The 121,898-nt window shown below is 40.3% G+C and overlaps 5 protein-coding genes across 14 annotated transcripts in view; 1 reads left to right on the top strand and 4 right to left on the bottom strand.

The window, feature by feature from the left end:
• Window positions 1–2,959: 2,959 nt before the first annotated feature.
• LOC143516965 (uncharacterized) lies at window positions 2,960–67,032 on the bottom strand. 9 transcript variants are annotated; one of them, XM_077008964.1, is made up of 69 exons: window positions 66,898–67,032; window positions 60,307–60,402; window positions 60,103–60,171; window positions 59,947–59,971; window positions 58,211–58,228; window positions 58,044–58,109; window positions 57,816–57,961; window positions 57,619–57,729; window positions 57,418–57,475; window positions 57,260–57,307; window positions 57,100–57,168; window positions 56,888–57,027; window positions 55,647–55,775; window positions 55,374–55,431; window positions 54,748–54,828; window positions 54,584–54,667; window positions 54,412–54,495; window positions 54,031–54,117; window positions 53,206–53,255; window positions 52,880–52,948; window positions 52,707–52,731; window positions 52,314–52,337; window positions 52,157–52,234; window positions 51,869–52,014; window positions 51,643–51,753; window positions 51,510–51,567; window positions 51,370–51,420; window positions 51,026–51,088; window positions 50,706–50,845; window positions 50,501–50,620; window positions 50,240–50,297; window positions 49,983–50,063; window positions 46,954–47,454; window positions 46,054–46,125; window positions 19,854–19,987; window positions 19,617–19,730; window positions 19,354–19,411; window positions 19,124–19,237; window positions 18,843–19,028; window positions 18,575–18,708; window positions 18,339–18,461; window positions 18,217–18,256; window positions 16,502–16,543; window positions 16,277–16,354; window positions 15,977–16,095; window positions 15,779–15,889; window positions 15,643–15,700; window positions 15,450–15,560; window positions 15,210–15,320; window positions 12,197–12,808; window positions 10,499–10,582; window positions 10,291–10,350; window positions 10,054–10,187; window positions 9,844–9,957; window positions 9,701–9,758; window positions 8,443–8,532; window positions 8,100–8,237; window positions 7,788–8,009; window positions 7,513–7,629; window positions 7,319–7,384; window positions 7,082–7,156; window positions 6,864–6,997; window positions 6,055–6,180; window positions 5,885–5,942; window positions 5,672–5,752; window positions 5,519–5,584; window positions 3,974–5,430; window positions 3,548–3,602; window positions 2,960–3,321 (listed from the first exon to the last, which is right to left on the bottom strand). In XM_077008964.1, the coding sequence occupies exons 2-68, from the start codon at window positions 60,340–60,342 to the stop codon at window positions 3,588–3,590; spliced, it is 8,196 nt and encodes a 2,731-aa protein (XP_076865079.1). In that variant the 5' UTR covers window positions 60,343–60,402; window positions 66,898–67,032; the 3' UTR covers window positions 2,960–3,321; window positions 3,548–3,587. The 9 variants fall into 9 exon arrangements, with proteins under 9 accessions (XP_076865079.1, XP_076865084.1, XP_076865083.1 ...); XM_077008969.1 differs by having other exon boundaries at window positions 50,516–50,620; XM_077008968.1 differs by having other exon boundaries at window positions 52,326–52,337.
• Window positions 67,033–98,615: 31,583 nt separating this feature from the next.
• cd164l2 (CD164 sialomucin-like 2) lies at window positions 98,616–102,101 on the bottom strand. The gene is made up of 6 exons (XM_077008963.1): window positions 101,719–102,101; window positions 100,956–101,063; window positions 99,804–99,881; window positions 99,681–99,710; window positions 99,397–99,592; window positions 98,616–99,217 (listed from the first exon to the last, which is right to left on the bottom strand). The coding sequence occupies exons 1-6, from the start codon at window positions 101,804–101,806 to the stop codon at window positions 99,205–99,207; spliced, it is 513 nt and encodes a 170-aa protein (XP_076865078.1). The 5' UTR covers window positions 101,807–102,101; the 3' UTR covers window positions 98,616–99,204.
• Window positions 102,102–104,509: 2,408 nt separating this feature from the next.
• Window positions 104,510–107,104, top strand: gpr3 (G protein-coupled receptor 3). The gene is made up of 2 exons (XM_077007797.1): window positions 104,510–104,744; window positions 105,391–107,104. Exon 2 carries the CDS (start codon window positions 105,393–105,395, stop codon window positions 106,371–106,373), a length of 981 nt encoding a protein of 326 aa, XP_076863912.1. The 5' UTR covers window positions 104,510–104,744; window positions 105,391–105,392; the 3' UTR covers window positions 106,374–107,104.
• Window positions 107,105–107,749: 645 nt separating this feature from the next.
• On the bottom strand, window positions 107,750–115,228 carry wasf2 (WASP family member 2). 2 transcript variants are annotated; one of them, XM_077008960.1, is made up of 9 exons: window positions 115,071–115,228; window positions 111,780–111,937; window positions 111,533–111,667; window positions 111,115–111,268; window positions 110,556–110,673; window positions 110,323–110,444; window positions 110,039–110,212; window positions 109,490–109,956; window positions 107,750–108,925 (listed from the first exon to the last, which is right to left on the bottom strand). In XM_077008960.1, exons 2-9 carry the CDS (start codon window positions 111,910–111,912, stop codon window positions 108,768–108,770), a joined length of 1,461 nt encoding a protein of 486 aa, XP_076865075.1. In that variant the 5' UTR covers window positions 111,913–111,937; window positions 115,071–115,228; the 3' UTR covers window positions 107,750–108,767. The 2 variants fall into 2 exon arrangements, with proteins under 2 accessions (XP_076865075.1, XP_076865077.1); XM_077008962.1 differs by having other exon boundaries at window positions 115,054–115,208.
• A 2,881-nt stretch (window positions 115,229–118,109) lies between these two features.
• The window catches only part of LOC143516962 (putative methyltransferase-like protein 24), an 8,619-nt gene continuing 4,830 nt past the window's right edge, over window positions 118,110–121,898 (bottom strand). Inside the window, exons 4-5 of the mRNA XM_077008959.1 lie at window positions 121,648–121,882; window positions 118,110–120,841 (exon numbers count right to left, since the gene is read on the bottom strand). Coding sequence (XP_076865074.1) covers window positions 120,452–120,841; window positions 121,648–121,882 — 625 coding nt within the window. The 3' untranslated portion in view covers window positions 118,110–120,451. The remainder of the gene's footprint in view (window positions 120,842–121,647; window positions 121,883–121,898) is intronic.

The raw sequence follows: 121,898 nt of genomic DNA, 5'->3' as shown, positions 1-121,898 counted from the left end.
GAGGGGTTGGTTGTAGAAATCAAGGAGGGAGTTATATGTATATAGACAAATCTGTCTTGCATTATTTTACATTTATCTCATAATATGCATAGACTTCACATATGTACATATTGCATTTCTAACTTGTGTGGCTAATAGTTCTCGTGGAACTCCTGACAGACGGACTACAACTTATTCCTCTCATGAAATTTTGATCCGACTTCTCATCCCCCTGTCCACAGACAGGAACCAGGACCCCTCTGGCACTATGATGTCTTGCAACAAGGCAATAAAATGGTCAAGCTAATGGCTTATCATTCTTGCTGATCAGTTCACCTTTACCCCTCTTATTCCAATGCTTTGTAGGTGTCATAAATTCCACAGATTAGGAATGGATTAGCCCTCTAATAGGCTTAAGGAACCATGAATCTAAATTCAGCCAGAATCAAGAAACTTACCAGGACAGCCAATCTGTCTCAGCTCACAGGGACATGTTTATAGATAAATACCTCTATACTACTAAATTTCCCTAATGTTTCACAAAGTAACTCACCATTGTAATCTACTGAGGCTTAACCTTTGTTTGCAAACTTCATTCTAAGAGCTATGAAACTGTTTAGGAAATGTATTTTAATTTCTTTAACTGTGCTACAGGAGTTCTTTCTCCCCATTACCAAAACAAAGGCTATTACATATGCATGAACCAAGGCATGCCCTTTTCTCTGTATTCCTGATAAAGGTTTGACCCCTTGGTCAGAGCACAATACAGGATATGCAGGAGGACACTTCTCTGAAGAGATGTTCATTGGAATTTGCTCATCAGAGCTTATACTTGCAATGATCAGATTTCTGTTGCAACAAAATTACACGACACTTCTAACCTCCAGCCATGGCATTTTGTCAACATAAATCCACTTTACTGGGGAAAAGTTGTGCACAATTCAAATCCTTTATTTCTGTGACCATGTAGGCCTACCGTGTTTCAGAGTCTCAAAGATAGTTTGATAGACATTTTGTGGTTGCTGCACTTAATTCTGCAAGGTGATCCATGTCCGCTCTGGTTGGGTTTGCAAGAACTCTTTGCGTTGGAAGGAACCATAAGATATAGTGGGTTGTAGTATTCCCATAAGCCCATTGCCATGGCTGTCATCCAAGGTCTGCAGCTCTGTTATGGGGTTCAGAGTTGGGGAAGGATGTTGTGCTCTGGAGTGATAAAATACACTGGTGGAGAGGGGTCCTTGTGCCAGTATGTTATGACTGGTGGGAATGGACAAATTTCACACAGCAAAAGTTAAGTTCCCTGTTAAGGTATTAGCACCCAACTTTTTGTATGAAGTGTGTAGCCTAAACAATCCCCCCTTTACAAAAACAGGTTGAAGTAGTCAATATTCAAGTTCAGGTAAGCGTTAGCATTGAGAAAATGTTTTCCATGCTGCTAGAAGACCACTGATAAATGTTTGACCACAAAACTTTCTAATTGAGCTGAAGAGGTTATTAGTGTCTTCAATAACTCAGACTCCTGTTTTCTTATGTCATTTATGACAACATGCACACTAAGCCACATTACTTTTGTTTGGTGTCATCAGTGGCGCAAAAAGGGGGTATGCAGTGTATGCGACGCATAGGGGTGCTGCACTAGAGGGGGCGCCAAATCGATGCCAGAAAATTATTTGCCGAGTTGGTGGGGGTGGGGGGGTGGAGTGCGGGGGGCGCCGATAGCAGAGGCGGTCTTTGCATAGAGGCGTGGCTAGGCAACTGCCTTGGGCCCCTCCCACTGCAGCCCACTGTAGGGCCCCCCTGACTAGCTAACTTATTTCTCGCATATTAATGTTGATGGGCCCCCTAGCTAAATTCGCCTTGAGCCCCCAAATTGCTAAGTCCGCCACTGGCCGATAGTATGTTTGCATACACCTCAGAAAGTATGTAGTTGCAACCCTGGTTGTCATGGAAATGTTTTCAATTTCTGGAATAATATTACAAACAACTCTGTACTCAGACTGGCAAATAGGAAGGTCAAACTTTAGTGCGGAGCTCCTCAGTCAGTTGCACACACCACATGAGCATCTGCAAGAGACAGTCCTGAGCTCTCAAATAACTCTGTTGGTGCAGCACTGCAGCACCAACTTTTAAATTCAAAACAGTAAGCTCCAAAAACTCATTTGCAGCACTGTCATTATCTGTAGGAGAATGTAGCAATTGATAGGGTATATTTCTGACGTTTTAGTATCCACCTGTTCCTGTATATGTGGCATGACCCATTTTGGCTTTGAAATTCTTTGAAATAATTGGATAATTTATCTTTTTTAGAAAGCAAAAATAAAATGTAAACAGGTAAAGAAGAAGATAAGCTTAAGTTTCTGAATGGTAGATGAAAATCATACTTTTCACATGACTCATGAATTGGGACTGAATTGATAAAGTACCAGTAATTAATTTGACCAATTCTTACTGACACTTTATTAGTGTTTATATTAATACACTAACTACACTTATAACCATTACACACACACACACGTAAGGCAATTGTGTGTGAAGACCGACAGGTATGTCAACACCCCTTCACCTGGGTTTCAAGGTAATTATATATAGCCTCTCTCTCTCATATATATATATATATACACATACACACACACACACACACACACACACACACACACACACACACACACACACACACACACACACACACACACACACACACACACACACAGGTATACATGTAAGCACTTTGCTTGCACAGCTGATGCAGGAACAATGCTTACCTCAAATATATATAACGATTAAGTTGTCAGTATATGTATATATATTAGTGTGTGTGTGTGTGTGTGTGTGTGTGGGCGAGTGCCATCCTCAACTCATCCAAACTAATGATTTTCAGCTTCCTGTTATGCTACGTGTTATGCTACGTCTATTCTGCACAGTGCTCTACATTTTAATCTTTAGTATTTCACAATTGCATACACCAAGGGCAAAAAAAAGATATAAACAAATAAACAACTTTTTAATAACAAAAATCTATTAATAAAAAAAATTATAAATCAGATATTTTCTTTCACATGAAAGAATAAACAAAAAATCAGATTAATCTCCAGGAAGTACATCACAAACTAATGATTTCCTTCTGAAACATCATACAGCAACTCTAAAACTACTTTTAAAATATATACATAACAGAACTAAACCCATTCTTTTTAAATGCACATGTTTGGTGAAACAAAATCCCAGATTCAGTTCAGTGCTACATAAATAAATAATGCAGCAAATTCTGCTGAACTCCCACAGCATCAATGTTTTTTATTATTTATATGCAGTAGTATCTTCTTTTTCTCCAATTCTTCTTCTCTATAAAAATAAATAAATAATTATCATTTACAGAAAGCTATGGTTGGACGTTTGGATTTAATAATTGGGAAGAAAATAAAATAATTTATTACACACACACACACACAGAGAGAGAGAGAGAGAGAGAGAGAGAGAGAGAGAGAGAGAGAGAGAGAGAGAGAGAGAGAGAGAGAGAGAGAGAGAAAGAGAGAGAGAGAGAGAGACAGAGACTGAGACTGAGACTAACCCTTATCAATGAATTCCAGCGTCTAGATGACTTGTGGGAATTAAAAAGGAACTGACTAAGATTTGAAGAAAGAAGAAAGACATGGAAAAATATATTTTAAGCAATGTTACAATGTGCATCATCTACCATGTAATTCCATTTTGCCCCTCTTTAGTTGTGGATTTGTGTTATAACCAAACAAAATTAAGCAAAGAATTAGGGTGCATACTGGATCAATATACATTTTTTTAATACAAACAAACTGTGTATATGTTATTCACACATTTGTAGTGCTCAAGAGCATCAAATGTGTTATAGCTCAAAATAACTAAAGGAAATGTCAGCTTTTAGACCACCTAATCAAATATATAGCAATCCCCAGTAATACTGTATATTAAATAAAAAAAATATATATATATATAAAATGTTGGGGTGAGATATACTTACTTGTTGCCACCCAGCTGGAGGGTAAGGAACACCTTCATATCCATGTACAGAAGTGGGAGTGACGCTGGGAGTGACACTGGGAGTGACACTGGGAGTGACATTTTCATTAACTGTGGCTGTTTGGTTAGGAGGAAATGCCTGATTGTAAGCATAGAAGCTATAGCAGAAATCACCCGTTTCTGGGTTCTGAAAGGACTGGTAAACTGGTTGAGTCTGATAAACTGGTGTGGATGTATAAGCAGGGTTAGGTTGTGAGAACCCAGAAAATTGATGAGGCAGTGTATATCCATTTATCATTGTACTGACATCTGGGGCAGCTGTGCCGCATCCTGAAGCCATAGAAATGTATGAATTGGCATTAGCATTGTCTGTCTGCTTGGGGTACAGTGTGGTGGAGGTAGCAGATGGATTAAAGCCATTTTCAGTGCAAGCATAGGCTGAGTTTTCCCAACTGTTAGCAGACATTCTCCAGTCAAAATCTGAAGTTTGTTTGTTACTATAGTACTGCTGTGACCGCCAAAGGTATTGTCCCTTCATTTCCACAGTTTCACTAGAGGAGTTTGTCACTAGGCTTGGACAAACTGTAGGTTGTGTTTCAGAGTTAAACTGTCGGTTTTCATAATTCCAGGCATTTTCATTTGATCTCTTTTTCACTAAGGGTCTTGTATCGGGCAGTCGCGCAATTTCCAACCCATGTACTTCCAGTGAAGAAGCACCTACGGTACCATTGTTGAAATTTAATTTATTTTGCTGGGGTGCCAAGACTGAAGACTCTCTATGCCCTTCACCATTATCAACAACACTGTCCGTGGCTTTACAGATAGTTTTGTCCAAAGGCTCAGATGAAGTGGCTCTCTTACAAGTCTGGGAACTGAGATCTAAACCTCTTGAGGAACTTGAAGGGTTTTCAGGAGCTGTGGCTGAGCTCTTGGTACCATTCTCCGGCAAAGACATACTGGGTTCCTTTGATGGTAATGGTGCAGAATGGGACTGCAGTGATTTATCTGAATTAACTGTAGGTAAACTGTAAGCGTCTTTCTGGACTTGAGAAAAACTGTCTGCAATATTGTCTGAGCCCCTGCTTTTCTTTAATGGTAATTCTCTATGGGCATTTGTAATCTCTATAGTAGAGGACCTTTTTCGGTGGCTTGTTGTAATAGAACAATATTGAAGGGTTTCTTTGTCAGATTTTGTTACTGCATTGCTATCCTGTAAAAGACTGCCAGAGTGCATGTCTGGTTTGTGAACAGTCAACTGTTTAGAAGTGGCTGGGACTGAGGCATCACGTTTGGTTTTAGTCATTGACTTGGATTGGTCTTCAACCACCTTTTGACTAGAAGTTACTCCTGACTGGATGTCACTTGAATTTTTGAGTTGTTTAGCCTGTGGTGGAGACCAATTAAATAAATGTGATTTTGCAGTCTTGCACTTAGAAGCTGCCCTTGGTTCCTGGGGAACTAAACACACACAAAAAGAAATTAATTAAAACAGAAACAGTTCAGAATCACATACCAGTAAGAGTTCTGTGATTAGGAAAATCCTTACTAGGTGAATCAAGCTCTTGTGAATGTGTAGTCACTTCCATCTCCACCTTCTCCTGTTTCACCAAAACTAGACAAAGAAAATTATGGATTAGACTTTCAATGCCACTGGATAAAATTCTACATCTCCCGCACTAATCATGGCTTTACCAATCACCTTTTCTGATCTTGGGTGAAATGCAAGTTTGGAGAGCACATAAGTTCTGCCGCTTTCTGATTTTCTGTAACTGCATAATAGCTGAGAGAAAAGTAAACAGAAATGAAACAGAGTAAGAGAATATGGTTAAGAATGGCCAGCCTGAAGATGAAAAGCATTATTTGTATAAACAGGTGTGAACATAATGCCAACCAAGCATGTCAATACTGTTACCTTTCTCAAACAGCATGCCTTTTATTTCTTTCAAGTCAGCATATTCCATTTTCATCTCCTACAACAGACACAGCAAAATGGGTCCACAAAAAAGTATCAGATTTGCCTTTGACTTCTAGTAAGGATTGTATGGTTCATTACTGTCGTCTCGGTGGAATATTGTGATTTACCTGTAGCTGACCTGGTTCATCCTCATTGGTCATCTCTGCTGTGTGAGCAAGCCACATGAGTTCTCGAGATTGAGTTCTACTATCAGAATCCAACCAGCCCTCAAACCTCCAGGGGTACCGAGCTCTCTGAGACACAAATAAGACCACACAAACGGAGTAATTGTAACACCAATTAAATCAGTGTGACCATGGTTTCTTGATTTTTTTCTGCACCACAGGAAGGTCTTGACTAATTAGCCAAGGAATTTGTAAAATACCACAAGTTAAGAACATGATGCCCAGAAAGGGCATTGAGAACCAGTGCTCTAAACTAAGGACCTAATGATGTAAGCTCTGCCTGCAAGACAAAAACAGGGATAAAGTGGTGGGATTAGTCTTTATGATGTATATCACAAGATCAGTGGGTTGGTGAAGATTATAGTTGTAAATTATGTGCAGGGGTTGGCATGTTGAAGCACATTTTATTGGGAAATTAGGTTAGTTTGCACATTTGGAAGCACATTAAGGTGCTTAGCTTCTGACGGAATGGAAAATTAAAGGAAGTTATTTTGGAATAACTCCAAAAAGCACCAGTAGAAGATGCAGCTGGTGGAAAACCTTGAGAATTCAGAGATAAAGCTATTAAATGAGTTGCAACATGTAGATAAGGGCATCTGGAGGCTGCAAAGAAGGCTACTATGCAATCTGGAATGCTCAAGTGTCTGTGCTGGAAAAGGATTATATTTGGTGAAGTTCCAGTTGAAGAAAAAAAAAGCCATAAACTTAAGCAAAAAAAAAAAAAAACAAAAACAACATCATAGGGAATTCACCAAGTAACTATAGCGGTGGCCACACTTCAATAGGTGGTTGATGATGAGGTCATGGTTGAGTTTACTGGAGCAGGACACACACAGGTAGAGTGGAGGTTGTCCCTCACTGAGGCACTCGATCACTGAGCTCAGTCCTGTGGCAGACACACCCACACACACATCAAAGAATCATAATGGATGATGATCCACCTACAGAGAGCCTGAACTATGATACTGACCAACCACAGCGTCTGATGCTGCTCTCTTGCTCTTCACAAACTCCTTCAGGTCAGTCGGGTACTTGAAGAGAGTCACTGTAAAAATGACAATATGGTTTTATTTATTAATGAATATCATAGACCCAAAATGAATTAAGCATGAATTAAAACAAATACTAAAACCATTTAAGGAAATCTTTGTTAATTCTTGAACAATTTTTGAAGCACTTTCACCATTCTGTGCTCTCTCTCTCTTACTTGTAGCTTGACCAGAACTTGGTGTCTCTAGACTGGGAGGTTCAAGGCAACTTTTCTCATGAGAAACTAAGGCAAGGAAAACAAAACTTCTGCTTGATTTTCTAGCACTGATAAGCACTGGTACTGGCAACTGGCAATTTCCTAAACACAATGTTTCTTCGAATGCTCAAATATTTGAAAATACACACGGTTACCATCATCAGGTTTCTCCTGTTTGACTACGGTTATGCAGGGGACGATGGGTTCAGGTGTTCCAGGCTGCAACCTCGTGGCATTAGACCGAGTGTGCAGTGATGTCAGTTTTGTACAACCTGAAAATAGCATCAAGTGACAAGCTTTCTTACAGTAACAATGCATTGTAAGCAATTAATGACTTCATTGGAGCAATAACAAAGATAATATTTTGTAATATACCATATGCTTACAATATGTTCCATTTGTTTGGGCAAAGATAAACATGATTGCTTACCTTTATCAGACATTTTCCATTCAGTAGGTGAATCAGGAGAGTGAAGGCCAGGGTCTCTGCTGGCAGACTCTGTTGTCAAACCTGCCTGTGCTTTAGACTGGTGCGGGGTAGATGGGGCACAAGGATCTGCTTCCTGAGGGATCTGCCTGGCTTGTAGCTCATCCATGGTGGGGCTGGAGGCCAAGGTGCGCTTTCTGGAGTCACCTGGCATACTATCCAAAGCTGGTGAACAGTCATTATGGAATTCCTCAGTGCAGATCTAAATAAGCACCCAACAGGCAACTGAAGCCAACTTAATCGTTTGGGTCCTACCTCTGTGTGGAACGTGGCTCGGGTTAAGGCTGTCCTGTTTGGTTTGGCTTGGACTGAGGTTGCAGCTTTGTTGGGGATGGTGCCCATGGCATTCTCCATCAGCCTCAACATAGTCTTGGGGTACCCTATCATAGATTTCTGGCACAAAAATAAAGTAATGTAATCTTTTAACCTTAAGTGTGAATTTGTATGAAGCAGAATAAACATATATGAACTTGAGCATCTAGGATGAACATATTACATCTTTCAAATCATCATGATTTTTGGGGTCCAAATAGTGAACAAGGAGATGTGAAGAGTATCAGGAGGTTTTACAGTAGTGCGTCTGTGGTGGGAGACCTACCTCTGTTTCCCTGATCCTGGCCTGTAAAACATGGTGCCTGGGAACACGGTGTCCTTTCTTGTCTATTCATCTGGTATAGAATTTTGATTGCTAAAATTTACAAGCACACACAAATACAAATAGTTGGGTGTCTGAGCCAGTGCTGGGGAAAAGGGTTTAACAGTGAAAATAATTTTGTTTATTTGCACTTCCAGGATAATTCAAGTCCTCAATGGTCCCAAAACCTTCAATGGAAGTGTAATATGTTAACGAAAATGTTTGCCTGAAAAATACAAATGAAATACATTTTTTATAGAAAGAATAAGATACTATGGCCATGAGTATCTCCCTTAAACCTACCACTTGAGAAAGGACAACCTTTCCTCATATTTATTTCAGTGTACATGCACAATAAGCAAATATAATGGAACATTTCTGAAACTTGAATGTTATGGGAAAATTTCACCCAGCAAACGTCCCTTATCTAGTAAACTTTTGCCTGCACAAAAACTCTGGCCTTGGTTTGTCCAGGGATGACATTAATTTTATGCATCTCGACACACTAGAATGGACACCTGCATGGACACATTTTTTGTTTTACTAGTGGTCTCATGGGGAGGATTTCAAGGAGAGTCTGATAAATCCCAGATTGTATCCTATCCTGCTGACGTATGCACAGAGATGTTTAAAAAGGAGGGAGCCTTTAAAAGCACAAGCCACCTCTACTTAGCAGCTCCTTAACCCCATTTCTCATATTTATTTAATATCGTACATGCATAATGTGTGTGCGCGCGCACACGTACACGCATGAGCGTACACATGCACGTGCACACGTGTACACACACACAAGCCTTTCCCAAGGCTACCCTTGAACCAAAATCTGATGAGGGGGAATGTTCACAGAAGGGGAACGCCCTCCATGTGCTGCACTAGTGAGTGAGTGGATGCCTGGGGTTTTTATATACCTTGAGTTGCTTTGACAACACCCTTACAAGCAAAAATCTTTGGTTTGAGAAAAATGAAGATTGCCTTTTTGCAATCTATCTTTTTTCAAGAAGTTATTTGATTTTACATTATTGCCTGTTTCTAGTAATAAAACAAACTGATTTCTCATATTTGGATTTTAAATAGTTTTTCTTTTAATTTTTGTTTATAACATGAAAATACAATGACCAAAATATGGACATTGTTTTGTCATTTCAACAATTTTACACATAACTATAAATACAATAAACAAAAACTGAATTTTGCAGTGGACTCAATTTGTTGGTACACTCACCCTCATGAATGTCTGCAGAGAGCACGCGTTCATATTGCTTCTCATTCAGCATGATGACCTGTACAACACAAACACTGTTTAATTCAGTAAAATTACAGGCTTCTAAATAAGATGTATCCTTTGATCAGGTCTACATAATTTACCTTAGCATCAAAGTGTTTCTCCAGCACTGCCAGTCTGCCAGCCAGGTCTTGAATAGTCAGATTACAGATGGTCTTCCACTGCCATTCCTGGAATATCTCAGGATACTGATTTCTCTTTTTAAATACATAAAAACAAACAAACATGAAAATGTACTTATAATAACAACAACAACAAAATACATTTAAAAATCTACAAACTCCCTCACTCACAATGGAAAGGATCTGATGCCTCTCACTTGTCATATGGTCACAAAACTCCACCCTATTGACATGCTCAGCACAGTTCAGACACAGGAAAAAAGTTGCCTGGGGAATTTTTCGGCATTCCAATACATTACACAGACCTGCAAAAACAAACAAAAACCATACATCTCTTTACACAAACACACTTCTTGACAGTATATATTTCATTAGAGAGTGATACAAGAAAGGGTGAGACACACGTACCTATGACAGGCTCTGTGTTTGAAACACTAAGAAATGCAGATGCACGGCTTTGCCCCACTACTGTACGTGAGACATGAACACAGTTGGTTAGGACACATGACATCTTTAAAGAAAGATTGTTACAGTGGCATGGCATTATGGAATGGTTCCAGAAGACCATCACAACATGACAAATTACAAATCTGAAGGAGGGAAAAAAAGGTGGCACCTGTGGGCAGGTTTGGGAAGTTGTACGTGTGGGGCGGAGTGAAGATTGGAGGCCTGTTCTCTCCCAGGATGGAGTGTCTGCACACTGCACATGTGAGTACATAGAGCAGGGGTAATCAATTAAATCTTTCCGCGGTCCATTTTTGGCAGATAGCTCAGACCTTAGGTCCGGGTCCGCGGTGGCGAACGAAAGTTGTTGAGCGGGGGGGTGAACGTAACACTCGTCTAAAAATAAATTCTCCGGTTTAAAATATAGTCTCCCGTTAAAATTTTTTTGGCATTTGGGTCCGTATCCAGTTAATCAGGAATGTGATTGGGTCCGGACAGGACGGCGTTCGGGTCCGGATCCGGACCGCGGTCCGCCATTTGGTGATACCTGACAGAGTTTCAATTTCAACCAGTAACTGGATTCTGGATCATTTATACAAAACAGAAGTTTAAACATCCAAAACTACATGATATACATGATACACTAAAGATAATACTGAAGGATTCATTCAGGAATTGTCCTGGTTTCATGCCACAAATATGTTCCATTCCTTAAACATCCTTGTCACTTACCGATTAAATATTACTTTGCTATTATTGTGAAAGATTTTTCATTTCTCCATATTTAGTAGAGATGTCACGATACCAAAATGCAAGACGGATGTTATTTTTGAAAGTGTTTAATTTGTATAGTGTTCATGATTATGTAGCATATTTGTAAACTGCAGCACGGTGGGTAGCATGGTCAGCCACTGTAGAGATCTCCAAAGCAGCTGAAGGAACCCCACAGAGACATATGCTGTATGCGATAGTCTGCTTAGGCCTGCACAGCAATAGCTCATAACTAACATTTAGCCTTTGTGAATACTGCATGTGACACATTAGGATGATGGCTGCAAAGACGGCACTTGCCACCAGGCAAGGCAGTGGTGTAGAGGGGAAGTGGGTGCTTACACACTTTAAACTACAGCAGTGGTAATGTGCAGCCTGCAATGACAGTATGAGACCTGGATTCTCTAAAGGGGCGCTATAAGCTTTTGCTTAATGCCCTAACAGACTCTATAATTGCCACGGAATAGACATACCTGTCACAATTCACAAACAGTAGAATGATATGAAGATTCGGATAACAAACTGTTATTATGTCTTGCTCAACTTGAATTCTGTGTACAGATCAGGATGTCTACCTCTGAAGTGCTTAGATAAGGTTAAAGTGTTTTCTTCTTGCATTTGAAATGTTCCTCCCGTTCTTTCCTCCTCTTTCTCTTTGAATAGAACATCAGACAATTTTTTGGCTTATTCTGCTGCCCTCACTAGTTATGGAAAAATCACAATCTTCAGGACTTATGATAGCTGCAGTTCTTTAGGTACAAGTACCATTATGTTTTCAGAACTTTGTTATTGACTTGGAACTGACATATTGGTTTTCACAACATCCCAAGTATTTAATGAGAAAATTTGTCTACCTGAAGACACATGGACACTACAGAGCTACAAATAAAGTATAAACTGGAATAAAACACTGGCAATATGTCAGTTTTACCATCATAATAAACATAGCTAAAAAGAAATTTGCATTTACAGGATTATGCACTATAGTCATAAGCTTGGCAGAATAACACCAAAAATATCTATTCTTTTCAAACATAAGTGTATTAAACAGACGTGACCAAAAAGAACAGGTCATGAAAACGTATGAAGATGCACTGACCGAGCCCTGATCCGTCTCTACTTTTCCACTCGACACATGACGATTGTAGTTTTGCCAGGGGACATGAGTGAGGAGCAGGACAAGGTACAGGTTCAGAAGGAATGGGGAATGAGACGGCTGGAGTAGTGCGGTTAGAATCAGAGGCAATGTGAAACAGCGGAGGCGTGCAGTGAGTGGGCAGAGAGGCTGTGGGGTTTACAGCAGGTGGAGGGGTAGTAGAATGGGGAAGGCCAATATAAGGGGAGTCCTGGCAGGCTGTTGCAAGGGGAAGAGAGATTGGGGTGGCATGCTTGACTGTAGGGGCAAATTGATACTCGGAAGGTGCCTCAGGCTGAGAGGAGAGAGGAGGAGGGCCAGGGTTAAGAGATGACAGAGGTAGGGGGGGCGAGGCTGGACTGTAACAGGGGGGTGATGGAGGGGAAATGGGGCTGTATGTACGGTCAGGTACATAGAGGTCTTTAATGAGTGTTAAGGGGGAAGAAGGGTTGCAGGGAGTGGACAAAGATATAGAATCAGAGGGTAAACTGGGACAGGATGAGGAAGAAACAGAAGCAAGAGAGCAGGGATCCACAGGACGTGTGGGACATGAATGGATTCCCATTGGGCCTTCACCTAGAGAAAACACAATATAAAACAATGACAAATGTATAGCTCGCTCTTTCAACTTTCAAGAAAAAAGGAAACCCCTAATATGGAAGGGGAAGAATGACATTTCTCTGTGATTTTTTTTCTCCTCCTCCCCTTCAAATAATGAGCTGAAGAACTAATCACAGCTTTATTAGCTGGGGTTTTGGCCTATTTACTTTTTGTTGGAAAAATATTACCAGAACACACAAACAAATTTGTAACTGAATGTACTTAGAATTGAAATATTAAAATGTGGGTTTATTATTGCCAACCTAAAGCGGTTATTAACTAATCTTGCCACTTATTTATACACCCTGCTTCTGCCTTCTGGTACAAGGCCAGACGCAGATCAAACACGTGTAGTGGACAAAGCATTAAATGTTTAATTTCTTTTAACATTTTCTTTTTGTCTTTGTCTTATCTCCTTTTAATGTTTCTTTTATTTATACTGTAAAGCACTTTGAGTTACATGTATGTATGAAAGGTGCTATACAAATAAAGATTATTATTATTATTATTAAAAGTATTCTACTCCAGTCACCCTTCCTCAGGGGATCAACAGATCACAACCCCAGGAAGGACATCCCTTCATAAAGTTTGAGAGACTAACCTTATATGATCCCTTAAGATTCCTGTGGTGTGTAATGAAGAATGCAAAAAGGTTTTCCTACCCAAGTCACCCTTCCTCTGGGAACCCACAGCTCACAACCACAGGAAGGACATTTCCTCATAAAATTTGAGGAACCAACCTTATCTGACCTCCTATGGTGGTCTTATGCATAGACTTATGCATATCCATGTATTACCATGGGCTGTGGCATTCAAGAACTCCTGCTTGTCCATGTCATGTGTTTTATTTGTTATTCAAATTTTTTCGCAGAGATAACCGTTTTTCTTTGTCAGGGAATAGATACATATCTATAGTACTGCTTACTGCCTAATCAGCTCTTCTTCATTCTTTAACAAGGCCTCAACTCTGTGAAGCCCAGTCACCTGCGAGTCACCTGTGTGAACTCTTGCGAAGCATTCCAACAACCAGCCAAGTCTCGAGCAGCTTAACTAGGCTGGCTCAGTTTGTCGCCTTTGAGCGTCTCTAAGAAAGGTACTCGGCACTTGGTAGCGCCAACTACATGGCCAAAATCCACGCATATTGCCAGTGCTTTCAATTTTGCCCTCGGGGAAGTCGAGTAAGTGCAGTTGACCGCACACAAATGGGCCTTCCCTTTCACTCGTCTCAAGTCTTGCCTCCAATCATATGCTGTGTCTTGGGGTGCCAATTGTGGATTGTAGAATTCTTCCTCCAGAACTTTCTGTTTAGTAGGATTAGCGCTACCTCGTTAGCGCTAACTCTGACTGGGCTTTGCCCTCTTTCTGACATTTCACTGAAAGCTCTTATATACTCATTGGAAATGCTTCATTTAGACTTTCCTTTAACTATATAATCCACTTGTAGTCATAGAAGAACTAATTGTGGTATTATTATTTTTCTAGATTTATGCTAGTTAGCTTACCCATTAGAATTATCTCCTCTGAGCCAAATCTTCCCAAAAATTTTCCATTGCAACAATTGTAATTTTGATATTAACCATTCAATAAATTTCAACATTTATTCATTAAATTGGTCATGGTAGTAAATATATATTTGATCCATGGTATTTGGTCACTACACATATCCAGAACTTCACCTTTTGGTAATGAGACTGATATGAAATTATTTCAAATGTTGCCGTTATCCAAACATATTTTCTTGAGAAATCAGGGTGGTGCCCTGGATCATAATTCACAATTAATCAATATTGCTACACAGGGGTTGTTTGTGTGATTCACAAAATCACAGCTGTTGAAAATAAACTACCTGTACAGAAACCTAAAAGAAACAACTGTTTATATCAGGGTATCTGCACATTTTTAAATCTCAAATTCAATGACTTTTAAGACCTTTTTAATACCTCTCACAAGAAAAAATAATACTATTACTGGGGATGCAGGTGTGTTCCACATCGTTGACGGGGGGGGCGGCGGCGAACAAGAATTGTTGACATGGGGTGTTGGCGAACGAAAATTGTTGACGTTGTTGAGGCCGTATACTCCAACGCTAAAAATCTAGCACTAGGACCCTGGAGCGGTTATTTTCTGCATGGTCCTAGCGCTAGATTCGGCAAAGTTCACATCGCGCCAGAACAACTGAACAACACACACTTAGAATAATTTAATGCCTCCCCTCATAAAATTCCAGACATTTTAAGACATTTTTAGGCCTTGAATATGGAAAACTAAATTTAAGACATTTTAAGACTTTAAGGACCCGCGGGTACCCTGTTATATTAACCAGCAACTATCTAATATACATGCAGTTTGCATTGACTAGCTGCTTGAGTAAACTCACCTGCAATTTCAGATTTCTCTTTTAGGGGGACTTGTTCCTGCGTTACCAAGCTATCTACTGCAAAGGAACACGACACAGGATCTTCAACACTGTTACTGGTACTTGCACAGTCTGCAAAGCAGAATATCACACCAGTAGATTAGCTTTAGAAATGACAGAGCTTCAATATGAAGCTTTATATCAACTAGACCTTAAAAGGCCCAGTCATGGTTTCACATTAAAACTGAATTTAGACCTCACCGTTTGTACGGTCTGAGGTTGCGTCAGGATTGGTCTGGAGAGATGAAGGACTTGCACTTTGCTTTACACCAGCACCCGAATTTGACTGCAGCAGTTTCAACTTGGACAAAGCTGAGGAGGGAAAAGAAAAACACATTAACTGCTGCTAACACACAAATCCTTACATTAAAAATCCATTGCGAACGAGGCTTGCCTGTGGTGAGCGGTGTCAAACGCAGGTCTCTGAAGACCTTGGCACTGACTTGCAGTTTCTGAAGTCAGGAAATAAATAGATGAATACACTCAAAAAACAAGTGAAATTTGTCCTACACCCCACTCTGTTATTTTACCTTCATTTCAATCCCGGTGCTTCTCTCCACTGCTGCTAAATGCAATGCTTTCTTATGCAGCTTCTCTTTCAGGTTCGGACCATTTGCAGACCAGCCAGGATACATCTTTTCCTGTACAACACACATTAGCTCTCATTCGGTCATCTATACTCTATAGTAGTGAAAAGGGTAAGATACAGGAATAACGGTAAGACCTACCAGATAGGTTGTCCTGTGCGTCACACTCAACAAGTGCCTCAAATGACATCTGACTGAGCACAGTTCACAGAAAAACTGTTTATTATTGCCATGACTCACACATGTAACAAAATTCAACCCTGCAAAAAACAAAAAACAAAAAAATAAGGTAAAAAAATTAGACCAGGCTGCAAAATTGCTCATTACTATTTGTACTCATTAGCATTATAATATAACACTTGTGTCAATCATCTGGAGTGGCTAATAAATCCATCACACTAATACATCTTAAGTATTGCTGAAGGTCATTGGAGCACAAACCAATCATGCCGCCGTTCTTGCGCTTTTTCTTTTTTGGTGGCTGTTTCGTGACATTTAACCTCTTTTGGTCCTGCTGCTCTGTTAACGCCGATTGAAGAAAAAGAAAAAGAGCGCTAGTTAATGAATCTTCAGACAGCAAAGAACATTTACTGTATAGTCTATGCTCACAGCAAACATTATTTACCAGAACACATTTGATTTCAGATTATCAGCATTTTTTATTACCTGTTTCAGCACTGGTTTGAGATGTCTCTGGTTGCTCGACATCTTAAACAAAACAAATACGCCCCCAATATCAAAACAAGAATAGCAAAACAGCTGATGCAGGAACTTTCTGGGTGACCACTCTACTAGATAAACACTCAACCAATAATACAACTTCTACATTTACACATTTCTGGCTTTTTTTTGGCATGATTAGAGGACAACGACAAAGGATATTCTTGCCAACAATGAAGAATGGCTGCAGTGCCAGTTCAGATTCCAAGAGCCATTCTGAACCTACGTACTGAGTTGAGCCCTGTTTTCGAGGCACCAACTCTGCGAAACAGCTTACAGATGAACAACTTTGATTTATTAATGAGCTCAGATGGGTAACTAAATAGAACGATTTTAATTTTACATTTTAGGTATATTATTTAGTTTTACTAGCTACTTGCTTTGACAACGCCACAAACTAAATTGGCTAGTGAAAGCTGTCAGATCACTATAAATTTTCAATGCAAGACCTGACAAACTGACAAATAAGGATAAAATCACAAAGCTAGCTAACTAGCTACTTAGTCAACTGTATTGGCAGTAATCATGTGCAACACTGGCTTAAAAGAGGGGGAAAAGTATTCAAATTTGTTAAAAAAATTTTTTTGAGTAATGCTACCTAAGGGTAGTGGAGAAGGAGTCATTCAACCCATATAAGTTTATACGATCACCAAATACCATAGTGTCTCATAATGAAGAGGACTAACATTACGTCAATACATGTAGCTAGTCAGCCAAGGCATTGTAAGGGAATATATGATTTACTGTCTGTGACCCTTAATTTGAACATTCTGACATTTTGTTCATTCTATTATCGGTCTGCCCCTCAGTTATCGCTTGTCTTTCCTCTTGTTCCCTGTTTATCTTTTACTTTCCCTACGCTCACATGTAGTACGTCTCCACTGCACATTATTTCCATACAAAGACAATACCAATCATATATCTGTTTTTTATTCTTAAACAGTTCTTTTAAGCCACATCTAAGTTCTACTGTATTTAACTGTGTTACTTATTAATTATTTTATCCTTATTAATTCTCTTTTGTGATGCTTGTGTGTTGTGAATCTGTTCTCCCTGCACTGTCTATGGAACACTCCAGGCTGAATAACAGCATTATAACAGCATTGGTTCACAGGATCACATTCACCAACTCAGTCATTTTTACTCAAGTTACCCATTTATAAATTAGCTGCTATACTTGTCCCTGAAATGTGTAAAATCTCCACTTTGTCATCCTTACTAAAAGTACACATCTATGTCCATGTAGTCTATTTGCCTGCATCCTTAGTGGGAGCATTTACAGGGACAGGTCCAGGACTGGAAGGTACTACTGCATAACTTTCACAGTGGTAGGCTAGTGCACAAGGCCCTAAAGCCTCTCGGCTGCAGGGACGCTGCAGAATGGCCCTGCACTCTGACTGCAGCTCACAAAGAATCTGGGATGTCAAGAGAAATATTTAATTGTACTGTACACATGTATGTATAAATATGACAAAAACCTATCTGGCCTAGATCATAATGGTCATTGTCTTCAAAAGTGTCAGCACAGTGGCACATCATTTTAATAAACCTGAAATGGAAAAAAATCCTTCTGGGCTGGCATTAAAATATTTTGAGCTTAAGCCCTGAAGGCCAACCTTTAATGATAACCCTTAATCATCATTTGATGTACTATTACTTACTTTCCTCGTGCTCCTTTCTTGAAGATTCTTTCTTCACCACCTAAAAAGAGATGAGTGAGAATGTAGGAAACGCCACAAACTAAATCACCAAACACATGGGATGATTTACATCAGATGACAACCTTAATGCATCCCCAGCCTTCTCTGTCCTGAAGAATCTTTGCCATCTTTCGGAGTTCTGCAATTTTGCAAATCAAACTGATATGATCTCCCCATAGTGCTACAAGCTCAGAGTGGTTTTTTTTCTATGGAAACAACACAAAAACAGTGCTCAAATTTAGCACATGCACAGTAGACCAAGGTGCTCTATGCAAAAGATACATTTAATGCACATGCTCAGCTAACAGCAAACACTCACGATGTAGCTGAAGCGGTGCCTTGGGCTGATCAAATGGCCCATGTAATTCGAAGTAGAGAGCATTACATTACAGCATGAGCACAAGAAACAATTCTGATGAGTGGAGGTATGATACTCTGTGATCATACTCAATCCTGAAAAAAACATGAAAATGAAAATAAGGAAAGAAAAAGAAAGGAAGGAAGATTTTTTTTTGTTGTTAATTTTATGCATGAATGGTTTTTGGTTGTCATTTTAGTCAAGAAGTGGCAAAAGGAGGAGCACTAACCAATAACTGGCTCTGTTCGCGTGGGGCTAGTGAGGTAAGCCCATAAATGAGGTGAACTCTGTCTGGGATCACTACAATCTGCCTCTGTCGTAAGGGCTATATCAGGTTTTGAGCATTCTGCCTTCACAGCACCTCTTTGCAAATCTTGGGCATCCTTTTCTTCAGTTTTCTCAATGGTTTGGAGCACTGAAAATAATATATAGTCATTCTGGAGCCTTTAGAACATGCCTACAAATAAATATACAGCAAGTATTTGAGTCATAAATATAAAATGTGTGAACCTGTTGATCCATTGTTCTTGCCACAACTGTCATCATCCAAAGATAATGATGCCAGTGTGCTTTGGTCATCATTTGATATCAGATCATGTAGAGAGTCCCTCAGTTTTCCCAAAGCTTCAGTCACAACAGACATACACATGGAGCACAAATAAAACCATTACATGCATAACTTCTGGTATTTTGTTTTTAACTCAAACATAACCAGATTTATGAACTGTATTTTAACACACCAATTAAAATGGGAGCATCACGAATCAGATGGTAGTCTTTGGCCTCCAAATCAAGTACCTGCAATGGAACAGAAAACAAATATGAAAACAAGCCCTGACCTTTTCCTGCTAGACCTGCTAATATTTACCATTGCATCAGGAATGAACTTCCAGCAAGCATTCAACATGTTAATTTGAATGTTTGGTAGAGTCTAGTCATTTTAACCCTTACTCTATATTATTGTAATTTTATCTACAGGAAGAGATCACAATTAATACAAGACCTGAGTTTCTCCATATCCTTGACTCCTCTCCACCATAATGGCTTGAGCTCTCAGCCATTTTGCCTTCACTTTTTTCCTTTTTTTCTGCATTAGAGGAACATAGCCTGTAGATTTCTAATGCAAACCAACACAAAAGCAACAAGAAACAAAGTGTTTATGTCAAATTAGGCATCAGTCTTTATTATCTCTTTAATCATGTAGACTATACAATAATACTGGTGATATATTTAAATTTACCAGATACATGTATTGGTGATCCTGACCAGTCAGATGTTTTATAATGGAGTTCTCTGGAAATCTCTCTGTGCATGTCATACACACATAGAATGGTGGCTGGTCCTCAGTAAGACACTCTGTCAAAGAACTCAAACCTACACGCACACACACACACACCCCCACACACACACACACACACACACACCCTAATTGATCAACATGAACCAAACATTTTTCCAAAAATTAAGTGATGGATTAATGCAACATATTTATATATTTAATTCTTTTCTTTATAGACAATTAAAATTAACACTTTCCATTAAACACATTTAATGGAAATTGGAGTTATCCTTCTTGGGAAAATGTGCAGTCAAAAAGATCGTTTTTACCCTTAATTTAACGGTTACATTTAGCAAGATCTGATGCACTCATTGTTTGATGTAGCACCAAATAACCAAATACATATGTTAATATTACACAGAAACAACAAAAAAATGCAAGAAATTGAAAACTTCCCCAGCATACATAAGGTGATTCCCCAACAATATATTTGTTCATTCATGCATGAATGATTTTTTAGTAATGGAGTTACTCGAAGTCGTTTGGACCCTACAAGTAGTGCAGGATGGCATGACCAAAATTCTATATCACGTTTTTTTTTTTAGAAATTATAATAATAATAATAATAATAATCTTTATTTGTATAGCACCTTTCATACATACATGTAACTCAAAGTGCTTTACAGTATAAATAAAAGAAACATTAAAAGGAGATAAGACAAAGACAAAAAGACAGAAGAAAATGTTAAAAGAAATTAAAGATAAAAATATTAAAATAACATAAAAAGTAAAAAGTGAAGTAAGTAAGATAATAAAAAGTAAAGTAAATAAGATAAGAAACTCTATCTTAATAGTTTTAACTAAAAGCGGATCTAAACAGGAATGTTTTGAGACTGCTCTTAAAACTATGCAGGGATGAAATGCCTCTGAGCTCTTCAGGAAGAGAATTCCAGAGCTTTGGGCCATAGTGGCTAAAAGCACCCTCGCCAATCTTTAATCTGCTTTTAGGAATCACCAGTAGATTACTGTTTGAAGACCTGAGAGACCTGACTGGAACATATCTAACCATCATTTCACTTAGGTAAAGAGGGGCAAGACCATGAAGACATTTAAAAACCATGACTAGAACCTTAAAATCTATTCTAAAGCTGACAGGTAACCAGTGCAGTGAGTGGAGTGCAGGTGTAATATGATCTCTCTTTCTCCTGCGGGTCAGAACCCTTGCAGCCGCGTTCTGAACTCGCTGTAGGTGCGAAATAGAGCTCTTTGGAAGAGCAGATAGAACAGCGTTACAATAATCTAGCCTTGATGTGATAAATGCATGGACAAGTTTTTCACTGTCAGCAGGAGAGAGCATATCTCGGACCTTAGCGATGTTTCGAAGATGAAAGTAAGCTGTCTTGCATGTAGTCATGATGTGTGATTTGAAGCTGAGCTCATTATCAAAGGTGACGCCCAGGTTCTTAACACATTGTCTGGCTTTCAGATTCATTTGATTTAAATAAGTCTGGACATCATTCCTTTGTGAATCACTGCCAAGAACAAGAACCTCTGTCTTCTGTTTATTTAACTGCAGAAAATTGTCAGACATCCATGTCTGTATATCATCTATGCAGTCAAACAGTGAGCAAATTGATTTTAGGGCTTTAGGTTCTAGCGAAATATAAAGTTGAGTGTCATCTGCATATTGATGATAACTAATACCATGTTTATTAATGATGTGTGGTAACGGAAGCATATATAGGTTGAATAGTAACGGCCCAAGAATTGATCCTTGGGGGACGCCACAAGTTATTTTTTGACGTGTGGAGGAAGAGGTACCTAATGCTACATAGTAATCACGCCCAGTTAGGTACGATCTAAACCAGTCTAAGACTAAGCCACTAAGGCCTACCCAGCTCTGTAGTCGATCAAGAAGTATTTCATGATCAACGGTGTCAAAAGCGGCGCTTAAATCTAGCAGAAAAAGGACTGAGAGTTTGCCTGCATCCTTATTCAATCTCAAGTCATTTACTACCTTAACTAGGGCTGTTTCAGTGCTGTGGAGAGCTCTGAAACCAGATTGAAAAGTGTCATTTATTTGATTTACTTTGACATAGTCATTCAACTGGATTGACACTACTTTTTCAATGATTTTGCTAAGAAAGGAAAGGTTAGATATAGGTCGATAATTATTAAGAATTGTGGGATCAAGATTTCTGTTCTTTAATAGTGGTTTAACCATTGCAGTTTTAAAAATTTTAGGGAATTCACCCAATTGCAGAGACTGATTAACAATCATTAGAACTTCATTAGCTAATGAGCTCAGAACCTGCTTGAAAAAGCTTGTTGGTAAAGGGTCCAGTTCACAAGTAGAGGATTTTAGTGATGAAATCACATCAAGTAGTGTTACCATGTCAACTTCTTGGAAATAGGACATATTAAAGTTAGGCTGAGTAACTGATATAAGGGTTGATGGTCTATTAGTGCTTGTTGCTATGTTCTGCCTTATACTAGTAATCTTGTCCCTAAAAAATATAGCAAACTCCTCACATTTTTCAACTGAAACAGTCTCAGGGAAGCCACAGGAGGTGGGGTTTACTAGCTGATCTATGCTTCTGAACAAGACAGCTGAGTTATTATTGGATGAATTGATTAAGGTAGAGAAATAGTTTTTCCTTGCTGATTTCACTTCACTGTTGTAATTCTGCAATGTTGTTTTATAAATATCAAAATGTACTTGCAATTTTGACTTTCGCCAACGTCTCTCAGCCTGCCTACAATCTTGCCTAAATTTTACAATAGATGGAGTGTTTCTCCAGGGCATCTTAATTTTACCAGAGATTATTTTAGTTACCTTTGGTGCCACAGCATCAATACAGTTCCTAACTCTGTGTGTGAATGTTTCAACTAGCTCATTCCCATTTTCTGAGAGGGGAGGGAGGGACTGTATCATGTCTGTGAAGGTCACGGCACTGCCAGCACTGAGATAACGCTTGGTTATTGTGCGCTTTTCACTGAGTGTTCTAGTAGATAATGACATGTTGAAAAATACACCAAAATGGTCAGAGATTGCAACATCAGTAATTTCAGTATTATTAACCTCTATACGTTTAGAAATGACCAAATCTAAAATGTGGCCATGCTTATGAGTTGGGCCTGATACATGCTGTATGAGATCAAAAGAGTTAAGCATCCTCATGAATTCTGAAGTGATTGGATTTGTGGATATATCCATGTGAATATTAAAATCCCCAGCAATTAAAACATAATCAAAATCAATTAAAATCCTTGAAAGCATTTCTTCAAAATCTTCAAGAAAATCTGCATGTAGTCTGGGAGGATGATAGATAACAATCAAAAGAACTGAATAAGTACAGTTGAGTTGTACTGCCAGATATTCAAACGTAGGATGTTCCCCTAATGAGATCTGCTTACATCGGAATGCTTTATGGTAAAAACATGCAACACCACCACCTCTCTTATTTACCCTGGAGACATTAAAATAGTTAAAGTCGGGAGGTGAAGCTTCATTTAGCACTATTGCTCCATTGCTATCAAGCCAAGTCTCTGTTAGAAAAAGAAAGTCCAGACAGTAATCTTCAATTAATTTAGCTATTATAAAAGACTTGTTTGTGAGTGAGCGGACATTTAGTAAGGAGACTTTGAAGACTTGATGTGTTTGATCAAGATGCTGTGTTTGATCAGCATCGCTTACATCACTTGTGCATTTCACTGGGATCAAATTTTGTTTGTTACAATGTTTTGTACCCTTATGTTTTCTGATTACATTTTTATTTCGATTCTGAGAGCCATGCCACCGGCTATTTAAAATAACTGGAATGTAGCACTGACTAGGAGCATGGGTTCCAGTGTGTCAGACCTGAGAATTCACTGAGTGTGCAGGAGAAGTGGGTGAGTTCCTGCAAGACAGCAGACTGTAGTGTTGCAGAACCTCTTCAATCTCCTGGAGTTTACCTCTGAGACTGTGGACAGATTCTCTGACAGGAGATGGTGGGCTCCTTTGACTGACATTACTGACGTTACTGCTGGCGGTTGGGTGCAGATTCCGCATGTGAGTGATTCCATACATTAGATTGTCCACAAGCATTTGAGTCCCAGCCCTGTTAGGGTGAAGCCGATCAGGTTTAAAAAGCTCAGGACGCCTCCAAAAAATGTTGAAATTGTCAATGAAGTTTACCTTCCGATGTGCACAGGCTGTAGTGAGCCAGCTGTTTAGAGCCAGCAGTCTGGTAAAGTGACCACTGCCTCGACGTGCAGTTGGTATCGGTCCAGAAATGAACACTTCACACCGGGAAAACTCCAGAATGTCGAGCAGATGGTTAAAATCCTGTTTCAGTATCTCAGACTGTTGTTTGTAAACATCGCTAGAGCCGACATGTACAATCAGTCTTTCCGTAGCTGGATGGTCATGCAATATGTGTGGAATCATGGGTATCACTTCACAGACAGTAACACGAGGAAAGCAAAAGGCCTTAATACTGTTGCTCCATACATCTCTGATGACTGAGTCCCCGATTAGCAGCGTTTTGGGCTGTGGCGGTGTTCCTCGTCTTCTTTCACCGTTAATGCCTCGGCGGCTAACATGTTTACCACCCCGATGGCCAGCATGGTTACCACCCCGATGGCCAGCATGGTTACCACCCCGATGGCCAGCATGGTTACCACCCCGATGGCCAACATGGTTACCACCCCGATGGCCAACATGGTTACCACCCCGATGGCCAACATGGTTAGCATCCGGATGGCTAACCCTCTTAGCATGCTTGTTAGCATGCTGCTGGCTAACACAGTTGGCAGCCTGGTGGTTGGTCCGCGAATGGCCAGAGTTATTTGCAAGCTTAACAGCCAGACTGGAGTCGGATCTCTGATGCTGATTGGGGTGCGTTTGATGTCCTTGATGTCCTGGAGAGGGAGGCAGTATGTTGTGATGAGACTGCTCAGTTTCTGCTACTTCAGTTGAGGCAAGAGCTTCATATCTGTTATCGAGAAGAATGTTCTGTTCTGAAGATTGCTGCTTGCCGCCGCTGCTGTGCTGGTTTCTGCTACGTTCCTTCCCCCGAACAAGAGTCCAGCCCTTATCATTGTTGTTGTTAACAGGATTAGGAGTTGAGGCCAAGATGAGCTTAGGCTTTGCCCCCAGTACATCCCAGCGACAATGGAGAGAAACGTCTCTTTCTTTGCCAGTCACAGGGACGGTTTTGTCAGCGGTTTGTGTGGCAAGAATCGAGTCCAGATATTCTTCCTCCTCCCTTATAGAATGTAAGGTATGGATTCTTTCCTGAAGTTCTGCAACCCTCTGAGACAGTTTGATACACTCAGAGCAAATAGATGATGTGGAAGCATGAGGCATAATCGCAAAAGCACCGGGCACAAGGCTCAAATATCCAAGTTAAAAATCCAAAGTGCAAAAATAACACCCAATAAGTTCTGGCAGGTATTTCACAGCTGAAAACAATATCAGCTGCTGATAAAACAGTGCACAAAAACCACTCACAAGGATGAGAAGCAAAAAACAGTTCACTCGCAGTGTCGGACTGTCGGAATGTAAAAAATGCTAAATAATCCTTTATAGATGAATGTAAAAAAGCTTACCAAGTGAAGTAACGAGTAATGGATCCTTTTAACTTGTAAAAATAACTTGAACTTGTAGATATAACTCAAATAAATGAAAGGACAAGCAGAGCTGACAGAAAAGCGTCTGTACAGGAGGAAAGCAGGAAGTAACCTATTACCTATTATAACCTATTATAGTAACCTATAACCTATTAATTATATCGGTTTCACGGTATTTGACGGTACCATCTCTTTTAATGTGATAAAAAGCTAATTATTTCGAATCATTTCGACCAAAACACAGTGCTGAAGAGCGGCACACGCAAAGTACAAAAGTCGAGAGGTGCATGAGCTCGCGACGTGACAGCGGAGCCACCGCGATTGCACAATTTTTGCCACGCGGACACTCGTTTAAGTTTAAGCAGTTATGGGTGTGCAGATTGCTTGTTACCACAAGCCGCGACAACTTTTGCTTGACAGTATTTGCAGTAAGTGACTGTGTTTGGTCCACGTCCGACCTTTAAAACCCGATGTACTACCTGACAACAGACACGGCTCCTTTCTTTGGCAAAAGTTCCTTTTTTACTTTAATATTTGGTAGAATTTGTGGTTCAGAACGTCCCTCGTTTTCAGCAAGCTAGATTTGCGCTCTGTTGCATGTGTGCTTAGCGGCACAGCAATGAAAAGCATCCCTTGGGAAACAATTAACGAACGCGCTGCATTCCCGACACGTGAAGGCTATTTAAACCGGTGTGGCCGGTATGTGAAAATTTCTTATGATAACAAAAATAAACACCGGTATACCGCCCAGCACTACCTACAAGAAACAAACAAGCTCTTCACAGAGGTCATCAGGTAGGCACCTCCCTTCATCTGATAGAATTAAGCCTGTCGACAACCAAGACGACTCAACAGTGAGGTCTTGCATCCCCTGCTCACCTTAAAACCAGCCACATGCCTCTTACAATGTTAACCCACACTGGCCTCATTGGTGATTAATGCAATGACACCATTAATGTGCGCTCAATGCCAGCAGGTACAGATTTAAGGCCCTGTAACACTCATCTAAATAAATTTTGAATGCGATATGTATCAGGATAATTCTGGAGATGATAATCATTTGTTTAAATTTACATCACCCAAGCCTTCTAACCAGTTATCCTTGGTGATTTAAATTCACTGTTATCTGTGCAACTAGCTATAGTAAATCTCTGGATATTTTTTACAGTGCAATATAATATGCACATCACGCCTGTAATTCAGTCTGTCCCCCTGCTGTCCCATGAGGCAGTAGACCTATCCGAGGCTAGCGCTGCTCCGCTGAACGGATTCTGGCAGTGAAGGAGGAATTGTGGGCGGTACTGGAGTTTTAGCGTTGAAGGCTGAATCGTCTCGTGATGATGCACGACATATGATAATGGTATACATATGATTCAAGGGGTGCAGTACCACCCGTATTAAACCCCTATGTTCACTGGACTGAATTCGGTCTTTGGGGGTGGATCTTCCTACGGTTCATCAGTGTTTCACTTTTTTGCTGCTGCTGCCTTACTTTCCAACCCCTACTGATTGGAGTTAGAGGGTGGCAGTGTTTGTTACCCACAGATACAAAATATAATTATATCTTATTATAATATATCCATAGATATAATTGTCCCTCTTAGGGTAGAAACTGCTGTAGAACCTTTATGAATTTTATTTTCTCTCTTTATATACTGGCCTAACAGATGTGCAGCCACCGACATGGTTTATCTGTTCCTATATCTTTAGTGTACCAGAGACAGACCTGATGTCTTTTTCTTTGGGTTGTTTGCACTTTTATAATTCTAAGATGTGTGCGCCTTCTGACTCGTGTGTGTGTGTGTGTGTGTGTGTGTGTGTGTGTGTGTGTGTGTGTGTGTGTGTGTGTGTGTATTCATATATGCTTGAGAGTTGGGTATCCCTATATCTCAGTGTACACCATTGTTGGAGAAATTTCTACTTCTGTTGACCCAGACGGGCCCCAAAACCGCCCCGATGGACCAACAGGTTGTTGACTGGATGATCCAAATAAAGTCTTGACACCAAAAGTTCTTTTGTATTCAATTTATATTGTGTAAAACCAAATGCAGATTAATCAGAGTATACGTGATACAATGTATCTAGTCTACCAAAGCCAAGAATGCCAAATAGCAGAGTCTGAGCAAGAAGCCCCGTGCTGGGCAAACTCTCCCCTTTTATACCCTTCCTTCTATAGTTTCCTGTTAGTTCTTTTCCAGGTAACACAGATTCGCACAGAGGCCACAGATGTCACCCACCCACGCTTTTCCTTTGTTCTGGTTCGTGCGACATTCTTGTCAGCAAAACGGCTGAGTGCACCTGTTGCGGCTCAGCACCCACCTCTCCCCGATATCAACGTTCTGCGACCCTTCACCTCCCTGCACCTCAGTCTCTGGCATGCGCTCAAAATAAACTTGCCCAGAGCCAGGTGCGTCGTACAGACAACCACAAGTACATTGAAAGGTCGAGTGCGCGCACAGATAACCACAAGTGCATTGAAAGTTCGAGGCTCAAGGCTCGGACAACAAAGGTCACTCATGTTCTAAGAATATATGTTCGTCAGCCCTTGGTTGGTTGGGGAGTTGGAATGTTAATGGACTGAACAATTTGGTAAAGCGTCTGAAGGTGAATGCCCATTTAAGGCATTTAAATTTAGACATAGCTTTTCTACAAGAAACCCATCTTAGTAGGAATGACCACTCCAAGCTGAAATTCGCCTGGGTTGAAAGAATCGTCCACTCTACATTTCCTTCCAAATCTAGGAGTTGCAATTTTAATTAAAAGAGGAATTCAATTTATCCCAGATTTAATTTCTTCTGATTCAGGAGGCAGATCTTATTGTGCGTGGATCCGTGTTTGACACGAAAGTGTTGCTAGCAACACTATGCCCCTAATTTTGACAACCCCAAATTTATGCAGAATCTGTTCAAATCCTTCTTTAAAACACTCATCTTTTGATTATGGGTGGAGACATTAATTGTACTATAGATCTGGCTTCAGATCACTTGAGTGGACGTACCCTTCCTCCATCATCAATGTCCAAGGAGATTACTGAAATTATAACTGAAAATTCAATTGTTGATTTTTGGAGGTTTTATAACCCATTTGCTAAGGTATTTTCTTTCTACTCACACAGCACCTTTTGTTACTTGGATAACTTTTTCATTAATTCTTATTCCTAAAACTACTTCATCTGACTATCATTCAATAGTCATTTCTGATCATGCACCTCTCACTTTAAATATACAATTTTCTAATTGGCACCCTTCCCTCCCTATTTGGAGATTCAACTCACTATTATTGTCAAATAATAAATTCAATACATTTATTTCAGCTTCAATAGATGATTTTAATACCAATAATGAAAAGGACTCTGTCTCTCCTATTGTATGGGAATCTCTTAAGACTTATCTGCGCGGTCAAATTATTTTCTACGCTTCTTATTAATACACAGGAGCCATTTAGCAAAATTGCTGAGCTTGATAGGCTTATTGCAATTAAATCAACACCAGTTTTACTTGAACATCGCCTCGAACTACAGACACTACTTTTATCTTTGCGCCACGTCCGAAGTAGAAAAACAACCATCACAGGCGCATAGCAGATACTATGAACATGGCGATAAGCCCTCAAGGCTTCTGGCCCATCAGTTGAAGAGACAGGTAGCATCCTGGGTAATACCACAAATATTAGACTCAAGGGGAGAACAGAGTTTAGACCCTTCAGTCATTAATGCCACATTTAAGTCTTTGTACTATAATCTTTACTCATCCAATTTCCCAGGTTGAAATGTATTCATTTTTTGAAGGTCTTTCATTCACCACTGTAGATCCAAGTGTTGCAGAAGAGCTGGGTTAACCTTTAACTTTGGAGGAGATTACTCACTCAGTTATGTTAACTAATAAAGCTCCTGGTCCTGATGGATTTTCAATAGAATTGAATTTCTAGAAATTTCAAGAAAAGTTTGCCCCACTTCTCCTAGAAGTATATGAAGAATATTTCATTTCAAATTATTTACCTCCCTCTATGACTCAAGCACATATCTCTCTGCTGTTAAGGATAAGGTCCTAATCTCTGCACTTCATACAGACCTCCCTATTTGGCCAAAAGCTTTACATTAGGGTTGCAACGGTATGAGATTTTCACGGTATGATAACCGTCTCAGAAAATACCGCGGTATCACGGTTATCACGGTATCACAGTTAGTTTGTATATTATTAAAAGATACACCGACCCTTAAAGAAATTACAAGTTATTTTTGTTCAATTAACTATTTATTGTAGAAACCTGGAACTATTGTATACAAAATGTGTCCTTTAAAAAAATAAGCTGTACACATGTTTATATAAATACTGCAAAATTAGAGAAACCTAAATCATGGATTTCAGTACAATTATTTAAGTTTAAATTATTTAATATCTGATAAACTCAGCCTGGGTCAGTGTCTGATCAACAACTGTTGTAAACGTCCGTTGTACTGCCAAGTTGGAATATAACCAGATACTGCAGGAAGAGAGGATTTATTTCTGACATCATCACAATAGAGATTTCTATTTTAAGGTTTTCACACCGAGTCTGGTTTTAACATATCAAAAACAGGTACGTTAGAATTTGAACGCATGTAAATTAATAGCGTCTTTCACATCCAGTGAAAGCAATGACCATAAAAAGCTAGGTTTATACTTTCACTAGTGACCGTAGCACGCGACTCCGCACAGTTCTTTTGTCTTACGTTAACAAATACGAGCCTCTTTTAATTCCAGGACAAAACATGAGAGAACGTGAAGACGTTAAGATTGGGCGTTTTGGAAATAAACAACCATTAAATAATGTGATGAAAAAGCGAATTATTTCGAGTATATGTATAAATATTTAACTTAATTAAGTTTAAGGTGCTGGGAAATATTGAAACGGACCTTTAAAGTGACGTACAAGTGTTTTAATTCCACCTTTTAAACGTGTATGAATCCTGCAAACGTGACTTTGTTCATTGCGCTGAGGCGCAGCGCGCAAAGTTACAAAATTCGAGAGGTGTACGACCTCGCGAATCGACAGCGCGCGAGACCCTCGCGCACGGGCGGAGCCACCGCGATTACGTCATTTTCGCCACTGATTTTAGTTTAGCTTTTTTTTTTGTAAAAAAATGTGTTAAGTCTGATGCACTTTCTGCCATTCTCACTGCTGTGTGCTGAGTAGCTGAACCGGAGCGGAGTTGCGCATGCGCGGGTCAGTTTCTCCGCTGGCTTGCTTTTTACCGGTAATAAGCAAACGCACACGGTATGATAACCGTGCATTTTAATACCGTGGTATACCGTGAAACCGGTTACCGCTGCAACCCTACTTTACATATACATTTAAGAAAGCTTTAGCTCTGGGTTTGGAGAATGTTTTCCTGAAATAATTTCCCATGATCAGAATGGCTTCATCAAGAGACAACAGCTTTTAAAAAATATTCATACATTTTTTAATACAATCTATACTGGACATTGAACCTCTGCTCCTGAGGTGGTTATTTCTTTAGATGCTGAAAAGGCTTTTGACCAAGTTGAGTGGCATTATCTTTTTTCTGTTTTACAAAAATTTAGATTCGGAGACAACTTTGTATCCTGGATAAGACTACTATAGTCCTCCCCCCAGGCCAGTGTCCACACTAATATGTACTGAGATTATTTTGTCACGCGAGATTTCCTCTATCTCCGTTATTGTTCGCACTTTCCATTGAGCCTTTATCTATAGTAATTAAATCACTCAATACTTTTCAGGTTATATTCTGTTCAGGTATCGAATTGAAGTTGTCATTATATGCAGATGATTTGTTATGTGTAACTGACCCTATCTGCAGTCTTCCTTTAATTTTATCACTCCTGGAAAAACTTGGTTCATTCTGGGGGAATAAGCTCAACCTCCAGAAAAGTTAATGTTATCCAGTGAATTCGCTGGCAGTATACAAGTCTACCAGTGAGCGACTTACAAACTCAATTGCAAAATGGATTGCTATGGACTGTAGACCAGTTTCGATGGTAGAGGACCGAGGGTTAGTTGAGGTTTTACAAACAGCATCTTCTGACTCAGCTTATAAGCTGCCGTCAAGGAGCACAATTGTGTCTAAAATTCATCAACTTTACGACACAGAAAATAAATTAAAATTTGACGTAGTTGCGGGAGCCCAGTATATTGCGCTGACTGGAGATCACTGGACGTCAGTTAGCAATCACAATTACCTCGGTGTGACCGCACACTTTATTGACAGTGAGTGGAAACTAACGTCATTTGTGTTGACCATGCAAAAATCGGACACCAGACACTCTGCAGATGCCCGTGCAGATCAGTTTTTGTCTGTGGCGGAGGCATGGCAAGTTCAACAGAAGATCACAACTGTCAGCAGAGACGGCGCTCGATACATGGTTGCTGCTGCGAAAAAGACTTTCATATGAGCATATGCCTTGTATTGCTCACATGTTACAGAGAAGCATCACTGTTTGTCTTGCTGACAAGGGATTCTGTGATGCATTGGCAAAGTGTCGTAAAACAGTGGGGCATTTTAAACACAGCCCTGCGAACACAGAGGCTCCACCAGCAGCAAAAACAAGTTGGGCAGCAGACAGAGCATCTGATTCAGGACGTTTCTACAAGGTGGAACTCAACGCCTGCTATGATTTCTGGTCTGCTGAAGAATCAAGAGGCTATCAAGGCTACTCTGAGCCGTCAGAAGCACAAACTAGTCATGTTGACTGCATCTGAGTGGGACAAACTGAAGATGCTAGAGACCCTCCTTGAACCATGCAGGTAACCCCCAACCCCCACACACACATAGGGAATAGTTGTTTGTTATATTGGGAATTACCTGTCAGTCTAATTTGGAAAGTGTTTCTTAAAAGTAAATCAGACTCTGATATAATACACATACTGACTGATATAATACACTTCCCTTTTCATTCATTATGCAGATATGTGACTGAGCTTCATGGAGGTGAGACGTATGTCTCATGCTCTGTGGTGTTGCCTGCTTTTTGCCACCTATACCATACTATAGAAGTCTCAGAGGAGGATCCAGCCTATATAGAAGAGTTCAAGACTGCTTTTAAGAAAGACCTGTTAGAACAGCAAAAAACCCTCAACCACAGATGGCTCAAAATTGCTTCAGCACTAGACCCACGCTTGAAAGACTTAAAACACCTACCCAAAGGAGAAAGAGAAGAGGTGTGGACCAGCCTTGAGGTACTGCTGCAAAATGAGCCCAGCAGAACTAGAAGAGCCAGCAAAGAAAAGGAGCCTCTTGGTCCTTACTTCAGACAAAGACTCTGATGATGATGTGATAGGACTGAGCAGAGCTCTGAACCGCTACAAAGCAGAGCCCAGCATCTGCATGGAAGCATGCCCATTGCAGTGGTGGTCAACTCATGCTGGGGCCCATCAAGAGATGTCCGTCCTGGCTTGCAAATATCTGGCCTCTCCTGCTACTTCTGTCCCCTGTGAGAGACTTTTCTCCCTTGCAGGTAACTTAGTCCAAAAAAGGAGGGCAGCACTGGCTTCTGAGAATGTAGACAAGCTAGTGTGTCTCAGTAACTGGTTGAGAGAGGTGTAAGAAGTGAGGTACATGGGTCCAGTTGTGTTAAATACACAAATTTGTTACTTGGTTGACTATTTCATCATTCAATATGTTCCAGAAATAAGTAAAAAAAAAAAAAAAAAGTGTGATGTTTTTCTGATAGTCCATGATCAAAAGAAACTTCTAAGTCTATACCAGTAATTCATTAATTGATTTACTCATCTGCAGAATTCATTTGACATGTACATTTTTAAATACAATACTTTCATAGCAAGAAGTGATGAATGCGATTAATTTAGATTAATTAATCACAGTGTAATTAATTAGATTAAAAAAATTTTAATCGCCTGACAGCACTCTATATATATATATATATATATAAGTGGTGGGCCGTTAACGGCGTTTGTTAATTTGATAATCTTATCGGGCGATATAAAAATTATCGCCGTTAATCTATTCTTAAAGGTGGGTTGGGAACTGGGTCAAAATGGGTAAGCAAACTATGATGACTTTCAACTTGATAGTTTAGCTCGGCTGTATTCCTAATCAAAGTGCACAGTATGGGCGAGAACGAGTTTTCAAACCTGTGAATTACAAATCGTACGTGTGTTTACATGGATGCAGCCACGAAGTCGCCAGGTTTGCTTCATGGAAAATTCATTTTTAGGAACGTAAAGTGTTACGTATGGAGCTGGGAGCTAGAGCTGAAACGATTCTTCGAGTAACTCGAGTAATTCGATTACAAAAATTACTCGAGGCAAATTCTTTGCCTCGAGGCTTCGTTTAATTTATGTCACCATCTATTTTAAATGTTTCTACTGTCGTATCAATCCCGCTTTGTACTACTGCGCAGCTCCGGTATCATTGTTTTACACGGACTGTTATAACTGACGCACAGGTTTAAGGCGGCTTTGTTTTGATGGAAATGGCGGAAAATGAAGATAGCGGTGTCCGTAAAAAGGCAAAAATGTCAAGTGTGGGACCATTTTTCGCTGCGCAAGGAGGACAACGTAGTGCAGTGTATTTACTGTAAAACAGACCTGGCCTACCATAACAGTACTTCCTCAATACTTCAGCACCTAAACCGAAAGCATCCGCACGTGAACTGCGCTTCTCCAAGCGGTTTAGGAGCCTCTCCAAGTTATGTTTATGATTATAACTGATATAAAGACTAGTGCTTGTTATAATGTACAGTAGTTATAATTATATATAGCACGTGTTATGAGTCGATAGTGACTAGACATAAGTAGCAAGACAGCAAATGATCTCACTCATGTAATTTATCATCTCATCTCTCCCTCCAAACACACACACACGGACATAATTTGGGGGGGAGGGGACATGTCCCCCCCACTTTTTCAAAAGCCGGTTTTGGTCCCCCCCAGTTTTTACAGGTAAAACCAAATATTTAAATAGTGACGAAGCCATGTCCCCCCCACTTTTTAACGGTTAAAAAACAAATATTTAAACAGCGATGAATCTAGTGCTAGGACCATGCAGAAAACGACTTCTCCGAGCTCCGCTCCGGTATGTGTCCCCCCCCCCCCCCCCCCCAAACAATTTTCATTAAAAACACAAAAGTGGTGATTTTATCCGATTACTCGATTAATCGATGGAAAAATCGACAGAATACTCGATTTCAAAAATATTCGATAGTTGCAGCCCTACTGGGAGCGGTCGTTTTCTGCATGGTCCTAGCGCTAGATTCGTCGCTATTTAAATATTTCTTTTTAACCGTTAAAACTGCAGAGGACCAAAAACTGCTTTTGAAAAAGTCCCCCCCAAATTACGTCCGTGAGGTTAAATGTACTAAATGTTGGCTTACATTTCAAATATCATATTTAGCTGAATAAACATGTTATCAACCCCTTTTAATGTACAGTAGGCTTACAAATTCATGTTTAACTGAACTCGTTGAACACGAGTAGCCTACATTTTATTGAGCATGTTTTTTTTTCTTCAAGTATCAAAGTAGAACAGCTTCATTGATGCATCTTCATTCAGTCATTGATGCATTTTGGAAACAGGAGATGAGCCCCTGGTTTAATGCACCCTCTGTATTAAGAAACCCTATCTCAAAAACCGACTTTTAGTCATTACTTGGGTAGCACGCATATGAGCCATTTTAATATAGATTAATTTCAAGATTTCAGTGAGATTAATCTAGATTTTTATATTATATATATATATATATATATAAATAAATCTATGTAAATGACAGCTTTTATTGTCATATGGACGATATTACTATATTACTTCTAGCAATAAAATGATTACAAAGCCACATAGTGGCATAACAAAATAACTAACAAACTTAACAACTTGACCCTGCCAAATTACAGGGGAAAAACAACTGGAAAGCTACTGAAACCTACATTGTTCACTCAGTGAGTAACCTCTGCAGCTTGCCTTTTTTCTCTCTCAGCTTTTCAGCGCCACCTTTATGTTTCATAGTTTGTTTAGACCCTGGCTTAGACTGCTCCATCTTTACGGTATTGCAGACTTATTTTTTCACGTTTCAGTAGTGTCAACCTTGTCGCGGAGGGATCACATGATGAGTTAGACCCTCAGCAGTGTCAGTGTGCAACTGGCTTCTCTCTCGACTCGTCACTCGTGGGATACAAACGGGGATATAATTGAAAGTCTTGTCCATACTAATGCCACATTAATTTGTGACTACTTGTATTAAGTGACAGCTGCTGTGTTTTCGTAGTTCGGCCCAGATTTTCTAGGACAAGTTGGTTTTTTTTCTGATCTCCATTGCATGCCGTCAACCCCCATCAGCTGAGCAGGTTTGCCGGACTGGTAATAGGCACCGTTAACAGCAGCGTGACTACGGGCCGGGGCCGCAGTGCGCGGCAACGGCTCCTCCACGGACTGAGTTAAACCACCGGCGGCCGACTAACCCATCGGCCCACCTGGGAAATCCCCGGTAGTAATGTATGCCAGTCTGCCCCTGTATCTATCTCAGGACTACAAATCAGACTTCAGTTTCGAACCCATTTTTATGGTGCTTGTGTTTTTATCTACCAATTTTTCATGTACACCAGGGGTGCCCATTACGTCGATATGTCGAGGAAGTGTCAGTCGATCGCAAAGGAAGTGTGGGTAGAGCGCATGACATTAAAAAGTAGTGGATGAATGACAGGCTATCGTCCATCTGCACTGACTGTTGTATATTGATTGATATACATGGTATCCAATCTGACATCTAGGGTTTGACACATGCCGCCCCCCCCCATTAAGGAAGTCTTAAGTGGATGGAAAATGCTGGTGTCCCAAGTCACCACACATTTTCAACACAATTTCAGTTGTTGTAAAAGGGACAGTAAGAATCTGCACAGATGTAAAAAGTGCAGAGAAAACGATATTCTCCGTAAATGCTTTTATGATCCCCTTTTTCTTTGGAATGTCCCAAGAAAGGTCTTTGTGTTGTCAATTTTCTCTTTTATGATAATCTACCATATCATTTTCTATGGTATGATTATCATTGGTAAGATGTACTTGAGGCATTGGCGAATTAGTAAATGGCCATAACCCTAAGCTCTCCAAAATCATGCATATGCCTAACTGGGACAGTAAGACACAACGACCAACCAGACAACTGTACAGATAACACATCAATGTTAGTTTCCATTTTTGGCAGCAAGGCACATAATAGCAACATCTATATTTTAAAACAATCTATCTCAAACTCATTTGATTTTGATCATACAATTTGCCACCAGAGTAAAATTTTTATAAAATCACACCTTTATAATTCAAACAGGGGCAAAGCACTTGTAAAACCTTTTGGGGAAAATACTTTGGATACATTGGAGGTGCTGCAGCAAAGCAGTACAGACATAGGAATGGGACTGTCCACTGTCCAAACTGAATTTTTTAAAAGATTTTAACAAGCAGATTAATACTGCAAGGGTAGCCTTCTTTTCTAGCCCAATTAATATTCACAAAACCACCCTCAATTTAATTTTTATTAATATACCTCAGACCTTATGACCAATGTACAGCATGGAACACTACGCAAGTTCACTTATGCAAGTGTGCCTCTTCAGGGATAGAAACAAGTGATATTCTTAAAAACCACTGCCAATTGTTCCCTAGAGCCTATTCCAATCTTAGACTAATTCCTTGTAACCTGTTTAATCTGATCTTGGCATTATATATGACACATTGTACAACTACACACTGCTAAACTCTCTAAAAGACGAGGTTGGCCTAATGTATTGTAAAACTGGGAAGTCTTGCAAAATCTTATTTAACCAGACTTGAGTACATCTAAACTCCATGTGCTTTCCTGTGGTGTCGCCCAAGGTTCAGTTTTGGAACCAGCGTTTCTTAATATCGATATGCTTCTTTTGGACATGCTTCTTTTGAATCGTTAACATTTATCTTCAGATTGCAGACGATTCACAATTACACTTGTACCAAACTGCTGATCCCCTAGTTCAACAGACATGATTTTTAACTGAGAAGACAATTGCCTTATAACAGGTCATGAATTTTTCTGCATCAAAGCAATGACAAAACATGGAATGGCTATGTTTGTACTGATACAGTAGCATATCTAGAGTTCCTATCAGCTCTGCCCAACACAATATCAAAAACCCTGGTATCATGATCGACTATGACCTAAGCTTTAAAATACATTGTTAGCAATGCACAAATCTCCAGTAACTGATCACAACAATCACAACATATGAATGCAACACTACATGAATCCAGTTCTCATACATCAGAAACGCAAAAAGGCTATAGCAAAATGTGATGAGAACTAAATGTTTATACCAGAAAAGAAATGACAATAAAAGGACTGCACTGCATGCTCAAAAAAAAAATAAATAAAAAAAAAAACCCAAATTGGCCTGCATATTTCTTGAAAAATTAGCAAACAAAGATCTAACCACCTATTTGTTAAATTTAATACAAAAATGAACCTTTCCATCCTCTGTATTTTTGTCTACCCCTCACCCACAATGTTTCAATTAACCATTAACACAGAAAGTGATAAAGGTTGTTTTCACTTAGCACCTTAAATTATAATTGAATTACAGGATGTTTTCAAATGGCATCTAAATTGTCCAATTGATGATGGGACCTTATCATATTTTATGAATTAGCAGGGAGTATACAGAGGTGGTCTTTGCATAGAGGCGTGGCTAGGCAACTGCCTTGGGCCCCTCCCACTGCAGCCCACTGTAGGGGCCCCCTGATTAGCTGACTTATTTCTCACATATTAATGTTGATGGACCCCCTAGCTAAATTCGCCTTGAGCCCCCAAATTGCCAAGTCCGCCACTGGGAGTATAGAAAATGGAAGGACTACATTATGAACTCCGTCAGTAATGCATAACTTAGTAACTCGGTACTCTAATCTTACCATGTTTTTCAGTAATAAGAGATATAACTAGTTACTATTTCTAGTCCAGTAACCAGATTAAAGTTACTTATCCAAGTAACTGTGCGTTACTATTTATTTTCCTTAGTAAAAATATATATTTTTGCTTTCTTCTTGACTCAGTTATACTTTTTCGTTTGACCATAGCGCTCGACTCGGCACACTGAGCGCGAACCTGAGAGTGGGGAATGCGTTTTACACGCAAAACTCCCTCAAACAGGGGAAGGAACATTTACCTGACAAATTTTTATGTTGCATTGTGTTCCAGGTTTTGAAAAGTTTTAGTTTAGTTTTTAGTTTAGTTTTTTTTGGGAAAAACTAATTTTGCTGCTGAATGTAACTACTAAAGTAACTTGTAATCTAAATCAAGTAATCTTTTAAACTTTTAAAATCAAGTAATCAGTAACGTAAATAAGTTACTTTTTAAAGGAGTAATCGGATTACTTTTTCAAGCAATCACTGATGGTAATTAAGTCAATCAAAATTGCTCTGTGAATTTTGACTAATTTCATGCAGGTTTCTAAAAAAAAAAAAAAAAAAAAAAAAGCTATAATGAACACACATAACCCAAGCAAGCAAACAAAAACCATGACAACACAATCATTTCAGCAAAGTTTTGGGGGAGAAAGCCCCTTGAGAAGCACATGTAGACGATTCTTTTAGGAGCTGCACAACCAATCACATTAATCTCTCCCTGAAATTGCAGTTAAAAATTTCACTGAATGGACACTTTATTGCATTCAAAGCAAAATTAGTTTTTTTTTTTGTAGTTTTGCCTCCCCCCGCCTTGGCTTTTCAGACCATTCACTCGTTATGCTAATTTGTGCATATAAAGCCCTGCTGATCAGACCTACAGTGAAGCAGGTGAAGGCGTGGCCTAAGGGGGCTATGGAGGCACTATAACCTGCATAGGATGAGGAAAGCCCACCTAACCCCACCCATTTTCACTACATTCTACAGAAGCATCATAGGGAGCATTCTGACCAGCTGCATTTATGTGGTATGAAAGCTGCAGTGTCTGACAAAGTATGCGAGGAGAGTGGACTGCTTCCTTCCATTCAGGCCCTTGTACCTATGCGCTGCATGTACAGAATCTGAAACATCATCTGTGACCCCTCGCACCCTCTCCCCATGGGCTGTTCTTTATGATGGCTTCTGGAAAGAGTTTGCGCAGCTTTCAGTGCAGTAACGCCAGCTTCTACAACAGCTCTGAAGGCCAAAGGATTGGTGTCTAATAAAGTGGCCACTCAATGCATTGCAATAACTTTGCAGTATACAATACATAGATTTGGTTTGGCTCTGAAAATAAAATAAATGATGTGGTACAGAATGCAATTTTTAAAATTGAGGAATTTTACATGGTAATCACAGTGCAAGACCCATTTTAAAATGAAAAAAAAAAATTAAAATTAATTCAAAGTGATACACATACATACACACACTATATTGCCAGAACTATTCGCTCGGCTTCCTTGACTCACAAACGAGCTTACGTGACATCTCATTTCTAATCCATAGGGTTCAATATTACGTTGGTCCACCCTTTGAAGCTAGAACAGCTTCAACTCTTCTGGGAAGGCTGTGTACAAGGTTTAGGAGTGTGTTTATGGGGATTTTGACCAATCTTCTAGAAGTGCATTTGTGAGGTCACATACTGATGTTAGACAAGAAGGCCTAGCTCGGTCTCTGCTCTTATTAATCCCAAAGGTGTTCCATCAGGTTGAGGTCAGGACTCTGCAGGCCAGTCAAGTTCATCCACACCAGACTCTGTCATCCATGTCTTTATGGACCTTGCTTGGTGCACGGTCATGTTGGAAGAGGAAGGGGCCAGCTCCAAACTGTTCCCACAAAGTTGGAAGCATGAAATTGTCCAAAATGTATTGGTATGCTAAAGCATTCAGAGCTCCTTTCACTGGAACCTAGGGGTCAAGACTCAGACTAGTCAATCAGATTGCCAGAGAACTGCATTTCGTCACTCCAGAGAACGTGTCTCCATGTCTCTAGAGTCCAGTGGCAGCGTGCTTTACACCACTGCATCCGATGTTTTGCATTGTACTTGGTGATGTATGACTTGGATGCAGCTTCTCATCCATGGAAACCCATTCCATGAAGCTCTCTGCGCACTGTTCTCAAGCTAATCTGAAGACCACAAAGTCTGGATGTCTGTACTCATTTACTCTGCAGAAAGTTGGCGACTATTCACCTCAGCAACCGCTGACCCTGCTCCATCAGTTTACTTCTAGTCTACTTCAGTCCACATTGTGGCAAAGTTGCTGTCATTCCTAAACCCTTCATTTTCTTTATAATACAACTGACAGTTTATTGTGGAATATTTAGGAGCGAGAAAATTTCATGACTGGATTTGCTGCACAGGTGGCGTCCTATCTTAGTTCCATGCTGGAATTCACTGAGCTCCTGAAAGTGACCCATTCTTTCAAATGCTTGTAAAAACATCTGTGTCCATGGAAGTGATTGCAACACCCGAGTCCGATCATTTGGATGGGTGAGCAAATACCTTTGGCAATATAGTGTGTGTATATATATTTTATGAATCTTACACAAAAGACGCCCTCATGGCTTTCTGGTTCTAGTACGAGGAAGTGGGTCCATAATTATGATGGGTTCCTTGATGTCCTTCATGCAATATTGCAAATGGAATTGGTGTAGTGTTGAAGTCGTCCTAGATGGCTTCATATAATGCAGGAACTGCTGAAGCATGATCCAAAGCATAGGGACTGCAATGCAACTTATAAACCTCAGAATATATATCAAAAGTACCTTGAAAAATATCCATGTAAATTTGCTTTGAGCCATACATTTTCTGCTATGACAGTCATGCATCTGAGGTTTACAGTTGGTTTGCACGTCTCTGATGAGTCATCAAAAGAAAATAATTCACTCCACACAAATATACAATGCAAGTATAACGGAACCAAAACCAAAATGTGAATTAAATTACAAACCATTAGAAAATATAAGCAAGGCAAACAATGCTAACTTTTTTTCATGACCCTTTCCCCCCCCCACCCCTACATACTACTGATGCTAAAATCACATATAAAGTACATTTACTTACACCAAAAAGCAGAAGTAGGGCTTTTAAGTAGAAGCACACAATGGTGATTTTCATCTCAAACAAACAAGCTAACAGTGCTGGGCAAAAATGTCAATGTCTCAATAACTTGTCATGTGCCCTTGAACATCAACTCCAGCTTGACAACAATGTCTTGTGCTTTTCACAAGTCGACTTATTGAAGATGGCATCACAATCTTCTTGAAGGACGGCCTTCAGGACATTGATGTTTTGTGGTACAGAGTTACAAGCCTCTACACAGTGACTCATCTGATCCCATTGGTTTTCTATAGGATTTGGGTCTGGGGAAAGTGCAGGCCACTCCGTCTGAGGTACCCAAGTCTCCAGCAGCCATTGCCTAATAATGACAGCACTGTCATCTATGAAGATGAAGTTAGGCCTGTGGTGTTCATGCAGTGGCACAATAACTGCAGAATTTGTTTTATTCAAGTAGTATGGGCTCGTCACAAAGTGTAGAGCATTTCCATAGTAACTAGACATGCGCCAACACCAACACCACAACCACTGAACGCTCATCTGCTGACCAACAGTAGCTGATACATAACGCTCTCCTCGACGTCTCCAATGTTTTTGGTGGCCAAAAAGTGGCCAGAAGTGAACAGCACTGAGGTCCACTGGTCCCTCATCCAGCATAAATGCTCCCTGGCCCATGCGAGAGGATTGCACCTGTACCTGGTGGTGTGGTCAAGTACCCTTGCAGGACAAATAGCACACAGACCACTCTGATGTGAACTATTTAGAATGGTCCGACATGACACTCGGGTGCCTCTCACTTTCCATAAATGTGCCAGCAGTTGTGTAGCATTAATCATCCGGTTCCACATGGCACTGTTCACAATGAAGCAGTCATCAGTGTGGGATGTGGCCAAAGGACGTCCACTTCTATGCCTTAATGGGACTCCTCCAATCTTGCAACTGCTGAGGACACCGACGCTCTAAGCTCAGTGGCCATTTCCGTCCGAGAACATTGTTTGAAGCCTGGCAATGGCGAGTTACTGCTTATCAGCTGGTAGGTGTTGTCTTGGTCTTGTCAAAATGTGAACAACCTGATGGACTGTTTAAATACCAATTCTAACTGAACCAGGAAACGTATTGATCAATTCATGGATCAAACAAGAGTTATGAATTTTGCTATTAAGCTCCTTAAGAGAAATTTCTCATATATATATATATATATATATATATATATATATATATATATATATATATATATATATATATATATATATATATATATATTATATAAATAAATAAATAAAAGTTGGATATGTGAATTCAAAAATTTAGAGAAGGTCATTAAATTCAACTGTAAAAGCGTGCATTTTGGGTTCTTCCTGAAAGCAAGCATCACTGTTGGCTTTTGTTTCAATAAATTTGAGATGAGAAAAAAAAAAATATATAATCACCATTTCATGCTTCCACTTAAATGACGTGTTTTCATAAAATCACTGTTGCATGCAATATTTTTTTTTTTTTACATTTTCAATAAATTTCACCTTAAAGCCAAATATCCCTAATTTTTGAGAGAGAGCGAGAGAGAGCGAGAGAGAGCGCGAGAGAGAGAGAGCGCGAGAGAGAGAGAGAGAGCGAGAGAGAGAGAGAGAGCGAGAGAGAGAGAGAGCGAGAGAAACCGAAAGCTTGATCTGAAATTCATGACGGACTAGACGGTCACCCCTGCTCATCGATAGGTTCCATGCCCCCCTGGCACTATAACACTTAGCAACAAGGCACTAAATGGGCCGGCTGATGGTTTATCAGGCTAGCATGACTTCCTAGCATGATTTCACCTTCCCTTGCAAGACCTCTGTGTGTCATATCCCACAGGTTCGAACACAGTGACTTCGTCATACTTCCAGGAACCCTAAATTTTAAACTTGGACCAAACTTAAAAACAAGACTACCAAATTCTGAGCTACAAAGACATCCACAGCTCCACAAAGTAAAACTTTCCATGTTTACCTTCCATGATGTCAAGTGGTCATCAGCCAGTAATGGATGGCTATCTGAGTATAACATTCAAGCTGTGATGCTGGCTCCTCTCCGCATCCATTGTTTTTTCACTACAATTTTTTATATGTCTCTCTCTCTCTCTCTCTCTCCCTCCATTTCAGATCCTCCTGCAAGCTTGGACTATAAGCCTAACCACTAAGGTCAACTCCTTCTGCATAGCATATTGTGTTTATGAACCATCTTCCTCAACACAGAAGAAATTTTCTAGAAGATGGAAGTGGTAACGAATGACACACATGGCAAGACATCAATTGTGTAAAGCATTTTGTGGAGCATCAAAAGCTGGACCATTTCTGACAATTTTCTGAATCCAACATGGCACACCTACACCACATTTTAGTAATATATGCAGAGTAATACATTATTAACAGGAAGGCTTTAATAAGAGGATGCAGTGTCTAAATGAATATTTTTTTGCCTCAGTATGCATTTGGATAAAGAGATTCTCCTTTTAGGACATTTACCAACCCGCTCAGACAACAAAACATACAAGGAGAATCCCCCACCAGGTCTGGGTGAAAACCCTTCTAACAGCCAATTTTACGGGGATAAATGCCTGCCCATTTGTGCCTGGCAGGGTATCAATCCCCAGGTAATCAAGATAAAATATGAGGTGATTATGGTAAACCATGACCAAATTCCTCAAGCAGTTGCTATATTAAAATATTTTGCTCTCTCGGCAATACTACAAGATGCAACGGTTCCAACAACAGCTTTCTTCATAACGTTCATCAGAAGAGTGAAACAGAGCCACGAGGATGACAACGATCATGGGCATGATGGAAAAAACCACCAAACAGCGACTCTACCCACCGCATCTGTGGGAGTTGGGGAGCACCACCGTGTGTCTCATATCCATGTTTATGTTAGTAAGTTCATGGGAGTTATTGGTGATATCAAAGCAGCACGAGGTATTTAAGACCATACACACTTCTCCTGCCTGCAGCAGCAGGAGATCAAGAGCTAGGCAGTTTGTATTACTTCGGCACAAATGGCAGCCAGCTCTGTGTGGACTAAATGTAAATCATGTGTGGCATTATTGTCAACACTTAATACCTGACAAGCCTGCCAGTGGAGTCCTCTCGTATAAGCAATGACCAGCCTATAACTGACCCAGGTGTTATCCAAGGATCAACAAGAGTATAACCCTTGTAGTGACCAGTCACCCCTAGGGAGGCCTAAGTATGCTGGGAAACAACTAGCAAACACCACATTGTTGTGGAAATGCTTTAATCTCTGGAACGACTCTACTGTCAAGCTTCATTGTGGAATTCCACCAACTGTCAGTTGCGCACACACATACACAAGCATCCGTAAGAGAGCCCTGAGCTCCATCTGTTCAACAATTGAGGTGAGAAAAGACCTTTTGTTTCTATTGCCATCTTTTCACATCTCATTTTATATATACATGCTCATCACATTAGCACACGCGCCTGCCCACTCATTTTGACAAAGTTTTCCTTCATGTCTGTTGCCACAAATACAAACATTTTCCAATGCCTACCCACATTTCCTTAGACCTGTTGACATCAGTAGATTATGTTTAGCACAACCACATTACATTCACATGTTAGTATTCAGTGGTATATCAAAATTTCTTACACAATATGGAGTATGGTTAGTAACATTATGGGCTATATCAAGTGACAAGCTGTATTCCTTTGACACCTAAGGAGATTAGGGTCGGCAGCCACCACAACCCTAATGGATTTTTCACTAACAAACTTCAATATTTATACATTTCTTCAGGTACAGTGCATTTCTACAACTGTTTACCACTGCCAACTTTGTTTGTTCATAGGTTTTACAAAGTAACATGCATCCAATTAATATGCAGGACATTCTTGACTGTTGCAATTATGATAAATGCAAAGATAAATAAGTTTTGCAAACTGACCAATCTGGTAATTTAAACAAAGCAAATGTCTTGTCTAAATTTAATTGCATGTTGTCAGTCACTGGCTTTGACTGCTCAACACATCCGTCTGCTTAGAACAGTCAGTTCTGAACCTCAAGCAAAGAAACAGGAAAGTCACAAGTTTTGTTTGCTGAGGACCTTGAGAACAGAGTGTATGCTTCAGCCTTGCTCAATGTCTAGTGTGCATATTTGTCAAGCGCAAAACAGAACAGACTAAAGATTAAAGTGCTCTTGTTTTGAAGATCACATTCACTAAGCTTTCCACATAATTAACAGCAGCACAGATCAGTTTGAAAAACTGATGTGTTCCATTAGTAACTGAAACAGTGCTTAGTATTAAAATCTTAAAAATACTAAGTAGTTGTTGGTATTAAAAATCTTAGCACATCTGGCCCTTAATGGATAAGCCTCTTGTAAACTTGCAATAAAAAAATACCAGTTGTGCATCAATGTTTCATGCATGCCACTCTTCCCTCTTTACTATTATAAAAAAAAAAATACAAAAAGGTTGGCTTACTTTACCAGATCATATTTACACTAATCCTAAATATTAATCTTTCAACTGCTTTACAAAAAAGAGAGAGAAAAATGTACTAACCAATCACTGGTTCCCTGCTGGCTGTCTTCAGGTAGTTCCAGAGTACAGTACCAGTAGACGAGGTCTGAGAAACTGACATAAGGAGGACATATTAGGAGGACTACACAAGCTCAAAGGGGTACATAGAAGGTTAATTTTAGCTCTTCTCTGACTACCAGTAGCTTATCCAGAACAGTTCACTTATGCCTTTTCTCAGACATCAATGCCTCCAAAAGGTAATGTTGCGCTTCGCTCTCCTCCTGTCATAGCGCATACGTTTGATGCAAAAAAAAGGAGACACCAGTCGTGTCTTAACCTTTTATTAAAGGTAACCCAAACAAAAAAAATAATAATAGAGATCTCTGAGAGTACACAAGAGTGAAAAGCCTAAGCTATTTGTTTGTAACTCTAAGGCAGTCCACTTCTGTCTCCATTTTATAATTAAAACAGAGTGTGGCCCTCCACCTCTGTAAGAATTCCCCAAACTCTACCCGTTTTCCAAAAACTGTTTGTTAGTTCACAATAGATGAGCTCATTCCATCTTCTCCTAACCACCATAGCAGTGGCACACCTTGGTTTCCACCCTATGATTTTGCAAATATCAAATGCACCTACTGATGCCATTTTGAAGCATCCTGTTTTTTGCAACCTTCTTCTGCATGAACTTAGAATATGCTTGTCAGCTCTTTTAGTGTGTCTGTAAGACACTTTGGATAAGCAGTTTGATTTATACTGTAATGCTATCAAAATATAAAGGGATTAAAATATAATTTCCAACAATTACTGCACTTCAGAGTAGTAATCTCACATATATTAGTTTTTTTTGATGATGCTGCTTTGATAATTGCCTTTTTTGGGATGAGCATGTTGAATAATTGTGGTCATTAACTATGTTGAATTAGACTGTGTCCTTCCACACACCTGCATGGGTCTTGTTCTTCACATCAACAGGAGACTCTAGAGATCCCCTTGTTTTTTGATCCAGTTTTTTGTTCTGCTTTTGAGTGAAGGTTTTATTTCGAGATTCAAGACATTTCGTCGTTGGGCATAATTCTGCTGGGTTGTGGCAGGAACGCACTGCTTGGTTAAGACATTTTGTCTCCTTCTGTGGCAAGTTAGATTGCTGTGTGTGTGATGGCACAGGAAGAGCTGAGGATGCTGGGGTGAGATTGAGCTGTGCTGTGGCTTGCATTGAAGATTCATCAGGATGTACAAATGTAGTTTCTGAGTTTGTGGTTTTTGGTGGCTCTATATGTTCTGATGTAAGCTGTGAAGATTGCAGATCGTTTTTCTTTTTAACCATCGTGGTAGTTTCCATGCACATTGCATCAAGGTTGATCTGATCTGTGTGAGATGTCACAGGAACGCTTTCTTCTTCAACACACTGTGAAGAATTGTCTTGGGAATTCTCATAACTGGGAACTAAAACAACAACAAAAATCATAAAATTAGAAAATGATGCATTAAAGTTGCTTGTGCAAAGGTAATTTGAACAAGGCACATGAAAAATAAATGAGGAAAAAATGTGTCATTGACTTCTAGTGTAACTGAATTACCGTCAAACTTATTTAGCCGCACTCATTTTAAGTAATCAACTCTCCAACTTGGACCTTTCTAATAGCTGACAATATAAACAGGAACGAGTAGGGGAGGGGAAAGAGGGGACGGGGGTATCGTTTGAGAGCCTGATCAGAGGGAGGCCCCAAGAAGAGGACTGTAAATAAAAATCAAACAAAAAAAACCCATACATTTCAAAATCAGCAGTGATGTTAGTCGATCAATAAAAGGGGAGGAGTTAAAAACAAGCAAACAAACCAACTTTGTTATACATATCCTCACTACATAGCCTTACTTCTAGCACTAGCATTAGCACTAGCGCTAGCTTCGTCCGCGTTAATACACGCCAGTCTCGTCAGCGATATTTTGATTTAGCCCACACAAGGCCTCCTCCCTGCCTCTTTCCACTATGCCACTGAGCACAACGCACATCTTCGGCAATTGATGTACAACCTTCCTTACCATTTACCACATTGTTGGATATCATGAGAAATACTGGGTGGACTCAAATCAATCGATTCCCCCCCCCCTCTCGAAATCTCAAAGACAGACAAACTGTAGTGATTATTACGACTGTATGAAAACATTTCAAATGCTGCAAACACCAAGTGTTTTGGGTACTGTGAGATAAAACCTAAAGCAAAAGTACAGGACGTGCAGTTCTAGAAGATCGTTAGTTACAACGTATGGCCAACTCGTGTCTTAATGTCGTTACTTGCAACATATGCACGATAAGAGGAACTTGGATCAGCAAAGCAAACTCTGTACAATGAGTCCATATATTGTATTAAAAGATAACACGGCATCGAGTGGCTCAACTTCTGGGTGGAGTGACAGAGATGCGAGTTCAGACCGTTTTCAGACCTCATTCCCTACTCCGAAGATCTTCGCTTGCAGGTTGAATTGCTCGAACGACTCACGATTGATTTTCTTCTCTACACATCAACGAACTCGCTAAAGTGAGCAGCACTTCAACGTTTGTTAATCGTCCATGCTACCTTAGTTAACATAGAGGGGTAGAAAATCCAACAAAAACCTAGTATATCGTCAGCTAAACAACACTAGCAATGATACTCTCATAAAACTTCGAAGCTTCATTCTTATTTAAGTAATTTATCTAAAGAATTTAATTACTACTATTAGCCAGCGAAATTAACCCAAATATTAGATGAAATAATGGGTTATGTGAATGACCAGCAGCTATTTTTGAATGACTTTAAAATTCACCCTTTCCATCAGCTGTCAAGCCGCAGTCCTGCCGAACCGAAGTCTTCCTTGGTGAAAACACTCATTACAACGAAACAAGAAGTGAAAACTAAACAATACACCATGCAAGGCAAACAAATTGCGGCGCACCATGGTGGGCGTGGTCCTAGTAATTTTGTACGGGAGAAATGCAATTTGTGGCGCGTGAACTGCGTGTGTCTCACGCCCAATGCGTAAAGCTAGGTTTAGCTTTGACAGCCCTGCACCCTGGGAGGCGGTAAGCATAACTACGTGGTTATCTCGTATGCAAAAACTAGTTGAACTCGACCACTAATAGCTCAATGACCAAATGAACAAGATACATATTTTGATACCGTTCCACTCCGTGCTTAGCTTACCCAAGTCTGGTAGATATTAGACCATTTATATAGTTTCATCAACATTGGCAAAGTGGCATACCTATCCATCGTCACTGCTCATTATTCAAAATGTTATCTTTTCTTTGGCATCATGTGCTTAAGACATCTATGGTAGGATGAGATTTTAGGGAGTTTTAGGGAGTCATGCACAAAATCCAAGCATTTAGCAGCAAATTACAGACTAACACTCAGGTGGAAGAGAAACACGACAATCTTTTTGAACCCCCATCAGGGGGTACAATAAAGGAACTGCCCCAAGGGACAGCTGAAAACCTCACGTTTGGGGTCCTCTTTTATTCTCATGTCAGCTTTGACCCAAATATGCCAAGTATGAAGTTTTAAAGTTAACTGGGCCCCATCTTCTCAGCTGATGTGACAGCCTCAAACATTGTTGGTTGGTGCCAAGGTCTCAGGCATACTATATTTATTGTTTTGAGTGGTTTCATACTGTATGCAGTAAAGCAATAGAGTGACCATAGGTTTCAACTGGTATGCAAAAAGCAAAATGGCAACAAACATGGCAAATGGTAGGTCTCATTTCCATGTCTTCATGAGTGTGTGGGATATTTTCAGGGGACTTCAGAAAAAAGGTCCCCAGAAACAAATAGAGAGTCTGTTTCTCAACTCCCCATCCTGCCCCACAATGCAGAGAGGGAGACGTCATACTTAAAATACTGGAATTGTGTGCAAAGTCTGGTGAGTAAAACATTCATTACAGATTCCTACATAAAAATGATCAGCTCAAACAAAGTACAAATAATCTCTCACCCAGTTTGTCCCCTGGAGCAAGAGCAGGCTTTAATGCTCCCAGACCTTTTCCCTTAAAGACCGACTGCAGAGTTTCCACAACTGCAGCAGAACAAAGAAGAAAATTAAATGTTTTTCTACCTAATGATTTTGCTTAAAGACATAAGTACAAGTCTATGCGTTTATGTTCCAGAAACTCTTTAGAAGAACTTCATGTATTGACTATTGAATACATGTATTTAATTAATACGTGTCATTCTTGGGATGTAGCCACTTACCAGTCGTAAAGGGGCTTGTTTCAACTTTATGAAATTGCAGATTGCTCAGTTTCACTTCCTTAAAATATGAGAGTGCAAGTTAAATAAGGAAAATGCAGGGTTGCCAACTTTTCAAGATCACTTGGAGTGAGACTTGAAGCTGGTGGGTGGGGTGGAGAGTGTAAAATGTCCCCCCCCCCCCCCCCGCTACAAAAGCAATTTCCTCTGCAGGGTTCTGCTATCCCTAAAAGTTGCATATAATTTTTTTTTTTATGTATTTACATTTTTATTTGGTACCTGCACAGACCCAGAACTGATTCTTTGAGCCTGCTCTGCCAGATCTATAACTAATGTCCTTTTCTCGCCATCCTCTTTGTTCAAGGAACCAGGGTGGGCCAAATTCTGCAAAAACACAAAATTGAATAAACTACATCAGCACAAGCTTTCCACATTTATAATCGTCTGATCAATCAAAACCGAAACTCACAAGGTATGCAAACACATGTGCAAGACTCAAAACATGGGCAACGGCATCTCTTTCTGGAAGTTTTCTTTCACACAGCAAACAAAGATAACCACATTTGGGATTGCTCTCTGCTGTGCTGTACTTCACCATGAACTGCAGGCCTGGTTCAGAGAATAAAAATGAATAAAAACACCATTGCAATGCTATACATTCACATGTGCACACAACCACTGTCAGAAATAATTTATTTCATTCCAAAAATGTAAAATAGCATTATCTTGGTTTTAAAGGAAACTCAAAATTAGTCATGCTATTTTATGACAATCATTTTAAACACTCACCCAGAAGAGGAGACTTTCTGTCAGCACAGTTGGAGTATGACTGTAATGTCATGTGCTTCTGAACTATGGAAACACAGTGTCAGGCGATGAAGGCATTATGAAGGTCATAATACAGGTGCTGTGTATTGCTTTGCACATCAAACCCATTCTCCCTGTCTGCTGGTTTTAAAGTTAGGAAGAATGGATGTTCCAGTATGCAGAATATCAAGATTATCCATTTGAGTGCGGTTACACCTTTTTGGCAATTCTCAGATATCAAGCAAATGAATTTATCAAATGTAATGAGATTCAGAAAGGACAGTTCAGAAAAGGTTGTACTTTATCAGCAAGGTACAGATACTAACCTTCAATACATTGTTTCAGCTTAACAAACCGCAATCTAATCACGTCCAAAACTACAGAAAGGGTAGTTAAAAGAGAAATGAATTAGCACCTGAAAGGATAACACCATCCTTTACATAAACAAACCAATTTCTTTTCTTACTTTTCTTATAACCCAAGTTCCTCCACTCGTTAAACAGCCAACTTGGAATCTCGCACACCTGGGGAGGAGACTCCGTATTAAATGTAGAAGTGTTCAGGTGTGACGTCAGCAGGTGGGTGCCTTAAACACTCACCCGTAGAACCTTGGTGTTCTTCCCCTTACACATGTCCTCTTCTTTTGCAACCTTGATAATGTGTTCCGAATTTTGAGAAGTAAGGTACACAAAGTCTGGGTTTGTGCATTTCTATTAAAACATACAAAATTTAAATCATTTAATTGACTGTCATATTTTAATCTCAAATTAAAGTCTTATGGGTTTTATATATATTCCAAGCCAGATTATTAAAGACGATGCTCACGAAGACACTGAAGTAGTGATGTGGAGACGTGAGATGGGTGGTGATAGAGGACACTGGGATGTTGACTTCACATGCATGGCACAGGTAGATGGGGGGGTTAGAACACTTGACCTGCCTGTCTACAAACACAGTGAGCAGTTGTAGCCCTGACACACACACACACACACAAACACACACATTAATAAAAAAAGACAACATTGCAGTGAAATCAATTACATTCTTGAGTGTCTTATTTTGGAGAATAAAGTAGAATGTTTTCTTTATTTTTTAGATCTAATAGATTCTCACCTATTAGTGGGGCTGTCTCTTCTGTCTCTTTATTCCCAGACCAAATATATTCGTATAGGCTAATCATAGAAAGGCATCCTAGACAGAGAGACCATTATGAAGTGAATGAGGATGACCTCCTATTGGAAGATTGTATTGGATGCGTACACACACTTACTTAAATACGTACCATAGTACGATGCTAGAGAAAGAAAAACAAAATAATTTTCAAGGGAGGAACAAACCAATAAAAATTATTAGTTACTACTTTAAGAATCTTTACCAATTTCAATGTGTACATTTATGACTAAAGACAATTCCCACAAATTATTTAAATTCCCCAAGGTTGTACATTATAGATAATAGCTTGTCCTTGATTAGCAGAACACAGTATTTTGTCCTTATCTGAATATGTGGCCTCTTAATAATCATAAACCCACACTCCCTTCCATAAACACTTAAAAAGAACAATTCATCTCCCATATGAACCCTCAGTAGGCTGATGCAAGACCTTATCTTGGTGGCCCTTGTAATTTTTAAGAAAATGTAAACATTTACTTTAATACATTACCTTGGTCAAACAGCTCAGCAAGTTTCTGCAGTCATAGATGAAGAGAAACAGAAGAAGTATTAAAACATCTGTATGACAAGTGTGACATACAACATATACAAGTGCAATAACATGTATATTCAAGCAAGAACAAGTACCCCAACCACCTACATTCTCTGGCATGCAAAACACACCTGATTGTGTTGTGTTTGATAAATATGCTTCTTGTAGTCAATGATGGAGGGTAATGTCTTGTTACATTCCTGTGACAAAAATACACAGAAGGATTAAAAAAAATCATGCTGATAATTAGGATATCACCTTTGACCCAGTTCAAATCTTAATTTCAGGCTACAACAGGAAGTGAAACGCTCCAAATATCAAACACCAACTGCTTATAGCATTTTTGCTGTTTGATCCACATCTCTAGACAAGACGACATCAGAGCAAACCGAACCATGCATATCTAATGCTCTGATGTATGTCAGACATGTCATTCATAGAATGTTTCCGAACTTACCACGCACAAAATTCTGCTTGACGGGTCATATTTATTTTGTCCAACAGAATCTGCCAGGTGGAAAGAATATATAAAATTACACATTCTTTTCTTCCCTCCCCTTTCTGCTCTCCAGAGAACATCATTATTCTTGAGTATACGGCAGCCATCCTCCTTCATATGCCTCGCACTCAGAAAGTCAACAGTCCATTTCTCTCTGTCTCAAACTCCCACACACTCCTAAACACTGACATTTTGTCCACATAGTCATGTTCGCTTAGTCTATTTCAGGTCATGGTGACAATAGGGCCCAGGTGTTTCGATCCCCAGTGACTCGGAAAATCGACAGTCACATATGTTACATATAATTAAGTCCACAACCTCAATGCTTGTAAAAAAGTCCAAGACAATTTTCTGAAACCATGTAGTAACAAACAAATAATTTATTCTTAAACTGGTAAATTGCTTAAAGATAACCATAGCAAATAAGAGAGACTGAGGTGTCAAACTAAAGCCATACATTTTTTAGGTTTCGTGCAAAGTACATACAGTGGGATGCGAAAGTTTGGTAACCCTTGTTCATTTTCCGGATTTACCTTTTTAAATCATTGAATGTTTGGATAAAAAAAATTCAGTTAAATATATCATATAGGGGACAAACAGTGATATTTGAGAGGTGAAATGAAGTTTATATGATTTAAAGAAAGTGTGCAATAATTGTCTAAACAAAAATAGGCAGGTGCATAAGTTTGGGCACCCAAAAAAAAAAACCCCTTAACTTAATATTTTGGAGATTAACTTAATATTTTAGAGAGAGAGAGCGAGAGAGAAAATTGTTTAATATACCTTTACATGTTTTTTCTGTAGTCTGTTCAGCTGGGCCGTCTATGTTTGCCAAGTCTGCAGATGACCTTTGTGTTTCTCGATCACATACTGCGAGTAGATAAGCATCAGAAGACTGAAGATAATGAACAAAGTTGCTTCTTGTTTCCTAGCAATTTATTTTCCCCACAACACATCTTAAACTGCCTCAAAATAAAATTAAGAAGTTGACATTCTGCTTTCCTGTCACTGTCAAAAACAAAACTGAAAAGAATTGTTAAGACTTAGGTGTTCCATGAAGCAAACCATTGTGACATTCCTGATGCAATACTGGGACTCAGTCAGGTTTAAAACTGATACAAAAACATTAAATATAAAGAGTGTGTGTAAATCCATTTAATTTACCTTCACGTGTTTTTTCTGTAGTCTGTTCAGCTGGGCCGTCTGCATTTGCAGAGTCTGCTGATCTTTGGGTTTCTGGATCAAATGCTGCAAGTAGTCAAATAAGCATCAGAAGACTGATGATGATGATGATGATCAACAAAGTGACATAGTGAAACAAATCTGTTTAATTTACCTTCAGATGTTTTTTCTGTAGTCTGTTCAGCTGGGCCATCTGCATTTGCAGAGTCTTCTGATCTTTGGGTTTCTGGATCACATGCTGCAAGTAGTCAAATAAGCATCAGAAGACTGATGATGATGGTGAACAGTCAGATAATGAAAAAAATGGATAGGACATACATTTTCGGTCTCCTGGTGCGACAGCTACACTCTGTTCACTTTGGCTCCTTTCCTTCCTTATAATCTGCAGCCGTTCTAGAGCTTCAGAAACACAGATGGGTCTAGAGGCACCGAACCTCATACACAAATATAAAACACAGGGCTGCTGCCCTGTCAATAATTACATGACCATGTAAGAACAAGAACAATTGTTTTGCGAGGAAAACAAACATTATTTCCCTTTTAGAATATCTAGATATACATTCTAGGTCAAACACTCACACACACAAATGTAGATGATTTATTATTAAAAACATGAGATGACCATATCACTATCCAGTACAACTGATCAAATGACTAATAAACTTGCACTTAATTTATATATTTAACCAATGGGTGAACATGCCCTAGTAAAATCTTTCTACATCATTTCATCAATGTTAACTGAAATAAACCATGATATTTCAGAACTGCACAGATGTTATATCCCCCACCAGTACTCCACACTCTTAATTTTGATGTTGGGGATTAATTGAAAAATGCTATAGCTGTTGCAACATTCAAATAGTCATGGGAAAGTCAGCCTGGGAACTGGAAAGGTAAAAAGAAAATGGTGCCCTTATCAAAGCTTGTTAAGGCTGTCTCACCAGTTTCAAAATTGGAGGAGTCAATGTCCTTAAACTCTGACAGATTCACTCGCACATTCTGATGGAGAAATAGAAAAAAGGGTGCTGGGTGTCAGAAATAAGTTATGATGTCAATGAGTGAAACCATACACAACAAATAACTCTGCCATTGGATTCCTGTTTCCTTGCAGGCATTTCAAGTCCCATTATAGAACAAACAGAATAAATTTCTACACAAGTCTATGCGCCTACTGCTTCCGAGCACAACATGCACAGTTAGGACAGTGGCACTACCTGTACTTCCCCAGGGGGACTGTCGTTTTGTACCAGAGTTGCCATGGAAACAATCTTTTTATGAAAGTCATGAGAGTAGTGAGTGTAATCGCTTTTAGAAAAGCAATTCATAGTTGGTTGAGCCGCTTCCTAGAATATGAATTAAAAAATAAGATAATAAAAATTAATCACACAGAAAAAATTAAGGATATTTGGATTTCAAATTAAATTTCAGGATGAACCCAAAATGCACTCCAACCTTTACATTTTTGTTTCAGTTTACTTACTGTTCTCCAATAAGGAGCTTAATCGCAAAATTCACAACAGGTGTTTGATCCATGAATTGGCCAATACGTTTCCTGGTTCAATTAAAATCCTGGTTCATGGCTCTACTTAAATGCCCTGATTTCATGATACATCATTGTAGCATGAACCTTTTATGTTTTCCATAAATATCATCCCAAATCCTAATATAACCTAACTGTGAGTAGTGTCTCTCTCACACACTCACACGGCCAAAAGTTTGGACACACCTTCTCATTCAATGCGCTTTCTTTATTTTCATGATTATTTCCATTGTAGACTCACTGAAGGCATCAAAACTATGAATGAACAACTTAACAAAAAAGGGTATTATATTCTAGTTTCTTCAAAATAGCCACCCTTTGCTCTGATTACTCAGGTAGTCACCTGAAATGGTTTTCAGGTGTGCCTCATCAGGATTAATTGGTGCAAGCTCATTGAGAGAATGCAAAGCAGTAATCCGAGCAAAAGGGGTGGCTATTTTGAAGAAACTAGAATGTAAAACATGTTTTCAGTTATTTGACCTTTTTTTGTTAAGTACATAACTCCACATGTTCATTCATAGTTTTGATGCCTTCAGTGAATCTACGATGTATAGTCATGGAAATAAAGAAAGTGCATTGAATGAGAAGGTGTGTCCAAACTTTTGGCCTGTACTGTGTGTGTGTGAGATATATATAAATAATTTACACAGAGTAAAACATAGAAGAATTATTTTACTAATGTTTCTGACTGAAGATGTGTAGATGTGCTGTTATAATTTCTGCAATGAATCGCCATCGATGCTTTATTTTGCTTAACTAGCATATTTTGCATAATTAAATTCAGAATTTTCATTTTACTGCCCTTATGGATGTCAAGTCATGTAATTCCTTCTTGAAGTGAGAATTAAAATGTGACAAATTTTCCAATTTCTGCTCTTCATCTTGGTAACAATATGCACTTGTAAGCACACATACCAGGCAGGAAGACACATGGTCAAAGCTGATGCAATGGGAAATGCTTTCGATGGCTTGAAATTTCTTCTTGCACAGACAGCAGAGATAAGCACAATACTGCTCATTCTCAGGACAAGAATACTCAAGCAGGAAGTTCAATCCTAGGGAAGAATAAGGATCAGCCATGACAAACTAACTGAACACTGAATGTTTAGATAATGAGTGTCTCTTACCAAGTAGAGGGTTAGTTCTGGTAGGGTCTTCGATGTATGTCTGGAGGGTTATCCTTTGAGGTCTGTTAGCTAGTAAGGAAGATATTAATGAAACTACTTTAAAACCAAAGAGGAAATGCATATATCCATAGAAAATTAAAAAATGTTTTAAACTTCATACCTACAATTCGTTCCACCAGATGTTCCTTTTTAGAGAACATTGTCATGACTAAGGCGCAATTTAGAAAAGGGCATGGTTAGTATACAGGCTTTTAATAAAGATCCCCAAAAGGGTCATCAAAAGATATGTCATTCACAAATCAGGGTGTTCATAATTACCCTGATGATAAGACCCCTTTTTACCCTTCTTCAGCATCTCACCAGGCAGTTCAAAAATCTACACACACACACACACACACACACACACACACACACACACACACACACACACACACACACACACACACCACCAAGTTGATGCTGCATCTTCACAAAAACAGGCAGAGGAGCTTCTCTTAGTCATCAAAAAGCACTTTTTACCCGTAATGTACCAGAGCCATTGTTTCTGTACTCAGTCACTGCACTGGATTCCAGATAAGAAAAGGAACCATTCATCCAGGCAAAGCGCAGCAACTTTGGATTACTGTACGACTGAAACACAGAGCAAAAATAAATAAATAAATCAACCACATACAAGGTTATACATTTATATTCATGCTAGAAATGCAGATACTCACCAGATACTTGAAGTAATGCTCTCCAGAGAGCAAATGACGTATAATAGCATCGTCCCCACCAGTGCTAAACCGCATCTCACAAACATGGCACAGGTAGAAAGAGCCAAGTTTCTCTGGAGTGGTGATCATAGTCACCATGTCCAGGCCTACAATGTATGCATACACAAATTAATGATGAATGGGAAAACAAACAATAGCAAAAGTGACGTGCACAAACACACTACTCACCAATGAGTGGATTCCTCTCTTTTGAGTTTCTCAGGTACTCCAGAACAATACAAGAGGGAAAGAAAACTACAGAACAAATAATATAAAAGACAATTCAACAGAGAATACCAATACCCATATTTTATATACATCTCACATATGTAATGGGCACATAATTCATTTCCTACCTTGTCCATTATGTACAGCTATATAGATACCCCAAAAAAACCAAAAACAAACAAAAGATACATTACTTTTTCACCAGCATTTCACTATATGACCAAGTGAAACAGTTAATGGTTCTTGAAACATCAACCAACTACCTGCTAGACTTTCCTAATCTAATAAGTTAAAAATTAAAGTAATTCAAATTTATTTAAATAAATTAATTGCTCAGGGTGGCTGAATTCAATCAAGCTTTGCAATTGTGTCATGAAGGTTTGTTTAAAAGGTGTTTAGCTCTAGAAGGTCATGGGAATGTAAGCAGATGCCAGAAAAAATAGCTAGTAAGGTTGCGAGTGTAAATTATTAGCTGTGAACACAGTCAAATGCGTGTTTTCCACTACGCCGGTTGTAACTGTATTATCGCGGCTCGCTAGGCTTGTAAATAAACCGCGCACCACGAAAATGTAGCAGTGCCCCGTTTGTGCAGGTGAGCCGCATGAAACCAGTCAAAAGAGCCGCATGCGGCTCGTGAGCCGCGGGTTGGCCACTCCTGACATAGACGCTAACTCTCATTGTCATGCAAAAAGTAAAAGCAGTCAGTAGTCAGCTATTACAGGCATTACAGCTATCCTGCTGTGGATCGATGCAGTAACTATGATAAGCAAAGACTTCACTGGACGTACTGCTGCTTAAAACACCGTCACATGGCTGATAAAATAATTTCATGACCCTAAAACCTTTTAGGTAGTGAGTGCTATTAATGGAACAGTAGCCCTCATTCCTAGGGCCACCAGTCACCCATTATTGCTGCAGGTGGCTGCCGGAGCTGCAGTCTGTTGAAGGGCGGCCTAATGCATTCCTCCAACACGTTGCTTTCCTGTCGGGGTATGCTCCCCTAGCTTGGGTCTCAATAGTCTACCCACAAGGCAGCAGGACACTGGTTGTCTACAGCCAGCCTCTGAGCACCACTGCAAAGCCACCTTGGGTGGCCACGTGGAGGCCAGGCAGAAGTCTTGGTGAGGGAGAGGCTATATACTTGCAGGGGGAGACTTGCACACAAGATTGCATCCCTGTTCACCACATGGGCTAGCCAGCAGCAATAGGCTGCAAAGGAGTGTGTGTGTGTGTTGCTCACAGGGCATTGTGATGTGTCTAGTACAGTAGTGCATCAGTGTAGGGGTCAATGCATGCTTGCCAATGTGGTGGAATTGATGGCACAGAAGTGGAGGTCTTATAATATATTAAGCAGTATTTATTTGATAGCAAGTGAGTTACAAAATATAAAAGTATGATGCGAAGCCTGTGCTACACGCACTAACTCTGAACTGTCTCTCTCAACCCAGTTTCTTTATAGTCAAAGTGTGTGTGTAGAAAAAAACTAAGTATGCCTGTTTCCCAGGAGCATTTATCATTTTCTCTGGGACTCAACCTTGGGTGCATAGAAACAGATAAGCAATATTATCTCTAACTCTGCTACTGCACAGAAGACTTCAGTCTTACAGAAAAACATCTTCAATATGGTTACAGTTAATTACTAAGCAGTACTTTTCACACAGACCGTGCTATAATGTCTGCATGGACATGATTAACATGAATCACACATGAATATAATCAATATTTCCTTCACAGCAGTTAGCGACTGCTTTCTCGCTAACCTGTCGCTTGCATGCGTGTGCACACACACGCGCAGTAGGTATATTTAGAGACAGGGGGAGAGCAAGACAGAGAGTCAGGGTAAGAGAGAATGAGAACTTAGTACCTGTATGAAAGAAGTTTGCCACTACCTGTGGATGACAAAAAATAAGATAAGAGCATGTTTTCAATCGAAGCCGTGAAGCCACACTCCTCTTCATGGCTGTAATGTTCTTTGTATCGTATTTGGTCACTGTGGTTGATTTTCTAGTCACACACTTACTTTCTTGTGGCCGTATCGCCGCACGTGCCTTTTCAATTCTTTGATTGCGTCATACTGCTTATCACAGTTCTGTACAGGACAAACAAGAAGTGATATTTGAAAAGTAAAACATTACCTATATTTTTCATTTTTATTTACAAATTATTAACATTGATCAATAATTTCATAAGTTTTGTTGTGTACAGTTTGACAGGATGAACTGACCTGGCAAGCAAAGTGCTTGGGTTTCCTGTTGTTCATATCCGGATCTCACTTCTGCAGGCAGAAGATCAAACAACGTGTAGCTTCTCTGTTTACAAGCTGAGAGAAAGAGAAACAGGGAGTACACTGAGATTACAAAGAAGTGACAGCTTAGGCCTATTTGTGTCACCCAGTGTGCAACTCTGTCACCAGTCTGCTTCTCTCCCCATTTTATATGATCCTAGGCGTGCTCCCTTCTCTGTTGGACACAGGAGTTGCACGTGCATTCCATACTTTAAACATACAGCTGTTCCTCTCTTAATTTGGAAGCGAGGTCTTCGCTTGCTGACCTTGTCAAATTGACTTAGAGGCTCATCTTACACATCCCGTTTTTAGAAAACAACAGGCACTTAGAGTATGGGAAAGAGCATACAAGCACCAGACATTTTTGATAATAAGCAATTTGATTAATACTATAATGTAAGCAAAATATAAAGTGATTAAGGGAGTGCCAATCGGAAGGCTCTGCGTTATCAGGGGACACAAACTGCACACAAAGGCAACAAACTGGGAATTTACATTATAAATGTGACCGACTGTTAAACAATGACTTATAATAATACTGCTGCTTCTGCCCCCTACCTTATTATTATCATTAATGTTTTGTTGCCAAAAAAGGAGAAAGTTCATGTTCCTCTCTAAATGAGGCACCACAGTACTACTATGTGCAACCCCAGCACATAACGGTGATCATACTCCATTTCCTAACCCACATGCTCAGAAAAGAGATGTGTGCGCGTTGGTACACTTCGTTGTGGAGTGCATCACTGGGGTTCTAAAGGCCATACTTAAAACTGAATGAGAAAAGTCAGTCTGAAGTTCATAGCAATAAATCTGCAAGACCTGAGGCCTAACTTGAGACAGTAAATTGAAGAATGACAAGGTTAGTTAGACATATTCATTCTCTCTCTCTCACACACACACACACACACACAATCTGCTTCTCCCTATAGAAGGTCTGATATATACCAAGGATTACAAAATGCACAGTCATGCATTTTGTGCAAGACTAAGAGGTCCTCATGACCCTAGCTCACGTCGTCCTCCTGAAGAGGTCATGTCCTCCTGTCCCTCGCCCATGCAGACATTCTGCTTGTATTCTTGGCTCTGAGTGATCTAGGGCTCTACATTGCCCCATGTTAGAGATTTCATAAATTCTACCAGCATGCATGCAAAACATAACAATGGACGATCCACGTTTGCTATGCACTGGAAAGCAGAAGGAACGTAAAATGTTCTCTTGTTGGTCCTTCCCGCACAGACCTTAAAGGCCAGAAATGTTATCTAGTGAGGCAAGGAGGTCTGAATTCCTAAAGGAAAACATGAACAGAAGTGGGGCTTTACACCATAAAATACATGGACACATTTATACTCGTCCACCAGTACATGTGATCATGTTTAAATACCAGATATGATAAATAAGAAGGCACATGGAAAACATTGTTCAAACATTTCATAGAGAAAACATATCTGTAAATTCAGAAATGTGCTCTCTGCTGTAATGCTGCACACTGACAAATTCTGACGTTATTAATTTTGTTATTATTTTGAGCTGTATGTGCTCAGGTTGTTTTGGATGTGTAGAGTAAGTTTCTAACTTTGCAGTTTTTCTAGTCAGCTGTCTGGCTTTTCTGAATTTCAATCAGATTTGTTTTTGTTAAATTGCAGTGCGAACAATAAAGTCAAACAATACTGCTGTTCAAATTTGATTCCAGTCCAATTTCTTTACCAGTCTCTGTGTAATATTGTATTTTGTGTGTCCCCTACTGAAGAGAAGTTGAAGTTCATTTGATATACCACAGAATGTGCAGCATTCTTGAAATCAAAAACTTCCATCAGAATATACTTACAGTCTGCACTGACTATGACTTATAGTTGCACTGACAACATGGCTAAGTATTTTGACTGCCTTGTTCATAGGCGATGGCACACAGACTAGATATTCTGATGGCACTGACAAATTGATTGACCTAAACATTTACTTTTGAGGCAAAAACAAAAGAATTTTGAGTGAAGTATGTGCTTTTGCAGGTATTTCATTGAGTTTTGCTGCTTGCACTAACTGTTTTGAGAAATGCACTTGTGATGCCAATGATGTGAGAAATGTACCAAATTGACTGATAAAAACTGTAAGGTTTGTAATGCAAATAAAATACAATTTCCCACACATTCAATTAACTTTAAATTCTTTCGCTTTATATGCAGTCTATTATTTTTGGAAAAATTCTTAATCCTCTCAAAATTAGGCTTTGTAATACCCCCTCACCTTTAAGCATTTTAATGCTTTTGCAATGTAACCATTGTGGGGAACATATTCTTTGCTTAGCAGTAAACTTAGCAACAATATATTTTGCTTAGCAGTATAATATTAATATTAACAACAGATATGAATGCGGCATTAAGTTACAAAAGTACATTCATAAGCTTGGGGGCATTAAGGGTTAAGTAGCATATTAGTGTGCACTCAGTAACGAAGAACAGGATGGTCCAAAAGAATTTTCAACATGTATGAAAACCAACTCCATATAGGGAATGATATATATTGAAAAGCAGGCAGATAGGAGAAGAAGCGGCATGTAAGTTTAGCAGTTATTTTCAGATCTCTGGTCTCTACCTCTTAGGGTGGGGAACATACACATGCATTGTATGTGTGGGGTCTCCTAAGATATCTTGGTACAAATAAAGCTTTTTGTTTGCTGTAGATTTGTCTGTTGTTTCTAATTATTGCATCAACGAACACGCTGCACTGAGGTAGGGGTGAGTGGGGACAGTTGCAACACTATGTGTTTCCTTCAGTATGTCAGAGACCATTTGCAATAGAAAGACAATTTTTTAAAATACATTAAACCCACATCTGTCACCTATCCAGCCATACTGATGCAACATGTCTAAATATTATTGTATTGTAGTAAATTACATTATAATGGAGAAAGTGAAATGTTGCAACCGTCCCCATATAAAGGGACAGTTGCAACAGTCCCGAGGGACATTGTAACACTTGCAAAAAAGTAATCAAAGATTATTCTTGAGAATCATTATTCATGTTGTTTTGTTTAATTGTGATCTGACAGTGTTCAATGAGTTTACTGACTTGATAAAAAAGTGGGGAAGGCAAAACAGCCTTGTTAACTGATGAGATACTGGGTTTTTGCTTAGCAATAGCATTAGCGACGGTATATTTTGCTTACCAGTAAACATAATGGAGGAAATAAATATAACTGCTACATTTGATGTGTTCGAGCTGTGAACCCTAAGAAAGGCCTTGCAAATCATGCTGTGTAATGAGTTCAAACAGAAGATGATTCGGTCAACAAGAAGTGGAGGACCGCAGTGAGAGGCCTGAAGATGTGTAGACTGATAAAGGTGAATTACGACATTCTGGTGTATGATAACATCATGATAACAGATATTCTAATAAGATTAAACAAATGGATAAGTCATGTCTGCTTGAACAACAACACCATGTAAGGTATAGAAGAAGATCTGAGGGTTTGAGAAATAGTATATAAAGACTGCATGTACAAACACTTGTTGGATCTCTCTGATGCACAGGTTTCGCATGTGTCTCCGAGATCCCCTGAGATATATCTCTGTTTTAATAAAAGCCTTTTTCTAGCATTGCAATAATTGGTCTGTGGTTCCTGTTTTCTCCTGCATCAAATGAACACGCTGGGCTGAAATGGTTGAGACGCGTCAATAGCCCATGACAACCTATTGCAAAAACTGTTCTACCATAGGCGTAAGTAACATCCTTACAAAAAACACAAAATATAGACTTGTGAAAAACACAACACAGCCAAAATATTGCACCCAAGTATGACTTTTTCCAAAGAGCAGGCTATTGATATACATGATGTATTCATGATCAGGCCAATAAAATTGTTCAATTTACATTTTATCTAATTTCCATTATTATTGTCATGAGGGACACTTGCAACACAGTGTGGGGACATACTGGCAGCCATCTTAAAACTAGCTATAGGCTAATAGCTTAGCACATTAGCGTTGACAAATGGTAGCTGTGTCTTTTAAAAGTTAAGTAACTGCAGATTAAAATGACACAACTTTCCAATACTTGATGCAAACAGATTAGACACTATGAGAAAAAATCTGTTCATAAAAAGTTTTACTTTTTTACCTTGTTTTTTTGTTCACCCAGAAGAGATGTTCAAAAGTGGCTGCAATCTTGCAGAAAGAAGGAGGGCCCAACTGAGCATGTGCAGTATGACTGTCAACACTCTAGGTTGTTTCTGATTTGATAAATCTGCAGTGTTGCAACTGCCACACGTTGCAACTGTCCCCACTCTCCCCTACTGAAGCGCAACACCATTAAACCTACCAAAACACATATCAGAAAACCCCTGTTCCAGACTGTAATAAGTAGGCTGAAGAAAGGGTAGCAGCAATTTTTCTTGTTGTGCAGTTGATGTTACAGTTGCTGAAGAATTTTTTCACATTCCGGTGTTGTGTGGTAGTCACAGAGACCGCGTAATCATGATACGTCTGTATCACTCCGCGCACTATTTACCATGCTGAAGCTGGAGAGTAATTGCCGTACGCTTACTGGGTAGCTAGCATGCGTAGGGATAAGCCTTTTTCACGCAAGGAGGAGGGGTCAAGTTCCGGGCGAGGTGATGTGTAAACCTATTTCCGGTTAGCAGCACCGCTACGAGAATGGATGCGTTTTATTACTCTGCATCTTTGGCTGACCTTCCGCGCTTTAGGCAGGACGATGTTGCCAGAACCGTCGAGGAGCTATCAAGGACCAAACGAGCGAAACTCGATAAAGGATACAAGTTTTTTTTCGAGCAGTTTATTTTTGATTATGAAGGTAAATGGATCCAGTTCTGTAGTTTAGTTTAGCCAAGTTAACTAGCTAGCATCTTAGCTCCGTGTTCACTCAACATTCTATCATTTATGCCTTCATCAAACTGTTTATCTTATTTTTAAATAAAGCATGTGTTTTATTGTACTATTATAAGTGCCTGCATTATTGTGTTATGATTTTGTGTGTTCAGTGTCCAATGTTGTAGTTAAGGAGATCCATGTAATGGCTCGGTGCTACCGGTCCTTAAAAAAAAGTGAGACACCACACAAGCTAGAGGTCAAAGCTCACGGTTTTTTATTTGTTTCAAGCATTTTCAAGCACTTTAATCTAAATTCCAGCACTTTTCAAACCTGAAACAAAGCAACATTAAAAATTGGTCAGGTAATTGTTTCTTCCCCTGTTGAGGGGTGTTTCTTTATACTACCACATATCGTTTCGGACAAGCGGTTCGAGCAGACGCGCGCGCTACGGTCACTCGCGAAAGTATAAACCTAGCTTAACACAACGAATCTGACCTGAAGGCACGCATATTTGTACAAAACATTCCAAGAGGTTGGTGATTATTCCCATTTCTAGTATTATAGCATACAAAATTGTGTCCGATTATGGTATCCTAGCATAGTGTGTGTGTGTGTGTGCTCTAGACCCAAAGCCCAGACAGACTTGTACATAGGATGTGCACGGAAAGCCACTAGGCGGGATTTCACTCTGCTGTACACAGACTGCCTCGCTGGCCGAGTCCAGCTGAAACGACGCGGTATAGCACCTTTCTTCAGCCACGTTTTGCCCTTTGCCGTAACGTAGATGTCTTGCGGCTCAAAATGTGCGCTACACACGTGCGTGCTGTTCCTAATAACCTGGAAATTCGGCCCCTCACTCCTTCTAATGGCCATCAACCACTTCTTTCTGAGTTCCTCGTCAGCTGGGAACGAGTGGAAACTCAAATAAGGCTGTTTTTGTTTGGAATTAGAGCACAGCGGTACGCTGCAAAAACACTTGCTAGTCACTTGCGCCATGGCAGAAGTACGAACGCTCCAAACGGAAATGATTTTACACAGAACTGTCTAGACCGGAAATGTCGACCCCGGAAGCGAGAGAAAGGCCTATTAGGGCCTTTAACTTTATTTTCATGTATTTCGTGAATGGAAACGTACATTTCCTTTTCTTTTTTTAACGCACAAGACGCCAGATCAGCGCCAACCGCTTTGTTTATCGTCAACACTAGATTTGCTTAATGCATATATTTTAAATTTTCCTTAGTCTGCGGTTTTAGATGCTTTAAAAGTTAACAAAAAGTTACGTGTTAGCCAGATCACTTTACGTTAATACAGTAACACTCTGGTTTAGGTTACAGGTCATTTTTAAACAAAATTCTAAACAAAAATAAATTATTTGTAATTAAGTAATTCTGCCAACCGTGCTGCCAAATGTGATCGCATTACTTCACTAGACTTTGTTTACATAATGACCGCACTTTGCATGCACAAATCCAGAATATCGTGCAGAAATTATTTATTCTGATTAAAGACAAAATTCTGAATTTGTCTGGTTAGCGATGACCAGTTGCTTATCTGCCCACGAGCAAAGACAACTTATGATTACGTAAGTTTTTCCTACGTAAATACCAAAACAAAACATTTACAAAAGAGATTTGAATTATGAAAGGTGAATTGCAGTCACACAATAAAGTGATGGCTTCAGAACTAGAAAATAGACTACTCACCCACCTATAATCTCACCTTTGCCGCTTAATTAAAAAAATCCGCCTCCTTTCAAGTAACACGCCGTTTCTGTGCGCGTAGTCTTCTTCTCTTTGGCTTTTTAAGACAAAACAGTTGTAAGTGAGACCACGTGGTAAGCAGCACGCCCCTATTCCACAGAGCCGCCACAGTTGACGAATCAACCGAAGACGAAAAGAACAGGCAGAAACGAAACTGGGCTGTCGTGAGTAAGGGGGTAACAGAAAAAGATGCATACACATACATGGTATACAGCTATACAGGTTTGCACAAATGCACTTTATTCCCCACCAGACGTATTTTCCCCAGAATTCAAATTTTCACCGTTTCATATTGAGCAAAACGCATATTATAATTATTCCAATATTTCAGAAAAATATATTAATATGCTGTATTCTGACATCAATGTATTCTGACAGTGTATGCCTACATAACACCCAAAAACATTGGTTCATTCACGTTCCATGTAAATGTGGCCCAAGTCCACTTTTTCCCTCCATATATGAACACAGAGTTGTTAACAGAAAAAGCTAGATTCAATCTTATCATTTTCGGGTCTGATTTGGGCCATTTTGACTCTTCACATTAGAAACCACATTTTTCAATTGCCTTTTTGAATTATCAATGTGTATATGGACATTATCATCTTGAAATACTGGAACAATAAAGACTGTACTTTCTGAATCTGAGTGCCTGACATCATTTTTGCATCATTCAGCCCAGCGCGTTCGTTTGATGCAGAAGGAGATGACAGGAGCAACAGACCAATTATATATAAACTTTTTGCTGGAAAAAGCTTTTATTAAAAAAGAGATATATCTCAGGAGATCTCACACACACATACAAAACCTGTGCATCAGAGAGATCTAACAGATGTTGGTAACATGCAGGTCTTATATGCTATTCCTCCACCCTCAGATTCTCAGATCGTCTTCTATCCCCTACATGGTGTTCCTGGACATACAGGCATGACTTTATATTTTCCGTTATCTCAACTTGGTAGAATGTTGGTACAAAGAGATGTTGTATTTCAGCTTTTTCAGTCTAAAACATCTTCAGGCCTCTTGCAGAGGTCCAACATTTCCATCCTCTGTGTTCTTTCACCATGGTTTGAAACTTTCTATGGACCATCCAGGTCTCCGTTACTGAGTGCACACTAATATACTGCTTAACCCTTGTCATGCCCCTAAGCTTATGAATATACTTTTGTAGCTCAATGCATCTTATGTAGCATTCATATCTTGTAATATCAAGTTTACTGCTAAGCAAAATATTATTGTTGCTAAGTTTACTGCTAAGCAAAGAATACAACCCCTGGCAAAAAGTATGAAATCACCAGTCTGGAATGAGCACTCATTCAGACATTTTATTCTGTAGACCAAACTCAGATACAACATGATACAATAACAAGGTGTCGCGCTTTCTCTTCTCCCGTCTTAGTGCAGTGATGCAAAAAGAACGTCATCAGTCTTGTGTCTTTTAATTATTTATTAAAGCTAATACAAACAAGCAATAATAAAGAAATAATAAAGAGATCTCTGAGAGTACACAGAAGTGACAGCCTAGGTCTATTCGTGTCACCCAGTGTGTAGTTCTAACACCAGTCTGCTCCTCTCCCCATTTTATATCATTCTAGGCATGCCCCCTTCTCTGTTTTTGGACATAGGAGCTGCACGTAGATTCCATACGTGAAACCTACAGCTGTTTTCTCTCCTAATTTGGAAGCAAAACCTTTGCTTGCTGCCCTTGTCAAATTAACTTACAGAGGCTTATTTTACCCATCCTTTTTTGGAGAACGGTAGGCACCTTAGAGTCTGGAAAAGAGCATACCAGCACTTTCCCAGACATTCTTGATAATACACAATTTGATTAATACTGTAAGCAAAATATAAAGTGATTAATTAATGATTGATTAAGAAATTTGGTTAATACGTTAATGCAAGTCAAAAGGATTAGAAAAAGCTATTTGATTAGAATATATGAGCTTTCATTCTTGAGTATTGTGGTTAAAATATACATTAGCTTTCTTTTACACAGATAATTCTCCAACAATTGTCATTCCAAAGTGCAACTTGTTGGCCTTCAGAAACACTAAAAGAAATAATTAAAACATTGTAGAAACAAGTAAATGTTACTTTTATTGAGCAAGCACAGGGGAAAAAAATATGGAATCACTCAAATCTGAGGAAAAAAATATGGAATCATGAAAAACAGATAAACAAAAGTACATTCAAAATAGCCTACATCACTAGTATTTAGTTGCACCACCTTTGGCTTTTATAACGGCTTGCAGTCTCTGAGGCATGGACTTGATGAGGTACTCAATAAAAGTAACATTTACTTCCACAATGTTTTTTTTTTATTATAATTTCTTTTAGTGTTTCTGAAAGCACTTTGGAATGACCTTATTATTGCATCATATTTTTGATCTGAGTTTGGTCTACAGAATAAAATGTCTGAATGAGTGCTCATCCCAGACTGGTGATTCCATACTTTTTGCCAGGGGTTGTGTGTTTCCACACGAGACTCGGGGGTTTTCTGCTCAGTTCCATTCTTAAGTCACAGACAGTAAACCTTGAGTCGTGCAATGTACATGCAGGCAGGGAGTGCATCAAAACAATAGAGAACATCTTGTTTTCGACCAAGGGGGGTGTGATACTAAGTAGAAACTCTGACACATGATAAATGTAACCATTATGTTATTCCCTATATAATATAACGACATGTACTCTGTAACTCTGAGATGTTCTGGACCTTGATACAAACGTATCTCTCCCAATATATATTGGTAAATAAACTGCTCATTGTAACTGTCTTATCTGAGTGTGTATTCTTCCATGCACAAAACGAATGTGGAGCTGTGAGAATGCAACACCATGTAGTTTAATAGCAGGTGTTAAGGGGCTGACCGCGTTCCTACCACTTCAGCCCAGCGTGTTCGTTTGATTGTAGGAGACATCAACACAGGCATCACATGTTCCAGATGGAAGGTCTAAAATTTAATTTCCAGAGGGTTGCCATTATAGGAGAGACAATTTAAGGTGATTATCAAATCAAATAAAATCAAATCTCTTTATTGTCACATCACTTTGTACAAGTACACGGGTGAGTGAAAAGCTTTTGTGCGTAGTTTCCTGTTTGTGCAACTTCCTGATTTAAAACAGGAAGACATATAAATAGAAAAAAGTCCAAAAGTCCAGGTAGAATAATATAAATAATATTAAATTTAGATTTAAAGAAGTATTTACAAGACAGCTGGCACCATTTAATTAAAGTGTTTAGTCCGGTTGGCAGATTAATTATATTGTTGTGTAGAAAAAGAATGTGAATGAATGGAGTTATTTCATTACTTTTGTGGTGCTTGATGCCCAATGAGTCAGTGTGTTATGGTGGGGGGTGGAAGTTGTGGATTGTGCTGTTTAGCATTCTGATGGCCTGAGGGTAGTAGCTGTCTTGGAACCGGCTGGTCCTGTGCTTGATGCTCCTAAATCTTTTTCCTTTTTCCTTTTTATGAAGGTTATGAATCAATCTTCAGAATCATTTTTCTATGGGGGCAATTAAATAACCCCCAAATCAGAAACAATTCTTTCTCTAATTTTGCAATAGTAAGATGCAGGAAAAGGTGATTATGTTTTCTATTGTCTTGTTGATCCAGGCTACTTAAGTTTCTTTCAGCATGTTACGCAGATATTACTTTAGATGTTATGTATATACAGTTAGTGTCTAAGCTATATGCCAAAGTACGCTTGTGGTGTCGTGGATTTGTCATGTAGACCAGCTATACTACCTAACATCAGATGCCTTGTAGTGTCTTCAGTTTAGGCAGTGATTTATGTAGTGATTAGGAATGTTGGGGCTCCATATGGTAATCATTAAGTGAGGAGGCCAGGTTTGGAGGGCTCCCACCTTTTCCTGTGCTTTCCTAGTCTTACAGTAATATTGTGAAACCTCTCTCTCCATCTTTTCCCGTCTCTCCTAATCTCTGTACTGTGAAACCTCTCTCTCCATCTCATATATTTCTTATGGAAAAGATATGTTGGAACATGAGGATTTTTGTAACGAATGGGGCTGAAGGAGCAAGGAAGACAGACACGATTGTGAGTAGGGGCTGGATGTATTAGCAGGACTGGAGACAACTATAGCAGCAAGGGACAAATGACGGAGATACACTGGGCATCGACATGAGAGATCTATGGGGTCGACGGGACATGACAAAGCAAGACAGTGAACACACCCGTAGAACCAGTGAATAAAGAGGAAAAAAGAGTGAATAAGATTTAAAGAGAAGAGTTTAAGAGGAAAAGCATGCTAGTGTGTGTGTGTGTGTGTGTGTGTGTGTGTGTGTGTGTGTGTGTGTGTGTGTGTGTGTGTGTGTGTGTGTGTGTGTGTGTGTGCGTGCGTGCAAACGTGTCACTGTGTATGAGAGGTTGCAAGGTTGCAGGCTTGGGTTGGATTATGTGTATTATGTAATTGTGATTTTATATGGATTAGGGATATATAGGATGTGGTTGAGAATAGGTGACTATCAAATTTATGAGCCTTTTGTTGGGAGACATTTTCGGCTCTGTTAGGACATATGAGTCTCAGGAAAGAGGACTTTTTCCAGGACTTTGAGGATTTTGGAGGACTTTCCTTTTGAGGTGACATTTTTAAATAAGGGTAAATTATATGAGCCCCCCCAAAGGACAGTTATGGTTTTGAAGAGAAGTGTAGAGATTAGGGAGCATAAATTGTACATGGGTAAAGAAAAATTGTAATGTGTTTTTACGGTGAAATAAAATAAAGTTTAATCATGTATAGTGTGAAATTATAACTTGGTGTTTAAGAAAAAAAACATTTGTTGTAGATTAAAATGGCTTGCTTGAGAGAGGTCTGAAGTGAATTTGAACTCCTCTCTCATATAGATTAATCTGTCTCACTTATATATGCTAGATGTTTATACAAAGATGGGGCCCCACATTCCAACATATCTCCTCCATATAGGATCTTTAATTTAATAATTAAAGGCCCCTTCACCTGATGAGTGCCTTATGGAGCCCCAACATTCCTAGAGAGAGTGCAGCAAATCAAATAGGTGTAAGAATTTAAAGGATCAATAAGTAATTTTTACTTATCAAGCTTATGTAGTGATATATGTAATGATGTAATGATTATGAATGTCATAGCTCCATAAGCTGCTTGTGAAAGAGCCCTTGTCTAAAGGTCAAAGGTCAAAGACTTGTGGGCCTTTCTTCCTGTCTCTTTTTGTTCCAGTCTTGTGGGCCTTCTTCTCTAATCTTATTTCCCTTGTCTAACTGGATGTGATATTCTTCCAGTTGGGGCCTCAGTTGTGTATGGACAAAAGTGATATAAAAATTAGATAGAATTGCTGCCTTAAATGCTTTAAGCTATAACTCTTAAGACGGGCCTCACAAGGGCCATACAGCATATTGTTGCCATAGAAAACTGTTTGGTCTACATGAAGTGTCAGACTCTTTCAAAGTATGTTCTATACTGATAAGCTCCACAGAAGGTGACTTGCAACAACTGCCTTTAACAACACCCTGTCAGGTTGAGACACCGTGAACATGAAATATGACTGTAGGGGTGGAGGAGTAGCATATAAAACCTGCCTGTTGCCAATAACTTTAGATCTCTCTGATGTACATGCTCTGTGTGTGTGAGGTCTCCGGAGATATATCTCTGTTTTAGTAAAGGCTGATATGGGCTGACCTTTCCTACCACCTTAGCCCAAGCGTGTTCGTTTAGCTGAGAGAGAGAACAAGAGCCAATAATCAAACAGTTCAATGCTGTAACAAGGCTTTTATTAGTTCAAAGATATATCTTGGGGAAGTCTCGAGGCACAAGTGAATTGTCTGTGCACCAGAGAGTTCCGAAGTTACAATGGTTCCAGGCAGGGTTTATATACTGTTTTCCACGCCTCTAAACAGCTTGATCTTCTCCAAAACGTCTGTACATGGTATTGCGGTTTCTGTAAACAATGCTTCCCCCTTTATCTCATATTTTAACATCTATCATGCATGTGGTTCCCTTCGCTGGATGCTCCGGTCAACAGGAGGTCACCATACATTACTTCTCTGACCCCCACCTTTGGGTTGCACAATCATCTTCCCTTTCTCAGCTCAGATAGAGAGGTTTCGCAAGGCCTCTATGGAATTCATACACGTACACATTTGAACAGTGGTTACATACAAGTCTTAGATTATATTTAGATTCTGCTATAAAGGTGAGTAAAATACTTTTATTGCTAATGCTATAGGTAAGCAAAAACCCAAATCACAACAAGGCTTTTTGGCATTGCAATAATTTTGGTCTGTTGTTCCTGCTATCTCCTTTTGCATCAAACGAACATGGTGGGCTGAAGTGTTTAAGAGAAGTACAGAGCCCAACAACAACTCATGGCTATAAAGAAGGGAGATTTTGCTGTACCTCAGAAGACTTTCGGCCATGACTGTATATATTCGGAAAGCAGGCATTGGTCAAAAAATTAGTTAGTAAGTGCACTGGCCTGTCAGGCTGGAATTAGCAGACCTCAATCTGTCGGCCCCTCCTCCTCCTCCTTCTCTGACACACACACACACCATGAACCAAGGAAGAGATCAGAGTTTAACACCTTGGCACTCCAAGCAACTGCACCTCAACACAGCCAGCGCAAGTTATCTTCCAACACTTATATCATATGTCTACAAAAATGTCTAAACCAAGTTATAATCTCATATCATACTGTTGGAAAATTATATTTTTAAAATAATGCTAAGGTATATTTTAACCACAATGCTCAATATTGAAAGCTCATATATTCTAATCAAAACAGCTTATTTTAATCATTTGACTAGCCTTAAAGTACTAATCAAATTCTTTATTTTTAATCCATTTATATTTTGCTTACATTACAGTATTAATCAAATTGCTTATTATCAAAACTATCTTAGAATATTCTTGTCTGCTCTTTTACGTATTCTAAGTGCCTGCCGTTTACAAAAAACAGGATGTTTCAAGATAGCCTCTGTAGGTCAGTTTGACCAAACCTGGAAGCGAAGACCTTGTTTCCTCTCCTAGAGAGGAAATATCTGTGTGTTTAATGTATGTAATCTATGGGCAACCCCCATCGTTGTAGGATTTAGGGAACTAGGATGGGCTCATCTAATGTGAAGACTCCAGGGGTGTGTCGTGCTTTGATCCTCTTTCACCTTAGCACAGCATGCTCGTTGATTGCAAGAGAAAACATTACCAGTCTTGTCTTTATCCTTTTATTAAATGTATACAAAAATACAGAGCGCTCTGGAGAGAACACACACAAGCCTATCTACTCTACCCTATAGCTCTGTGCGCAGGTCTCTGCCTGACACATTTTCCTCCTGTTCTATATAGTGTGGCCTGGGTATAAGCCCCCCCCCCCCCCGTTTCTTTTGGACTTTCCCTAACCTAGCCTGTTAGACAAAGGCTGATTGTCTAAGACATTCACAATCCGCTGAGCTCATCTTGTTTTTTCCCTAAATCTTACAATGACTTTTGCCAATTATGATTTTCACAGACTTAATAGTGGTTCCATACATAGGAGTTGCACGTAGATCACATACGTTAAACATACAGATGTTTCCTTACTAAGAGTGGGAGAGAGGCCTTCGCTTCCTGGTCCTGTCAAACTGATATACGTTCTTATTCTTCTTCTTAAGCATCCTGTTCTTTTAGAAAACAACAGGCACTTGGAATATGGGACAGAGCATACAGGCCTTTTCTCAGACACACTTGATAATTAGCTATTTGATTAATACTATACTGTAAGCAAAACATAAAGTGATTAATATTAGAAGTTTGATTAATACTTTAAGACTGGTCAAATTATATATGGATTATGATAAGCTGCTTGATCAATACTGTAATGTAAACAATATATGAAGGGATTAAAATGTAAATCTCAACAGGTGATAGTGGGAAAAATTCCTGAGCCTGAACTTTTTCTGAGCGGGGGGGGGGGGGGGGGGGGGGGGATTAATTATTAGAATATTTAATGATTAATCTTTAAATTAATTAATAATAAATAAGTCAGGTAATCATTATAGTGAAATAAAAAAACTATAAATAAAAAAGAAAATGCTGTAACCTAAACAGGCATGATTAATTATTTATTCATTACTGTTAGTAAATTATAGGATACCAGACAACTCAAAGAAATTATGCAAATAAAGTTTAAATGAATTACAAGTATTATGATTATAGTTAGTTTTTTATATATAAAATTTAATACAGTTAATAGATATTTTGTGTTGGTTTATTAGGACATACATTTTGTGCTTTTGTTCATGTATTACACCTTACGCCGTAAGGCGGCCAGGATGAACCAGATCGTCTGACCACCTGTACTGGCTCAAAAGAAAACACTCTTATATTTCTGATAAAAATTTAACTTAATCAGAGTAAAGATAAAATACTGAATTTATCTTGTATCTACCTCTGAAGCTCTTCCGATGTCTGAAATACAGGTGGTCTACGGGTTACGACGTTGATCCGTCGTAAATCGATTTTCGGTGTAAATCGGAACATACGTACATACTGTACGTAAATAACGTAGTATACGCAGTTATCCTATCCTAAAGCTAGCCTTTTGGCCAATACCTTTATCCATAGCTGCGTTTAACTAATCCTGACGCCGCACACACCAAACACCAAGTTCCGTTTACGCAGAACCACTTAGGTCCAAACGAGGCTTTATACAGTAAATGGGAGTTGTGTAGTAACCACGAAAAATCGTAACTTGGGAACCTCGTAAGGATCATAATCATATTTCGGCCTCAAAACATATAGCATGCGCCCGTGTGGTTTATCATTATGATTTGACGGATTTTTCCCCCCCTCAATTTTTTTTTCTCGCGGACATGTCGGTACGCCGGAATTCCGGCGTGGCGCCTGAAATCTATCAGGCCTGAGACCAGGGCCGGCGCTAGGGGGGGGGCAGAGGGGGGCATTGCCCCCCCAAATTGTGTCTTTGCCCCCCCAAGCACAATGCAAGCAACGGCTTTTTTTTATTACCTCTGAACCAATCACAAAAATGCATTTTGCTTTACAGCGTGAAGATATTTCCTTTCTTATTCCTGATTGGCTCTTTGAGTCATATAAAAATCGGCAGACCGCCCCAAACGGTTCAGTTCGGCAGTATATGTTCTGTTAGTGTGAGTGAAAGACAGGTATACTGGTAAACACTCTTCTGAGTTTAAACTGACTTCCACATGGTAATATTTGCTTAACTGTGGCTTTTCGTTGCTTTAATGTTACTCACCTCTTACATAGGTGTTGCTTAAATTATTTTATTAGCCGTTAGCGGTTAGGCTAACTTGGTTCTCCTAAACCTGCGCGAACGGCGGAAGCGTTTAAATACTTGCCGCGCAGTGTTGTCCGAAACGATATGTGGTAATAAAAAACAAGGGAATGAACATTTACCTGACGAATTTTAATGTTGCTTTTTCAGATTTGAAAAGTGCTGGAATTTAGGCTAAAGTACTTGAAAATGTTGAAATTGTAACTACTTCGTTTCACAACAAATATCTGTCTGAATGAACAGTTCTTTTGTCTTAGGTTAACAAATACGAGCCTCTTGTAATTCCAGGACGAAACATGAGAGAACGTGAAGACGTGAAGATTGGGCGTTTTGAAAGTGTGATTAAAAAAGCGAATTATTTTGAGTATATGTATAAATATTTAACTTAATTAAGTTTAACGTGCTGAGAAATGTGACGTTGCTCTTTGTTTCGGGGCAGTCATGGCCTGGCGGTTAGGGAACTGGTCTTGTGACCGGAGGGTCGTGGGTTCGATTCCCAGACAGGCCATGACTGAGGTGCCCTTGAGCAAGGCACCTAACCCCAACTGCTCCCCGGGCGCCGGGCTAGGGCTGCCCACCGCTCTGGGTACGTTTGATCCACAGCCCCCTAGTAATCACTAGTGTGTGTGTGTGTGTTCTGACTGCACAGATGGGTTAAAAGCGGAGGACAAATTTCGATTGGGGTGTAAAAATCACAATTGACAAAATATGGCACACATTTATTCAAATATTGAACTGGACCTTTAAAGTGAGGTACAAGTGCTTTAATTGTATAGGTGTATGAACCCGGCAAACATGACATTGTTCATTGCGCTGAGGCGCGGCGCGCGAAGTTGCAAAATTCGAGAGGTGCACGACACCGCGCGAGGCTGCTCTTTCCCCCGTGCAAGCCGTCGCGGCTCATGGTTTAAACCACATATGTCAAAGTCAAGGCCCGCGAGCCAGATCCGGCCCGCGAATTGATTATTTATGGCCCCCTGGATGATATTGAATTACTATTGGAACCGGCCCGCAGGCCACAGCCGCCCGATGGTGTTTTGTACGCAAACACTACATTCCCCACAATGCAACGGTAGCCCGCGAAGTCACTGCAGCGCAAAGCGTCGCGAGGGTCCGCGCGGCGAAAATGACGTAATCGCAGTGGCTCCGCCAGCGCAATGAACAAAGTCATGTTTGCAGGGTTCATACACCTTTATAAGGTGGAATTCAAGCACTTGTACGTCACTTTAAAGGTCCATTTCAATATTTTCCAGCACGTTAAACTTAAATATGTTAAATATTTATACATATACTCGAAATGATTCGAAATAATTCGCTTTTTATTCACATTATTTAATGGTTGTTTATTTTCCCCAATCTTAACGTCTTCACGTTCTCTCATGTTTCGTCCTGGAATTACAAGAGGCTCGTATTTGTTAACGTAATACAAGAGAACTGTTCAGTCAGACAGATATTTGTTGTGAAACGAAGTAGTTACAATTTAAAACATTTTCAAGTACTTTGCAGCAAAGTATAAACCTAAATCAGCAGTCAGAGCAGACATCAACGTTCAGCTATCCCCCTTCTCAAAAATGACTAAACGTAAGGTGGACACTGAGAACGGGTTTCAAGCCAGGTGGGAGGCAGAGTACATGTTCACGGAGGTAAAAGGTAAACCTGTGTGTCTTCTGTGTGTCTTCATGTGATTTTTCTTTGAAGGAAGTTTGCTTTTATCTGTTTGCCTGTTGAAAAATGTTTTCACTTGAAATTACTGACAGATCCATAAGAAAATAGTGCTTTATTCATTTAAACATTAAATAATATACACTGTGTTAGGTCTTGGTTCAATAGGCTATGTGAAATCATTTCAATATGTTTTAATAAACATTGAACCAGTCCGGCCCTCGGCTTGTAGCAAATTTGTTTTTTTGGCCCTCTGTGTTTTTGACTTTGACATACCTGGTTTAAACTATTCCTCGCCATCACAGCCAGTATTGTTATACTGTGCATAAATACCGCATTGTACCAGTACGTTTCATAACATCAATAAAAACTTCAATACTTTACCAGATTTTTTACCATTAAAGTGCAGTAGATAGATTTCTTATTTTATGTACTTTCATATTTTTTTCTTTTTCAAAATAGAAATGTGACGAATACTCCCTTTTATAACAGAATTTGTATTCTTTTGTTTTCTTTATATTTTAATTTCCCAGTAATATAAATATTCTCACTCATTCCTATTTCCATGTTTGAATATTCTCAGTCTGTGTATAGGTACATTTGTCAGCCTTTCAAGAAATAGAGTTGTTCTATTAGTAATGGCAGTATTGAAATGAAATACAATTAGATAAACTTTGTTCTCCATTTACATAATCAACATGTATTTTTTAATCATTGTGTTTTAAGTTTTAAGTTCGAAAATGTGCATTTTTATTTCTTTACCTAATACATCACTTTAAGCCAGTATCAATAGTCATCATTCATGCACAAATCAAGCCTTGAATATATTTCTGGCTTCATAAACATGACTATCAACATGCCCCCTCATTATGTTTTACTGCCCCCCCAAGCAAAGCAGTCCAGAACCGGGGCTGCCTGAGACTCAGGCAAAATTATTTTTGGGGAACAAAGTAGAGTGGCTGTAACCTATTTTGAACAATAGGCAGACAGGTTTTCAGACGTAGGGAGATTCCATCGCTGAGTAGCAAAGGTGGGGACTCATACCCAGACCACACTATATAGTACAGGAGGAAAAGTGTCTCAGAGAGAGACCTGCACACAAAGCTACAGGGTAGAGTAGTTAGGCTTTTGTGTACTCTCTCCAGAGATCTGTGTATTTTTACTTGCTTTTAATAAAAGGTTAAAGACAAGACTGGTAATGTTTTCTCTTGTAATCAACGAACATGCTGCGTTAAGGTGAAAGAGGATCAGAGCGCAACAATACATAAAAACTTTATTTTTTATTTCACTCTATAACACCTTATATGATGTTTCTCTTGTGCTTGTGCACACAAATGATGTCAGCAATGATAAGGGGCGTGGCAACAAATAGAGGCGGGAGCACATGTGAAACCAAAACATGAGCACAGGGAGAAAAACAGCAAAGACGTGAGTGACAAGTGGGTGTAGGGTCAGGAGTGACATCTGCATTGTACTCCTCAAATGAACCAGTAAGATAACATAATGTGAAGAGGAATACTGGATAAAACTTACTTTAAAAACAGTAAGTCATCAGGCATCGAGTGATCACGCCTCACAATCAACAAAAGGCTGATTATAGCAATGCAAGAGACAGGAAGAAGTGAATGTTCTTTAGCCTTGGTCAAGAAACACACAGTGAGTGAAACACACAAGTCTTAGTGAATTTTTACCATTCACGGCTGGGCAGCATCAATCAGAATAAATAATCTGCAAAGAAGGCACTTCAAAACAAAAAGCATTGTCACCCTTTATTGATCATCAGAGACAAAGAAGACTTAACCAGTTGATCACAAAAAAAGAGACAATGCATTTAAGTGCAAAGGCTGGAAAAGGAGAACTCTAACTCACAATGCCAGTGCACAAATGTTTTATAATATTTAACAGATTAATCATGAATGCAAAAAAAAAAAAATTAATTCATAATACCAATAAGAGGTGAAATCTAAAAGCAACACTACAACAACTGCTGCCTGCAGTCTTATGTCAAATGCGTATGAGTCCAACCAAAACCACAAAATTGTTTCCTTTTGAAGTTTTGATGGGAATACCGTCTCCCACACTATGGGTAAAAGGCCAACCAGCATCCATCTGGAGATTTAGATGTTATTGTCTCTGATAATATTGCAGCCCTCACAAAAAACTCACCAGCACTCAGAATATACCTTCTTGTGTCCCTTTACCAAGAGGCCAACAAACTCACAAGTTTAAACCAGAAGCCAAAGTGCAAATCAAACATTTGGAAACTCTGCAAGGTCCTTTATGGTCCGTCTACCTTCATCCTTGCAATAACATGCATAGTTGTGCTCAGTCTTGAATTTGTAGGAGTGCTCGGATGTGTTCCTGTGGGGGATGCAGGATCTGGTGCTCCTCCATAAAACCATGGGGGGCAACAAATGGTGGTTTACCTCAAGAGGTTCCCATAGCAATGGGATAAAACTTGGATACAAACCATTTGTATTTTAGTTATATCAGTGTGTTTGTGTCGCATGTTTAGTCTTATTTTGCAGCTTGTTGTGTGCTGGGAAAGGTTATGCTAACAGGGTAAGAGTTCCATCACTCCCTGAGAAGGTTTGTAGACTTCACCTTAAAGGTGGCAGTCCTGTATGGAATGCACTCTGTATGCAAATGTACTCTGTTGTCTTTACCAGCAACATGATTCCCATTGGTTAACCTGGTTTTTGTGACTGCTGTCCCTTTGAGATGCTGGAGGAGTATAAAAGGAGAAGTTTGTGGGTGCATGGGTCTCTTGCTCTTGCTCTTGGCTTCCTCATGAGGCAGTCTGCACCAGTTGGTATCTGTTTCCATTAGATATTATTGTTACTTTAATCTAGTATCATGGACGTAATTTTGATTTCAAAAGTGGGGGGGGACATGGATTCGTCGCTATTTAAATATTTGGTTTTAACCGTAAAAACTGGGGGGGACCAAAGCCGGCTTTTGAAAAAGTGGGGGGACATGTCCCCCCCGTCCCCCCCGTCCCCCCCCAAAATTACGTCCGTGTCTAGTATGGTTATGTTATTGTCCTTGATTATAGCTATACTGGGCCAGATGAGCTCAGTATTAGTATCAGTTAAAAGGTAATGCTAATACCAATTGCCTCTAAAGTATCCCATCTGCTACGCATGTTTATGATAAACCTCTGACAAAGCAGGCTATTATTTATAGCAAGGTACTTTATAAAGTTGGTTAGGTATATTCTATAACCTGCACTGATCTATTTGAGAAGTGAGTTCTTTTAAATTCTTACCAACTATAATTTGGAGTCAGATATTTTATAAGTTTTGTGCACGTCAATCCTTCTTCTGCACCTATTTCCATCCTTGGTTGTACAAGCAGGTAGGTTAGTTAAATCTCATAACTAAAACCCCTACAAATATATGCTAGTTGATTAAAAGCGACCCATTGCTGGACCCAAAAGGTTGCCCATTGAACAAAAAGTGATAATCTTTGCTCATTCATTAAATTAGTCCGAAATGCGTGTTATGGAAAATGCCATATCGCCGTTTACTGATATAGACATTATTTTAGAACATTGTGTGCAACCAGACTAGGAAGTCTTAGGTCACTCTCGGGTCAAGGAACCAGACGAGAAGGGGAAGAAGAAGAAGACGGAAATGAAGACATGTTCCAGACAGAAGTAAATATTTCCCCAGGCGGAAAAACTTGTGCTGTGCTTAGGCAAGTGTACTGATACTAACATGCCTTATCTGTCTGATCTTGTGTCCTTAAATGGCATGGTTTTGTGTACATGACCAGTCCCTCAACATATATAAGGACTGGCAAAATGTGGAATAAACTAGAGTGTTTGGTGACGTGACAACTTGTGTGTGTGTGTGTGTGTGTGTGTGTGTGTGTGTGTGTGTGTGTGTGTGTGTGTGTTGCTTTCACTGACACTCTCCGAGCACTCCTAACAATCCTTACAGAGAGACCCCGGTTGTTGTGATGGAGAATTTCCATGACGTGGTAACGTGGGTCTAGTGGTACCTTATTTACATGGTGGGAACTCCACAGGCGTGTTTGACATAATTATGTGGATTAAAATAATCAAGTCAACACAGACTAGCACTTGAGCTAATATGCCATGTGCTCAATATCTCATGCTGTTTTTACTTTCTAGAAATTTTCAATAATGAGTCCACATGCAGGTGAAAAACACAAGATAAATTTTACTGATACCAACTGTAAAGGTATGTTTCTCTGTAGAAAGCACCCTTCTTGTGTTCAGCAATGAGCGGAGGGTCACGGAGGATCACCTGAGACTAATCTTCAATTGAGCGTAACACTCTGCAGAGAAGTGTGTGGCAGGGAGCTCCCAGAAATATTGAGGAACAAACCACTCTCTTGTAAACAGGAGGAGTTTATTCGCACAGGCAGGCTGTATCTCAAATGTTCAAAGATGAGAGGGCGCTCCTCTCATTTATACATGCACAGACCATCCCTGTGCTCGCAAGCAGCAGGGTGGGCGCAATATTGCTATTCTAACATAGGTAATACCCTATATATAATACCCTATATATCCTACCCTATATGGAAATAACACCTTCTTCTCACGCAAGCATATTGTGCAGACTGAGCATAATTCTTCTGTATGTCGCATAGTGGACAGGAAGCACAATACCTGAGAGGAAATGATAAGCCTGTTTTGACATATAAAGACCTTTTACATACAGGGTGAAAGGACCTTTCACATACAATGTGAAAGGTGTGAAATATGGTGACAGGGGTCACAGAGAACATAAGAAAGGACACGATGTTCACAATGTCTTGAGTTAATCATGAGTATAAAAAGACATAATATTCCTTCACCAACAGTAAAGTCTTGACAACAGTTGAAAACCTCATTTTTGGGTTCCCCTTTTGTTCTTATCTCCTCTTCTCATGGTAATATAAGAATCCTCCACTCATTAACTTTGACCCCTGTGTGACCCTAGCATGAGGTACTTGTTTAAGGATATCATTGCCCCAAATATGACTCATGTACAATCCAAGTATCAAGTTTGAAGGTAAAGCAGGTCCATCTTATTGGCTGATGAAAAGGCCTCAGACCCAGTTGCTTTGCATGGTTTTGTAGTGTCTTAGGTTTAGGTAGTGAATATGTAGAGATGGGGAAGTTTGAGGCTGTATACGGTTCTTGTTTTAGTGAGCAGATGTTCAAGCTTTTTTTGTACTGAATGCCAAAACAACCAGACAGTTATTCTTCCTGTTTTTGTCATGCCCATGTAAGATTTTGATTTGGCAGCTGTGCTACTGCTGCCTCACTCACAACTCTCCAGATGCCAGAGAGTCACTAATTGGACATATATGGATATGCACAAACAAATTAACCTTATAGCAATAGATTAGATTAGCAATAGATCATCATAGGATTTGTTTTACACAATATTTGTTTAAAACCAAGTAGTTTTGTTAATGTTAACCATGGTTATTCTTTTTGTGTTGTATGACTTTACATATGTTAACTAAAAGTTATCTTGATCATTTTTTTGTGTATAGCTGGTGTGGTATATTTAACATGTTAAAAATATGAGCTTAGGGCAGTGGTTCCCAAACTTTTTCTGCCGTGCCCCCCTTTAGTAGATGAGTTTTAGTTTTTTTTTTGCGCCCCCCCCACATATATTGACTAGGGATGCACCGATTCACGTTTTTCTGATACCGATTCAGATATCTGAGGCTTAGTATTGGCCGATACTGATCCGATACCGATCTGATAGAGTAAAACAGTGCTGAATCGACTTAAAACATTTTTTTTAAACACAGACATACTGAATTACAAGTTTATTGAAAACTCTGCACCAGTATGTAATGATATTCAGTTAATGATGTAATTTAATTGTAACACTAGGGGTCACTAGTGAGATAACGTTAGTGGAGCAGAACATGTATAGAGAGTGGTAAGAAAGCCCGTTGAGCAAGCTAGTAATAAAACAAGACAAGTTTACTAAAGTGTCTATCTTTATTGTATTAAGAACAAATACAATATCAATACATGGTACCAGGAGTGAATCGTAAAGAAAGCGACTTCGGTTTAAGACCTATGAACCAGACTAAATGGATTCTCTGAAGCCTCCTGAAGCTCTTAAACTCATGGGTAATGTCGACGGCAACTGGCGCAATTTCAAGCAGCAGTTTCAACTCTATATCATGGCGGTCGGACTGGACACGAAGCCAGATACGAGGAAAATTGCGGTTCTTCTTACTGTTGCAGGCCCACAAGCAATAGAGGTCTACAACACCTTTGTTTTCAGAGAGAATGAAGATAGAAATAAATTCGACGTGGTGCTCTCGAAATTTGATGATCATTGTTCTCCAAAAAAAAAAGAAACATATGAGAGGTACGTTTTTCGTTCTCGAGTACAAATGCAAGATGAGCCATTTGATATCTTCTTAACTGACCTCAAGCTGAAAGCTAAAAAATGCAATTTTGACGTGTTGAAAGATTCCATGATTCGAGATCAAATTGTTTTTGGCGTCCATGATAAAAAGCTACGTGAGCGTATGCTAAGAGAGACTGAGCTAACACTGGAGCATGCTATTAAAATGTGTCAAGCAAGTGAACTAGCTATGCAGCACGTGAAGACGTTTAGTGAACCTATTGCAGAAAAATAAAAGCACTCATATTCTGGGTCCAAGAATGTTAAACAAAATAATGCCAAGTTCAACTGCAAACGCTGTGGTTCTCGTCACCTTCCTAGATGTTGCCCTGCTTATGGCAAACTGTGCTCTAAATGCAAAGGCAAAAACCATTTTGCAAAGCAATGCTTCTCACAAAAGAAACAGGCAAAGAAAGTTAAACCAATTGACATTGCTGAAGACACAGATTTAAGTGACACATTTTTTATCAACATGGTGGCCTGTGAAGAGTCACACATGGTCGAGCTTGCGGGAAACATCAAACAGAAGTGCGTAGAAGCTGAAGAACAGCAAACGCAGGACCATAAAGACAAGTGGATAGTGCCATTAGATGTAAATGGAGCAGTCATCACACTCAGGTTGGAGACGGGTGCAAAAGCAAGTCTGATTAGCATGTCAGACATCAAGTCCATGAGAGAAAAGCCAACAATTCATAAAAGAACAGTGCTACTGAAAAGCTACAATGGACAAGCTATTGACTGTTTAGGCATCTGTAAGCTTAAAGTAACCATCAAAGGTAAAGTACACCATGTTCTCTTCTCTGTGGTTCCAGAAGGTCTAGATTCACTGATAGGTGACAAAGCTTGTGAAAAACTAAACTTGGTGAAGCGAGTTTACCACATCAATGAAGACTGTCAACCCATCAGCAAAAGTCATATCTCAGGTGATGCTCTTGTGCGAGGTTTTGCAGATGTGTTCACTGGTTTTGGTACATTGCCACATACAGTTGTGATCAAATTTATTCAACCCCCACTGAAATAAAGTGTTTTGGCCAGTTTGACATTGATTTTGATCATTTCAGTCATCTTATTTACAATTATATCAAAGAGGCACTTGTAAATTAGACAAACATAACATAATATTTATGATGGAATAACCACAAATGTCTTTACTGTGCTCACATCATTATCAGTTTTATTCAACCCCCTAGTGACATTATTTTTTAGTACTTAGTACAACATCCTTTTCCAGTTATGACAGCTTTCAAGCGTGAAGCATAGCTTGACACAAGTGTCTTGCAGCGACCTATGGGTATCTTAGCCCATTCTTCATGGGCAAAAGCCTCCAGTTCAGTCACATTCTTAGGCTTGCGCACTGCAACTGCCTTCTTTAGGTCCCACCAGAGGTTCTCAATTGGATTTAAGTCTGGTGATTGCGATGGCCACTCTAGAATGTTCCAGCCTTTCATGTTCAACCATGCTCTAGTGGACTTGGATGTGTGCTTCGGATCATTGTCCTGTTGGAAGGTCCAACGTCTCCCAAGCCGCAGGTTTGTGACTGACTCCATCACATTTTCCTCCAAGATCTCCTGGTACTGAAGGGAATTCATGGTACCCTGCACACGTTGAAGCTTTCCTGTACCATTAGAAGCAAAACAGCCCCAAAGCATAACTGACCCCCCGCCATGCTTCACAGTAGGCAAGGTGTTCTTTTGTTCATAAGCCTGGTTCTTCCTTCTCCAAACATAGCGCTGGTCCATTGTCCCAAACAGTTCTAATTTAGTTTCATCTGACCACAGTACACTGTCCCAAAACCTTTGTGGCTTGTCCACATGACTTTTGGCATACTGCAGTCGACTTTTCTTGTTCTTTGGAGTCAGCAAGGGGGTGCGTCTGGGCGTTCTGGCATGGAGGTCTTCGTTATGCAGTGCGCGCCTTATTGTCTGAGCTGAAACTTCAGTGCCCACATCTGACAGGTCTTTTTTCAGTTCCTTAGCAGTCACGCGGGGATTTTTCTCCACATTACGCTTCAGGTAGCGCACAGCAGTCGCGGTCAGGATCTTCTTTCTGCCACGACCAGGTAACGTTTCCACTGTACCCTTTAACTTGAACTTGCGAATGATACTTCCGATAGTGTCTCTTGGAATATTTAACAACTTCGCAATCTTTTTATATCCATTGCCATTCTTGTGAAGAGCAATAACCTCTTCTCTTGTCTTCTGGGACCATTCTCTTGCCTTCACCATGCTTGGAATCACACCAGTAGATGTCTAGAAGGAGCTGAGTATCACAGTCCTTTTAAATCTGCCTAATTGGTGCTTATCATGCTTGATTGCTGCTCGTTGACATCCACAGATGTTTTCAATACCTGATGGAAAACACTGGAATGAACCTCTGTTCTTAGGAGTGGTAGTCGTAAAGGGGTTGAATAATTGTGTCAATGAAGAAATCACAAAAAGGCCATTTAATACTTTATGACAAAAAAAATTGATGCTATCTTAGTTGCATTTAGTTCTTTAACAAGTCCTTGTAAGATTTCATTATGAACACAATTACAAATGTGCACTGAATTCCATAAAACCCTTCGCAGCATTGGGGGTTGAATAAATTTGATCACAACTGTACATACAGCATCCAGCTAAAAGAAAATGCACAACCGGTAGTGCATGCTGCAAGAAGAGTTCCCACACCCCTGAGAGCAAAACTTAAGAAAGAACTAGACAGGATGACCATGCTTGGAGTAATCAAGAGAACAGAGGAACCTACAGACTGGGTAAACTCAATGGTGTGTGTAAAAAAAAATGGTGATCTGAGAATATGCATTGATCCAAAAGACTTGAACAAAAACATAAAAAGAGAACATTGTCAGATACCAAAACGTGAAGAAATCACCAGTGAGATGTCAGGTGCAAAATATTTCACTAAGCTGGATGCATCTCAAGGCTTCTGGCAGTTAAAGCTGGATGAAAACAGTTCCAAGTACTGTACATTCAACACGCCCTTTGGAAGATTCAGATTTCTCAGACTTCCTTTTGGAATTGTTTCTGCATCAGAAATCTTCCACAGAGCTATGGAACATATAATAGAAGGCCTTGAAGGAGTTTGTGTTTACATTGATGACATTGTAGTATGGGGTTCATCTCGTCAAGAACACGATGACAATCTCACAAAAGTTCTGCAAAAAATAAGAAAAAATGGGCTGAAATTAAACAAGAGTAAGTGTCAATTTGCGGTTCAAGAAATCACGTTCCTTGGAGACAAGATATCTGCACAAGGCATACAGCCAGACAAAGAAAAAGTAGATGCAATACTACAAATGACAAGACCAACAGACAAAAAAGGCATACTGCGTGTCATGGGCATGATCAATTTCATGGGCAAGTTTATTCCCAACTTATCAGCCAAAGCATCACATCTACGTAAACTTCTACAGAAGGCGAATGAGTTCACATGGACAAACAAACACGAGCATGAGTGGCAAGTAATCAGGGCAGTCATGGCCTGGCGGTTAGGGAACTGGTCTTGTGACCGGAGGGTCGCAGGTTCGATTCCCAGAGGCCATGACTGAGGTGCCCCTGAGCAAGGCCCTAACCCTCAATTGCTCACTTGTATAAAAATGTAAGTCGCTCTGGATAAGGGCGTCTGCCAAATGCCATAGATGTAATCAAAACTGCACTGACTACAGCCCCGGTCTTAACCTTCTTTGACGTTACAAAGAACATCAAAGTGTCAACAGATGCATCAAAAGATGGTCTAGGAGCTGTACTGCTACAAGCAGAAGGCAAGGATTGGAAACCTATTACATATGCCTCAAGAACTATGACTGAATCTGAATGCAGATACGCTCAAATTGAAAAGGAATGCTTAGGTCTAGTGTTTGGGCTTGAAAAATTTCACAGCTATGTCTATGGGCTTCCCAAGTTCACTGTAGAAACTGATCATCGTCCACTAATCTCCATAATCAAAAAGAATCTCAACGACATGTCTCCAAGAATTCAATGTCTCATGATGAAACTACAAAGGTATGACTTTGAGTTGATCTACACACCTGGTAAGCACTTGGTGATAGCAGATGCTCTTTCAAGAACACCTGTAACGAGTTGTACAAGTCTCACTGCTGAAGATGTTGATATACATGTCAATATGATTTCTTCCTCACTTCCAGTGTCTGATACACAGTCTAGGCTCATTGCAAGAGAAACTTCCAAAGACCCTGATTTGCAGGCTGTGATTACAAACATGCAAGATGGATGGGCTGCAAATTCTTCTTCACTATACTATCATGTCAGGGCTGATCTGAGCTATGCAAATGGTTTACTGCTGAAACAGAACAGAATTGTGATTCCACAAAGTCTACGACAGAATATGTTGAATAGAATTCATGAAGGTCATTTAGGAATGGAAAAATGCAAAAGACGAGCAAGAGATACTGTTTACTGGCCAGGGATCAACAAAGACATAGATAGAATGATCAGTAAATGTGACACATGTCAACGACACAGATACAAGCAACCCAAACAACCAATGATAACCACTAGTCTACCTACAGCACCTTGGCAGAAGGTTGGAGCAGATCTTTTTCATTTCAAGAGTAAAGAATACTTGGTTGTAATTGACTACTATTCTAACTTCCCAGAGATGGCTTTACTTACAAGTACATCAGCAAACTCTGTCATCAAACAAATGAAGTCGATATTTGCAAGGCACGACATTCCGACTGTTGTTAGAACAGATAATGGTCCGTGTTTCAATTGCAAGGAATGGCAAGAATTCTCTTCTCAATATGACTTCCAACATGTGACGTCCAGCCCACTGTATGCTCAATCGAATGGAAAAGCAGAGAAAGGTGTGCAAATTCTCAAACAGCTTCTCAAGAAAGCAATTGATAGCAATTCAGATCCTTATCTCGCGCTGCTGAGCTACAGAGCTTCTCCCTTGGATTGTGGATTATCACCGGCTGAGCTATTAATGAACAGAAAACTTCGTACAACTTTACCGTTCATTGCAAAACAAAAGCAGCAATGTGTGGATTTGGAAGACAGACTCAATCTGTTCAAAGCCAAGCAGAAATCAGCTTATGACAGAACAGCAAGATGTCTGCCATCTTTATCACCAAATGACACTGTCAGAGTGGAAGGAAATGACACCTGGGACAAGAAAGCTACTGTTCTACAGGAAGTTGCTCCAAGATCCTACACTGTGGTAACAGATGAAGGACAACTTCTTAGAAGAAATCGTCGCAGTCTCCTGAAAATTCCCAGAGTTGAACCTTCACAATGCAAGACTCAAGAGTTACAATCTTCCACCACGTTACGGAACATTCTTGACTCTAGCACTAATGCTGGTTTTTATGCTGATTCCGATTCACACAGTAACACTACAGACACACCAGCACTTAGAAGATGTTGGGGAAAAATAAATTTTCTTCTGTAGACCCAGACGGGCCCCAACACCGCCCCGATGGACAGACAGGTTGTTGAGTGGATGACTCAAATAAAGTCTTGACACTAAAAAGTTCTTTTGTATTCAATTTGTATTGTATAAGATTAAATGCAGATCAATCAGAATATGAGGATATGAGTATACGTGTTACAATGTATCAATGTATCTAGTGCACTAGGGCTAGATGTCTAAGTCTACTAAAGCCAAGTATGTCAATTAGCAGAGTTTGAGCAAGAAGCCCAGAGCTGGACGAACCATCTTCTTTTATATCCTTCTCAAGCTTTTTTTGTTTGTTCCTTGTTTCAAAGGCATAAGTTCGTGCAGAGGTCACAGGTATTTTTCACATCTGCTTTATCCTGTATCGGTTCTTGTAACATTCTTGTTTGCTGAACGGCTGAGTGCACTTGTTGCGCCTTATCGCTCACCTCTCCCCGATATCAGCGTGCCGTGACCCCTCACTTCCCTGGTGGGCACCCAAGATAAACTTGCCCGCAGGCGTATTACAAAGATCACCGCAGGTGCGTCGAAAGGTCAAGTGTGGGCTTGCCTGCTGCGGTGTTCTTCTGTCTACACCGGACGCCCACGTTCTCTGAAGGTGTTTTTGCCAGTCCTTCCTTATCTTAGAATGTATATTTGCCAACTCTTTCTTTGATCATGATGTGCAGTTTAATAGTTAACCTTATGCCTAACAGTCGATTATTATATAGCAAAGTTCTTTAACCTTATGCCTAGCAGTTGATTATTATATAGCAAAAATAAATTTTCCAACATTCCCCCTTTTAGACCAAAACATTGGTCTAACCTTCTAGTCTCACCTATAGCCCTCTCTAGCCCAGTGCACTTCCAAAAATAATGACAATCATATAAAGCCCTATATGTTTATACATTCATTGTGTGTCTATATCAGTTGATACAATGGCTATGTGTCTTTTTTACGTGGTTGTCGGGTTTTGGGTCTCTCCCCCATTGTGGCACGGGTCCCTTTCTGATTTAGAGGTGCCCCCCTTTTCACCTCTCCTAGACTCATGACCAGACGGAGTTCATGAGACGGTCCCGTCTTGTGGGAGATCACCTCAACCCCTTCTACATATGTGCTTACGTGTCGTGCATACTACATTTTATACTAGTGGAGTGGTTTTCATGTACTGTTGGATGCGTTCTAAGGTGTGGTGCGTCTTCATTCTTCATCAGCCGCCACCGCTCTAAGTTCCTATGAAGCAAGCATAATCATTCAATAACAACAGCAGGTTCTTCACACTAGGACGTTTTCTTCAGTCACGTCGTCATAGTCTTCTCCTGTGACCACTGGCATGGTAAGTGGCGGTGGGTCCTTCTGATCCCTCTCTTCTATGGCAACGGTGATCAACCTGAGGCCTCCTGCATCTCTTTGGACAGTTCTTTCAAGCCCTCCAATGCTCTGGTCACCGTTCCATCTGGGGCTGTATTATTGGGGATAAAGGTACAACAGTCGTCGCCAAACATGTAACATACACCCCCTTTTTCCGCCAACAACATATCTAGGGCCATTCTGTTCTGTATGGTCATCAGTGAGGTGGCTCTCAGTTGTTCACTTATCCCCTCCACTGCACCTCTCGTCAGGTTAGTCAGTTTTAACACATTATAGTGGATGTAGTTAATCCTATCCACATTCTTGTTTGGTGTCACCGGGAATAGGGCTGATATAATTGGCACATTCTCAAAGCCTGCAGCTACTTGGTTTGCCAATTTATACTCATCGGGAACCCCACGAGGTACTCCTATGGAGTCAATATAGGTCGGTGACCCTAAGGTTAAATCAAAGGTATTTCGTCTCCCTCTCTTGTGGGCTGTGGTTGACTGTGGTGAAACTCCTTTCAGCCCTATCATCGTTATTGGTGAGATCAGTCTGACCATGGCACAAACTCCTACAGCTTTTTCAGGTACGATCGTCAGTAGTCTATGATTTCCGCAGTACCACCAGATCCCTGCTCGGGCTACTTTCCCTATCCCTGTTATTTTGAGCGTGGCGTTGCACCAGTCAGATTCTATTTCTCCTATTTTCTTAATTGCTTCTATCCCAGTGAAATTAAAACACCGGTATTGTTTCTTAAGTTTTACTGGCACAAAAACGGTTTTCCCATCCCCCACATCTTTAATGTGTGGATAGATGCCGTTTAGCTGGTGACACTCTGGGTTTGTGTTTTCCTGTGCCTTAGTCAAGTCCATCATGCACTGATACCCTTCCGGGTCTGTTTCGGGATATAGAGGGGCTGGCGAGGTCATTAATGTGGGTCGTGCAGCAGCACAGGCCACGCACCCTTCTAATCCACTTTCCCTACTGTTCTGCCCTAGCCATGATATCCATAATTTCGAACCAGTGTAACCAGTGGCTAGTTGTATCAGCTGCTGAGGTGACAGCTTGGTAAAATCTGTGGTTAGGGTGAACTTGTCCGCTGAGCTCTCCCCTTCTTTATTATCTGCCCTTGGCTTTGCTGTACTGGGTGACCCCTTGGGTTTAATTATATAACTAATTCTAATTATTCCCCATTTAGTATCTCTTCCCGATTGTTCCACCCCTAAGGCAAAATATAGCGGTCTATTATAACCCCATATCTGTCCATGCCAGTTTATTGACAAGGTTACCGGGTTCTGGGATTTGTGATAATCTCGCTGAAACGACACATCCTTCCACCACTTTCTTAGGGACCCCATAGACGGGTTACCATTCCAATTCCCTAAAGTTGGCCTCCACCTCCCCGTGTACTTTATCACCGAGTCCCAACTAGGGCACCAATCTTCGCTGGGGATACTCCCCTTTTTTAGACAGTTTATGTTTACGTGATAGGTCCAACATATGTACAGATTTAGTCCTTTGTATGTGGCATTTGCACCTCTGCAGTTCACTACCTCACACAAATCAAAGGTCCAGCTTGAGGCCGTTCCATCTCTATACATCAGCTCTATACCCCCATATTTCTTTATACATTGGTCCTCGACCCGTCCCGAAGCTCTAGCCGTGATGTCTCTTCGCTCACGTACTTTGGGACCTATTTTCTCTGGTTTGGTTATGTTGGCGGGCGAGCTGAGGCTGTGGTTCTTTTCAGTCCCTCTCTCCCTGCAGTTCATGCGGGCGTTGTTCCATTGACATAAAGTGACGTTCGCGCAATTGGGTTGTTTCCAACCTTTTAGACCGAATATTACTGCCATACCTATTATAAGCGTAATCAGAGACGCCGCTCCCCATAGCAGAGTCCATGTTTTTATACTCATTCCCCAAATCCTGTTATTTTGTGATCCCTGCTCCCCTTCGGATAGTGTGACTTGTCCAGACATGATGTCTCTTAAGTCCTCCAGCACCCTCCAACGATCTAGCATGGAGCGTCGGTCTGCGGGAGGTCTGGCTTGACTAAGTAACATGTCTCTCAATTCTTCCAGTTCTGTCCTATGACTAGGCATGGTGTACTACTACCTTAGTACCGGTTGGTCTAAGTAGCGTTCTGAGTATGGGTCTCACTGTTTTCCAATCTAGCCTATCCAACCCACAACCCAACTTTGGTATAGCTAGGATGCCGATGCTCAAAGATATTAACAATGTGGCTAGGTGTTGTATACTTAAAATCAGATCTGCTAGCTCCGGTTTCTCCCAATAGTACTTTTTGGTCACTAGGTGAAATATGATGTCCGGTGTGGTTTGGGTTGCGCACTTACCCACAGGCACTCTGGCAATTCCTCTTGTGCCAAACCTTTGGCTGATTTGTAGAGCCACTCCGGCTCCCAGTGTCAGGTCCGCACTTACACAGTGAGCTATGGCCTCACAGTCAGTCTCCAACAGATCTCCTTCGCCTTCTTCCCACCAGCCCCCTGCTGCATTGAATTCCCTGTAAAAAGCTACACTGGGATCGGTACTCACTACCAGTTCTCCTCTTGGGGCTTCTTTTCTCTTCCAGGTGAGTCCCGATCTCTTCCGTCGTCCTCGTTGGCTCTTTTGCTGCAACACAGTGAGAGGTGTGGTACCTTTTTCCTTCCTTACTTTCACTGAGTGCTCGTTAGCTCCTTCAACTTCCCACGGTCCTGTCCACCGCGGTTCGTTCCACTTTCTCTTGTGCACCTTGATCCTCACCCAGTCTCCTGGCTTCACCTTTGTCGGAGGTGGTTCCAAGTCCTCTCCTTTTTCCTGTTGAACAGACCTATTGATCTCATGAAGCAATATGGTTAATGCTCTCATGTACTCAGACATTTCTTGTTCCTGGAAATATCAGAGTGGATATTTAAGGTTGAACTAACTCCGAACTAACTCCGAAAAGCAAGCAATACAAGCATAGAATTAGACTGAATAGATCTGTTTTTATGGCTCGGTCACATTGTCCCCGATACCCGATCTAGCATTTTTTCAGATATTAATATCGGAATCGGTGCATCCCTAATATTGACACATGTGCACGTTTTACTTCCAAGCTCCGCGCCCCCCCTGCAATAGCTCCGCGACCCACCCACTTTGGGAACCACTGGCTTAGGGGATGCAGGAACACAGACTGGGGTTGTCGCTAGGCTGTCTGAATAGCTGAATAGCACCAACAAACTTGGAACTGGAATTTGTGCCAGGCATATTGTGTTTGTTTTTTTAATAATTATTATATGCTTTATGAAACTGTAATCCATTGTGGTCCATCTTGCTGAATCATAGATTGCTGAAATCATGTTACATAATCAATCAATCAATCAATCAATCAAATTTTATTTATATAGCGCTTTTTACAACAGTTGTTGTCACAAAGCAGCTTTACAAGTGCCGAGTCCTAGCCCCCAGTGAGCAAGCCAAAGGCGACAGTGGCAAGGAAAAACTCCCTAGTTTTTTTGGATGAGGAAGAAACCTTGAGAGGAACCAAGACTCAGGGGGGGAACCCATCCTCCTCTGGCCGACACCGGTCACCATGACAACAACAACAATTTAGACAGAAAGAAGAGAAAGAAAAGGAAAAATATGTAATAATGTCCATCATAATGTATGCATCCGGTTAGGCAGGAGGTGGCTGGCCCAGGATGGATCGCTGGTCTCCTCATCTCATTATTCCTCAAGCAGGCGGGCAGCCATGTGGAGAAATGAAACAGGGAAAATTAGCTCTGTATGAGGACATATACAGGACAGGTGAAATTATAAACATTTCCGGAGTGTGGCAGCAACTCCGGCATTAAGTTAAATTATTACAGCCTAGCTAAAAAGGCAGAACCAGAAGGTAGCATAGGCTTGGGGGCATTCTGAGACAATGGCATCCGTCCACTACACTGTCAACAAACTTGAGTGACCACGAGCAGTGACAGGACGACAGCACCAGCGCCCCAGTCTACCATAAAACCCTTCACCTGTGAACCCCTGGATCTGTACCTTAATCTAAGGGGGGATATTAATTATCAAACGCTAAACTAAATAAGTGGGTTTTCAACCTAGACTTAAAGATTGTGACTGTGTCGGAGTCCCGGACGCATTTAAGAAGATTATTCCAAAGCTGTGGGGCCTTACAAGAAAAGGCTCTTCCCCCTGCTGTTACCTTGTTAATTTTTGGAACTAATAAAAGACCAGCACCCTGTGATCTTAGTGGGCGTGGGGGTTCATAATAGGAAATAAGTTCCTGAAGGTACTCAGGAGCAAGCCCGTGCAATGCTTTATAAGTTAATAAAAAATTTTTAAAGTCAATACGGAATTTAACTGGGAGCCAATGCAGGGCTGATAGGACTGGACTGATATGCTGAAATTTTCTAGTTCTGGTCAGAACCCTGGCTGCGGCATTTTGAACTATTTGAAGTTTATTTAGATTCCTATTTGAACATCCTGACAGTAGTGCATTGCAGTAGTCTAATCTAGAGCTAACAAAGGTGTGCACCAATTTTTCTGCATCATCCTGTGATAATGCATTTCTTAATTTAGCAATGTTACGGAGATGTAGAAAAGCTATCCTAGTAGTATTATCTATGTATTTATCAAATGATAGGTCAGAGTCGAGTATGACGCCTAGGTTTTTGGCTACTGTGCCAGGTGTAATGGGGTAGCCTGCGAGATTAAGCATTAGATCTGGAATTTTCTGTTTTGAGGCCTTAGGGCCCAGAAGGAGAACTTCTGTTTTGTCCTCATTAAGTTGGAGGAAGTTTAAAGACATCCAGCATTTAATATCTCTTACACAGGCCTCAATTTTTCTTAAACTGAGTTTGTCATCAGGTTTGGCTGATATGTAAAGTTGAGTGTCATCTGCATAGCAGTGAAAATTTACACCATGTTTGTTTATAACTGTGCCTAATGGTAACATATATAATGTAAATAATAGTGGTCCTAGAATGGAGCCTTGCGGGACCCCATATTTAACTTTTGTACGTTTGGATGGAATATTATTGAGCTCTACAAACTGATAGCGATTTGTTAAGTAAGAATGAAACCATGAAAGGGCTGTGCCAGAGACTCCAACCCAGCGTTCTAACCTTTCTAGCAAGATCCTATGATCAATTGTGTTGAAAGCTGCACTAAGATCAAGAAGCACTAACAACAATACATAGCCTTGATCTGAAGCAAGGAGGAGGTCATTTGTTACTTTAACTAATGCTGTTTCAGTACTGTGATGGGGCCTAAAACCAGATTGGAACTTTTCAAATATGTGATGCCTATGCAGATATAGGCATAATTGCTGGGCAACAGCTTTTTCTATGATCTTAGACAGGGGCGAGGCTAGGGTATTTTTAGTGGTGCTAGAGCACCACCGTGAGGTTGCTCAGCACCCCCTGGCTCAACACATTTTTTAAATATTATATTATGCAAAAAACCTGCTCTGCACCTGCGCAATACTTTGGTATTGTGCTTCTGTGAGCACTGGGGGCTGGGCACCCCTAAAGACCAGATCCTAAAATTGCCCCTGATCTTAGATATAAATGATGTGTTTGAAATGGGTCTATAATTAGATAGTACAGTAGGATCAAGATTTGGTTTCTTGATCAGAGGTTTAATAACTGCTAATTTACATGATTTGGGCATGTGACCTATTGTAATGGATGAGTTAACTATAGTTAGAAGAGGTTCAGTTACCGCTGGTAATACCTCTTTTAATAACTTTGAGGGAACCGAGTCTAGTGTGCAGGTAGCACAATTTAAGGAAGAAATTATTTTCTCTAATTCTGATTGTGGGAGTGGATGAAAAGCATCAGGTTTTTCTCCCAGTATGCGATTTAAATCGATATCAACCAAACCAGATGACATACCAGTTGTATTGCTAATAAAAGGTTTTATATTTTGTCTAATATTCTCTATTTTATTATCAAAAAAATCTATAAATACATTACTAGTGAGGTTTACTGGAATCTGAGGTTCTGCGCCTGCTTGATTTTTTGTAAGTTTGGAAATAGTATTAAAAAGAAATCTAGGATTGTTTTTATTTTCAGTGAGGCTAGGTATGCTGAGCGTGCTTTAGCGAGTGCCCGTTTGTAGTCAATGATGCTATCCTTCCAGGCACAGTAGAATACTTCCAACGTAGTAGATCGCCATTTACGCTCTAATTTACGTGCTATTTGTTTTAAGTTTCTAGTTTAATGTCTGACTGTTACTTCGTTTGTCTGTGACAGTTACTTTGACTTGACAATTTGCGTTATGACAGACATGTCCATGTCCCGCGCAGCCTCTGTCATCAAATAAATAATGAGGCCCGCAAAATATACACGCGTACATAAAAGATATTTTATATTTCACCAGAAGATGGCAGTAGACCTGGCCTATACTGTAGTGGAGATACAGTATCAGTGAACCAACGCCACCCCTCCTCGCAAATATGCTACGGTATTGCACTCTACTGGTCAAATTGTGTATTGTCATCAACAGACTTAAGCCTGGTTTATACTTTCGCGAGCGACCGTAGCGCGCTACTCCGCCCACCTCGCGCGACCCTGCGCGAGCGGTGTAGCCGTTTATACTTTCGCGAACGTCGCGAGCGTCGCTGCAGTGTTCTCCGAAACGATAGGTGGCGATAGGTGGCAGTGGAGAATAAAAAACCCCTGCAAAACCGGTGAAAGAACATTTTTACCTGACCAGAGACCGTATATATACACATCAGGCATCAAACGTAAATATGGCTTTGCAATGTTGTCCGAAACTATATGTGGTAGTATAAAGAAACACCCCTCAAAAAAAAGGGAATGAACATTTACCTGACGCATTTTAATGTTGCTTTGTGTTTCAGGTTTGAAAAGTGCTGGAATTTAGGCTAAAGTACATTAAAATGTTGAAATTACGTTAACAAATACGAGCCTCTTGTAATTCCAGGACAAACATGAGAGAACGTGAAGACGTTAAGATTGGGCGTTTTGAAAATAAACAACCATTAAATAATGTGATAAAAAGCGAATTATTTCGAGTATATGTATTAATATTTAACTTAATTATGTTTATCGTGCTGGAAAATATTGACCGAATCAGGCATCAAACGTAAATATGGCTTTGCAGTGTTGTCCGAAACGATACGTTAACAAATACGAGCCTCTTGTAATTCCAGGGCGAAACATGAGAGAACGTGAAGACGTTAGACGTCTGGGCGTTTTGAAAATAAACAACCATTAAATAATGTGATAAAAAAGCGAATTATTTCGATTCATTTCGAGTATATGTATAAATATTTAACTTAATTAAGTTTAACGTGCTGGGAAATATTGAAATGGACCTTTAAAGTGACGTACAAGTGCTTTAATTCCACCTTGTATAGGTGTATGAACCCGGCAAACATGACTTTGTCCATCGCGCTGAAGCGCGGCGCGCGCGCGAAGTTACAAAATTCGGGAGGTGCACGACCTCGCGCCGCGACAGCGCGCGAGGCCCTCGCGCACGGGCGGAGCCACCGCGATTACGTCATTTTCGCCGCGCGGACCCTCGCGCCGCTCGCGGCGCGTCGAGTATAAACCAGGCTTTAGGTTTGGAACCACGTCACTTTATTGCTTGATGAAAAAAAGGAATTGCTAGTTTAATTTGAATGTTTCCAGATAATTAACTTATAAAATAAATATAAAGAAGCAAAAACATTTTTTTTGACTCTGTTAGTGTCAAAAAGTCACACCGTGAAACAGTTACAAACTTCAGTGCTACAAACAGACACAATCATTATTTGAATTATATACAATGTAATTTTTATATATTTACTGTTTCTACTTAGGAAAATCAACAAATGAAATGAAACAAACTCACTCAACAAAAAACACAACAAAACAAAGCTAACACATCATAGGGGACATATATTAGAAAACGTGAAAATACAGCAGTAAAACATAAAATTTATTCTGACCTGCAAAGGTGAATAAACAAGCACATCTACAGACATATGAAAAAGAAACACCATATGAAAAGAAATACCACATGAAAAGGTGGACAAGGCTACCCAGGAAGTGCCTCACAGACTCAGTCCTCTTTTCCTTTCTCACTTGTTGCTTGTTTCTTACTGTTTATTTGTTCTGGTCTTCATTTTCTTTCTTCTTTTTAATTGTCCTTTCTTATTTCCCATGTCTTCACTAAGTTTGTTCACTATATGAAAACAAAAAAATAAATAAATAGGAGATTTTTAGTTTGGTTTTTCAGTTTTCAGTATTCAAATGGACTTAGAAAAATATTTCTGCATGAACATGGTTCATGGTAATTCAGCACCAGGTATTTTGGCGTGAACATACACAAACATGCAAATAATAATGATAAGTGCCACTTACATGGTCTCATAGGAGCTGTCTTTGGTCTTGAGGAAGCGCATGGCAAAAAAAGCCCCTGCTTGGACCACCAACACCAGTATAATTCCACCTATGAAGCTGGACATGCTAAATCCCCCAGTATTAGGACTGTCATCCCCAGTCCTAGGACTGTCATCCTCAGTCCTAGGACTGTCATCATCAGTCCTAGAAGTGTCATCTTAATAAGTATGGAGAAATATTTTAGTCACTGGCAGAGTGACTAGAGTGATAGATGAAGGAATGATGAAGATAACAAGCACACTAACCTGTATCACTCTCTTCAGAATCAGTATTCCCTGATGAAATAACAAACACACATACATTGTTTTAACACATGTTAATGATGTGTGTGATATGAGTGTATGTTTCTGTGGCCTTGAGATACTCACCTTGACACGAATCTTTCTCATTGTACACATCACAGCCTCCGGAGTCGTCCGTGTCAGCTATGCACCTTGTGTTATTATCTAAGCAAAAGGTGAGAAACTTTAGCTTTTAATCACAGGCAACATTTGAGACTGTGTTTGTGTGTTTTCTGTGTGTGTGTGTGTGTGTGTGTGTGTGTGTGTGTGTGTGTGTGTGTGTGTGTGTGTGTGTGTGTGTGTGTGTGTGTTGAGTGTTGCAAAGTGGGAGCAAAGTTATTTCTACATAAGAAGAGATGATCATTGGAATATTACTTGTGTATCTTTGATCAGGGAAGGAGAAGCAGACGAAGAGAAAGAGAGATTGAATGTAAACCTGGCTAAAAATGTTACTTCCTCTGTGCCTACCTGGTCTTTCTCCACCTCACACACATCACATTCTCCTCAGGGAAGATAATAGTGCTGAATTATTAACTGAGGATGAGGTCTGTGTGATGGTTACCGACTCTTTGTGTGTGCGCTTTAATTATTCACTGTGCTGTTCCTGAGCACTCTCTACAAGGATGGAATCGCATGTCACTGCGAGGCTGTGAGATTGTGTGTGGAGAGACAGAAAGAGAGAGAGAGACAGAGAGAGAGAGACAGAGAGAGAAACAGAAAGACAGAAAGACAGAAATACAGATGTGGCAATACATCATAATATTATCATGTCTGTTTGAATGTGTATTTGTTTGTATATGTGTTTTTGTGTTACGTCTATACAATATATGTTGTTTGTGATTTAGTATCATAAGGATTGCATTTGCAGCACTAATGTCACAGAATGCTTCATTATGCAAATACTCTCTAACAGTTTTTTCATCTCTTAACAGTTTTTTTCCATCCATTGTGACCGATCTCACACATTACAAATGAGTTTTGGGGTGTTATGATGAATCATGTCATTCACATAATACTACGAATGTAAATAAATAATGCTGGCTAATCTGTAACCATCAAAGGTTCCCCAGTGCATTTAAAATATACTGCAGGGTGCAATCAATCACAATGTAATATTTTGTGTGTGTGCGTGTGTGTGTGTGTGTGTGTGTGTGTGTGTGTGTGTGTGTGTGTGTGTGTGTGTGTGTGTGTGTGTGTGTGTGTGCGTGCGTGTGTGTGCGTGCGTGCATGTTCTCTCACTGTTTTCACAGATTGTCCATACGCAACGTGTCAGATTGAGTTGGGGGTCTCCACTGGTACAACGATCACATGTTTGCAGTTCAGAGCAGGCTCCTTTGGCTGAACCATCTATCAATCAAACAAATTAACCAATAGGAGGCAAATCTGAACCAGCCACCTCTCCTCCTCTGTAACAGTCATGCCATGATATCTTACACTGTTCATGAAAGATGTTCCAGTTGATTAATTTAAACTTTTATGGCCTACATCAATCCTAATAATCACATATGTAATCATACATTTCTTCATTTAACATCAATTATTAATGCCTCTCCAGCTAGACCAATAATCAATCTATGTGATAAAAAATACAGTAATTTGTAATCCTAAACAATACCTTACTATAAGCTGTTGGCATGTTATAAATATATTTTTGGCCATAATCAGTGTAAGCAATATAAAGGAAGTTTCCAGGTACAGAGGGCCTAGTAACATCTAAAATATACAGATTTAAATAAAACATTGCAAAATTATATTTGGAAATTCTTATTACCATACGACCTAAGCTATATCAGCTTTTTATAAGCTGAATCTATTATAATCTATAAACTAAGCTGTTTTTAAGTTGCCTAGAACCAGAAAACTGGAGAAAAAAGCCTAAGTTAATAATGACAGATGTGAAATGTTAAGGTTTCGAAAGGGCCGTTAAAAATAACACATAATCTGTTTAAGGATATTATTCTTAGACACATACAGACATAGCTAACACACAGTTGATTCTTACCTTCAGTCTGAGAACTGGTCATCCTCAGCTGTGTAAGTAGCACAATATAACACAGCAAAACTGTGGTACAGCTCATTCTCAGCATCATGCTGTCTGTTCTCTCTGTGTGTATGTAGTCACAATGTAGAGGATCAGACACAAAGATCTAATAAAAAGTTACACTTCCTGAAACTTGAAGACCTTGTAGTACCTAGACTGAACAACTAATACACTACAAAGCTCTTGGACTGGTGGACTAAATCACACAATATATGGAAAGTGAATCAAAATAAAGCTAACAAACAACACGAAAAATATAAGTTACAGAAACATCCCAGCTGTGCCCCTCAGGAAGGGACATTCTGGTGAGCTGTAATGCAATGACGAATGTGGGTGTGTGTGTGTGTGTGTGTGTGTGTGTGTGTGTGTGTGTGTGTGTGTGTGTGTGTGTGTGTGTGTGTGTGTGTGCACTGACGTCACTCCTTCTGAATCAGAGACTGGAAGGTGTGTAACATGAGACAGGTTACTTGGCAACTGGATAGTCAGTCCCCCAGTCTCAATATCCAATCCACAATGTAGGTTCATTATCAAACATGCATTGATGAAGAATGTTTTTGCAACAACACACACTCATACACATGCAGACATACACACCATGCCACACCGAGACACTGTGGAGGACAGATAGAGAGTCATTTAAGGAATATTTTGTATTCTCTTCGCAAGGACATCTCCAGACACATGTACATGCGCTCACACACACGCGCACACACACACACACACACACACACACACACACACAAATAAAAAAATCTAAGAAAAAAGAAAAGTAAAGAGAAAAGAAATAAAAAACATACAAAACAAAAAAAAAACACACCTATCCCACAGCAGGATTCTGCACCTCTGCATGGAGTTGAGTCATGAGTCATGCTCCTGCAGTTATGGTGTCATATGTAAGACCTCACTTCTGTGTCTTTGCTTTTCCTATTGGCCTTTTTGGAGGTGTATCAAATTAGAGCCCATTATTCTCCTCCCTCTCATTTTCTGCACACTTGCTCATTGTGTCATTGTATCGTTGTAGCTCTCTTACTGCTGAAGTATGCAGGCTGTTCCTCTGGGCTTTGAGAGTGAATGAGTAGCTTGTGTGTGCAAGCTGGAGAAAGGGAGAGTCTGGCACAGTTACATAACATGTCATGTCCATCCCTGCACCTCTGCAGTATTAAGCAAGCTCCTTCAGACCCTACAAACTACACCCCAGGCCACGTTACCATGGGGTAAATGTAACCAAGGCTACATGTTCTGTCTTAAAGAACACTGTGCATTGAACTCTTGTAGATCTGTAACTTGTATCTATCTATCTATCTATCTATCTATCTATCTATCTATCTATCTATCTATCTATCTATCTATCTATCTATCTATCTATCTATCTATCTATCTATCTATCTATCTATCTATCTATCTATGCTGTCAAGTACGAATCAACAATGTGTCCACCAATGTGAAGAGAGAGTGGGCGGCCTCGTGTTGGAAGCGCACGATACAGCTAGGAACTCGGCGCGTGCGTTGTTTTGATATTAGGTAACTGGTACAAATTCTGCAGTCTCCTCACGCACGCACACGCACGCACGCACACACGCGCGCGCGCGCACACACACGCACACACCTCCCACGGAAAACTCACCATGTGGCATATGAGTCTCCTTCAAAATTAATATTAAAATAACAACAAAACGCACGTCTTTCATGCTGTTATGCACAAATACATTATTAGAAAAACGCAATGTACATACAAATTGCAATTGCGCTTGAACTGGAGCCAAAATTGTAAAGTAATAATATTCATGATAAAAATAAAGCTAAGTATTCTAATGTGGGTTTCATAGATCATATGGTGAAGAAGTCTTGGATATATCTTCGTGCAGTCTCGGACATTTTAGAATGCTTTCACCTCACGGTGCTCTTTTCTCTTCAGATGGCGTCTACCGGAAGCGTCTGCCCTTATATAGACTACGGTTAGAAAAGGAGAGTTCCCTGTTTCTCGTGCCGAGTTCCTCGCCCACCTCCTTCATTGAAATGCACAGCAACACGGTGATTGCGACGCCCCAACCACCCCCCCCCCCCACCACGGAGAGCGAGAATCCCATAATCTGCCAGGAAATTATGTCACCGTTCCAAAGGTTGTCTGTACGTTTTCCATAAATTCTACACTAAGGGATTACATGTGCATGTGTTAACTATGCGTGCATGCATTTTCGTAATGCATCGTTTGTGGGCTTTATAATGTGACACATAAAACCATGAAATACATCACATCCTTAAAAGCCAGGTTTATGACAAACTGCAGCTCGGACATATAGGACAACCCAAAATTTGCGCCAGGACCTACGTCACTACAATCAACTCATTGCCTTCATTTACACGTGTCTTTCAGAACCATGGACAGCGATGACTCATTCTCATATACACACACACACACACACAAACAGACGCACAAGTAGACAGGGCGTTTGACTCGTGAAATCATCTAATGGCCTGTGCTTTGTTAAATGGACGTGAAAATATATCACATCGCAACTTAATCCGTTCCTAAACTTGTACACAAGGAGCCAATATGAACGCACATTTTACACATTGATCAGCAGCATCTCCTCTCTAGCCGTCGCAGTGGGCGGGGTGAAAGAATGCGGTATTTTTATGAATGAAATTACGACAGTGGAAGATTTCTCTGGGCGCTTTGTGATTGGCTGTGTTTAGGGGAATCGACCCCTTCGTGGTAACTGACGTCAGAGAATCAGTGAAGGTACAGAGAGGAGCCCAGCAGATTTGAGTGTTTTACAGAAAAGCTCGCGAAGACGACGGTCAGACACGGAGGAGCTTATGAAGAACCTTGCGCACTTGCATTAATAAAACAAATACACCCGACAGAAGGACTTGGATTTTGATGGGACTCTGATAATCTTCGACCAACGTGTTTTTCTCACAGCGCGAGGTTTGCGTGAATGAAAAGCTACTGGACGAATTTTCCTTGAGCGTCGACCACCACAGTAAGTCTGATTTTGCTTGACTTTCTCTGTGTGCGTCTGTGTATGACTGGCTTCATTTTTAGAGTAGAATGAAACAGTTCTTCATTGAACACGACTAGGCCATCTGTAGATGCAGAACACTGTCTAGTCGCATCACTGCCAGTATATGGTCGGTACTTGAGAAATCTCAACACGCGCACGAGACAGGTGCACAACAACATCTAAGGGACTGGGTTTAAATACTTAAGCAGAGAGCGCAGTATAAAGGCGCTACGATCTAACAAGTTTACTTGAGGAATCTGAACTGAGGCATTTAGTATATTTTAGAATATGTATTTTAGTTTAATATTTAAATGAGGTACTGGCTAGTGTTCAGATTATATAGTTGAACGGAAATAATTGCGTGTTATTTCTTTGGCATGTAAATAGATGTATAGTGTATTGTAGATTGCACTTGAATAACACGGGCTGCTTATCATTTACATCATGCTTTTCGTCTTGTATAAATACGTTTCAGAATGTGTAAATGATCAGTTTAAAACGTGACGCAGGACTGCCGAATTTTCTTCATTCACTGTTCAGTTCTGACAGGAAACATGCTACAATCAGTGTTCAAAATTACAGTACTGATATTATATACATGACTCTTCTTTATTCTCCCCTGCAGTAATGGCTGTTAACGGTTCTGAAGTGGGATTGGAGGTCGTGTTGGAGATAGACCCGGTTCTGCAGGACTCCTCTGCTCACGTCACACCTAACCCTCTGCTTGCAGCAGTGATGACTCCCTGGGATGTGGCCCTGTGTGTGTCAGGCGCTCTAATTTGCTGCGAGAACGCAATTGTCGTGGTGACCATTCTGTCCTCGTCATCGCTACGAGCGCCCATGTTCCTGCTGATTGGCAGCCTGGCCTGGGCAGACTTCCTGGCAGGAGTGGGCCTGTTGTTGCAGTTCCTGTCTCGCTGGTGCGTGCCCTCAGAACTGCTGGAGCTGGGGAGCGTGAGTCTGCTTGTGAGCGCTCTGAGCGCCTCCGTGTTCTCGCTGCTGGGCATAACCCTGGACCGGTTCCTCTCCCTCCACCGAGCCCTGACCTACGGCTCGCAGCGCACGCACACCCACACCCGCTGCGCCCTGGCCGCCGGCTGGGTGCTGGCCTGCCTGCAGGGGGTTCTCCCTGCCCTTGGCTGGAACTGTCTGGAGGACGAGCAAGCTTGCAGCGTGGTGCGGCCGCTGACCCGGGTTCACTTGGCCACGCTGTGTGGGGGCTTCCTGTTGGCCCTGGCTCTAATGCTGCAGCTGAACGCCTGGATCTGCCAAGTCGTCCTTCGCCACTCACACCAGATTGCGTTGCAGAGACACACACTGCCTTCAGCACGCACACACGCACGCCGCCGGGTACACACTCTCGCCTTCATCCTCGCCACCTTTGCCAGCTGCTGGATGCCCTTCGCCCTCTACGGTCTCCTGGGTGATGGATCATCCCCTGCCCTGTACACATACATTGCACTGGTGCCAGTGACAGGGAACTCTCTGCTCAACCCTCTCATTTATGCCTACAGAAATACACACATACAGAGAGCACTGCGGCAGGCTTTCTGCTGTTGCCTTCCAAACACATCTCAGAAATGCACCCACACGCCCAGTGACGTCTAACATCTAAGTTCACATTCTGTTGAAGAGCACATAAAAAGCTATATAGTGCCAGGATATATCATGATTTGAACTACATCACCAGTCTCGAGCGCATTAACGTATGCACATACACATTGGGAAACATAATGATTTCACTGTGCCAACAGCCAAGACCTCTTCCTGACTCCTTATAAGTCATGTATGACAGTCACTGTCCTGCAGCATTTAAATCGTGTACTGTTTTAGATTTTTTATTTTTTTTATTGTGCATTCAAAAATGCCTGATAAAAACTATTTTTCCTCATTCATCTTCAAGATGTCACCAATAGAAACAAATGTTCCACAGCAGTTTTTCCATTTCGTTCTATTAAAGGAAATTGAAATGCTGTTTCATTATGAATAGTATTACTTTAATTGTCTTCAATTTGTGCCTGATATTTAAAAAAAACTCTGACATTCAGAGATACTATATGTAATTAAAAATCATTTGCACTTTACAACAATGACTTGAACTTTTATTTGAATGCTATTACCAATCATGTAGGTCTATTTATTTAATTATTGATCGAGTTACTTGCCATTTGATACCTCTGCAAAGTGATGGGTGTTTTTATACTTCATGATTGTCCTGTTTGCACTCGTGAGAATTTAATGGTGCACAAAATGTATACGTGAGTGAATGTATTTTATATATCAAATGTTTTATGAATACTTATGTTTTGTTTATAACAAAATAAATAATGACTTTTTGAATAAAATTGTTGATTTTGTGTAATCTCTGCAATGCTAAAAGTACCATTTGCACAAATACCACATCTGAATGAATCAGGGCATCAGAGCTGCAGTCAAGTAACAGCTGGAGTCCAGGACTCAAAATACAAAACTGAAAGTGAATCGGTCATTTCACTGAGCCAACCTCATTCAACATCATCCAAATGCTTTTCATTGACAAATGCATTTGGTTTGAGTGTGTTAATGCAAGTCTCCACTTAACAGCGAAGGAGGATCCTGTCATTGTTTTGTTAGGTTTCTGTTTTTTTTTTTAGTACTAATACATATGAATGGACTAAATAACCAAAGCTGAAAATGATTACATCCGTTACATCCTTGTGTATTGGGAAATACAGACTTGTTAAATATGATTTTAAGGAAGAACAAAATGAAACATTAACAATTTGCAGCATTGACAGCCAGTAATGCTGGGATAACATAATTCTGTTTTAGACCTCTCACTGATGAGTTCGGTCCAACACACCAGACCTCATCAGCCAATTACAAAGCCCATCACAACTTTACAAGGGTTCCAGGTGGAGAACTATAAAATGTATAGGGCAGAGGGACTAGAGACTATGCACGATAAACACAAGCATCGAGAAGAGCTACACAAACACACCATCTCGGAACTTAAGATCTTTATTAAACAAACCACTGATAGAAAATGTTTACAATTACAAATCAAAAGTACCAAATAAAAATTTGTTGTTTTTCTGATTTCAAAACTTTGTATAATTTTTAAGTAAAACTTTGGCTTTAAAATAAAAGGCACTTTGGAATACAGAATAATCAAAGAAAAGACCAGCTGACTGGAAAATGCATTAATGGGATGGACACATGGGGAGGACAGGTTAAGTAAAAGAACAGGTGAAACTGGGCTTCACACGCTTGGACTAAAACATGTGCTGCCATTTGTCTCAGCTCATAAAATGAGCACATCCAGTCAGAGATTAGAGCCCAAACCAACCACACGCACATCAGCATAAAGACAGGGAATACCATCACACGGAATGACATAATGCCACAAGTGGCAAGGAGGTCAGAGAACAGATGTACTGCACCAACATGGAGGGAGGGAGAGAGAGAGAGAGATCAGTTGTCAAGGCAACAGTCCATGAAGACACAAAAACTGGATTAAGATAATGTATGTGCTTTTCTCTCTGGGAACATGTGCTCTAAGAGCCAAGGTCAAGAGAAAAATATAACCCCCCCCCAAAACAACAAAGATTAGCTTGTAATTTTAAGTATCTAAAACTAACTTCAGTATTAGTTTTGAGTATCTAAATTCTCATAACGTGTCAGACTCATAAGGTGTCTCTTACTTGGTTTGGGTATAGGAAAAACCCCAAAGGTTTGGGTGATTAATAGCAAGCTTCTGTGGATATACTGAGATGTAACAAGAATAAACACTCTGATCCTTTCTTTGTCTCTAATGTACCCATCTATAGCTGCATTACAGAAGAACAGGCCTCAGAAACAGGAGCAGGCTAATCATCTAAATAATTCACTCAGTCACACGCACACTCGCACACAAAAACAAACACTCTTTACCGTACACTGCAGTTGGCCTCATTAAAGGATAACCAGTAATTTGAGAGGTGGAAGGTCTAATAAGAATATTCTTTGCCATGAGATGTAATCTTATTCAGACCACTCCTCATCATCAAACTCTGAAGAATCGTCCTCAGAGTCGCTGCACTCCACAGCGATACGCCGGGACAAGATGGCGGCCACGTCGTTGCCCACGACGTCCCTCTTCTCTTGCTCTCTCTGCTCCTCCACTTTACGCAGATTAAATCCTACACACAAACAAACACACTTTCACCAACTTGTGCAGACACATTGTAAGGAACTGAATTTAAATAAGACGTTAAGTTTATCATCAATACAGAACATGATGCTATGGTCCATTCTGCAGTTTTCCCTAGTTTTGTTCTCAAGAGGACCAAGCCTGCCTTCTAAATGCAGCACACTATGGCATTATGCCCAATATATGAAACCTGTATGATATGCAAATTTCTGTTCGCCCAGGCCCATCACACCAGAATTAATCAGGTGTGTTAGGTTATGGAAAAGTCACAGAAATGTGCAGATGATGGGGTCCCTGAGAACCAGTGGGATACTGACGTTTCAGTATCTGTAACCAGTGACTTTCAGAGAAAAACACCAACATTTTGGCTGGAAATGCCATACCCTAAAATTCATTGTCAAATGTCAAATGCATGAATGTTGAATGTCGAATCAGACCAGGCCATGCAGATAATCCAAAGAAATTCTGTTTGTTCTAACTGACAGTTCAAGCGTTATGCTGTATAAAGGTGTCATCTGGGGGCTTCTGTACGTGTGGATAGGACTTCACCTACCTTGGCGAATAGCTGCAAGGAGATCGCTGCGCCCGTCGCTGGCAGGGGCAGGTTGGGCCTTGGGGGCAGCAGGGGTGACCCCTGGGGGAGGGGGAGCTGGGGCAGAAGGGGCAAAACATGGAGGAGGAGGGCCTGGGGGAGGAGGGGGTGGAGGTGGAGGTGGGGGCCCATCCGCAGCTGGTGGAGGGGGTGGAGATGGAATGCAGGTAGACATAGGTGGTGGGGGAGGGACAGAGGGGGAAAAAGAGAAAGCAGGTGGAGGAGAGGGAGGAGTATCGAATCCTGCAGGAGGTGGGGGCGGGATCATCATGCCAACAGGTGGGGGAGGAGGTGGTGCTAGAGGAGGGGCCACCGTGGGGCGGCCAGCAGGAGAGGAGGATACCACAGGGGGAGCTGGAGGAGGATGGGAGGGGCTTAAGAGGCTACTGCGCTTCTGCGGTGAAGTTCCAGGCAACCCCTCATTATACCTACAAGAAAAATGGCATTTGGTCAATGCACGATGGGATCTGTACCCAGTGACTAAAGATAAAGCCATGGAGGGACCCGTACGTCATGTCTGGAGGTGGAGGTGGCAGGAAACCATCATCATCAGACATTGGAGGAGGCAGAGGGGAGCCAGGGTCATAACTGTAGGAGGAAGTACTTTGGTCGAGCAGTCCCTCACCATCTAGCATGCCCATGTCCTCACCAGAGCCATAGCTCCCATTTAGGTCAATAGAATTACTACAGAAAAACAAAAACAGATGCACACAACACACAGAGGATAGCACCTTTATACAGATCACAGGGTAAAATTCTTACACGTCTCCATCAGCATTTTCATTTTCACTTACCCAGCGTCAGTTTTAGGTACAACAAACTCTTCACCCATCTTGCGCCGTTCCCATTCCTCCTTACGGGTTTTGATCTTGCGAGGATTCAGGTTGCCTCGGTTCGGGTTTTCCCGTTTCTCCTTCTACACTCACAAAACACACTCGAATTTATTTCAGGTCATACAGGAAACAGCAGAGTGTTCATGCTATGAGCGCAAGCAGCAGGACGATGACGACAGCGCCAGGCCCCTCACCCGGTGTTTCCGTTTCTCCTTCATGATGTCTTTGGTGTCTTGCAGCATCTGCTCTTTCCACAGGTCAAAGAAATAGGATGGATCCGTGTAGAATTTAAGAGCCTCTTTCCCATCCTCCCTGGGGCAGAAACACACAGCACATTTAGACAGACCAATGATACTCTTACCTCAACATAACAGGGTGATTCGGGTTTTCGCCATGAACATCTGCACAGATGTGTAACAACTATAACGGGCTCATTTATTTACATTAACCATTAACCATCAGGATTCTATTCATGATGCAGTGTGTTAGGGTACCTGCTTGAGCATTGAAAAACATGCTTTTACACATAAAATGCAAACTGAATAGGAGGGTCTTAAAGGCATAGCAAAGAATTTGATTACACAACAAAAATCTTGAGTCTACCGGTCAACAAAGGACAGAAACCTGCTACACTGACAGGACTCTTAAGACAATGGATGCCAGAACACACATCTGTATCTGTTTACTGCGGATAAAAAGTAAACCGTGTGCACACATGTATGTGTGTGTGTATTTGTGTGTGTGGGTGTGTACCTATAAACGCTGAGAATGCTAAGTGGAGGTGGCTGATTGCAGGTCATGTAAGTCTCCTGAACAGGCAGGGGTAGAGAGGGCCGGGTGAAAAGCTGCTGATCCTGAATCAGATTAGAGCGGAATGCTTTGCGAGTGGTGATTGCCTGCAGAGACACTGAAGGCCACAAAACCAGGAAGCAAGTGAGTGCAAAACAAAAACAAAAAAAACCAAAACAAATATTGTTTAAATGAATTATGTACAACTCCCACAGGAGATGTTGAGAAAGGTCAGGTTGTGTCATCTGTCATGAATGCACTTCACCATCTCTAGTTATCGAATATCAGACAATTTGTCCTCCAAAAAAGCCCCGTTTGTTGCTGGGCTCAAAGATACAGGGAGCATGACTCAACACACTGACGATCTGTCTTGTTCCCTTACCCTCTTCCTCTTTAGGATCCAGCTGCGTGACTTTGACCTGCAGTTTGTCCACTCTCTCGCCAAGGGTGTTCACCCTCTCTGCAAACATGCTCGCCTCCACAAACAGCTCGCCGAACACATCCTCCGCAAACTTGCCTGGTACGCGGGAACAAACATGCACACACAAACACGCAGTGTCAGCCTCACTCAGCCCCCATAAACCCCCCCCCCCAAATGCATCACGTGGCCTGCAGGGGGCGCCACTCACTGAGGGAGCCGAGCTGGCGGATGATGTTGGCCAAGCTGAGGTTGGTCACACACTCCAGCTCGCTCTTCACGGACACGGGCAGCGTCTGGCGACACAGGTGCCGCGGCTCGATGTTGCGCATCACCAACGGCATGACGGCGGCTCGGCTACTCGCCTCCCTGGCAGACAGGAGACACGGGGACATGAGGTCCAGGGACAGGAGACACGCGGACACGAGGTCCAGGGACAGGGGGACATGAGGTCCAGGGACAGGAGACACGCGGACACGAGGTCCAGGGACAGGGGGACATGAGGTCCAGGGACAGGGGGACATGAGGTCCAGGGACAGGGGGACATGAGGTCCAGGGACAGGGACAGGGACAGGGACACTCGCACCCAAAGCGCCGGTGAAGATCCTCAGCAGCCTTCACCGTCTTCCTTCCGCACTCGTGAGCTGCTGTGCCGTTTTGTTTTGACGTGCACATGGACACACTCACTTATCCAACACATGCAGAAGCACAAACCAGCTGGGGCTCAAAGCAGAAACAAAACTACTCTACACCTTCCTTCTCAGACGCGAATGCTACATTCTTTATTTTAGTATCTCCACTGCAGAGGCAAAACCATCTCTGGACTGACTGCTCTGCTGCATCCGAGAAACCTGGTGAACTATCTCGTACAGCTAGATCACCTTTATCTAAGCCCAAGACAAGGTGCCCTATATGTAACAACTCTCATCTCTTAGTTGAACTGCAGAGAACAGTGCTAGTAGCCAAAGCAAGTTCCCTCTTTTGTAGTGAGTCAAAGTGACATTATATAGTTAAGCAGAAGAAAACTGTTCCTTTTTCCACCATAGCATTCAGCAGAACAGGTTACTCTGAATGGAGGAACAACGAGATATCCTTAGCCAGCTGGTTTGCAAACTGAACGCCGACATCTTTCCACCATTTTAGAATTGTGTAATGTCCTCCTGACTTCCAGGCAGAGCAATGAACACTTCTGCCATGATGGTAGTGTCTGGCCTATTAGCATGCACACAGGAAGGACCCACTTAGGCTAAATGTTTGTTGCTTTTTTTTGTGGCTAAACTGAAAAATATGATATGTTCAAAAGAGGCATTGAAAGGAATTTGCTGTAACATAGCAGTGCAATTTATTTTCAGAACTAAGGCATGCACATCTATGTAGTGAATAAAATATTATGTATACATGTAACTAAGCCTTTTTAGTCACTAAAAAAGAATACAGCAATAGCTTAGAAGTTATTATAAATATTTGTGATGCACAGCAATGGACAACATGTAGTTTTTCATTCTAGTATTTTCCATACATATATAATCAATTTTGTGGCAAATATCTATGCATATCATGATCACCCAAAACCCAGTAAGGAAGAGTGGAAAAAATAGAACTTACTACCTGATGACCATGACAAACTGTAGCGTAGGTATATAATGTTGTATTTATCTACTCACTATTCCACTCAATGACTGAGAATAGTGTGCAGTGAAGTGGTTAGTACAGTATGTCTAATGACAAAAGCTAAAACAGATATACACTACTAGGCTTCTTAAAGTTTGATATAAATCATTTTGTCACAGGTATGTGTACATTTACATAGAGCCTGTTAACTGCAGCAAAACACACAGTGTTCAGCTTTTTACAGCTGTTTTATTCTTAGAAATTAGTATTTTCTGTACAGGTTTGTTCTCTTTACTTCTAGTAATAAAAGAAAATTTATTCAATAATTGTTCAAGCCAATTATATTTTTAATGGAACCAATAGACCTCCACTAGATTTAAAAATGCATTTTAAAAAGATCAATGTTGAAGTTCCTTTTGTAATACCTTAAATATTGATCCCTATGTAAAGCAAATCTATAAATTGTCCCCAATAGGACAAGGTGTACAATAAGCATTCACACTGCTGACTTGCGTTGTCAGTGACCACCCTTCTGTTGTGTTTACACCCAACACTAATCTAGCACACTGATGCAAGTCTAATTCTCCAGTCAACCCTGATTAGTAGAAAAAGATGTTGGGGATTTCAGTCCAAAGTCTGCAAAACAATACATCTCCAGGAATAAAAACTGGCAGCTTTACCAGACAAATAAACCTACCGCTGACATGTAGGAGCATCAGTTTGATATTGTCTCAGCTATAAGACACTCTGTTCCACATATGACTGAAGTATGTAAACCAACCCACTATTTCCACTAGCAATGTACTTTTGGAACGCCAACCTAGCTACTTTAGTGTTAGTGAAGGGGTATTTAGTGTAAATGTTTCAGTGTAAATGTTCAAAGCTAATTTAGGTGTAACAACAAAGAGAATTCGATAATAAGAATCCCAAATCAAGGAGAGGCTATGTATGCTGCAGTCTCCCACCTCAACTAATCCCTTCATGAATAGAAATTAGATGAATTACAAAAACACCAGCTTCTCAGTATTACTTTCAAAGACAGTGATGTTTGACAGGCTGAAATATGCATGGGCGTCTAGCTTCTGGGCTTAGCCTACAGTATAGTCCTAAACAGCTCTTACACACCTGTGACCTGGTGACCCTGGTATCAGGTGTGCTAGCCTGGGGTAAACTCTAAACAAAGGTGATTACTGCTATCTTTACAGAAGCGAGGTTGGGCCTGTATGAAACAGAGCAGTAACTTCATTCTCCTATAAATGCACCTTCCTAGAGAGTTCAGAAGACCTTGAAATATCGGTATATTTCAGAGATCATGTGTTTTGGGTTTGTGTTTGAAATAATATTTTATATAAGCGAAAATCCGCAGAAGCAGGGTTGCTAGATGACTGCAGCAATGCAATTTATCTAGACATTATTCAAGACAATAATTAGCTAGCTTTAGCTAGCTAGCTGTGAAGTAACACTGTGTTGTCTATCTATGCAATAGATAGATAGATAGATAGCTAGATGTAGATAGATAGATAGATAGATAGATAGAGATAGATAGAGATAGATAGATAGTGCAGAAAAGACGAGTCATTAGCTTTAAACTGAAAATCAAACTGATTCACCTAATCTGAGATGAAATGGAAACGTTATAAATCTGACGAGATGTCAGAGTAATCTATAAAAGATCTATGAAATAATTACACCCTAAACTGCTCGAAAGGGCAAGTTAACTTTACTTATTTTCAGAAAGCAAAACTTTGCGGCCCACCCTAAACGTCAAGAGCAGGAAGTAAGTTATTACCAAGCTAGGTGGCTAATGCTAGCTAGCTTACTTACACAGCATAAAACTGACACAAGCTCTCGTTTGAAAATAAAGGCGAACGTACCAAGAAATTTTTCTTACCAGAAGATAAGGCAATTACTCCTTAGGGCGAATGTATTTATAGTCTACCAATACGTAATCTTAGCTACCTTAACATTACTTAATGTTGTGGCTCATTTTCTAAGCCGAAGATTTTTTTCCAATCTACCGTCGCAAGAGCGCAGACTGTGAAGTCCCGGATTTGCTAACTTTTCATTGGACGACGCTTACAAGTCCGTAAAAACAATTGGGTGATTTAGCTATCGATTACGTAGGACAGGGGGTGGGAATAGAAATCTGTACGTAAAACTCTGAACTCCACCCGTGCGAGTTGAAAACATCTGTTCCTTGTCTCCGCAGGGGAGGGAGGGCAATCCTACCCGACGGGCCTGAACGAACTTATAAACGACTATAAACGCAACAGAAAAAATGTTTTTTTCCTCCAACGATCTTAGATGAGAGATCTTAGAGGATGCGGTCCTCTTCTGGAGTCTAAAAAGCAGTCACGTCTAGTACATCGTTGGTGTTATCATGCTAGTTGTTTTAGTCCAGACCCAATATCTGGTTATAGCTAATAGTGTCAAGTTCAATGCTAGTTTCGTTCATTTGTAGGCATAATGTTAAACCGAACTTGCCAAAGAATGTGGAAAGCATTTGTTGCAAAAACCGTGCTTATCGGATTTATCTTAAATGACACATTTCCTTTGCAGAATGGTTTTGTTTACATGCAGTCTACAGCACAAGGAAAAAATTCAGAATCATGTTTTTGTCAGATAGACTGTTAATTTGTGTGAGTTAAAAAGTTAAAATACCAAATGCCACACTGAGCTATTAACAGTATGGAATAAACATAAAGACAATAATATGAATGAAAACTGAGTTAGTTTGAAAGATAGAAATATAAGTAAATGAATACAGAACTTTAAAGAATAATGAATATATTCATATATATATATATAATATATAATATATAAATTTATATATTATATGAATTTTATATTAAAATCTCCAGATTACAAATTTGCTTTATATATATATATATATATATATATATATATATATATATATATATATATGGGGGGGGGGGGGGGGTACAGGCTAAAGTGCAAAGTGTCCACTACTTGTACTACGCCTTCTGCCGGACAAGGGGTTAGAAGAGGTGACTTCTAGGGTGAAGGGGTAACTATGATTTTGGAAGGTTTGATAATGATTTCTGCAGTACTAATTATGCACCGGAGTTTGGATTCTTCCAATGGTTATGGAGGATGCGAGTTCAGTGAGTTCAGTCTAGAACTGGACCATCATCTGTGGCAGATGGAGTATGATCATCTGCCCAGGAAAGAAAATGCTCTCTACTGTGTACTCGTGGCAACAGTGTTTCATGTCTCAGGCCCCCAGATCTAGTGGTGTCCAGGACCTTAAGTAATTCCACAGTCAAAACCACAAAGCCATTGATGTTGAGGGGACATTTGGAGGAAGTGCTCTGTCTGTATACTAATTCATCACTGTTGTTTATGGGTTGAGCCGTGGTGGTGTTATAATGTTAGCATCTTCACAGATGGTTATGTGGAGGTGCTATCATTGGAAATAAAGACTAAGGAGAAGAATTGAGCATACAGCCTTGAGGTGCTCCAGTGTTGGGTCAGGGGTATATTTGTTTTTCCAGCTTCACTTGCTGTATCTTGCCTATCAGTAAATCTGTGATGCACTGACAGATGGAATCTGGTGCAGACAGCTGAGTGAGTTTAGCCTACAGATGTGCTGGGACAATGGTGTTAAATGCAGAGCTTAAGTCCATGAATAAAACTCTCGCATGGGCGGTTGGACAACTGAGATGGTTAAGCATGAAATACGTGGCCAGGTTGACTGTGTCATCAGCACATCTGTTGAGACTGGCCTTTGCTCTTTCTCATCTGCAGCAGGTATGATAGAGCTCCTACAAAGCTGTATGGGTTCAGTTGAGAACCACTGTTTGTCATTACTGTATCTCACGCAAGTTCTAGTGGTAATAAATTTACATTTTCAGCATTTCACAGACACATATATCCAGAGTGGCAAGCAGTATGATATTGTGTGCAATCCCTGAGAATTAAAGTAAAAAACTTGATGTTGCTAGCACATTGCTTTACCAGGTGAGGTTATAAAGGGTGTAGTTTTCTACAGTAATGTATTTTCTTTGCAGAATCTGATGTATGACTTCCCAATGTCAGTGTATTTGTATGTAAGCAATCAGAACCAATTGAGGAATTTGAAAATAATGATTGAAGTGTGGAACAATGTAAAGAGGATTTCCACTATCATGTAGTTGATTCTTTTTTTAACATAGAGCATAAAAAACAATGAACTGATTTATGTTCTATTAACTAACTGAATATCATAAGATCATAGGTCTTACAGCAGGGAAACACAAAGGTCATAAAGAACTGTTTCATGAAAAACCACATAAATTGACAAGACATTGCCATAACCTTGTGCATGCCCGAACAACTGCTTTTGCCCTGAGGAATGTATGCCCTTAAAGGTGTAGGAAGGCATGTGACGCATAGCAGGGACCCTCCCCGCAGTAATGCACAAGGAGTCATGGGTAATGACAGATGATCCTTTCGTGCTAGGTATTTCAACAACTATGTTAATGCATTTACATGTAGCACATCTAGAGTGCTCACAGGCTGCAGTACCACAGTGATTATCCAAATGGTCATTTATCTAATTCTTGATGAGCATGTCTGATATTGGTGTCTCATCTGTAGGAGATTAGTGGAGGACCCTTAAAAAGGAATGCAGTCTATGTTTCATTCTGGAGGACTCTGAAGTGTTTTGAGTGTAGTATTAGACACTATTGTATTTGTGGGATAATAAGTCACTATAGGAATTAGCTGTAGATTGTTTATAGGTCTGTGTTTGTGTGTGTGTGTGTGTGTGTGTGAGTGTGCAGAGTCAGAAGACATCATGGCATGATTCAGTGCAACACAGCAGAATCAACCTGGCCACAACAAGTAGAAAACTGAACTATACTACAGAGGAAACAAGTAGAAATTAACTAAATATAAAATGTAACAAAGTGATTGTAATAAACATGAAACCGTTTAATAAACTAAAGGACGTAAAAAGCCAACACTTTCACAAAAATCATGTACTAAAACAGTACATTAAACCTTAAACACTAGTTTACAGACTTGGGTGTGTGTGTGTGCGCCATCCTGGGAGACCTCAATGTGCCCTCTCCATTCTTTCTGTCTGGTGGAGGTGGAGACCTTCAAAGCTCATAGTCAGGTCCAGGGGTTACTGGAGGTAACAGCAGCTAACCAGCACTCCTGTCAGTTGCCTGTGCTACTCTCTGCTCTTTTTGCTTTCTCCATCATCCACGGTATCATCAACCCCCCTACCACCACCAACCAGCTCTGACGCTGCATGATCTTCCTAGCTGTCCTGCTGACACTGAGGGTTGTTCCTTGAAGCAGCTGTGCACCCCTCAGCCCGACTTCTCTTTCCACATTGGCTTAAGCACAGGCTGGCTCTTCCTGCGACTCCAGCACACCAATCACTTCTTCTGCATTCGCTCGGGGTCCTCCCAGCACACCCTCCCCTCATGGAGCTCCTCCGTTGCATAGCACATCTGACCAATAACGCTGCCACCACCTGCCCAAAACGTCACTGGAAGACCGTGGTCTACTAGAGGCCTACGAAGCCTCCGTGCTGCTCCGGCAGCAGATTTGTGAGCACACGTGGTGCCTCCCCTTCCAGCACCAGACAGCTGCGTCACAGGTATCGTCCAGCCATGATGATGACCATCTACTAGAGTCTGTGTGGAGTACGTTTCCCAGGTTGCCTTGCCATTGTAACATCGTCTCACACTCGGTGAGAGCAAGACAGGTTCTGCTGCTATTCGTGCTATCTTCCCCAGCCAGTCTGATCCTTCTGGACTGGCTGGACACTTCCAGGAGGGAGCAGATGTTATGCTCGTTATCTCTTTCCTCTAGGTTGCATATTCTTTACTATCTACACTCGAGTTTGTCGATGTGCCTCTCAATCACTCTCAGTTCAGTGGCTTCATACCAGACTTCATCCCAGTCTCTCTGGCCAGGAGCCTGCCACCACAGTATTCTAGCTAGTCTAGTTCTAGTTGCTTCTAACATATCCCTGGTTGGAAATTGGCCAAATGATAAATTAGACAGCGTAAAACAGAGCTGCGAAAAAAAAATTGCAAAAAATACTGCCAACATACACTGGTAAACCAGATGTCCATACAGTTACTGCTGAATAGAAGTCACTTAGGTCTATGTAACATTTTTAACATATCGGTTGATTCAGTATGCACACAGCAATATCTCCAAACTTCGTCACTAGAGGGCACTTCATACCACACACAAAGAACAAACAAAAGAAGGTCTAGCATATTTAACACTAAATTATTTCAAAGGTTTAGCCCAACACCATCAGTTTCATTTAACGTTTTGCACGTAAATAAAAGCATGATACCACACACCAAAATGGATATCTAGTAAAGGTGTACCAACAAACTTCTGATCTGGTATTTCAGTTTACACTACAGAAAAGTGTATCAGTCTGCAGGAAACTTTTAAATCACCTAAAGCAAAGAATTTATTTGTGCATGGAGTTCATTCTTAAATGTTCAGTGCAACATTTATCCAGTTCCACCCAGAGTACATTCAAACTTAATTATAACTATGGTGATCAGGAAGAAGCTTTTCTCTGAAGAAGGAAATTTAGGTATAGTAACAAATCAAAGCTTGATTGTGCACTTTGTATTTAATCTATTTGCACAAATCTGCTTATAAGCATGAACTCACATTAGGAACTAATTCCTAATGAGTTGTCAGTGGAGTGCTGCCATGAGATAGTATTTGTATGGGCTATAAGAGGTAGACTAAGTAAACACATTTCTCTCCAACACATTTCTCTATAACCTTTATGTGTTGCTTTAACAAAACCTTCAGTTTTCAGTTTTTCAATTGCACCCAACATGGACATTCATCTTATTCTTAAAATATCAGGCAATGTATTTAAAACATTAACAGACTCTGGGTCTATGAATTATTTTGGAGTGATCACATTGAGGCTTTCATTGCCAAAAATGTCTCCTTGAGTTGTTGTGCATGCATTGTCTCTATGATTCTGAATTGATTCTTCTCCTCTGTTTCCCCCACACTTTGCTGCTTGCTGAACACAGTAATTTATACCATTCATACCACGCATGAGCCCCTGCTATGTGGCCCTGTGCTTGTATTGAGGTTTGTGGTTATGATATTCAAAACAAAAGTTGCCCAGTGCACCTCAGAATACTGCCGTGTCTAAGAACAAAGTTCCTCCACTGAAAAGGCACTTTATCTTTGATCAGTGTCTGTTTTTGAAGCTGCCCCAGGCAGCCAAATGTCTCCTGGCTTTGCCTTGGCTAGTGATTTTCAGTTTTTCTTCTTGAGTGGTGAGTATGGGGGACTTTCACTCATCCCGACCCAGCTGAGTGAGTGCGAGCTGTGCACGTTGAGAAGTTCACTCATCCCGACCCAGTTGAGTGTGTATGAGCTGTGCGCGTTGAGAAGTTCATGTCTGAGCACTGTGTGTCCTGCTCCATAAGTGAAGTGGGTGAGAAAGAACCCTGAGCTGTGGAGTGCTCTCAGTACACTGTACCAAAACCGCACAACTTCCACTTCGTTGCCACCCACTTCAAACCCTGCCCACTGGAGATGTATCGTCAGAATGAGCTGACCGATCCTTCCAAGTGTTCCATCCTGAGTCCAGCTCTCCAACACACGCCACTCTGCACTCTCAAGGTCTGCCCAGAGAACGTCAACCTATACACACATAAGCAAACACGAGAATTACATGCATATTGGTGAGTAACTGAATAGACTACAATTCACATTAGGATTATGTATTTAAAACATATAATTCATCTCATTATACAAAATATAGATTAGATTAGTTTAAATTAAATTAAACATGTTGCATGTACAGAGAAATATAAAATATCAAATTGCAGGAAAAAAGTATATATATTGGCACAATATTCAATACATTTTCAATCAATTTCAATTCAATCAATCAATAAATTACTTAAAAAGATGTGGATAATGACACACAGCAAACAAACTTTGTATACAAGTGGCTGAAATACAGATAATACTTTGTTAGTAAATATTATATTGTATAGCATTAAAATAGAATAGATTAAGAACAGCACTTTTTAAAATAGAAATAAATAGAATTTTAAACATTACATTAGCAATCTATAACAACACCTTTTGAAAGCAAGATATCCAACCCTGCAACCAACATACTGTACAGGAAATAGATGGTAGAATACATAAATACAAAAACAAATACAACAGAGATGGTAGAGAATGTGAAATGAGGCATTCTTCACCACAGACCTTGTGTATCCCTATGGAGAGGGAGCAGTCTCTATCTATCAATCAAAGATTAGTAACAACATACATATCTTTCCTGGGGGCATCACATTTCGATGTGAGTCACCAGGCACTGTTGCCATGGCAGCCATGCGTGACCACAGACACTATCTCCATGGTGATAAAGCATCAGACATGGCATTCTGTGCTAGTATAAGCCTGAAAATGAGAAAATAGATGTATAGCAGTACCGTTCTGTGACCCAAGGAGTTCATGATGTCCGCAAGCCTACGAGACAGTGTCCCCAAAGCCCCCCTGTGAGAGTTACTGCGAGGGTGTCTCCAGTCCAGCCACGCTTGATGGTGCTGGATGGATCCAGATCCAGAACCACTACTGGATCTGACCCGGCGCCTGGGGTCAAAGCGATGCACCTCACATCCTATCTTTAATGCTCTCTCCAGAAACACTGCATCTCCTTCATCAAGGCTGTGGAAGAATACAG

This window comes from Brachyhypopomus gauderio, chromosome 6 (genome assembly GCF_052324685.1).
Source record: "Brachyhypopomus gauderio isolate BG-103 chromosome 6, BGAUD_0.2, whole genome shotgun sequence".
Classification (NCBI taxonomy): domain Eukaryota; kingdom Metazoa; phylum Chordata; class Actinopteri; order Gymnotiformes; family Hypopomidae; genus Brachyhypopomus; species Brachyhypopomus gauderio.
This window is presented reverse-complemented; position numbering and strand designations above follow the sequence as displayed.

Excerpts from the sequence above, each read along its gene's own strand:
- wasf2 (XM_077008960.1), bottom strand. The coding sequence starts at position 111,912 with ATGCCGTTGGTGATGCGCAACATCGAGCCGCGGCACCTGTGTCGCCAG. Across the intron at positions 110,445-110,555 it reads AGGAGAAACGGAAACACCGG|AAGGAGAAACGGGAAAACCC; the intron begins GTGAGGGGCCTG and ends TTGTGAGTGTAG. Across the intron at positions 108,926-109,489 it reads CCTTGCAGCTATTCGCCAAG|GATTTAATCTGCGTAAAGTG; the intron begins GTAGGTGAAGTC and ends GTTTGTGTGTAG.
- cd164l2 (XM_077008963.1), bottom strand. The coding sequence starts at position 101,806 with ATGATGCTGAGAATGAGCTGTACCACAGTTTTGCTGTGTTATATTGTG. Across the intron at positions 99,882-100,955 it reads ATGGACAATCTGTGAAAACA|ATAATAACACAAGGTGCATA; the intron begins GTGAGAGAACAT and ends CCTTTTGCTTAG. Across the intron at positions 99,711-99,803 it reads TGAGAAAGATTCGTGTCAAG|GGAATACTGATTCTGAAGAG; the intron begins GTGAGTATCTCA and ends TTATTTCATCAG.
- gpr3 (XM_077007797.1), top strand. The coding sequence starts at position 105,393 with ATGGCTGTTAACGGTTCTGAAGTGGGATTGGAGGTCGTGTTGGAGATA.
- LOC143516965 (XM_077008964.1), bottom strand. The coding sequence starts at position 60,342 with ATGAACAACAGGAAACCCAAGCACTTTGCTTGCCAG. Across the intron at positions 57,308-57,417 it reads AAAGGGGTCTTATCATCAGG|TCATGACAATGTTCTCTAAA; the intron begins GTAATTATGAAC and ends ATTGCGCCTTAG. Across the intron at positions 50,846-51,025 it reads CAGAAAGTCTCCTCTTCTGG|GCCTGCAGTTCATGGTGAAG; the intron begins GTGAGTGTTTAA and ends TCTCTGAACCAG.